This window comes from Chlorocebus sabaeus, chromosome 26 (assembly GCF_047675955.1).
Source record: "Chlorocebus sabaeus isolate Y175 chromosome 26, mChlSab1.0.hap1, whole genome shotgun sequence".
In the NCBI taxonomy this organism is placed as follows: Eukaryota; Metazoa; Chordata; class Mammalia; order Primates; family Cercopithecidae; genus Chlorocebus; species Chlorocebus sabaeus.
The window spans coordinates 6,819,605-6,944,027 of NC_132929.1; the positions used below are offsets into that span (position 1 = coordinate 6,819,605).

At 42.7% G+C, this 124,423-nt stretch overlaps 2 protein-coding genes, 1 non-coding gene and 1 pseudogene across 7 annotated transcripts; 1 reads left to right on the top strand and 3 right to left on the bottom strand.

Moving 5' to 3' along the window:
- Positions 1-3,656: 3,656 nt before the first annotated feature.
- Positions 3,657-4,824, bottom strand: LOC103246113 (uncharacterized; annotated as a pseudogene).
- Positions 4,825-21,246: 16,422 nt separating this feature from the next.
- Positions 21,247-67,296, top strand: FAN1 (FANCD2 and FANCI associated nuclease 1). Of its 4 annotated transcripts, none has more exons than XM_008017201.3 (15): positions 21,247-21,538; positions 22,147-23,532; positions 26,038-26,178; positions 28,543-28,744; positions 37,939-38,172; positions 42,220-42,351; positions 44,575-44,683; positions 46,286-46,405; positions 49,190-49,354; positions 49,844-49,994; positions 52,600-52,703; positions 53,241-53,435; positions 54,064-54,192; positions 61,372-61,546; positions 65,735-67,296. In XM_008017201.3, exons 2-14 carry the CDS (start codon positions 22,302-22,304, stop codon positions 61,507-61,509), a joined length of 3,051 nt encoding a protein of 1,016 aa, XP_008015392.3. In that variant the 5' UTR covers positions 21,247-21,538; positions 22,147-22,301; the 3' UTR covers positions 61,510-61,546; positions 65,735-67,296. The 4 variants fall into 4 exon arrangements, with proteins under 4 accessions (XP_008015392.3, XP_037865708.2, XP_008015390.3 ...); XM_038009780.2 differs by having other exon boundaries at positions 21,524-21,545; XM_008017199.3 differs by lacking the exon at positions 21,247-21,538 and adding an exon at positions 21,554-21,975.
- MTMR10 (myotubularin related protein 10) lies at positions 63,162-116,489 on the bottom strand. 2 transcript variants are annotated; one of them, XM_008017204.3, is made up of 16 exons: positions 116,224-116,489; positions 115,569-115,629; positions 101,591-101,727; positions 99,734-99,806; positions 99,106-99,248; positions 92,753-92,843; positions 85,720-85,906; positions 83,829-83,916; positions 83,658-83,746; positions 79,598-79,728; positions 78,400-78,469; positions 76,766-76,836; positions 73,099-73,268; positions 71,942-72,112; positions 67,059-67,241; positions 63,162-66,241 (listed from the first exon to the last, which is right to left on the bottom strand). In XM_008017204.3, the coding sequence occupies exons 1-16, from the start codon at positions 116,281-116,283 to the stop codon at positions 65,639-65,641; spliced, it is 2,328 nt and encodes a 775-aa protein (XP_008015395.1). In that variant the 5' UTR covers positions 116,284-116,489; the 3' UTR covers positions 63,162-65,638. The 2 variants fall into 2 exon arrangements, with proteins under 2 accessions (XP_008015395.1, XP_037865709.1); XM_038009781.2 differs by lacking the exon at positions 101,591-101,727 and having other exon boundaries at positions 116,224-116,475.
- LOC119628147 (U6 spliceosomal RNA) lies at positions 81,085-81,187 on the bottom strand. The gene has a single exon (XR_005244460.1). It is a non-coding gene; the product is annotated as a U6 spliceosomal RNA (small nuclear RNA).
- Positions 116,490-124,423: the final 7,934 nt, after the last annotated feature.

Below are 124,423 nucleotides of genomic sequence, written 5' to 3' on the forward strand. Positions count from 1 at the left end.
CCCAGCTATTTGGGAGGCTGAGGCAGGAGAATCGCTCGAACCTGGGAGGCAGAGGTTGCAGTGAGCTGAGATCGTGCCACTGCACTCAAGCCTGGGTGACAGAGCGAGACTCCTCCTCCAAAAAAAAAAAAGAAAAAAAAAATAACAAAAAAAAGTTTCTTCCTTATCTTCCTTACATGTATGTTTCTATTGGTTGTTTTCTTGTATGTTTCTATTGGTTTTTTTCTTGTATGTTTCTATTGTTTTTTTTTCTTGTTCTTTCTCATTTAGTCTTGTCTTTTCTTATGGCGTTCCTAGTAAACTTTTATCTGCCTCCAGAGAGTATTGACTTTGACTTTATGGCACACAATTGGAGTAAGGGCAGATCACCTTCATCTAGTTTGGGATTAAGCTGTTTCAAAGCAGGCTTTAGTTTTTGTGACGGCTGGTCTATTTTTTATTCATTTGGACTCCTAGGGGTGACCCTTCCAGGGTTCCCACCAAGGTCCCATCTCCTTACTGGGACCCAAATTCTCATTAGGTCATTTCAGCCCTGTGAATGCCAAACATTCAGCTAGGCTCTCCAGCCTCTTAACCACCACTTCAGACTCAGTTTCTTAACCTCTTAGGCCTCTACTGTTCACCAATCACCAAATGTGGGAAAAGCACTACAGACTGTCAGGGTCACCTCCTAGGCCTGGTCACTCAAGTCCTGACTGAGGTCTCCAATTACCTTCAAACAGTTGTTTTGGTGGTGGGGGCACATTTTTGTCCAGTTTCTCTAACTGCTTTTGTGGAGAGGCTAATCTATAACAAGCTACTCTGCCTTTAGTGAAAGTTGAAAACCTTCATCTGTCTTTTTTTTTGAGATGGAGTCTCGCTCTGTTTTCCAGGCTCCAGTACGCTGGTGTGATCTCTGCTCACTGTAACCTCCGCCTACTGTGTTCAAGCAATTCTCCTGCCTCAGTCTCCCGAGTAGCTGGGACTACAGGCCTGTGTCCCCATGCCTGGCTAATTTTTGTATTTTTAATAGAGACAGGATTGAACCATGTTTTCCAGGCTGGTCTCGAGCTCCTGACTCAGGTGATCTACCCGCCTTGGCCTCCCAAAGTGCTGGGATTACAGGCGTGAGCCACTGCGTCCGGCCCATCTCTCTTTTAAAAAATGTTTTTAATTTGAGGTTAATTTGTCTTCAGTGAAATGCACAGATCTGGTATATTTTGATGAATTTCAACAAATGCATTACCCATGTATCCCACCTCCTTTGAAGATATAGAATATTCCTATCATCCAGAAAGTTCTCCTGTGCTTTAACCCTGTCCGGCACTCCCCCAGCAGCTGATGAACCTGCTGACGACATTGGTGCAGGATTGTGGTCTCCCCAAAAGAGCTGCTTTGACAAGCCTGCTTGCCTTACCCAGCACTAAGTCCCTGTCTGCTCTCTCAAAATTTCCATCTTTAAACTGGTTGTACCTATAACCCTCCCTCGTCAAGTCAGTAGATAAACCCTGAAAATAAACACCCCTTTCTGGCGCAGCCCACAGCCTAATCTTTCCTGTATCCCCAAACTATCAGAAATGTCACTCGCCTGCTGGTTCACCCTCACTAGGGTGGCAGCTGCACAGGAGCAGCTGGGCTCACCCGTTAAGCAAGAGGCCAATAGCTGGAGAGTGACACTCAGACCCCAGCCTGGGAGAGCCTGGCTGAAAGTCCCCTTCTTTCAGGTCCAACTGTGGAGGGGTGGGGGGTGGAGCATACACAACTCTACTGCCCTCCGCATCCTTCAGCTGTGCTTCCTCCTAGGAGAGGGAGCTGTTCATTAATCTGGCCAAAGCCTTCTTGAGGGCTGTAGGTTTGACAGGCTGGGTGTGTGGGGGCCACCGTGCTAGAGAGAGAGGCTGCTGTGTCAGAAGGCAGCCACCTGGCCAGAGGAGGGTCAACCCCCTTGGTGACCTCCTTCCCCTGGCTGGACACAGCGCTCTGCACTCTCCACATGTGACTGCTCCCCTCAGAGCCGCTTCCAGGGGAGGGGTTCTAACCCTGTGGGTGGGGACATTGTGTTAGTTTACACAGAGGGGCCATGGCTCCCTCTGACATCTCCAACTCAGAGGCAGTGGAGAGAAGCTGAGAAATTCCCTGCACCTCCTCCCTCAGCACCCACCTCCGCACACATCCACATATGGAGACCCTGACGGTGGTCCCTGGGAGTGCCGCCACCTGCGCCTCCTTTCCATGCCTGCAGCAGCCATGCCCACTCTCCAGACCCTCACCCTCCTGGCTCAGTAGAGGCTGCACTGCCTGGGGTCCTGCCCCTACACCTGGGCCTCTGTACCCATCAGTTCCCCCAGTCTGGTTCTTATTTCCCCCAACAAGTAGGGAGCCTGTAAGGTCACCTGCTGAGCAAGCTGGGGGAGAGAGTAGGGCGGGGCTGGGAGGATGAGGAGGAGAAGCTTATGGTGGTGCTGGAGACTCAGCGGAGCAGAGTCTATGCAGGCCCATTGGCTGCCTGGCCAGTGGTGATCCCGCTCCCACCCTCGTTTCTTCTTTAACAAAACCATGACCGCATTAAATATTGGAAACCTATAAACCTCATGGACCCTCCTCCAGCTTCCCTGCGATGCATTGGTGAGTCTAAGTCAACTCTAGTCATTTCATTCCTCTGGACACTGATTGCCTGGGGCTTGGGCATGAGCTGCCTCTTCACCTGAACCTGAGCCACAGGTGTCCTCTGCACCTACCAACTGATGCACTGGGCCAGGGAGAGCTCCGTCTCGATGGAGATGAGCTGTGAGGAGCTGGTGGCTGGGCGGATCAGGTTGTTGTAACGGGTTTCATTCAGAGGGTCATCCATCAGCTTCTGTTCTGCATGGGCCATTCCGCAGTCCCCTGGCTAAACACACAGACATGCTGGACCCTTGAGCAGCTGTCCCCCACTGCAGCTGACAGCTACAAAGTGGGAACTGAGAGGGCCAGGGAGCACAGTCACCCCGAGGGCTGGCTGAAGCAGTGAAGGCGCTGGCGGGCCTGGCTCTCCCTGGGAACCTCCAATGACACTCATGACAGAGCTCAGTTACCTCCTCCCATGCCACACCTCTTCCTCCTCCTCCTCCCTCGATCAATGAACAGCATCCCATGCTCCACACATCTGATACAAAACTGGGTGTCTCTTCCAGACTCCTCCCTCGGTTCATTCAAGTGGCCACCAAGTCCTGTCTGTCCTCCCATCTCCACGGCTACAGCCATGTCCCTGCCTCCTCCGCCCTGTCCACCTCCTGGTCTCTCCACCCGCACTCTGCCCCCACCATCCATGTGCCATACAGTGGCAGACTGGTCTTTCTACAGCACACTGGACTAGGGCCCTTCCCTGCCCACAGCTCTCAGAGCTGGAAGTGGAGTTGAAACTCATGGTTTGACATTCAGAGCTCTTTCCCCCTCGGCACTGGCTTATCCAGAGCGCTCACAGTGTGGCGCAGGAGCCCCTGACTCAAGTGTGGGTTTGGTGCACAACTGGGTCATGGGCTTTCCCTAAGAAGAGACAGGACTGAGATGGGGGGATGTTCTGTTCAGAGTTACACCCACAGAGTGCAAGGTTTCTCGGAGACACCAAATGGAGGGTCCAGCTGGCAGGTGGCTCCTGGTCTGGAGCTTCAAGGAGAGGTCCCAGCTCTGAGCCACACTCAATAGCCAGCTGAAATGCAGCCTCCTGCAGGGAGCCCCTGGAGCTTCCACAGCCTCAGATCTGCCCCTCTGCATACCCCAGATCTCTTGCCAAGTGGCGTTTGGGACTTCGTGTCATCTCCCTCCCATGTCTGGGAGTAAAGGTGAGGTGCAGGGACTGGAGCTTGTATACTCTGGTGTCTTAAGGGAGAAAGTGTCAAGTGGAGTGGAAGCGGCTTGGAAAGACGGAGACTCAGAGGAGAGTGAAGGACACGTGACCAGGCGAGCCTGGGAGCAGGAAAAGAGATGAGCGTGAGCAGAGGAAACTGCTGGGGCAGGGGAGCGGATGGGAGGATCAGGGTATGAGGGGGCTGGAGAGGTGGGAGTGGGGATGCTGGCGAGGGGCTTCCTGGCTCGCCAGGCTCAGGAGTCGGTTACATCCTCCCTCAAGGGTCAGCTCACCTGGTCGCCCCAAAGGCCTCCCTCTTTGAGGTGAGACCAGAGGGCCCAGAGCACAGATGACCCAACTGAGCAGGACTGAGGTGGACTCAGGTGGGTGCTGGGCTGGACTCCTGGCCGTGGGGAGCAGCCGCCACCCTGCCTACTGCGTCCACTTTCCAACTTGCTGCCCATCTGAGGAGATGCAATATTGGGCACCTTGTGAAACATGCTCCTGGTGCACCTGCTGCCTGCTGCCCCTCCTGCAGAGTGCCCGGGCTCTCCAGAGGGGATTCCTGTGGAGGCTTGGCCTAGATTCTGAGTCCTGCCTCTCACACCCGGGGCTGCTACCCCAGAGGCCAGCTGCTTGAGTACCCTGGAAGCCTGTCTGTAGCCCAGGCTACAGCTGGGTCCATCCCACAGCCCTTCTTTAGTGCATCTATTTAGACTGACTGGTCATTTCATAGAGAGGGGTGTGTCTTGCCCCAGCCCATCTGGCATGTCTAAAGCAGCTGTGGAGTCAGAATCTGCAGCTCCCAGCCCCCAGCCCAGCAATAGTAGGAGAGGCTGGACCCCACATCTCTGAAGTCCCACCGGGCTGGTGCGAGCGGGCTGCTGAGTCCAGGGCTGCTCTGCAGGCTGTGGGGATCATGCGCCAGCTTTGAGCCCACCTGATGTGCTCAGGTTGCTCACCTTTGGGCCTGTCCTGCTTCTCAGGGATTCAGTTGACCCCGCGGGCCCCTCCCTCATCTTGACCACCAGCTATGGGCTCTGACTTAGAGGTTCGCAGAACCTTAGACCATTTGGCCCACCCCCTCCCCCATTTCTCAGCTGAGGAAACTGAGATCAAAGAGGGGAAGCAACTTTCTCCAGGACCCCCAGCAAGTAGAGGCAGAACCGGGTCTAGGAACCTCTTCTCGACAGAGGTTCTCCCTGTCCCCTGAGCCTTTTTTGGTGCCTCATTAACTTCCCTGTAAGGAGACTGCCCTGCCGAGGCTGGAAATGGTGTTGTCCAGGGCGGTGTGTGTCCGTGACTGTGCCTGTGTTTGTACTTGTGAGTGTGTATGGGGGTGGGGATGAGGGGTGGGAATAAACGGCAGGGATGCTGGGGCTGGAATGCACTCCGCCTCACCCCAAAAAGGGGCACAGAAGAGCCCAGCCAAACACAGCACATGCTTCCACTTTCCAATCTGCTGAATGACTCTGAGGCTGGATGGGCCCAGAAGACAAGGAACAGGCCTTTCCCCACAGATGACAGGGGGGCCCAGGATAAGCGGAAGCTTCTGCTGCAGCTTTGGGGGTCACATCCCAGCCTACGGGCTGACAGTTAAGCAGAGAATCCGCCTCTAGGGGTCAGTCATGATCTAGTGATTCTGATGAGGAGGGGGCCCCACCAGCCTCTGTCCAGGGTCTTGTCTGGGAAAAACTGCTCCCTGGCAGATACGGGCTAATATTTGAGAGGAAGCCGTAGCTGAAATTCTAAACTGTGTGTGTGTCCAGTTTGAAAAAGCATATCCAACTTAAACATTTATATTGAAAAAATGGAAAGCTATTTCCCTTGTTTTGGAATACAAACTACAGAAAGCAACAGTTTACAGAATCTTATTGGAAAGGTCACATTCTGCACCTGGAAAGGCACAGTGACTTTCACCTGGGGTGTATGTCCTTTACTGCAGAAGGAAAGATTAGTTTAGTGAAAGGCAGCTATGAATTCACCTTTTATAAAAAGCTTGCCATATACTACTAGTGCTTTTTCAATCATGTCAGAATCACCCGGATGCCTGGGTAAATGCAAATTCCCAGGCTTCATTCCCAGAGATTCTGGTCCTGTGAGCCTAGGGTGGGGCCCGGAAATCTCGATGGGGTGGTGCAGGCTGCCCCAGGACCACACCTAAGAAACACTGCAACTCCCCACACACTTCCAAGTCCCCAAATACGTAGGCAGGCATCTCATCTCCATAGAACAGGTAGGGAAATTGAGGTCCAGAGTGGGGAAAGAAACGGCACAGGGTCACCCAGCAAGTAGTAGCAGAGCCGCGACACACCCACTGCCTGCGGACACCATCTCTGATGACAGCTCCACCTCCCTACAGGAACCTTGCCTACCCCCACCCCTACCTCCTGCTGCCCCTATGGTGGGTCTCTGTCCAAGGAAGATGTAGCCCTGGTCCTCTAGGCTGACTGGGGCTCAGAGGAAAAGCTTGGCCCAGAGTGTAGGAGCTAGAAGGGTCCTTGGAATTCAGGTGGGGAAACTGAGGCCCAAAGAAGGCAGTCCTCAGATTTGAACTGTGTCTGGAGAAGGTCTGGGTCTCCTTCCTGAGCGGTAGGTTTGGCTTCCCCAGCCTGGCCCTCAGTTAAGCTGGCTGTCCAGGCCCGCCACACCTCGGGGTGGGTGACCAGAGGCGGCGGTGCCATAAAACACGTTTCCTGGGAGATCCACCCACAAACTCCAAAACATTCCAGGGCTGGTGATTTGGGCAAGCTCCCTTCCCTCTCAGCCTGGTTTCCCCATCTCTACAATAGCTGTGTTGGAGGAGACTTCTCTCTGAGACTGAGCTGCAGATGTTCTCCCGGGTGCCCACACCGCCCAGGTTGCCGGCTCCTCTGTGCCCACTCTTCAAGACAGTCACCTCTTAGGTGAGGAAGGTGCCTCAGCCCTATTAGGAACAGGAGCCAGTGCACCCCCAGCCTCCCAGACCACTAGGGATGACCTGGGCTGCCTGAAAAGCTGGTGCCATCCAGTGCCACTGCCCAGGACACAGACACCCACCAGGGACGGTGGCCCTGGCCATCTCAGTGGCTCTGAGAAGAGGCGGCCCTCACTTCAAACCTCGCAGAGCCACCCACACCTTCCCTCAGCCCAAAGAGGCTTTTAGGGAAATGAATCATCTCAAGTTCATACCCATGGGGTTGCTGAAACAAAAGACAGTGTGGGGTGAGCTGGCGCGAGGGAGGGCTGCTCGGTGCAGACTTTGCAGGGAGGGCACTTAGGAAAAGGGACTGCAATCTGAGAGGGTGAGTAGCTCAGGGTTAAGGAGAGGAGACAGAGCTGGAGTGATCTGGCCTCATCGTCCTCCTTGGGCCTCCCAGCCTGGGCTCAGATGATTGAAGGCAGCAAGCACCTCCTTTTCCTGACCAGGGAGTTCTCGCCACGTTTTGGAATCGGTACCATTCCCTTGGGGGCTGGGGGGCAGCCCCCACCTTCCGACCTGGCTAGAACTGCTGCCTCCATTCTGGATCCAAAAGAACCTCTAGTAGCTTCTCCATCTCCCTCTAAGGCCAGCCCCCCGCTGCCCCCGTGAGGGCCCCAATAGCAAATCTGACAACTGGAGGAACAAGGCAGGAAGGGCAGGGTCTGAGGGAGTGACCACCTTCAAAGGGTAGCTCGGCCACCTTCTCTCCAGGACTCTCAGGCTTGCTTTCATATCGCTCCCTCAACATCCTTTTGCTATAATCTGGCATGTAGACAGACAGATGGTCTTTAAAAGAAACAACGCTGTTGACACGGAGCAGACATCCCCTTTGGGATGGTTTGGAGAAGTTAGGGTTGAGGGCATCCTCTCCTCTGCAAACTGCAGCAGTAATAGATGAAATATATAAAGTAAATAAAGGCCATGTGCGGTGGCTCACGCCTGTAATCCCAATACTTTGGGAGGCCAAGGTAGGCGGATCACCTGAGGTCAGGAGTTGGAGACCAGCCTGGCCAACATAGTGAAACCCTATCTCAACTAAAAATATAAAAATTAGCCTGGCGTGGTGGTGCACACCTGTAGTCCCAGCTACTCAGGAGGCTGAGGCAGGAGAATCACTTGAACCCGGGAGGCAGAGCTGGCAGTGAACCGAGATCCTGCCACTGCATTCCAGCCTGGGCGACAGAGTGAGACTCTAGCTCAAAAAATTAAAATTAAAATTAAAAATTAAAAAGACATGCCCAGGCTGGAAAATAAGTTAATAATCTCCATGAACGAAAGGCAGAAAAGAAATGCAAAGTAGTTGGAGACTGAAGAGCCTGGACCCTGCTGGGCTTTGGAAACCAAAGACAATGCCAGGTCTTTTGGGATAAAGGGACCAAATGACTCCTAGCTGGAAGCTGGGAACTTGGGTGTACCCCAGTAACTGAAAGGATGTTGGCCAGGAGTGGTGGCTTATGCCTATAATCCCAGCACTTTGAGAGGCTGAGGTGGGTGGATCACCTGAACTCAGGAGTTGGAGACCAGCCTGGCCAACTCCTGGCCCACCCAACAGGGTGAAACCCCGTCTCTACTAAAAACACAAAAAAGTTAGCCAGGTGTGGTGGCGGGTGCCTGTAAACCCAGCTACTCGGGAGGCTGAGGCAGGAGAATCACTTGAACCCAGGAGGCGGAGGTTGCAGTGAGCTGAGATCATGCCACTGCACTCCAGCCTTGGCAACAAGAATGAGACTCCATCTCAAAAAAAAGAAAGGATGCTGGAGGGTGGGGGAGTCTGCTGCTGATCCGTGGTCTGTATCCCTGGCTTTATGGGATGTATACCTCCCCAATGTCCCCAGGACAGGAGCTTGCAAATGTTGTACATCCTGGAGGCCACTGCAAAACTGTTAAAGTCAGTCTAGCAAAGGTGATAGGATGAAATAGGTTTTTATAAAAATTTGACTTTTTTTTAAATAAAAGTAAAAGAAGAGCGATCTAATTATCTATCGAGAATAATATAATCTTGGTACGAAACCGGAACAAGGATGTACAAGAACAGTTCATGGTAGAACAGTCTGAATGACGAGTCTTTGTCACAGGGAGAGGGCACAGGGCAGTGCTTAGTGCTCGGCCTCTGGAGCCAGGCAATCCGGATTTGTACTCCTGCTGCCACTGCTTATCTTCCCTGTGACCTCAGGGAAAATGACTTGCCTTCACTGTGCCTTAACTTCCTCATAGATAAAGGGGGAAATAACCTTTACAATAAGCCTTCTAGGATGAAATGAAATAACTCAAGGAAACTAACTTAACAATACCCAGAACATAGAAAAAAGATGTTAGCTATTATTAACTTTTAAGAACATGAATTCCAAAATTTTAAATAAAATAATACCAAGTCAAATACAGCAATGTACACACACACACAAATAATGCATCATCGTGAATTAGGTTTTATTACAATAATGCAAGGGCACAGTCAACATCAGATAATGCACTATTAGCATGCTAGCATATATATATATATTTTTAGACAAGGTCTCACTGCCACCCAGGCTGGAGTGCAGTGTTAAGATCTTGGCTCACTGCAACCTCCACCTCCCTGGCTCAAGCAATCCTACCCCCAAGCCTTCCAAAGCGCTGGAATTGCAGGAGTGCATGACCACACTGGCCCTATCTCCCTTAGTGTATAGCAACTATCATATTTACTGGTAAATTTTTAGAAGCAATTTTCATCAAAGTTAGCATGTAGACAAGGGTACCTTCTATCACTGTCTTTATTGAACATGGCACTGGAGGTCCTAGGCAATGTGTTAGGCTAATACATATGAAATGGCCATTTTTTTAAGGTTAGGAGATGCCGGGCACTGTGGCTCACGCCTGTAATCCCAGCACTTTGGGAGGCCAAGGCAGGTGGATCACGTGAGGTTAGGAGTTTGAGACCAGTCTGGCCAACATGGCAAAACCCCGTCTCCACTAAAAATACAAAAATTAGCTGGGTGTGGTTGCACACACCTGTAATCCCAGCTACTTGGGAGGCTGAGGCAGGAGAATTGTTCAAGAACTGAGGCACCTTGAACCTGGGAGGTGGAGGTTGCAGTGAGCGGAGATTGTGCCACTGCACTCCAGCCTGGGAGACAGAGTGAGACTCCACCTCAAAAAAAAAAAAAAAAAAAAAAAAAAAAGGAAAAGAAATCAGCCAGGCTCCGTGGCTCACGCTTGTACTCCCAGCACTTTGGGAGGCTGAAGCAGGCAGATCATCTGAGGTTAGGAGTTAGAGACCAGCCTGGTCAAAATGGTGAAACCCCATCTCTACTAAAAACAAAATAAAACAAAGCAAAAAAAAGAACACACATGCACACACACACAGATTAGCTGGGTGTGGTGGGTTACTCAGGAGGCTGAGGCAGGAGAATCTCTTGAACCTGTGAGGTGGAGGCTGCAGTGAGCCGAGATGATGCCACTGCACTGCACTTCATTTCAACCCAGTGACAAAGCGAGACTGTCTCAAAAAAAAAAAAAAAAAAAAACAAGAAACGAAGGAAATAAAATTTTTTAATTGGAAAGAAAATAACTACCTGTATTTGCAGACCGTATGATTGTCTATACAGAAAATCCAGAAGAATATACAGGGATGCACTTGAGTCTGGGTGACAGAGCAAGACTCCATCTCAAAAAAAAAAAAAAGACAGTATTTTGAGAGTAGACTACTGCTTTTTATTTTCACTTAATGTTCACAAGCCTTAAGTGTAGGCTGCCCAGTCAACTTTTGTTGTGTGGGGTGCTGCTCTTCTCTAGTACCCAGGAAAGATGAGAACTGTGCCTCAAGGAGCCAGAAACCACGATCTTTTTTCATGAGTCTTGCTCACCTTTTGGGTGATATCCGATGAAGCTGGTGTCTGGCCTGTGGTGGTCACACCCAGGACCCTTGGCTTAGGCTCAGTATCTGGTGTGGCAAATCACTCAGTATATGTCTTAATCTTTTTTCTCTTGCTTATAACAGAAGATCTGAAACTGGGTAACTTATAAAGAAAAGGAATACAGTTATGGAGGCTGAGAAGTCCAGGGTCAAAGGGCCTTCTTTTTTTTTTTTTTTTTTTTTTGAGACGGAGTCTCGCTCTGTCGCCCAGGCTGGAGTGCAGTGGCGCAATCTCGGCTCACTGCAAGCTCCGCCTCCCGGGTTCACGCCATTCTCCTGCCTCAGCCCCCCGAGTAGCTGGGACTACAGGCGCCCGCCACCGCGCCCGGCTAGTTTTTTGTATTTTTTAGTAGAGACGGGGTTTCACCGGGTTAGCCAGGATGGTCTCGATCTCCTGACCTCGTGATCCGCCCGTCTCGGCCTCCCAAAGTGCTGGGATTACAGGCTTGAGCCACCGCGCCCGGCCAAGCAAAACCATTATTATTAAAGAAGTAGAAGTAGAGAACTAGGTTTTTTGTGACTGTTGAAATCATGAAACAGGAATCTTGAGTTCTTCAATTACCTCGTTTAAGTATAAAACCGAACATGCTAGGAATAGAAGGGTTATAATAGTCCCACTGAATGTGAGGGGTTGGGGGAGTTCACTTTGCAATTAGCCTGTGGTCATCTGACACTTTTACAATGAATTATTAACTTTATAGCAATTATTATGGTGGTGCTGCAAGTTTAAAGTTGTTTCTCATTGATATTTTGAAGTTACTGGTATGTTTTACATGATATGAATTCATTATCATTTTAGGTCTGTTTTTTCTTTCACTTAAAGAAATCTCTGGTTAAATAGCAGGGCAAGGTCATATTCCCAGGAATATTATATTCTGATATAATAATTGAATTATTCCTTCACATTTGATTTATTGGGAATGTGGTTAATATGTGCTTGGAGATCAGATGGCATTTTTATTCTGCAAAAACCATTTATGATTCCTACCAGATTTTGTTAATGAATGCCACTCAGGTAGCAACAGCAAATTGCCCTGATGCCACCGTGAAGCTGGAGAACTGAAAAGATTCGAATTTAAATTCTTCCTGGCTGCCTTGGCAATCCAAGGTGGTAGCCAAAGGAGAATGCATACAGTTTCATTTGAATCTTTGAGTAGATCCAGTAGATGCGGGAAGCATTTGGTGACCACGAGAGTTGAAAATTAAATATGTAGTGCAACAGCTTGTGCCTGCTCTAGACGTCAGTTTCATTTCTCTCGCAGAAGTCAATAGCCAGTTCGGAAGTTTTTGAGGATGGACTTGGAGTTCTAGTGTATTAATGAATTAGGCTAATTCTAGACGTGAAATGATGGTAAACAGTACATGTAGGAGCCTCTACTCACAGTTGTGTATGTAATGTGGTTCAGAAAAATGCTGTCAAGCAAATATTTGATTTTACAGATATTATTACCTAGAATGAGGTGAAAGGACAAGGATTTTTTTTTTAAGTGTGGCGTAAGTTAAAATAGTAAGAAGCAGTAGTAGCATAATTCCCGGCCATGCCTGGAAGGTGAGTGCTGACGATGGACGTTGGAACAGACCTGGATGCATCTCTGGCATCCGGGTCAGGAGGCAGCGAGCCTGTTGCTTCCTAGTTCTGGGGTTTTTTTGTGTGTTTTGTTTTTTTCCATGTCTTAATAAACAAACAAAAAGCCCTCTTAGCCATTTAGAATAAGCATTTGGGTCCTAGGGGAGCAGAGAGAGAAGTATGAAATGTACTTTTTCTCTTCAGTAGAGTTAAAATTGCTGTCAATTTTTTCAATATGATTTGTCAGAATAAACCTTTAACATATTATATGTAAATGAAAGAAAAAAAAGTCCCTACAATCCAAATGGATATTTGGATAATTTTATGAAGTCTATATTAACACTTTAGTTCTTTTTTATCAGCCCACAGTAAAGTCCCATATCCATGAAGCAGTTGCTGCCCTTTCCTCACTAGCCCCAGCCCCAGCAATCCCCAGTCTGCATCCTATCTTTGTGGATTTGCCTATTTTGGATATTTGATATAAATGGAGCCTTACAACATGCAGCCTTTCATTTCTGACTTCTTTCATTTAGCATCATGTTTTCAAGACTGGCATTTGTTAGTGCTTCGTTTCTTTCTTACGGTTGTATGGTTTTCCATTGTGTGTATGTACTCCAGTTTATCTGTTCATCCGTTGATGGGCGTTCAGGCTGTTTCCATCTTTTGACTGCTAATTGTGCTGTGCACATGTATCTGTTTGAGTACTTGATTTTAATTCTCTTGGTTTTACACCCAGGAGTGCTTGCTGGGTCAGATGGTAATTCTCTGTGTAGCTTTTTTTTTCTTTTTTTTTCTTTTTTTTTTTTTTGAGATGGAGTCTCGCTCGATCCCCCAGGCTGGAGTGCAGTGGTGCCATCTCAGCTCACTGCAAGCTCCTCCTCCCAGGTTTACGCCATTCTCCTGCCTCAGCCTCCCGAGTAGCTGGGACTACAGGCGCCCACCACCATGCCTGGCTAATTTTTTGTATTTTTAGTAGAGATGGGGTTTCACCATGTTAGCCAGGATGGTCTCGATCTCCTGACCTCATGATCCGCTTGCCTCGGCCTCCCAAAGTACTGGGATTACAGGCGTGAGCCACCACACCCAGCCTTCTCTGTTTAGCTTTTTGAGGAACTGCCTGCCAAGCTTGTTGCCATTGTGGCTACATCATTTTACAGCCCCATCAACAATGCACAGGTGTTCCAGTTTCTCCATCCTTGCCAGCACTTGTTATCACTTGCTGTTTTCTTTTAACAAAAATTGTAGCCATCCTAGGGGGGAATAGTTTAGTTCGCTACAGAAGTAAATACTAAGGGAATTAAATTTTAAATTTTGCATGTTATAGGTAATGGTTACTGTAGCTCCTAAAATGCACATCACATTCTTCCTTTGGTAGGCGCTGGAACCATCTGGTGCTGCTACTTTTAATTTTGCTTGTGGAATGTTTCTTTGTAGCTGAAGCTTTGGTGATGAGAAACTGGGAATACCTTCATTTGCCTTTAGTGTTTTGTCCTGTGCTATATATCAAGCTTCATAGTTTGATGTTGTTTAACTTATTTCCTAAGCAAAAAACAGCGGAAGAAGAAAATTCAGAATACACAGAAATTCAGATGATGGATTCCCTCTTTTTAAAATTGGATGCCCTCTCAAACTGCCACTTTATCCCTAAACCAGTATGTGTGTTAACAGTTCATTGTGTAGCTAGAGCAGGGTGACCTTAATAGCTTTGAGCCTTTCGGATAGCTCTTTACTTTGTTTCAGGATACAAACCTGCAGTAGTTCCCTATAAATTCCAAGGCAGGGTCTCCATAAGGAAAACTCACTTCTGGTCCCATGACAGTTCTGGCTCTACCCAGATCTTCAGTGGGCCCTGCCAGACCTCAGCCATAGCACAGGGGCCCCTTTCCCCCCTCACTCTCTCAGTGTTCTGTTGCATTTTTATTGTATAATGGGTTTGGAGACATATGGATATCTATAGCCAGCATTTATTGAGTATCTGCTATGTGTTATACGAGGCCCTTTACATACATTAACACTTAATGCACACAACACAGAGGCAGGTACTATATTTTCCATTTTGCAAGTGAGAAAATCAAAGTTTAGGGGGTGGGAGGGTGAGAACTAACTCTGAGTCCATGCTCTTTCCACTGCACGGTGTTCCCTCACCAGGCCCAACCCTCTCACATGCTCCTCCCCTGTCCGTTTGATTGTTACCCCGACTTGGCTCAATCCCTATCTACTCCTTGGAGCCTCATCTCCTACTCACCACCTTCTTTGAACCCATAAAACATGCTTGTACCATCCTTTGGTCCTTGCTCACCTGTTGCCCTTTGGTGCCTGTGTTGTTGTCTGAAATGTAATGTCATGGATTAAGAACTAGTCTAGAAGTCAGAAGCTGAGTTGAGTTCTGCTCCTAACTAGTTTTGTCATACAGACAATCGCTTCACATTCCATCTGTACAGAAGAGGTCATCTCCAAGCTCCTTTCTGATTAGTTGATGGGTAGGTGATTTTTTTCTGTGCAAATATTTTGTCTTCTCAGACAGTAAGCTTTTATTACTGTTTTATTGTTTATGTGTATGGATGTTTTTAATCCAGTTGTAATTCCATGCAAGTAAGTTCTTGATGGCAGGAGCCATCTTTAGATTCCCAAAGTGCTAAATGTAAAATAAACAGGTGAAGAGATGAGTAGAATTTCTCAGCTCTTCTTGTCCAGCAGGTCTTACTGATGTGAAGGACACGGGCCCTTTCTGGGCCTTACTTGTGTGATCGGGCTCTTCCAGCCCATTTGATCTCCCAGGCTTGCTACCCACAGCCCCACTGATCTTCCAATTCCTGAAGCAGGCCAAGTCCCTTGCTCCTTCTTGCTGTGCTCTTCCCCTGGCCCAGTAGGCTGCACTTCCTTTTTTGCATGGCTGGCTCCTTTGTTTGCCCAGGCTAGACGCCTTCCCCTCCTCACAGATGTTCCCTGGCTCCTTACCTAGGGTCGAACGCCCCTTCCCACCTCGATGTATGTGTCACCACCGGCTCGTTTTCCTCATAGGTGCATTGCTCATTTGCAGTCATTGGCTGGTTGTTCATTGCTCTCTACTTCAGGCAGCACAAAGTGCATCTACTGTTCCACTCTGTCCCTCACACTAGCCGGGATCTAATGCAGGGAAACCCTTAGACATTCGTTGGAGTATTGGAAAGTGAAGGAGAAGTAAATGTATTTGTGTCTATGTGCCCCAAATGAAAAGCCTTTCTTTTTTCCACCATAAGAAACGTGGAATTGCTAGTGTAGGTTCTCCTTGATACTACCTTTTTCATGTTCAGCTTGGTATTTTACACACCATCTCTGTAAACTCCATTTACCAATCACAGCCATCATTTTTTGTGGCTTTTTGGACTCTCATTTTCTTTCTTTCTTTCTTTTTTTTTTTTAATTTTTGAGACAGAGTCTCGCTCTGTCACCCAGGCTGGAGTGCAATGGCGCACTCTCGGCTCACTGCAATCTCTGCCTCCCGGGTTCAAGTGATTCTCCTGCCTCAGCCTCCCAAGTAGCTGGGGCTACAGGCACGCACCATCACGCCCAGCTAATTTTTGTACTTTTAGTTGAGACAGGGTTTCACCATGTTGGCCAGGATGGTCTCGATCTCTTGACCTCGTGATCCGCCCACCTCAGCCTCCCAAAGTGCTAGGATTTCAGGTGTGAACCACTGCACCCAGCCCATTTTCTCCATATTTCTCTTTAAATGCTAGAAGGGAACACAGTGTTCTTAATAACTGTTTCACTGGTGGTCCAGTGGAAGAAGTGATTTCTTTCACACACTCATTTTTCTCTCACTTGGAATCCAGGATCCTATTGTGTTTATGGCTTGTTTTCGTTCTTTGTGAAGTTTCCTTGAGCAAATAAGTCCATGGACAGGACGGCGATAAGGAAGAAAGAGCGCTACTGCAACTGTAATATATAGTCGCCGTTTTAATCCCAGGATCAGGATGAAACCTGTTTTAACGACTGAATTTCTCAGGCAGTTCTTTAAAAAAAAAGACAAAAAACTGAAGCAGATGGTCCTTCAATTAACATTGCATTCTTTCCCCCCTTTGTAATTGATAGCTTTGATTTATTTTGATACCGTTTTAGTTTTTCAAAATAGTTCAATATGATTTCATACTGATGTTTATAGAGATGTTCTCAGTAGCCGAAAGATGAGAAATTTATCAGGAGCCTCTATTTGACTCTTGTTCTCATAAACATCTTTCCTTGCATCTTTTTCCATATACTTCTTAGAGCTAGCTTTTTTCTGTGAGCAAAGTCAAGATAATAGTAACAGAAATCAATAAATCTTACCAAACAGTATTCGTGGTTGTTTGAGAATGTCCACATGCATGGCAGATAGGAATAGTTAAGGAAGAGATGGAAGAACTGGTGTTTGAAGATGGTGGAAATGTAACAGTGTAGAAATACATGCGAGTGGAATAGTTTTGAGACAGAAAACCCTATAATACCCAGGTCTTATGGGATCCTGAAGCTGCCTGTGCCGCCTCTCAGCACTGCCATCATGCCAGTCTGCTTAGGACTTTGGCTGTCACCATATCTAACATTTTAAATAATCTCCACTAGGTTTGCTGACTTGCAAGCAAGTGAAAAAAAGATAATCTTGGCCGGGCATGGTGGCTCAGGCCTGTAATCCCAGCACTTTGGGAGGCCGAGGCGGTGGATCACCAGGTCAAGAGTTCAAGACCAGCCTGGCCAAAATGGTGAACCCCGTCTCTACTAAAAATACAAAAAGTAGCTAGGTGTGGCGGCAGGCACTTGTAATCCCAGCTACTCAGGACGCTGAGGCAGGAGAATCACTTGAACCTGGGTGGCAGAGGTTGCAGTGAGCCGAGATCGTATCACTGCACTCCAGCCTGGGTGATAGAGTGAGACTCCATCTCAATAATAATAATAATAAAAGATAATCTCCATAAAGTATTTTATATATTATACTTTAAGTTACTAGGTTCACAATTCACACATTTTGTGTTAGAGCCCTTTCTGACTTCCCATTGACTGTATTATGTTTTTCTAGCCTATACCAGAAATTAAAGTTGTATCAAATCTGCCCTCCATGACCGTGGAGGAAGTGAGCGTTAGTGATGTAGTTCACCTGGCCCCAGAGGAGATCAAGGTAAGAAGTCAGTGTTAGGCTGCAATGAACCAAGATTGTGTCACTGCACTCCAGCCTGGCGACAGAGCAAGACTTTGTCTCAAAAAAAAAAAAGAAAAAAAAAAAAAAAAAAAAAAAAGCCAGTGTTGAAACCTTAGGTGTCTGTTACAAGTTAGTTGATTATAGCCAGAGTCCATGTATTTAATGTCATTTCCCTTGCATTTGTAGTTTTTCTTCCAATGTATCTCTGCAGTTTCTGAGTATAAACTAATAATGTTATAATATTCAAACACTGGTCTCCAGTATTCTGGTTTTATTATGAGGTACAGGTTTGAGAGTTACTATAAAAGCAGTTTTTAAATAGCTAGTATCGATATCTTGTTATAATCCAATCCGAATACTAGCAATGATATCAGGTTTAAAGCAAATTGCTTGCATTGCGTACATACTAGCAATACTTTAATATCAGCATTTCCCGCTTATTTTATCCATGTGATGGTGATTAGTAATGGAATCTGGGTCTAGAATCGAGCATTTGGTTATCTGAAGAGGTTGGATATATCAACTGCAGCAGTCCCTGCCATGAGAACATCAAAGGCCTTGCGTTACACATTAATAATGGTTTCTGCCAGGTGTTCACCCTCCTGGCTGGCTTAGCAGCCGGGCCTTCCTTTTTGCTCCTCATTGCCTTGCTATGCCTACACTCACCCCTTCTGTTGGAGCCTCTGCTGTCTCAGTGCAGGTGACAGCCCTGGCAGGATAGGCTGGTAGTTGACGAGAAAAGAGAGAACATTGATCCTCATTGGAGAGATGTTTCCCTTCCTTTCCACTGTTCGTCCGTCTCTGGGCCCTCTGTCCTCAGTCCAGTTGCTGTCATTAGCAGCTCAGAGCTGAGGCTGCCTCTGGCATGTCCCAGAAGCCTATTAAAATCTAAATGCTGTGGAGAGCTTGCTTCTCTTGAGCTGTTAGCTTGAGAACCCAGCTCTCCGTGCTACCTTTGCGAATTAGTTTGGGAACTAAACTGTCACTATAAGAGTCTGTGCTGTCAAAGATGCATTCCAGGTTGTGAAGTGCTGTGTTACCAAAGCTCACTGGAATGCAGGTGGGGTTTGCTCTGTGTCTTCATGCATTTGGCCATAGACATAGCAGCCCATTCACTAGCTACTGTGCAGTTTCTTCCACTCCAGTTTCGCGAAGTTGTTGAAAAAGTCGAATATCAGCCGGGTGCAGTGGCTCACACCTGTAATCCCAGCACTTTGAGAGGCCGAGGCGGGTGGATCATGAGTTCAGGAGATGGAGACCATCCTGGCTAACACGGCGAAACCCCGTCTCTACTAAAAATACAAAAAATTACCCCGGCATAGTGGCGGGCGCCTGTAGTCCCAGCTACTCGGGAGGCTGAGGCAGGAGAATGGCGTGAACCCGGGAGGCGGAGCTTGCAGTGAGCTGAGATCGCGCCACCGCACTCCAGCCTGGGCGACCAAGCGAGACTCTGTTTCAAAAAAAAAAGAAAAAAAAAAAGTCAAATATGTTGGTGGTTATTTTTTAATAGGAGAAAAATAAAGCTGGAAATATAAAAACAGCTCCTGAAAAAACAGCTACAGACAAAAAACGAGAGCGGAGGAAAAATAAATACTAAAAGCATATGAAAATAAACGAGAAGGAGAAGCGGAGAAAACTGCTTGAAAAGAGCAGTCCAGATCAAGCAGGGAAATACACAAAGCACTAGCTTTGGAAAAGTTAGACAGCTGACCAAAACTGGCAAAGCTTCCTTCAGAAAGGTGAGGACAAGGGAAAGAAAACTGCTCAAGGGGACCTTTGAGGGGACAGTATTGGGTGACTGGAATGTCTGAGCCAGACACCAGCCCACCTGCAGGATGGAGACGCATGCTACTGACTGGCGGGAACCACAGCCTTAAACGTTCTGGAGTTTTTCGGGTAGGGTCCTCCCAATCACCTGGGTCCTGGCAGCAGCTTTTCTTCCACTCCCTTTTCGCTTAAATTATAGAAACACTGTAGCAGTATAAAATGTATAGAATGCCTCTATGCTGACTGATTTAGTTTTCTGTAATTCTAGTCTTTTTTCATACTTATAGTTGTGTACATTGTTGTAATAATAATGACGTACTAATACATTTTTGGCTTTTTTTCACTTAATAGTACATTTTACAGCATAAGCGTGTATTATTTTTAATTGCAGGATGAAGGTACAGACAAGGCCTTAAAGTCCTCTCAAGCATTCTTTTCTAAATTACAAGATCAAGTAAAAACGCAAATCAGTGATGCAAAGAAAACAGAAAAAAAGAAGATAAAGACAGGATATTTCCGCTCATAAATTAAAGCTGTAATATATTTTGAACATAATGTCAATATTAATGTGTAAGCTCATATTTTATCATCGTTCTGTTTTATAATAAAATGATTGAGAACCGTTCTTTGCATCAGTGGCCGATATTTGAGAATTCCATGGTGTGAAAAGACAAACCCCAAACTATTTACAAAGCCCGGCTGGTTTTCACCGCGTGTGAAGCAGGACCTGGCTCCCCAGGCCCTTCCTGTTCAGGCGCTGCCCTGCTGCTCTGCTCTTGCCATGGCCCGGGCCTGTGTGAAAGCCAGGCCAGCTTGCCCATGTGGGATGGTGAGTAAGCACTGGCCTGCAGGCTGGGAAGAGGACAGAGCTAGCCAACCCCCTCACGACAGCAGAGGCCCCCACTCTCTGGGGTCTTGATTTCCTTCTCCCACTGCCCTACCATTTCACAAAACAATAGCATTTTTATGCCTGTGCCTTACTTCTTTCTCCTTTGGCAAATGATCTCACGTCACCTGAACAAAGGCTTAGTGTAGGCTATAAAGCACTATCCACAATCAGATGCAGAGGACAGCTATGATGAAGTGAATCTAGAAGCAGTAGAAGCTCAATACAGCCAGGGATGTAGACTGCAGTCTGTAGAATGTTCTGTGACCACCAAGTGCTCATTGTTTCAATCTAAAATGTTACCTGGAATGAGGTAGGCAATCAATACATTCTTGTTAATGAACTCCCTATTTATGTCTTTATTCTCTTCAGATTGCTCATTTATTTACCTACTCATTCAATGTATATTTAATTACACAAGCTAGCCACTGCTGCAGGCAGCGGCAATGTTATAGTAAAGGCAACAAACACAACCGGCTGATCTCAAGAAGCTTGCATTCTAGGTCATTCATGGTGGGCTGGAACACGCTGGTGTCAGTGCTTCAGGGCTGATTGTTAAATTTTCAGCTGTTAGGCCTGGCAGGGTGGCTCACGCCTATAATCCCAGCACTTTGGGAGGCTGAGGCGGGCGGATCACGAGGTCAGGAGATCGAGACCATCCTGGCTAACACAGCGAAACCCTGTCTCTACTAAAAATACAAAAAATTAGCCGGACGTGGTGGTAGGTGCCTGTGCTCCCAGCTACTCCGGAGGCTGAGGCAGGAAAATGACGTGAACCCGGGCGGTGGAGCTTGCAGTGAGCCGAGATCGCGCCACTGCACTCCAGCCTGGGCGACAGAGACAGAACGAGACTCCGTCTAAAAAATAGTAATAATAATTTCAGCTGTTAAACACAGCCATTATTAAAAGTTAAATAAATCATATAACTTTACAAATAAATTACATTAAAAACAGAAGTTATAAATACTCAAGACGCATCACTTCCTAATCGCTACCTTTTATTTCTTGGTTCTTGATTATTTCAAGGGTATCAGATAACCGGTGATTAGTACTATCTTTTGGAAAACCCAGCTCAGCGGTTTTCCAACTGAAACTCCCTCTCTCTGATTGGCAGGAGTCAGCCGAAGTAGAGTTCCACGTGTTGGTTGCAGAAGTCGCCCGCCTTCTCCCAGGGGGCTGTTTGCTCGCTTTGACACTGACTGCTCCCCCAACAAACAAGTTTAGCCTGCTCGCCCTTCCCACCGACTGGGGAGAGAAGTCTCAGAGTGCACCGCAGCACAGAAGGCGTGCGGGGACGCACAGGCGCCTGCCTCTGCCGGTGGGAAAGGAAGGAGGTGGCTGGGTTTCCGCTCCAAGGCTCAGCCCGCCTGGGCCACCTACCGTATGGGAGCCTTTAAACGTGGAAAGGAAAGGAGATCGATCACTCGAGCCTCCACTTGCCAAGCCTGTGGAAGCGAGACGCGGGGATCGGCTGGGAATGTCTGGAAGCGCCGGCGCGCGGAGCCAGGTGGGAGGTGCGCGGTGGCGGCGCGGGGATCTTGGGCGACAGGGCACCGAGGGAAGGAGGACGCGAGGGCAGCCGGGCTTGAGGGAGCAGGGAGGGTGGCTCGGGCTCAGTCGCGTGGCCCCAGGTGCGCGGCCTTGGCCCTGCAGCGCCCACCGTGCTGGCCGGGGCCTCGGCTCCGCAGCAGAGGCCGCGGTGGTGGCTGCCGGCGCGGGCGCAGCTGCCTGGGGCTGGGGCGTTTCATCTGCGCGGGCCTGTGGGGCGGGCATCACCCTGGGCCACGCGCTGATATTCTCCATCACACTCAGAAAAAGTTACTCATACGGTGGTCTTATAAAGGGTCTGAAGTGGCCAAATTGTCCCTTTTTAGAAACGGATAGTTTTAGGTCTTAAAGATGTCCTAGGAATTAGCCTTACAAGCCCGGCTATGTCATTTTATGGTAAGGGACACTAAGATCGCGTACAGAGCTTGTCGGAGGGGCTTGGGCTTCTGTCTCACGCTCAGGGTTGTCTCTTCATTCCAGGAGACCTTGCTCTTCCACGTTTCAGAGTTCATTTTTCCCCTTGTTGAATTCATAGAAGTGTTTTAATTCATATGTTTCTTCTTGTAGGAAGAAGAAATTGTCTAGACGAATAACATGAGGTCATATAGAATCCCACTTTTGGTGATTGCAAGTCAAGAAAGTAAAAGTAAACCATTGCTATCTTTCACCTTAAATATCCTGTGTTTTATTGCTCAGAATATCCAGTTTTTCTAATACTCGTGATGTCAGAAGGGAAACCTCCTGACAAAAAAAGGCCTCGTAGAAGCTTATCCATCAGCAAGAATAAGAAAAAAGCATCTAATTCTATTATTTCGTGTTTTAACAATGTACCACCTGCTAAACTTGCCTGCCCCGTTTGCAGTAAAATGGTGCCTAGATATGACTTAAACCGGCACCTTGATGAAATGTGTGCTAACAATGACTTCGTTCAAGTGGATCCAGGGCAGGTGGGCTTAATAAATTCAAATGTGTCTACAGTAGATTTAACCAGTGTTAACTTAGAAGATGTAACACCAAAGAAGTCACCACCACCAAAGACAAATTTAACCCCTGGCCAAAGCGATTCAGCAAAAATGGACGTAAAGCAGAAGACCAGTCCCTACTTTAAAAGTAAGGATGGTGTGGTGTGCAAAAATCAAGATAAGCTGAGAAATCGTAGTGTGAAAGTCATTTGTTTGGGAAGCCTAGCATCTAAATTGTCCAGAAAATATGTAAAGGCTAAAAAATCAATAGATAAGGATGAAGAATTTGCCGGTTCTAGTCCACAGAGTTCCAGATCCACAGTTGTTAAGAGCCTGGTTGATAACTCTTCAGAAATTGAGGACGAGGATCAAATGTTGGAGAACAGTTCTCAAAAAGAAAACGTGTTTGTATGTGATTCTCTGAAGGAAGAGCGTATTCCCGAACATATGATAAGGGGAAGTAAAATAATGGAAGCCGAAAACCAAAAGGCTACCCAGGAATGTGAGAAATCAGCCCTCAGCCCTGGCTTCTCAGATAATGCAATCATGTTATTTTCACCAGATTTCACTCTTGGGAATACATTAAAGTCTACTTCAGAAGACAGTCTTGTAAAGCAAGAGTGTATCAAAGGAGTGGTTGAAAAACGTGAGGCATGTCCTGAAGAAGTAAAAATGACTGTTGCTTCAGAAGCTAAAATGCAGCTGTCAGATTCAGAGGCAAAATCTCATAGTTCTGCAGATGATGCTTCTGCATGGAGTAACATCCAAGAACCTCCTTTGCAGGATAACAGTTGCTTAAACAATGATATCCCTTGCAGCATTCCTTTGGAGCAGGGGTCAAGCTGCAATGGTCCTGGTCAAACAACTGGTCATCCTTACTACCTTCGGAGTTTCCTTGTGGTGCTGAAAACCGTACTTGAGAATGAAGATGATATGATGCTCTTTGATGAACAGGAGAAGGGAATCGTAACTCAATTTTATCAGTTATCAGGTATCTTACGCACGTGTTTGTTTTCAAGTGTTCATTCCCCTTTTGCTGCTCTGATTGGGGCATGGTGTGATGGGCAGTAATCTAGTGATCGCAAGGAGTCACTGTGGTGGTGTGAGTACCCTGTGGGAGTGTTGATGGTAGTCGGAGCATACTCGAAGGTTTTATTGAGAGGGATGCATGGAAAAGAGACAAGATTTTGTCCCAGGTGATGTTTACTCCTGCTGAACTTTGGTTACATTGGAAGCAGCTGTTTTTCGTTTATAGGTACATTTGTTAGTTATAAAACCACCTTTTCCAGCTTAAAAAAACAATACAATGTGACTTAGAAAAGCATAGTTTGCATTTTGAGCATGTAATCAGGCTTCCCATTAGGTTGTTTAGTTGTTCCTCAAAGATGAAAGTAGAATAAAATACAATACAGGAAAAAAAAAACTAACCTCAGCATGTTTTCTTTCTCCTAACAACATTTTAGATTCCTGGACTGTGCCTTTTAAAGACAGGGTGTGGAGGAAATGGAAACTTTCAAGCTGAAATTGGTACATTACAAATATTAGTCTATGCCTCAAGTCCTTGGCAGCCAGGGGTGGCTCCAAGCCAGTAGTGCAGGTTTGTAGTAAAAGCCACCCTTGTGTCCTTACAGTGTTATTCAGAGGGCCATGATGGCTCTGTGGAACCATGTCCCTGAGGGCAGGAAAAAACTTACGTGGTGGTCTCACTGTCCTTTAGTAAAATGCAGCCATGTGTGACTCCTCAGTAGATTAAAAAAGAGAAAAATCCTAAACATTACTATTAATGTTTAAGAGAAGGATTTTCGTTTTAAATTCGCACAGTGGAATTATGGTATTCCTTGTGTTACTTTTTAACAATAATTCTTTGGGCACAGCTGTGTGTAGTATCCACTTGCATCTCTACTTCTGCTGTTCTCACCAGAAGATGGACATAATAGCACATCGGCTTTTCTATCCAAACTAGTCACAGATCTTTGGTTGGGTGCTGATTGCATTCCTGTGAGTATTTCAGTGATTGGTGGTTCTGTGCTTCCATGTAATTGAGAAATAGGAACAGTTTTCCTAGTGCAAGTCCTGCATATGCATGTGTCTTGCACTCAGTGGAGAATCATGTACAATCTGTTGGTGTGTAGAAATAATTACTGCTAATTGTTTTTGCCTTTTTATTTTTTTATTTTTAAGTTCTTTTAGAGACAGGGTTTCCGTCTGTCACCCAGGCTGGAGTGCAGTGGTGTAATCATAGCTCACTGTGACCTTGAACTCTTGGTCCCAAGCGATCCTCCTGCCTCAACCTTCCAAAGCACTGGGATTACAAGCATGAGCCATAGGCTGGGCGTGGTGGCTCACTCCTGTAATCCCAGCACTTTGGGAGGCCGAGGTGGGTAGATGGCCAGAGGTCAGGAGTTCGAGACTAGCCTGACCAACATGGTGAAACCCTGTCTCTACTAAACATACAAAAATTAGCCGGCGTGGTGGCGGGCACCTGTAATCCCAGCTATTTGGGAAGTTGATACAGGAGAATTGCTTGAACCCGGGAGGCAGAAGTTGCAGTGAACTGAGACTGCACCATTGCACTCCAGCCTGGGCAACAAGAGCAAAACTCCATCTCAAAAACAAAGAAAGAAACAAACAAACAAAAAAACCACCAGCATGAGCCATCATGACAGGTCAATTTTGCCTTTTTAAAGAAGAAAGGAAAATAAATGTTGGAAATTTTCAAAATACAATTAAACCATTTTAGAGTTGGCCGAAATTTAAAGATAATCTGGGTAATAGGGAGATTGAAACCAAACAGGTTAATTAGGAAGCTTGGTCAAGATTGCTGGGTTAGAGATGACTGCCCTACTGAAGCTAGACATTTTTTTTTTGGAAAATTATTTCAGATTATTTTCAATTAAATCAGAATAATGCATATTAAGCTAAGAGTGGAGAACAAAATAAGAATTCTGGTTAGGGCTTTTCTGAGGGAGTAGAAATGTTGATGGCTAGAAAAGGGGGAACTTGATTTTAGAAGTTTTAAAATGACCAATAATTGGTACCAAATTTTTAAATGTACTTTCAAAATGGTTTATACCATAAAATGATGGCCTTATACATGCGGTAAGCGTATGTGTATTTCTTTTTTTTTTTTTTTGAGACGGAGTCTCGCTCTGTCGCCCAGGCTGGAGTGCAGTGGCGCAATCTCGGCTCACTGCAAGCTCCGCCTCCCGGGTTCACGCCATTCTCCTGCCTCAGCCTCCCGAGTAGCTGGGACTACAGGCGCCCGCCACTGCGCCCGGTTAATTTTTTTCTATTTTTTAGTAGAGACGGGGTTTCACCATGGTCTCGATCTCCTGACCTTGTGATCCGCCCGCCTCGGCCTCCCAAAGTGCTGGGATTACAGGCGTGAGCCACCGCGCCCGGCCGCGTATGTGTATTTCTAAATAGTACATTTACTCACCTTAGGTTTGAAAGGTAAATGTAGTGATTTTCAACGTTTTTCTTAACTTTATTGCAGTTACTGGTCAGAAGTTATATGTAAGGCTCTTTCAACGTAAATTAAGCTGGATTAAGATGACTAAATTAGAATATGAAGAGATTGCCTCAGACTTAACACCTGTGATTGAAGAATTGAAGAATGCAGGCTTTCTACAGACAGGTATGACTAGTAGAAGGAAATGTGAAATGAAAATATGATCTGAAGAACTGAGCTTCTGCAGAATGGTGGCAATATTATTATGGTGCCCTCCCCTGGGTGGTGCCTGGTAACTTGCTATTTTTTAATTGAATTTTTAATCTTAGGATAACAAATTATTCATGTAATGCTAAAGCCTTTCTTAGCCTGAGTTAAGAATACTAGAATAATGGAAGGTGGTCTGCTGCTGTTTTCTTGACTGTGGCAGGTTTAGAATGAAAGTCACCTAGAGATAGACGTGGGTGTGTGCCACGGAAGAAGTACATCCTGGCCGGGCACAGTGGCTCATGCCTGTAATCCCAGCACTTTGGGAGGCCAAAGCAGGTGGATCACGTGAGGTTGGGAGTTCGAGACCAGCCTGACCAACATGGAGAAACTGTGTCTCTACTAAAAATACAAAATTAGCCAGGTGTGGTGGCGCATGCCTGTAATCCCAGCTGCTTGGGAGGCTGCGGCAGGAGAATCACTTGAACCCGGGAGGCGAGTTCAAGTTGTGGTGAGCCGAGATTGCACCGTTGCACTCCAGCCCGGGCAACCAGAGTGAAACTCCGTCTCAAAAAAAAAAAAAATACATCCCTTCTTGGCACTCTCCTTCCAGCAAGAACTTGACTCATCTTAGTCAGAGTCCTCATCTTTATGATAGAATAAAGCTGGTTGTTTGAAACCAGTATTGCCTCGGAGTACTTCATCTGCCCCCCACCCCGTTCACACACATACAGCTCTTCGATTATGCTGATTGCCTGAAGCATTGTCGAATTGCTTTAAGCCTATGTGAACACTAAGGAGAGTCTATCTTCTGCAGTGATACCCTTCGTTGTCTTGTCAGTAGCATTCATTAAGTACCTACCCATGTACTGGGTACAAAATTGTACCGTATTAGGAAAGGGAAATGTGAGCCTTCAGTTCAAGTTGCTGACATTTTAGACCAAAATAAGCAAATCAGCCAGATGGTTTCTTTGGGGCAGAGTTTGTTGTGGGGAGCAGTAAGTGGGATGAAGCGAAGTGAGCAGGAAGCGTGTTAGGGTGATTGTTAGGGTGGGGCCGGATGGGGTGGGATGGGGAAAGTTGCGGGAGAGGCATAAAAGCTCAGTGAAGGAGCTTGGATGTGAACGGTTAGTGGTGGGACACAGGACCCTCTGCAGAGCAGCGCTTCCCACACATCAGTGCCAGCAGGGTCACCGGGGGACTTGATACTCAGTCCCCACCCAACTTGGAAAATGTGCAGATTCCATAAATTAATATGTCTGACAGGCATGCCAAGTGACTGCTGTGGGTGAGCCTTGACTTACCTTCAAATGAGCAACAAAACCAGGATTCTGGTGGCTCACTGTGGCACTCAGTTAAGTGCAAGTCCCACCCATGCTCCAGCCCTGTGGGGCCTGGCTCTGGCTGTCCCTCTCGCTCTCTGCCACGGCCACCCAGCCCTCAGTGTTCTTCACCAGCATGAGCGCATCCCTGTGTCAGAGCCTTGCACTTTCCCCTCCACCCAGGTCAGTTTCTAACACGTGGCCACGTGGCAGAGTCCTCCTTTCCTTCACCTCTGCGTGGTGTCGCCTCGTCAGAGGTTTGCCTGACTGTACAATGTGAAATACGGCCAGCCTCCTGCCAGCTTCGGTTTGCCTCCCCAAGTTGTGTTTTTCTTTAGAGCGGTTATTACCACCTGATAAATATGCCTATTCATTTAATTATTATGCTGGGAGGCTAGCTCCTGTGGATGGGATTGCTTTCACTGTAGCACGCCCGGGACCTTAGAACATTACCAGGCAGACAGTGTACACCCAATAAATATTTGCTGAACGGGGGAAGAAGGCACTGCCCTAAACTGTGAAGCCTTGAAGGCAAAGACCAGTGAAGTCTGATGGAGCCGAATTCCTAGGCCAAGGTGGGTGTCGGGGCCCACAATAGTCAAACAGGCTCATGAATGCCAAGTGAGCAAGAGAGGCTCTTGTGGGAAGAAGAGGGCTGATGCTCAGTTTCTCTGACCTGGTTTGAGAGGTCCCGTTTTGTAGGGGTTTTGTGAAGAGAAAGGCAGGGAGTATATATTCCAAGCAAGTGTTGAGATGCCCAAACCATAATGGCTATCCATGTGTGCCTTTATTTTAGTCACATTTTCCTTTAGATTTTAGTGAGAAATTCTATTATTCAATAACCCTTTTAAAGAGATATGATAGCATTATTAATATGTTAATAATTCCACATTTAATGATTGGTTTGGCCAACTAATTAAAATTTTCCTAGTAGAATTTCATTTTATTTTCATCTAAGGGAAATTAAGCTAGAAAATAGTAAAATTTTAAAACACTTTTTTTTTTTTTTTAACCATTTCAGAATCTGAGTTGCAAGAACTCTCTGAAGTGCTTGAGCTCCTTTCTGCTCCTGAACTAAAATCCCTGGCCAAGACCTTCCATTTGGTGAATCCCAATGGACAGAAACAGCAGCTGGTGGACGCCTTTCTCAAATTGGCCAAACAGCGTTCAGTCTGCACTTGGGGCAAGAATAAGCCTGGAATTGGTGCAGTGATTTTAAAAAGGTTTTGTTGGCTATCATTACAGTAAAAACGTTTAAAATGTTGATAGCACATATTAACTTACAGTAGATTGTATACTTGATTTAACTGTAATTGTATATTTCAGTTGCAATTAGATTGAGAAGGCTGGAAAAGTCTTAATTGCAATAGCCTGGATTCTTTCTTGGGTTATTATTCAAAATTTTTGTCATAACACTGTGTTAATTTCCATGACCAAGAAAAATCGGAAGGCAATAGGGCCTTTGGTAAATTCTATTATTTTATTTTCAGAGAAAAATACAGTTTTAAGTGATTCTTACAGGATTTTAGGCTAAACTATTAAGTCAAATTTTTATGTTAGTAAAGTTTTTGTTTACTAAACAAAGTGTAATCAGGGAGTCTTAATGTGCAAGTTTTCATGAGTTTAAACATAACAGTTTACCAAACACTGTGAGTGGCTTCTTTTTTTTTTTTTTTTTGTATTTCTTTTTTTTTTTTATTTATTTTATTTTATTTTATTTTATTTTTAATTTATTTATTATTATTAAACTTCAAGTTGTAGGGTACATGTGCACAACGTGCAGGTTTGCTACATATGTATACTTGTGCCATGTTGGTGTGCTGCACCCATCAACTCGTCATTTACATCAGGTATAACTCCCAATGCAATCCCTCCCCCCTCCCCCCTCCCCATGATAGGCCCCGGTGTGTGATGTTCCCCTTCCAGAGTCCAAGTGATCTCATTGTTCAGTTCCCACCTACGAGTGAGAACATGCGGTGTTTGGTTTTCTGTTCTTGTGATAGTTTGCTAAGAATGATGGTTTCCAGCTGCATCCATGTCCCTACAAAGGACACAAACTCATCCTTTTTTATGGCTGCATAGTATTCCATGGTGTATATGTGCCACATTTTCTTAATCCAATCTGTCACTGATGGACATTTGGGTTGATTCCAAGTCTTTGCTATTGTGAATAGTGCTGCAATAAACATACGTGTGCATGTGTCCTTATAGCAGCATAATTTATAATCCTTTGGGTATATACCCAGTAATGGGATGGCTGGGTCATATGGTACATCTAGTTCTAGATCCTTGAGGAATCGCCATACTGTTTTCCATAATGGTTGAACTAGTTTACACTCCCACCAACAGTGTAAAAGTGTTCCTATTTCTCCACATCCTCTCCAGCACCTGTTGTTTCCTGACTTTTGAATGATCGCCATTCTAACTGGTGTGAGATGGTATCTCATTGTGGTTTTGATTTGCATTTCTCTGATGGCCAGTGATGATGAGCATTTTTTCATGTGTCTGTTGGCTGTATGAATGTCTTCTTTTGAGAAATGTCTGTTCATATCCTTTGCCCACTTTTGGATGGGGTTGTTTGTTTTTTTCTTGTAAATTTGTTTGAGTTCTTTGTAGGTTCTGGATATTAGCCCTTTGTCAGATGAGTAGATTGCAAAAATTTTCTCCCATTCTGTAGGTTGCCTGCTCACTCTGATGGTAGTTTCTTTTGCTGTGCAGAAGCTCTTTAGTTTGATGAGATCCCATTTGTCAATTTTGGCTTTTGCTGCCGTTGCTTTTGGTGTTTTAGACATGAAGTCTTTGCCCATGCCTATGTCCTGAATGGTACTACCTAGGTTTTCCTCTAGGATTTTTATGGTATTAGGTCTAACATTTAAGTCTCTAATCCATCTTGAATTAATTTTCGTATAAGGAGTAAGGAAAGGATCCAGTTTCAGCTTTCTACTTATGGCTAGCCAGTTTTCCCAGCACCATTTATTAAATAGGGAATCCTTTCCCCATTTCCTGTTTCTCTCAGGTTTGTCAAAGATCAGATGGCTGTAGATGTGTGGTATTATTTCTGAGGACTCTGTTCTGTTCCATTGGTCTATATCTCTGTTTTGGTACCAGTACCATGCTGTTTTGGTTACTGTAGCCTTGTAGTATAGTTTGAAGTCAGGTAGCGTGATGCCTCCAGCTTTGTTCTTTTGACTTAGGATTGTCTTGGAGATGCGGGCTCTTTTTTGGTTCCATATGAACTTTAAAGCAGTTTTTTCCAATTCTGTGAAGAAGCTCATTGGTAGCTTGATGGGGATGGCATTGAATCTATAAATTACCTTGGGCAGTATGGCCATTTTCACGATATTGATTCTTCCTATCCATGAGCATGGTATGTTCTTCCATTTGTTTGTGTCCTCTTTGATTTCACTGAGCAGTGGTTTGTAGTTCTCCTTGAAGAGGTCCTTTACATCCCTTGTAAGTTGGATTCCTAGGTATTTTATTCTCTTTGAAGCAATTGTGAATGGAAGTTCATTCCTGATTTGGCTCTCTGTTTGACTGTCACTGGTGTATAAGAATGCTTGTGATTTTTGCACATTAATTTTGTATCCTGAGACTTTGCTGAAGTTGCTGATCAGCTTAAGGAGATTTTGGGCTGAGACAATGGGGTTTTCTAAATATACAATCATGTCGTCTGCAAACAGGGACAATTTGACTTCTTCTTTTCCTAACTGAATCCCCTTGATTTCTTTCTCTTGCCTGATTGCCCTAGCCAGAACTTCCAACACTATGTTGAATAGGAGTGGTGAGAGAGGGCATCCCTGTCTTGTGCCAGTTTTCAAAGGGAATTTTTCCAGTTTTTGCCCATTCAGTATGATATTGGCTGTGGGTTTGTCATAAATAGCTCTTATTATTTTGAGGTACGTTCCATCAATACCGAATTTATTGAGCGTTTTTAGCATGAAGGGCTGTTGAATTTTGTCAAAAGCCTTTTCTGCATCTATTGAGATAATGATGTGGTTCTTGTCTTTGGTTCTGTTTATATGCTGGATTATGTTTATTGATTTGCGAATGTTGAACCAGCCTTGCATCCCAGGGATGAAGCCCACTTGATCATGGTGGATAAGCTTTTTGATGTGCTGCTGAATCCGGTTTGCCAGTATTTTATTGAGGATTTTTGCATCGATGTTCATCAGGGATATTGGTCTAAAATTCTCTTTTTTTGTTGTGTCTCTGCCAGGCTTTGGTATCAGGATGATGTTGGCCTCATAAAATGAGTTAGGGAGGATTCCCTCTTTTTCTATTGATTGGAATAGTTTCAGAAGGAATGGTACCAGCTCCTCCTTGTACCTCTGGTAGAATTCAGCTGTGAATCCATCTGGTCCTGGACTTTTTTTGGTTGGTAGGCTATTAATTATTGCCTCAATTTCAGAGCCTACTATTGGTCTATTCAGGGATTCAACTTCTTCCTGGTTTAGTCTTGGAAGAGTGTAAGTGTCCAGGAAATTATCCATTTCTTCTAGATTTTCCAGTTTATTTGCGTAGAGGTGTTTATAGTATTCTCTGATGGTAGTTTGTATTTCTGTGGGGTCGGTGGTGATATCCCCTTTATCATTTTTAATTGCGTCGATTTGATTCTTCTCTCTTTTCTTCTTTATTAGTCTTGCTAGTGGTCTGTCAATTTTGTTGATCTTTTCAAAAAACCAACTCCTGGATTCATTGATTTTTTGGAGGGTTTTTTGTGTCTCTATCTCCTTCAGTTCTGCTCTGATCTTAGTTATTTCTTGCCTTCTGCTAGCTTTCGAATGTGTTTGCTCTTGCTTCTCTAGTTCTTTTAATTGCGATGTTAGAGTGTCAATTTTAGATCTTTCCTGCTTTCTCTTGTGGGCATTTAGTGCTATAAATTTCCCTCTACACACTGCTTTAAATGTGTCCCAGAGATTCTGGTATGTTGTATCTTTGTTCTCATTGGTTTCAAAGAACATCTTTATTTCTGCCTTCATTTCGTTATGTACCCAGTAGTCATTCAGGAGCAGGTTGTTCAGTTTCCATGTAGTTGAGCGGTTTTGATTGAGTTTCTTAGTCCTGAGTTCTAATTTGATTGCACTGTGGTCTGAGAGACAGTTTGTTATAATTTCTGTTCTTGTACATTTGCTGAGGAGTGCTTTACTTCCGATTACGTGGTCAATTTTGGAGTAAGTACGATGTGGTGCTGAGAAGAATGTATATTCTGTTGATTTGGGGTGGAGAGTTCTATAGATGTCTATTAGGTCTGCTTGCTGCAGAGATGAGTTCAATTCCTGGATATCCTTGTTAACTTTCTGTCTCGTTGATCTGTCTAATGTTGACAGTGGAGTGTTGAAGTCTCCCATTATTATTGTATGGGAGTCTAAGTCTCTTTGTAAGTCTCTAAGGACTTGCTTTATGAATCTGGGTGCTCCTGTATTGGGTGCATATATATTTAGGATAGTTAGCTCTTCCTGTTGAATTGATCCCTTTACCATTATGTAATGGCCTTCTTTGTCTCTTTTGATCTTTGATGGTTTAAAGTCTGTTTTATCAGAGACTAGTATTGCAACCCCCGCTTTTTTGTGTTCTCCATTTGCTTGGTAAATCTTCCTCCATCCCTTTATTTTGAGCCTATGTATGTCTCTGCGTGTGAGATGGGTCTCCTGAATACAGCAGACTGATGGGTCTTGACTCTTTATCCAGTTTGCCAGTCTGTGTCTTTTAATTGGAGCATTTAGTCCATTTACATTTAAGGTTAAGATTGTTATGTGTGAACTTGATCCTGCCATTATGATATTAACTGGTTATTTTGCTCGTTAGTTGATGCAGTTTCTTCCTAGCCTTGATGGTCTTTACATTTTGGCATGTTTTTGCAATGGCTGGTACCGGTTGTTCCTTTCCATGTTTAGTGCTTCCTTCAGGGTCTCTTGTAAGGCAGGCCTAGTGGTGACAAAATCTCTAAGCATTTGCTTATCTGTAAAGGATTTTATTTCTCCTTCACTTATGAAACTTAGTTTGGCTGGATATAAAATTCTGGGTTTAAAATTCTTTTCTTTAAGAATGTTGAATATTGGCCCCCACTCTCTTCTGGCTTGAAGAGTTTCTGCCGAGAGATCTGCTGTTAGTCTGATGGGCTTCCCTTTGTGGGTAACCCGACCTTTCTCTCTGGCTGCCCTTAAGATTTTTTCCTTCATTTCAACTTTGGTGAATCTGGCAATTATGTGTCTTGGAGTTGCTCTTCTCGAGGAGTATCTTTGTGGCGTTCTCTGTATTTCCTGGATTTGAATGTTGGCCTGCCCTACTAGGTTGGGGAAGTTCTCCTGGATGATATCCTGAAGAGTGTTTTCCAACTTGGTTCCATTTTCCCCGTCACTTTCAGGCACCCCAATCAGACGTAGATTTGGTCTTTTTACATAATCCCATACTTCTTGCAGGCTTTGTTCATTTCTTTTTCTTCTTTTTTCTTTTGGTTTCTCTTCTCGCTTCATTTCATTCATTTGATCCTCCATCGCTGACATTCTTTCTTCCAGTTGATCGAGACGGTTACTGAAGCTTGTGCATTTGTCACGTATTTCTCGTGCCATGGTTTTCGTCTCTTTCATTTCGTTTGTGAGCTTCTCTGCATTAATTACTCTAGCCATCAATTCTTCCACTTTTTTTTCAAGATTTTTAGTTTCTTTGCGCTGGGTACGTAATTCCTCCTTTAGCTCTGAGAAATTTGATGGACTGAAGCCTTCTTCTCTCATCTCGTCGAAGTCATTCTCCGTCCAGCTTTGATCCGTTGCTGGCGATGAGCTGCGCTCCTTTGCCGGGGGAGATGCGCTCTTATTTTTTGAATTTCCAGCTTTTCTGCCCTGCTTTTTCCCCATCTTTGTGGTTTTATCTGCCTCTGGTCTTTGATGATGGTGATGTACTGATGGGGTTTTGGTGTAGGTGTCCTTCCTGTTTGATAGCTTTCCTTCTAACAGTCAGGATCCTCAGCTGTAGGTTATAGCTGTAGGAGATTGCTTGAGGTCCACTCCAGACCCTGTTTGCCTGGGTATCAGCAGCAGAGGCTGCAGAAGATAGAATATTTCTGAACAGCGAGTGTACCTGTCTGATTCTTGCTTTGGAATCTTCCTCTCAGGGGTGTACTCCACCCTGTGAGGTGTGGTGTGTCAGACTTCCCCTAGTGGGGGATGTCTCCCAGTTAGGCTACTCAGGGGTCAGGGACCCACTTGAGCAGGGAGTCTGTCCCTTCTCAGATCTCAACCTCCATGTTGGGAGATCCACTGCTCTCTTCAAAGCTGTCAGACAGAGTCGTTTGCGTCTGCAGAGCTGCTGCGTTTGTTATTATTTACTGTGCCCTGTCCCCAGAGGTGGAGTCTACAGAGACAGGCAGGTTTCCTTGAGCTGCTGTGAGCTCCACCCAGTTCGAGCTTCCCAGCAGCTTTGTTTACCTACTTAAGCCTCAGCAATGGCGGGCGCCCCTCCCCCAGCCTCGCTGCTGCCTTGCCGGTAGATCACAGACTGCTGTGCTAGCAATGAGGGAGGCTCCGTGGGTGTGGGACACTCCCGGCCAGGTGTGGGATATGATCTCCTGGTGTGCCTGTCTGCTTAAAGCGCAGTATTGGGGTGGGAGTTACCCGATTTTCCAGGTGTTGTGTGTCTCAGTTCCCCTGGCTAGGAAAAGGGATTCCCTTCCCCCTTGCGCTTTCCAGGTGAGGCAATGCCTCGCCCTGCTTCAGCTCTCGCTGGTCGGGCTGCAGCAGCTGACCAGCACCGATCGTCTGGCACTCCCCAGTGAGATGAACCCAGTACCTCAGTTGAAAATGCAGAAATCGCCAGTCTTCTGTGTCGCTGGCGCTGGGAGTTGGAGACTGGAGCTGTTCCTATGAGTGGCTTCTTTTGTCCTTGAGAAGCCCTTGACCTATTTCAGTTGAAAATTACAAAAACTTTTAGAATTGATTTCTTTTGCCCATGTTATTTATATAATCAAACTATATCAACTTTAGTCTGGGAATTCACTACTCTGGAGTCACTGAGGATGAAATGAGAGGATGCTTTTAAAAAACACTTCAAAATTATGTTGTTATTTATTTTCTATGTTTATTTTGTATATTTCAGTTGTTATGAGCCCATCCTTGTTGGAGAGGTGCTATAAATACTAATCTTTAATGAAACATAGGTATAATAAGGCAGACGTTATTAAGAAAAACGTCAATACAACACTTCAAAAAGCCTTGTATTACAGATTTTTAAAAAGTACTTTAATAAATCACATATTTGTAATTAATTGACTTGAGAAGTATAGAATCCTCATCTGTGTGGTATGTTAAATGTCTTCTAAGTCCTTTCTTTATCTAATTGTATTTCTTAAGTATTTGATGTTAACCTTATATGTAACATTTTATAGGCAAGTAAACATTAAAGTTAGCAGCTCTCTGGCTGGGCACAGTGGCTCATACCTGTAATTCTAGCACTTTGGGAGGCCGAGGCAGGTGAATCACAAGATCAGGAGTTCAAGACCAGCCTGGCCAATATGGTGAAACCCTGTCTCTATTAAAAATACAAAAATTAGCCTGGCGTGGTGGCACGTGGCTGTAATCCCAGCTCCCTGGGGGGCTGAGGCAGGAGACTTGCCTGACCTGCGAGGTAGAGGTTGCAGTGAGCTGAGATCGCGCCACTGCACTCCAGCCTGGGTGACAAGAGCGAGACTCCATCTTAAAAAAAAAAAAAAAAAAATTAGCAACCGTTTCTTGGTATATACACTTAGCATAGAACAGCTAAAATAAATAAGATGAACGTATTTTATCACTGACTTTGGACTTGTAGGAAAATAGAATCCTCAAGGCTGTTTTAGTTCTAGTAAAAACTACTGTCCTTTAAGGTTGTCCTTTATTTTTTCATTCTGATGTAAAGCCCAGCAGTGGAATTTCAGGGCAGTTGCCTGGTGCTCTTACTCTGCTGTTATAATGAAGACAGGAAAAGCACATTATTTATGCTTTTTTAATCCTTGCAGGAGTCACTGCTTAGTTTTCTGCGTTTAATGCTTCCTTTTCCAGGCTGGAGGCTGTGTCCACTGGGGGCGTCCCTGGGACTCTGCATGGAGGTGGATGAAATGGGTACTTTGGGGCAGTGTGTAGATGAGTGGCTCTCAATTCAGTGGTGGTGTAATAGGAATCCCACCTCTTCCCCTTCAACTCCGTGATGGTGGCACTCATCTCTCCCACACCCTCAGGGATGCAGTGCTGCTTTTGATTTAGTAGCTTCTGCACCAGGAGGGTGTGACATCTTTCATTAGGCCAGTGGTTCTCAACTGGGGGCATCTGGCATCATCTGGAGACATTTTTGGTTGTTGGTACTGGAGGTGATGAAGCTAATGGCATCTAGTGAATAGAGGCCAGGGACAGGACACTGCAGAGCATCCTATAATTTATAGGACAGCCCCTGACAACAAAGAATTATCTAGCCTAAATGTCAATAGTGCTGACGCTGAAAAACCCTGCTATTGATGGTGTCTAAGCTGCTAGAGTCAGAGGGCCCACATGGTCCTGGGTTTAATTTAGACCTCCAAGCCCACCTTGCAGACATCCAGAATGGAACTGAATTCACTCCAGTGTTATCCTAGAATAGAGATGCTGCTGGACCATTCTGTACACTAGAGCAGGGGTCTGCAACCCCAGGCCAGGGACAGATAATTGTCCATTGCCTGTTAGGAACTGGGCCACACAGCAGAAGGTGAGCAGTGTGCCAGACAGCATGACCTCCTGAGCTTTACCTCCTGTCAGGAATGCGAACCCGATTGTGAACTGTGCATGTGAGGGATCTAGGCTGCATTCCTTATGAGAATCTATTGCTTGATGATCTGAAGTGTAACAGTTTCATCCCGAAATACCTCCCCCAACCCCAGTCCATGGAAAAATTCTCTTCCATGAAACCACTCCTTGGTGCCAAAAGCGTTGCTGACTGCTGCATTAGAGAACAGCACCAAACTGCAGTGTATACATTTGCACCACATCTTGGTACACAAAATCCGATGTTTTACCCAGAGCCTTTGATAATGACATTTTAAAGAAATACCATTATTTAATCTAAATCATCACTTGAGTAAAAAATTGAGAATTGCTTCATGTTGACTAGGTAATACTTTTCTGAAAGATTTCCTGGTATGTGAAGCACTCATGACCAGGGTAAACCCCATCCTACTGTGTGGCCGAGGAAGGAAGCACTTGTATGGAGCCAAACCATGAGTGGAACCATTTGGAGATGTACATTCATTTACTCCTGTGTATCCCTGGGTGAGCTCTCAGTCCCAGAGCAGTTAAGTAATGCTCCAGTGTTTAAAATAGTGAATGTCATTTCTCTTTATTTTAGATGAAAATAATTTGTAAAATCTGACATCCAAATGCTTAAAAAGCTAAAAGTTGTTTCTACATTGTACATTTTTCAGAGCCAAAGCCTTGGCTGGACAGTCAATACGAATCTGTAAAGGCCCCAGGGCTGTGTTTTCCCGGATCTTGCTGTTGTTTTCGTTGACCGACTCCATGGAAGATGAAGACGCCGCTTGTGGAGGTCAGGGACAGCTTTCAACGGTCCTGTTGGTCAACCTTGGCCGAATGGAGTTTCCTACTTACACCATCAATCGGAAAACCCAAATCTTCCAAGACAGAGATGATCTTATCAGGTAAGATGATGTTAGCTCATTATTATATCTATATGTGTATTTCACAATGTAGTAAAAGGTTTATTATTTTTTTTCCAGCCAAAATAGAAACATTAAGTCCACAGCCAAAACAGTTTTTAATCATTTTTTGCCCCACTTATATACATTTCTATGACTGTAGGGAAAACATAGAAGTGTGCTGAGATTATGGTTGCCAAAACCCAAGGAATTTTGAATTAGAACTACAAAAACTTTCTCTGGTTTATGTTTCCAAGTACCTTTGGAAGGGAGTATTTTTTGTTTGTTTGTTTGTTTTAATTTAAGACAGGATTTCGCCCAGGCTGGAGTGCGGTGGCATGATCATGGCTCACTGTAGCCTCGACCTCCTGGGCCCAAGTGATCCTCCTACCTCAGCCTCCCAAGTAGCTGGGACCACGGGCACATGCCAGCACACTCAGCTAGTTTTTGTATTTTTTTGGTAAAGATGGGGTTTCACCATGTTGCCCAGGCTGGTCTCAAATTCCTGGACTCAAGCAGTCCGCCCACCTTGGCCTCCCAAAGTGCTGGGATTATAGACATGAGCCACCGCCCTCGGCCTGTATTTTTTGACACAGACATTTTAACAGACTTGGCTTATGAATATGTTGTTGGTATGAACAAGACTGAAGATGAATGTTTTCTTATTAATAACACTTTAGGTAAAGCTATTAATGACTTGTATACTGTATATCATACATATGATAATTAGATATACAGATGATAAATTAGAAATTGTCACTAATGTATATTGGCACATGGATTTAGTGAAAATTTGGTTTGTCCAATAAAAGTAGTTTCTGAACTAAAAGAACTACCATGTGATCCACCAATCCCACTACTGGGTATATACCCAAAGGAAAAGAAATTGGTATATTGAAGAAATATCTGTACTCCTATGTTTATTGCAGTCTATTCACAATAGCCAAGATGTGGAATCAACCTAAGTGTCCATCAGTGGATGAATGGATTAAAACAATGTGGTACATATACACAATGGAGTACTATTGAGCCATAAAAAAGAATGAAATTCTCTCATGGTGGCAACATGGATGAGCTCAGAGGACAGTATGTTATGTGAAATAAGCCAGGCACAGAAAGACAAATACTGCATGTTCCCACTCATATGTGGGAGGTAAAAAAGTGGATCTCACAGAAGTAGAGAGTAGAATAGTGGTTACCAGAGGCTGGGAAAGATAGAGGGGAGGGGGACACGGAAAGGTTGGTTAACAGACACAAAAGTGCAGCTAGATAGAAGGAATAAGTTCTGTTGTTCCATAGCAGTGTAGGATGACTATAACAACAGTTTATTATATATTTTTAAATAGAAGAATGGATTTAGAATATTCCCAACACAAAGAAATGATAAATATTTGAGGCAATGCCTGGTATGGCAACACATGCCTATATTTCTAACCACTCGGGAGGCTGGGGCAGGAGGGTCACTTGAGTCCAGAAATTCAGGACTAGCCCAGGCAACATAATGAGACCCCATCTCTAAAACATTTTTAGAAAAGTTTGAGGTGCTGGATATGCTAATTACCCTAGTTTGATCATTATACATTGCATATATGCATTGAAGTATCGTACTGTGCCACATAAATATGTGCAATTTTATGTTAATTAAGAATAATAATAGATGCCAAACAAAATAATGGGATTACAGTATTAAAAAGCAGGTTTTGAAAAGAAAGAATAGTGTAGGTCTTACAGAAAAAAAATTTGGATTTCCTTAAAAAAAAACCTTTGATAAAAACAATTAATTTGGATTTCCTAAAATGTCACTTGATTCTTGATTTGGATTTCTGACTCAAATTTAACCAAATTTGATTCTGATATTTGCTTTTAGGAAAGTCCTTGAAGTGTTTCTAGGAAAGCCATGTGCTTTAAGAAGTAAGTTACTGAAATTTTTGGATCACAGCAGCGTCAGTATAATCTGATTTTGCCCATTTTACCTTAGCTGTCAGGAAGCTCAGTATCTTATTTGTGTTCAATTGGAATAACTTTTTTAGTTAAAACCTCTAATAAGATATTTCTTCTTACCCTGTTTTCAGTTGTCTCATATCTTCTTTACCTTTTTTGTTTTTATTGGCTTTATGTTTTTCTGGCTTTTGAGAGTGTATACTCTGAAGCCAAGTTCCAGTTTCTATACCAATGAACTGTGAACTCACCCTGTGCCTCAGTTTCCTCATCTGTCAAATGGGGAGAATAATAGTATATTTTTATAGACATGAGTGGGGTGAATGGGAAGTGCTTAGAGCCTGGCCTATGAGGAATGGCTACTACATGTTTGTTATTATTTTAATTGTCATTATTAATGTTATACCCAAGTTCTATGACAAAACCACGGTTGACAAGTTCAAAAGGCGTCTCATATTCTTTCTAGAAAGTAAGTGTGCTGTAGATAATAAAAATAATGAAAACTCCCTTGGTTAAGCAGAGGGCTTTAACATATAAATGAAAATGGATTTAATTGACTTCTGGAAAAGGTAATAGTATACAATATCTGGTAATGTGATACCTGGCCAGGAAACTCTTGTTGTCTACCTCTGTACTTGAGATAATTTATCCTTTTAAAATTTTTCTCATTCATTCAGTACAAATGAGTGTTGAGTACCTATTATGTGACTTGGTTAGGGGTTGTAGCAGTGCACAAGAGAGGGCCTCGGCCGTCATGGGGCTATGTTTCCCTGAGGAGATAGAAAATAAACAATATTTCAAGTGTGTGAGAAGTGCTGTGATAATTGAGAGGCAGGCTGGAGAAGTTCTTTATCGACAGAGTGGCCCTGGAGAGGTGACATTTGAAGTGAGACTTGAGGATGAGAATGAGGTAGCCGTGTCAGGGTCTGGGTGCCTGCATGCACGGCACAGGGTCATGTGCACAGGCCCTGAGGCAGGAAAGAGCTTGCTGAGTTGGAGGAACTCAGGAGACCCCTGGCTAAGATTGGGGGGGTGGCCAGGACTGGGTTGGTGGCAGCGGCAGTGGAGAGAAGTGAATGTGTGTGAGGCAGTTGGGAAGCAGAAAAGACAAGACTTGATTCTGATGTGGGCGAGGAGAGGAGTGGATCAAGGATGGCTCTGGTGTTTTGCCTTGGGTGGCGCGCCATCCACTGAGGGGGATTGGTGCTGGAGGCGTCAGTGTGTGGGGTGCTCTTCAGCCGTTTGGTTGAAGCTGTCGTGTGTGGCACTGGACTTGCCCTCAGGAGCTCAGGGAATGGGTCTGGCCTGGAAAAAGTCAACATTTTGAGAGTCACTGGAATATGGACAGTGTTTGAAGCCATGGAACTGAATGAACAGCATATTATAAAAGAATTAGATCTAAGAATTTGTGAGCAAAATTTGACATTTGGAGGCAGTTTCTTTACTCACTTTACAGTGTTTGTATATACTGGTATTTTGTGCTTTAGGCTTTTCTTTTAGATATGAGACCAAAATACAATGAACATGTACTCAAAGTGTTAACAGAATTTGCTGGTCAAATGTCTTTGTGTTTTGGTAGCTAAAGGAGCGATGAAAAATTGTCTTTCTTAAGCTAAGTTGTGTTGTGACGTTTCAGCATTGCCATCTCCCAAAGAGCATCCCTTAGTTATTTTGAAATATTCCAGGTAATTCTTTTAGCTTGGGCAGCATCCCTCTGGCTGGCTCTGATTGTAAATGATTAAATCATCAGATCTACCTCTGACTGTAATTCTGACGTCACTTACATGTTTGCTGTCACATTGTTGAATGAGTGAATGGATGAGTGCCAGAATCAGGAAGGATGAGCTGATCCGTATCACATTGATAGAATGGAACATGTTATGTAATGATACAGCATAAATGTTTTTATCTTTCCACTTGGGCTTTCTGTATCAGTTCTGGGCCACTCCAGTGATGTAGTTAAGAGAAATGATTACTAGAATAAAATGTAAGTGGCCCTCATATTTTAAAAAACACACTTCTGCCTTTCAGAGTGAGATCTAGTGGCTAGGATGTGGTCATTCTATGGGAATGCTTATTCTTATTTGGAAGTTGGATGGCATTTTCCTCCAGATATGCAGCAGCCACGCACATGCTGAGTGACATTTCTTCTGCAATGGCCAACGGGAACTGGGAAGAAGCTAAGGAGCTCGCTCAGTGTGCAAAAAGGGATTGGAACAGACTGAAAAACCACCCTTCTCTGAGGTGAGAGTTTTTCTAGGTACCTGCCAAAATTTATACATTGACCAGGTTGTTCCAAACACTTACAGTAGCTTTCTTCATGAAGAATATACTCCTTTTGCTCTGTGGTTAAACCAGCTGTGGAATTGAATTTTGTACCCGCTTTGTCTAGAGTGAAAGTGCTGTGTGCCATAGAAGGATATGTCTGAAGGTTTAAAGTGAATTTGCTATAACTCAGATCCCTGGGCAACACACATGCCAACCCCATACTTGGCTGGTCACATGCCATCTGTAGGGGTGTTGGCCTCCCTGAGTACTGGTGAGCTGAACTGAAACGTGAGGGAAGCCAGCAGCAGGACGAATGTGGGAAGCATGGTAGGTGTGTTCTTCTGAAGGACATTCAAGTAGGTGTTACAAACTCTGCAAAAGACAGCTCAAGCGAACTTCAGAGTTTCAGATACACAGCACATGATCTTTTATTTTGTTTGAAAATGGTAAACATCTTCAATATTTGTTAAGACATTTTTTCCTTTGTTGTTACATAGTGATGAGAAAAATTAGTATTTTCAGATGCCACTTTCAAAAAATCATTTAGGATATACAGTTGACCCTTGAATAATGCAGGGGTTGGGGTACCGACCCCTCAGACAGTCAAGAATCTGTATGTAACATTTGACTTCCGCACTACTTAATAGCTTACTGTTGACTGGAAGCCCTACCGATTACATAGTCAGTTAACACACATTGGATATGTTACATGTATTATATGCTATATTCTTATAATGAAGTAAGCTAGGGAAAAGAATGTGTTATTAAAAAAATCATAAGGGGGCCGGCACGGTGGCTCACACCTATAATCCCAGCACTCTGGGAGACAGAGGCGGGTGGATCACCTGAGGTCAGGAGTTCAAGACCAGCCTGACCAACATAGAGAAACCTCGTCTCTACTAAACATACAAAATTAGCCGGGCCTGGTGGCACCTGCCTGTAATCCCAGCTACTCAGGAGTCTGAGGCAGGAGAATCGCTTGAAGCCAGGAGGCAGAGGTTGTGGTGAGATCACGCCCTTGCACTCCAGTCTGGGCAACGAGCAAAACTCTGTCTCAAAAAAATAAATAAATAAATAAAATAAAAAGGGGCTGGGCGTGGTGGCTCATGCCTGTAATCCCAGCACTTTGGGAGGCCGAGGTGGGTCAGGAGTTCGAGACTAGCCTGGCCAACATGGTGAAACCTCGTCTCTACTAAAAATACAAAAATTAGCTGGGTGTTGTGGCAGGTGCCTGTAATCCCAGCTACTCAGAAGGCTGAGGCAGGAGAATCACATGAACTTGGGAGACAGAGGTTGCAGTGAGCCGAGATTGCGCCACCGCACTTCAGCCTGGGTGACAGAGTGAGACTCCATCTCAAAAAAAAAAAAAAAAAATCATAAGGAAGAGAAAACATATTCACTGTTCATTAGGTGGAAGTGGATCATCATGAAGGCCTTCATCCTTGTTGTCTTCACATTGAGTAGGCTGCAGAGGAGGAGGAAGAGGAGGGGTTGGTCTTGCTGCCTCAGGGGTGGCAGGGGCAGAAGAAAATCCACATGTAAGTGGAGCCATGCAGTTTAAACCCATGTTGTCCAGGGGTCAACTGTATATTTATAAAGAAATAATACTGACTTAAAAATCACAGGAAGTTAGATTACTATAAACAGAGGTTGGTAAACTTCTGTAAAAGGTCACATAGTGAATATTTTAGGCTTTGTAGGCCGTGTGGTCTCTGTGGCACCAAATTTACTCTGCTGTTGTAGCGCAAAAGCAGCCACAAGAAGTATGTATGCAAATGAATGAGCCTGGCTGTGTTCCAGTTAACTTCATTTGTGAACGTCGGATTTGGGTTTCCATATAATTTTCGTCTACCAAAGTGTATTATTCTCTTGGATTTATTTTAACAATTTAAAAACGTAAAAATCATTCTTAGTTTGCAGGACGTAGAAAATCAGGTGGCAGGCCCTAGGTTTGGCTGTGGGCCGGAGTTCGCTGACCTTGGTTTAGAATGACCAGTTCTCATCTTACTCCACTGTCTGAGTGACCTAGGACGTGGCAGCTGGCTGTGAGAATGTAGGTTTGTGGTGTAGAAAATTGTACACAACTGAAACTTATTTAGAATGTATGTTTTTAAAAGATAGGAATTCAGTCTTTGTCACTTCTTGTCTTATAACAAATTAACCAAATTATTAAACTACTGGTATATGTCTTCATTTTAGATGCCACGAAGATTTGCCACTCTTTCTGCGGTGTTTTACTGTTGGGTGGATTTATACAAGGATTTTGTCTCTGTTTGTGGAAATACTGCAGAGACTTCACATGTATGAGGTTAGAGCACAGGTCCCTGTCCCCCTCCCCTCCCCCGTGCCCCATTGCTGATTTGACGGTGTTAAGCATGTAAGGGACAGCTGTCGGGATCAGCATTTTCTACTTATTTGGTTAGCACACGGTAATATAAGGGAGGCATATTTGTTTTGCTTTGTCTTTTTGAGACAGGGTCTCACTCTTCACTTAGGCTGGGGTGCAATGGCATGGTTCAGCTTACTGCAGCCTCTACCTCCCGGGCTCAAGTCATCCTCCTGCCTCAGCCTCCTGAGCAGCTGGGACTACAGGAGTGCACTACCATGCCTACCTTATTTTTGTATTTTTAGTAGAGGTGAGGTTTCACCATGTTGCTCAGGCTGATCTTGAACTCCTGGTCTCAAGTGATTTGCCCACCTTGACCTCTGATGCTTTGAAGTGGGGGGCCTGAAGTGTTGGGATTACAGGTGTGAGCCACTGTGCCTGGCCAACGAGGGCATATTTAATGTAGGCAGCCCGCTGTCTCTTGGATTAGTATAGAGAAGAAGGTGAAGACGGACAGCTATTCTGTTTGCCTGTGTGTTGATGAATCTGTGTCCCAGGACAGCCTAGGGGTGGCGGCCAGCATCCTGGAGGGTGCCCCACAGGTCTGCAGCCTGAGCCTGAGTCTCTTTCAGAACTCCGTGTGAGACTTGGGAGGTCCCCAGAAATCTCTGAGGGAGAAATCTCCCGTTTCCTTACTCTTCCCTGTCAGCTCTCATGGATTGTCTGGAGATAATTTATAATCACAAATCAGAAATCTGTCATATCCTTATACTAAACTTTGTGAAATTGCTAGATTTCACTTATGTTGTGTTTGATATTTCTATATTGAAAATACTATCTCCAGACCAGGCATAGTCAAAAATATATGTATCAAAAACAAGAAGAAAACAAAATGGGATCTTACAAAGAGGATGTGCGAAGCTGGGTTCTTGGCGTGTGGTCTGTGCATCCCGGGGGATCGATGGGTGGGCTTTGGGGAAATCTGTGAATCTCAAACTTGCATGTGTATGGGGGTTTACACATTTTTTGGGGGTAAATCATTCCATATTGCAAAGACGTCCATAAGCCACAGAAGATGAACAAACAGAATGACCGAACAGTCTGTACATAATCTAAGACTAGAGAGTGTCCCTGTTGAGTTGAAGTGTTTGTATGAGGACACCCCTAATTCCTTTCCTGCCCACCCCAAATCCCTCTTGCAGTTGGTCCTGTGACCTGCTGTGTTCCCAGAAGTATGTGGGTTTGCCAACTGTGACCAGTGCTCAGCTGCCTGGAGCTTGACTCTGTGTGACTCTGCACTAGTTGACTGGTTTGCAGAGAACATTCTGCAGCACTCACAGATGCCTGTACCCCAGTGCCAGCCGGCAGGGACCCGGTGAAAAGTAAGGATGCCTCAGGGAACTCACACCCGCTCCAGAAGGCACCTCAAAGTCCCTGTCCTGTCAGTTCCGGGTCCTTGGCCTCATTGTAGAATGGAAAGATACGCATTATAAATAGACTTTACCAATCCTATGGGCTTGTAAATGTCATTACAGCTGGATTTTCTGTGACTCTAAGGAGCTTTCTTTGTTATTGTTGCCATAGGAAGCCGTCAGAGAACTTGAAAGCCTTTTGTCTCAGAGAATTTACTGTCCTGACAACAGAGGCCGATGGTGGGATCGACTGGCCCTGAACTTACACCAGCACTTGAAGCGCCTGGAACCGGTACTCAGTAATGAAACACACCTGAAACGCCTTTTCATTTTGGAATCAGCTTTTAAAATATGGCAAACTTAAATGCCTTAAAATCTTACAACATGTATTTCGTTTGTTAACATTCTTCTTTTGTCTGTGTTCTTCCAACCCCAAAATACCAGGGATGCCAGCACAGCCTGAGCACAGAGACTTCAGCCTGGGCGACAGAAGCTTTTGTCTTCTCTTCGCTGATTGGCGAGATGGGCTGGCTGTGGACTCTGTGCTGGGATTTAGGAATCAGGATCTAGGAATTAAGGGAGACGGAGAGTCAGACGACTCAGCCGTCAGCAAGTGCCTTCAAGGAAGGCGTTTGTTTTGGAAATAGTGACTTTGTTCATTTGTGGCACAGGGTCTGCAGGTAGAAAGATTGGCGAGAAATCGTTCCTTTCCTTGTCTTACTGCAGGTCCTTTATTCGTGACTCTGTGCTTCTGTGAGGTGTTTGGCTCTGCCATTGGGAAGCGCTGTTTGACCTTGAGCAGGCACCAGTGCTCCCTGTGGTGGCGACCTTGGGGGCACTTGGAAGCTCAGGGATACTGTGGCCACTGCAGGCAGGCAGGGTGAGGCCGCAGAACCTGTGCCCCTGGGCTAGGCAGCAACAGTGGTTCTTTGTGTGGCCGCCAGTAGGCCCCACCCTGTCTCTCTTCCAGCCTTGCATTTGAGTTGAATGGAGGGGACTGTGCCTCTGGGAGCTTTTGATTTTTTCAGTGGCCCATTAAGTGAATCGGGGTGATGTAGGGGTGGAAAAAAATGACCATGGGATAGGAAATATGACATCTTGTTTTTATTGCCGTAAACTGAAAAAGTGCCTTGTTACCTAAAGTATCAGGGAAAGAGCCAGTAAAGCTATTTCCTCCCATGGAGGAGGGCGTGGGGCTTCCTTACCACTCAGTGTTTACTGAGGCTGAAATAGCAAGAGAAAGCATCTGGTAGCCCAGAACCAAATACAGAAGGAGAAAGCTTGTGTTTGTCACCTTTCTTTCAATGAAATAAAAGTTCAAGAGAGTACAGATTTCCCCTCTGTTCACAGTTCTGCTAGGGGGTAGACAAGCCACTGAGCTTATTTTTGAGATTTGAGCTAAGCCTGGTTCCTCCTAACCTGTTCCCAGAGGTCTTACTGGTCACACTCACAGCTCTTGTTATTTCATTAGTGTTCTTTCATCTTTACCTCAGTCTCCAAGGAAGGGATCTCCTCGCTGAGTACTTGTTCCTGCAAAGTGCCCTGCAGCCAGCCCAGGCCTGGCCAGGGCAGAGGTGGAGCCAGCTGGGCCCTCCCTCTCCGAGGCCAGGCTGCCGCTGCCCGGCACCGTCTTCTGCCAGCGAACAGGGTGCCCTTCAGAGTCTCATTCTCCCATTTTCATTCCTTTCAGCTACTCAACTCCGGATGGCCTGAGCCTTCACTGATTTTCAATGTCTTGGTTTTTATTTTTTCTTTCACTTTTTATGTTTCTATCGTGGTAAAATAAATTTAACATCCCTAAAATTTGGCATTTTAGCCATTTTTAGGTGTACAGTTCAGTGGCATTCATGGCACTCAAAACGTGTGACCACTGCCTCTCCACTGATCACTCCAAACAGATACACTGCAGCCATTAGGCAACTACGCCCCGCTTTCCCTTCCCCCAGCCCTGGTGACCTCTCATCTACTTTTTGTGTCTGTGACTGTGCCGTTCATTTCATTCATTTCATTGAAGTGGAATCCTACGATATTTGTGGTTTTGCGTCTGGTGTATTTTGCTCAGCACCATGTTTCTGAGCTTCACCCACATTGTGGCATGTGTCAGGCCTCCGTTCCTTTTCCAGGCTGAACACACTTCCACTGTAGCATCTGATACCACATTTTCCTAGCCACTCATTGCTCGATGGACGCTGGGTTCCTTCCACCTTTTCAGCCATTTTTAAGAGTGCTGTATGAACCTCTTTCAGACCCTGCTTTCAGTTCCTTTCGGAATACCTGTGCGTGGAATTGCTGGGTCCTGTGGTGATTCTGTGTTGAGCTTTTTGAGGAGTGGCAGAACTGTTTTTCACAGTGTTTACACCAGTTTCACATTCCCACCAGCAATGTGTGAGGGTTCCGGTTTCTCTACCTCTTTGCCAGCACTTACCTTCCATGTTTCTGATTATAGCCATCCTAGTAAGTGTGAAGTGGTGTCTCCTTGTGGCTTTCTGTATTTGTTTGTTGATTTGTCCAACTCTGAATCGCCTTGGGAAGTACTTGTAACTCCTCCAAACCTTTGGCTCCTGTCCCTGTAAATAAGGAATCTGAAGCAGCTCCATGGTGCCTGACTGCATATGAGATTCACCTGGAGCTTTGAGGTGCCCCCCTCCCCCACCCCCCCACGGCTGGGCTCCTGCTCTGGAGGGTCTCATTGTGTGGATCCGGGGCGGGACGCATGCTTTCCTGCAAAGCTGCCTAGGTGATGTCCTGAGAACCACTGAGCCGAGTTTTCCTGTAAAGTCAGGCATCCCTGAAGTTCACACCCTCTGTGAGGGGCGGCTGCTGGCATCTGCAGTCCACCTGGATTACAGCCCAGTCATGCTCCAGCACGTTGACTGTGAAGGCTCTGGTTGCCGGATGCATTGAAAGCATCAAAATAAGATCTAAGGAAACAGCCTAAATCTCTAGAGGTGCTGTTTGCTTATCTGCTAATCAGCAAAATTCAATAATAAACAGTGGGCTTTTCTGTCAAACTAAATGCGTGGAAGCTGCTGTGGGGTTTTCTAGGAGCCTGATGTGTGGCCATGCTCTCTGCCAGACTATCAAGTGCATCACAGAGGGGCTGGCGGATCCGGAAGTCAGAACGGGACACCGCCTTTCACTCTATCAGCGAGCCGTGCGCCTGCGGGAGTCTCCGAGCTGTAAAAAGTTCAGGCGCCTCTTCCAGCAGCTCCCAGAAATGGCTGTGCAAGATGTGAAACACGTGAGGAAAGAGCCTTTGGGTGCTTTGGACTTAGGCGTGTCTGCCTGGTTTTTCTGGAGCAGAAGCAACCTAAGAGCTGTTTTGAGTGTGTGTTTTCTGTGAGACTCGGAATCATCTAAAACTCGTTCTGGACGGCTGTGTGGCCATTGCTCCCAGTCTCCCCGTCGCCCTCCTCCCTGAGGAGACTTGGCTGCTTGGTGTCACACCCTGGGTTGAGTGACAGATCTCCTGAATGGGGCCTCTCAGCATCTGCCAGTTTCATTTACTCGTTGGGGGCCTGTAGAGCAGTTCTGGTGGTTGAGGCTCTCCCAGGGCCGGCCAGCGAGCTGTCGCATCCCCGCAGGTGTGCGTGTGTGAGCCCCACGCTGTGTGCTCTGCTAAGTGACTGGCTTTGTGGTTAGGGAGGTCAGTCCTTGGGATGCTAGAAGCAGGTTTTCAGGGACTTTTGCTGACCTGAGGCTGACAGATGTTCTTCTGCTGCTATTTCAGGTGACCATCATGGGCAGGCTGTGCCCGCAGCGTGGAATGGGCAAGTCTGTGTTTGTGATGGAGGCCGGGGAGGCCGCTGACCCCACCACGGTCCTGTGCTCCGTGGAGGAGCTGGCACTGGCTCATTACAGACGCAGCGGCTTTGACCAGGGTAACTGAGCAGGCTTCCTCTCGTGGCATCCGGCCCTGGGTGGATGAGCAGCAGCACTGGATGGGCTGTCAGCGGTGGGCTGCTGTCCTCTCTCTGTCCTGTTCACAGTGGAGGATGCTGTGGGCTGGGGGATGTCTTCTTCCCATTCTTCCCCTTATCAATGATGATGAGTAGGTCAGGGGTAGTTGTCCCACAGTGCCTGGCTCTGATCTTTTTTTCTTTTATAAAAACTTGTTATGGAAGATACTGCACAAGCTTTTGTACAGAAGTCAGGGGGGCGAGGGGGCAGTGTGCTCAGCCCCATGGCCCACCCAGTTCCATTGTCTTCCTTCTGTTGTCTCCTGCCCCTTCCCCTGGGATTTTAGAAGCTGGCCCCAGATACCCTCTCAGGGGCCCTGTGGCCCATGCTAGTAGCTTTTGGGAACAGCCACTGAGCCTTCCGCCCTTTGCGTCTGGCAGGACTCTCCCTGTGCCCGGGCTGTAGGGTTACCAGTGTTAAAAACACTGATATTTTCAAATGTGTGAAAATCAGGACATGATTTCAGTATTCTCTGAGTGTTCAGAAGATTAACAAGTACTATAGAAAGACAACTACAAGATAGGAGTTTACAAAGCCCAGGTTCTTTCTGATGAGTGTTGAGATTCATCTACATAATATCTTTATTACTTACAGGGAAGGGTGATGCTATTGGGGAAGACTTGCAAATGCCAGTGAAGAGAGAGAGATACAGTAGGCCCGAAACGATTAGAAATAGAAGAATAGAATGCCCGTTCAAGGCCCCAAGAGACGTGGAAACTGGACACTTGCTGGAGGAGGAAGCAGGCTGGGACGTGGGAGCGCTAAAATGCTTGCAGTTGAGCCATGAGCCTGAAAAACACACGATTCCTTTCCCAGAGTAGAAACTATTTTTCCCTGATTAAAATCAATGCAGTGAAACTGAGCTGAACTCTGGCTGCCAGGCTTTATGCCACAGGGAATTTTGTGTCAGAGCGATCTCAACCTCTTCCGGGAGGTGATTTCTGAATTACTCAGAAGGACTGCATCAAAAATGATTTCACTTATAACACAAACGCACAGCAAGGACCACTTAGGAGTTAAGAAACGAACCAGGCACGGTAGCTTACACTTGTAATCCCAGCACTTTGAGAGGCTGAGGCAGGAGGATCACTTGAACTCTGAAGATGGAGGTGGGAGGGTCTCTTGACCTCTGGAGGTCAAGGCTGCGGTGAGCCAAGACTGCCACCCCACTCCAGCCTGGGTGACAGAGTGAGACCCTGTCTCAAAACAAAACAAAACAAAACAAAACGGAGTTCAGAAATGATCTGGCCTCTCTATTCCTGCCTGATCATCAGTGTATTCAGCAGGACGGAAGGCTGACTGGAATTCAGGTCCCAGCTCCACTCCTGGCTGGGAAAGAGCATGAAGTGTTCTAGGAAGAAAAGTCCTCCTGGGAGACTTGGCAACAGCCAGGAGCCCTGAGTGAACCGCTGTCCTTTTGAACCCCTGAGACGGGCTGCAGGGATGAGGAGCTAGAACTGAGGAAGACAGGACAGAGCAGCACAGCCTGAGAAGTGCAGGACAGAGGTGACCCCGGCAGGCATGACAGGCTGTGGCTGCCTGCTCTCTGCTCTCACAGCGCCCCGACCCCGCTCACTGTGGTCTGGTGCAGATGGGCTGGGGCCTGTACATGTCAAGGTGGGACCAGCCAGAGGAGCTTTGCTGCCAGTACTGGCATGTCAGGATGGGGCTCTGGTGGTCAGCACCTCCTCTGGCCAGTGGTCCTGTGGGGAGAGGCATCCGTGCGGCCTCCTCCCTTGTCGGGTGTGCTGATGTGCAGAGAAGCATGGGCTTGGAGGGCAGGGGGATGAGCTGGGGCTTGCTCAGGGACACGGGTCTATGTGCTGTGCCAAGGCTGAGCCCTTCATCCCACACCAGATCTTGTCTCTGACTCCGTGCCCTCAGCACCTGACTTCTGTCTTTCAGGTCATCTCCCAGTCAGTAAAACATTTGTGTGACATGATGAGGGGGACTGAAGTGGGTAGTCTTTAAGGCCAGAGGTCTCTATAAAAGCCTTGACTATTGGAAGCACTGGGCTAGGGCAGTGTAGTGCCTGGGGGACGAGGTGCATCAGAGCAGCACCTGCTGAGGCCAAGAGTGGAGGTGGCTGCTGCCGGCCTCCTGGGAAGTCCCCTCAGGGAAGCATTTCTTCGGGGTGGCCAGGGACCTCCTGCGCCAGGGCCTGCATGGGGATTCAGTGCCAGCCCAGCCCTGCTAAGTCCCCGCCTTCGGAGCCTGAGGAGGGTATCTGCTTATTTTTCTTTTTAACATGTTTCTTAGATTATTCACTAAAGTTTGAGAACCACTGCTTTGTGACTTTGAAATGTTCATTTGAATTTTTCTATGATTATTAAGATTTTTGCCTTTAAGGCTCTGTATATAAACAATATACTGTATAAAATGAGCTGGGAATGGCATGAAAACAGGATTTGCTTCTGAATCTAAAATATTTCTATTATTTTCTTGAAATTGAGTGTGCAGTAGGTTATGATGGTGTTTTGGAAGAGACAGATAAAACATTTTTTTTTTCCGTGTGTGTGACCTTAGGGATTCATGGCGAAGGGTCCACCTTCAGCACCCTGTGTGGCCTCCTCCTGTGGGACATCATCTTCATGGATGGGATTCCAGATGTCTTCAGAAACGCCTGTCAGGTACTCAGTGCCCCTGCCCCACGAGGAGGTCCTTCTGCACACATCCGTGGCTCACGCCCCTGGGCACCGTGTGTCCACAGCCAGCAGAAACCATCTCTGTTATGGTCCTTTGGGCCATCCACAGGTCAAGGTGATAGCTTATTTTTAAAATCTGATTAATAGAATTTAAGATGTACATATATGAAGTTTTAAACTTTAGCATCCACCTTACATTTAGACCTTTGGTATAAAGTAGCGTCAGCGTCAGCCCTCCCAAGCACCTGCCGTGTCGCAGGCACTATTGCAAGGATCTCACAGACATGGGCACATCTGTCTGCTCAGAGGTCCACCCAGCTCAGCGAAAAGCTGTTTTTGCAAATTATTACTCTAAAAAACAAGTTTAATAAATTATTTTATATCAATTAACTTTGACTTGTCTTTTGAGAGAGAGAATGTATCGGTTGGCCGGTTTCCAAGTTTTGTAGGCACTGACTAGTCCTCTGGTGAACGCAGCTCTCTGCAGGCACAGTATGACAGCTTGCTTTCCCTGTGACACAGGCGTTCCCCCTGGACTTGTGCACAGACAGCTTCTTCGCAAGCAGACGCCCGGCCCTCGAGGCCAGGCTGCAGCTGATTCATGACGCCCCCGCGGAGAGCCTGCGGGCCTGGGTGGCAGCCACGTGGCAGGAGCAGGAAGGCAGAGTGGCTTCCCTTGTCAGCTGGGATCGTTTCACGTCTCTTCAGCAAGCTCAGGTAATGGTTCACCTGCATGGCAGGATTTGCTCAGAAAGTAACGCCGCCCCAGTGCTGTCTTTTCAGCAACTTTATCAAAACACACACACGTGTGTATATGTAAATATGTGCGTGTGTGTGCATATATACATACATATATATATATGAGAATACCCTATGCCCCCGGCCCCGATGCCACTGTTAGTGATGGAAACATACTAGGGTGTTAGAAAAGCCCCAGCTATGCCTTTGCCACCCCTGAGTTGACAGCTTTCTTTGGCCTGCCCTGTGGCTGAGGCAGGGAGGCTACCTCCTGTGTTCCTTCAGCTGCTGCGCTCTGTGAGGCCGTGCTGTCATGTTCCTGAGTGCATCCTCCACATCCCTTTTCCTCAGCGCTCCCCAGCATGGCCACACTGGCAGAAGCCTGGAAACTGACCACAGGAGGACCAGTCTCCCACCACTTGCCAGTGGGATTCCAGCCGTGGCTCTGCGGCTCCAGTACCAGCAGCAGAACAGTGCTCGGTGGGCCTGGGGTCCATGTGCACTGAATTACATACACACTGAGCTTTTCTCCATCTCATGATCCCTGTAGCCTATTTCCATTCTCCGTCACAAGGGAAGTGGCTAACTGTCCCTGTTTTGTGTTCAGGATCTGGTCTCCTGCCTGGGGGGCCCTGTGCTCAGTGGTGTGTGCAGGCGCCTGGCTGCTGACTTTCGGCACTGCCGAGGGGGCCTCCCCGACCTGGTGGTGTGGAACTCCCAGAGCCATCGCTTTAAGGTCAGTGGAGCCAGAATGGAAAGTCCTGTTGGTAACGTTATTCGCAAATGAATCAGAGGCCACAAAGAGGCATTTCTGGAGTGGCTGTTGGCAAGACTGAATTCCTTGAGAACTTTTGGGCCGAGGGCCTGGGTTCCTGTGGGCCTCTCCCCTGCGACTGCCTTCATCAGAGCAGGCGGGTGAGAGGAGCCCCAGGGTGTGAGCAAGATAGAGCTCTATCTCTTATGACTTGATGTGGAAGTGATGTTCCCTCACTCCTGCTGTATTCTGTGGTTAGGAACGAGTCTCTAGTCCAGCTGACACTCAGAGGGAGGGGGTCACACAGGGTGTGGACACCAGGAGCTATTTGAGAAGCTTACCAATAATTGTGCATTTTAAAATAACTTAAAGAATATAATGGATTGTTTGTAACTCAAAGGATAAATGCTTGAGGGGATGGATACCCTATTCCCCTTGATGTGCTTAGTTCACATTGCATGCCGGTATCAAAACATCTCATGTACCCCATAAATATGTACCCACAAACATTTTTTTAAAAAGCTCAGAATGAACACTTCCTTGAATGCTGTCCACTAGCCCAGCCCTGCTGCCCATCGCTGGTGATTTCTCATTATTGAGTTATGAGATGAAAAAATTACATATTCTGGATACAAGTCCTTGTATCAGTTATATTTCATCCCAGTCTATGGCTTATCTTTTCATTTTCTTAATAGTGTCTTTTGAAGAGCAGAGATTTTAAAGTTTGACAAAATCCAACTTATTTGTTCTCTAGTGGATCATGCTTTTGGTGTCAGATGTCAGAAATACTTGCCTAATCCAAGGTCACAAAGAGTTTATCCTTTGTTTTCTTCTAGAAGTGTTATAGTTTTAGGTTTCACATTTAGTTTTATGATCATTTGAGGCACCGTTTGTATACAGTGTGGGGCATGGACTGGACTTCATTTGTGGCGTGGGATATCCACTTGTTCCAGCTCCATGTGTCGAGAAGACCATGCTTCTTCCACTGAATTGCCTCTATATCGTCGTCAAAACTCGAATCCATATATATGTGCGTCTGTGTCTGGACACTCTTCAGTTCCACTGATCTGTTTGTCTGCATTTCTTGATTATTGTAGCTTTAGATAAATCTCGGAGTCAGGTAGTTTAAGTCCTCTAATGACTTGTTTTTCAGAGTTGTTCTGGCTCTCTTGCATTTTTATTTGAATTATAAAATCAAATTTTAAATTTCCAAGGAAAAAAAAAAAAGCCAGCTGAGGCTGGGCGCGGTGACTCACGCCTGTCATCCCAGCACTTTGGGAGGCCGAGGCGGGCAGATCACGAAGTCAGGAGATGGAGACCATCCTGGCTAACCTGATGAAACCCCGTCTCTACTAAAAATACAAAAAATGAGCCAGGCGTGGTGGAGTCCCAGCTACTCGGGAGGCCGAGGAAGGAGAATTGCTTGAACCCAGGAGGCGGAGGTTGCAGTGAGCCGAGATTGTACCACTGCACTCCAGCCTGGGTGACAGAGCGAGGCTCCATCTCAAAAAAAAAAAAAGCCAGCTGAGATTTTAATTGGAATTCCTTTGAATCCGTAGACCATCTGAGAAGAATTGGTATCTTAACAGTACTATTTTGATCAGTGAACATGGTATATATTGCCATTTACTTAGATTTTCCTTATTATTTTTGCAGTGTTTTTAGTTTTCAATGTAGAGGTCTTGCATATCTCTTGTCAGATTGTTCCCTAAGTATTTCATATTTTTTATGCTATTTAAACAGTATCGTTTTTAAAAGTTTCAATTTCCAGTTGTTTGCTGCTGTGTGTAGAAATACAGTTGATTCTGTATATTGATCTTATATTCTGCAAACTTGGTACGCATACTTAGTAGTTCTTGGAGCTTTTTTTGGTATATTTCCTTGGATTTTCTACATTGACAATCAGATTGTCTGCTAATAAAGATACTTTTACTTTTTCCTTTCCAGTCTTAGTTCCTTTCTTTTCTTTTTCTGGCCTGATTGCACTGGCTAGAACCTCCAGGAAAGCATAGGCTGTAAATGGTGAGACTGGACGTCTGTGCCTTGTTCCCAATCTTGGGGGAAGGTACTTAGTCTTCCATTATTGAGTATCATGTTAGATGCAGATGTTTCGCAGATATCTTTTATTATATTAAGGAACTTCCCTTTACATCCAAGTTTTCTGAGAGTTTTTATCAGGCATTGATGTGGGATTCTGTCAAACACTTCTTAAAAAAATCTATTGACATTATTATCTCATATTTATCTTTTGAGTACACTTATTAATCATGTGATTTACATTGGTTTTTGAATCTTAAACCTACCCTGCATTTCTCCAGTACACCCCACTTGGTCATGATGTATTATCCCTTTTATATAATGTTGGGAGTTGATACTGATTTTGCAAAATAGTAAGAATTTTTGCATATATGTTCATGAAGGATATTGAGCTGTAATTTTCTTTTCTTATAATCTCTCTGTTGGGTTTTGGTTTCAGAGTCATACCGGCATCAGAATGGGATGGAATAGTTGGTGTAGAATTAGTATAATTCCCTGAACATTTGATAGAACTCCCCAGTGAAGCAGTATGGGTCTGGAGATTTTGGGGGGAGGAAAATTTGAAACTGTAAATTAAATTTCTTTTTAAACAACATAAGGCTGTTCATATTATCTGTTTCTTCTTGATTGCACTTTGATAGTTTGTGGCTTTCAAGGAATTTGTCCATTTCATTTAAGTACTGTCTTAAAGTTGTTTACATTTGTTTCTTTTCTTTTTTTTTTTTTTGAGACAGAGTCTCGCTCTGTCGCCCAGGCTGGAATGCAATAGCGCGAGTTAGCTCACTGCAACTTCCACCTCCTGGGTTCAAGTGATTCTCGTGCCTCAGCCTCCCTAGTAGCTGGGATTACAGCTGTGCACCACCATGCCTGGATAATTGTTTTAATTTTTATTTTTGGATTTTTAGTAGAGATGAGGTTTTGCCATGTTGGCCAGGCTGGTCTTGAACTCCTGGCTTCAGGTGATCTGCCCGCCTTGGCCTTCCAAAGTGCTGGGATTACAGGTGTGAGCCACCGCACCTAGCCGTGTATTGCATTTTAATATCTGTAGAATCTTTCTCTCTGTCATGCTCTTATTCCTGATATTGGTAATTTCTGTCGTTTCTCCCAGATGAGTCTGGCAGGAGGTTTATCAATTTTACTGATTTTCTCAAAGAATCAGCTTTTGATTTCCTGTTTTTTTTTATTTCCTAGTTTCTTAAAGTGGAAGCTATGGTGATTACTTTGAGACCTTCTTTTCTAATAGAGTTAGCTAGTGCTCCCAATTTCCTTCTCAGTGCTGTTTTATCTGAACCTCACAAATTTAGTAGTTGTTTTCATTTTCATTCAGTTCACAATACTTTCTGATTTCCCTTTTGACTCTTTTTTGATCCTCGGCTTATTTAGAAGTGAGTCATTTACATTTCCAAACACCCGAGAGATTTTCAGGTATCTTTCTGCTATTGATTTGTAATTTAACTCCATTGTAGTCAGAGGACATATTTTGTATGATTTGAATCCCATTAAATTTGTTGAGACTTGTTTTATGGTCCGGAATATGGTTTTCCCTGGTGAATATTCTGTTTGTATTTGAAAAAAATGTGTGTTCAGCATTTGTTGTGGGCAGTATTTTTAAATGTCAGTTAGGTCAAGTTGGTTGGTATTGTTGTTTAAGCTGTCTGTGTCCTGACTGATTTCTTATTTACTTGTTCCATAAATTATTGAGAGAAGAATATTGACATCTCTGATTATAATTGTGGGTTTGTGTATTTCTTTTGAGACAGAGTCTCACTGTCACCTAGACGGGAGTGTAGTAGCAGTGCAATCCTGGATCGCTACAGCCTTGATCTCCCAGGCTCAAGCAGTTCTTCTGCCTCAGCCTCTTGAGTAGCCGGAACTATAGGAATCCACCATCATGCCCAGCTATTTTTTTTTTTTTTTGTAGAGATGAGGTGCCATCATGTTGCCCAGGCTAGTCTCAGAACTCCTGGGCTCCACGTTGGCCTCCCAGAATGCTGAGAGTATACCAGTATACCGTGCCCGATTTGTGTATTTCTTCTTGCGTTTCTATCAATATTTGCTTCATGTATTTTGAAGGTCTATTATAAGATGCGTAAACTTTTAGGAGGGTCATGTCCTCTTCATGAGTCTACCCTCATCATTATGCGGTGACCCCCCCTTTACTCCTGGTAATCTTTGCTCTGAAATCAACTTTGTCTGATATTGTTAACATGTAGCCACTTCAGTCTTCTTTTGTTTAATGTTAACATGATACATTTTTCCATTCTTTTACTTTTGACCTATTTTATCTTAGTTTTAATGTGGATTTCTTGTAGGCATCATATAGTTGGGTCTTACTTTTGAATCCAGTTTAACCTCTGTCTTTTAATGGGTTGTTTGGAACATTTACATTTGATTATTGATATCCTTAGCTTTAAATCCTGATACTTAAATTTTCTCTTTGTCTCCGAACTCTTTTGTTCCTTGTCTTTTTCCTGAGTAGCTGGGATCACAGGCGTACGCCACCGTGCCTGGCTAATTTTTGTAGTTTTTGTATTTTTTAGAGTTGGGGTTCCACCACGTTGCCCAGGCTGATCTTAAACCCCTGGGCTCAAGCAGTTCACCTGCCGTGGTCTCTTAAGTGTTGGGATTGCAGGCATGAGCCACAGCACCTGGCGCTGCCTTATTTTTAAAGATTGCATTTTATAGCTTTGTTGGCTTGTTAGCTGTAACGGTTCATTGTGTTTAAGTGGTTGCATTAGTATGTATATTATATATCTTAAACTTATCCACCTTCAAGTGATACACACTTTAATGTAGAGTAAAAAGAACCTTTCAATCATATTTATATCTTCCCTCTCAGCCTTTGTGGTGTTTTCATGTATTTTACTTCTACGTGTTATATGTTCTATAACATATTATTTTTGCTTTCTACAGTTGATTAATAAGAGTCTGTATTTACTCATGTAGATAGCATTTCCAGTGCTTGTTATTCTTTTGTATAGATCCAGATTTCTGTGTGGTCTCATTCTCCTGCTTGAAGAATTTCCTTTCATGCCCGTAATCCCAGCACTTTGGGAGGCTGAGGTGGGCGGATTGCTTGGGCTCAGGAGTTGGAGACCAGCTTGGGCAACAGTGAGACCTCATCTCTGCAAAATGATGAACAAATTAGCTGGGTGTGGTGGTATGCAATTGTAGTCCCAGCTACTTGGGAGGCTGAGGTGAGAGAACTGCTTGAGCCTGGGAGGTCAAGGCTGCAGTGAGCTGAGATCATACCACTGTACACCAGCCTGGGCAACAGAGTGAGACCTTGTTTCAAAAAAAAAAAAAAAAAAAAAAAATTTCCATGTCTGGAAGTTCTGCGAGTAATGAATTAACAGTAGTTAGCCCTCTGTATCCATGGTTTCTGCTTCTGTAGATGCAACAAACCATGGACTGAAAATATTTGGAAAAAAGAAAAAACAATAAAAAGTAACTACAATAAACAAAAATAGAGCATAACAACTATTTTCATAGCATTTACATTGTATTAGGTATAAGTAGAGATTATTTAAAGTATATGAGAAGATGTGCATAGAATATGCAAAGGCTATACCATATTGTATCAGGGACTGGAGCATCCATGGATTTTGGTAACAGATGGGGTCCTTGAACCAGCCCCCCGTGGATACTGAGGGATGACTGTATTTAGGTTTTGTATGTCTTAGCCTTTATTTCACCTTTGTTTTTGAAAGATATTTTCTTTGGGCAACGAATTCTGTGTTGAGCATTATTTTTCAATACTTTAAAAATATTAGTCTACTGTCTTCTAACTAGCATGGTTTCCAATCGAAGAATCTTTTTTTTTCCCCTCTGGCTTTAAAAATTCTGGATGCTTTGACTATATCCCCTGATTATACAGTCATGGTATTTCCTAGGGAACTGTTATATTTGTGTGCCTGGGATTCACTGATTTTCTTCAATCTTTGGGTTTATAGTTTTCATCAAATTTGGACAATTTTTGGCCATTTTTTCTTTAAGTATTTTTTTTTTTCTCATTCCTTTGAGGACTCTAATTAAACGTCTGTCAGGCTGCTGAATGCTATATTTAAACAATTTTTTTCTATACTTTACCTAGGATAGTTTTTATTGCTGTGTCTTCAAGTCTAGTGATGTGTAGTGAACAAAACACACAATTCCTGCCTTCATGAAGATGACATGTAGTACACATTTTTATCTTATGAATGCCATGAAAGAAGTGCTAGGGAGGATATACTCAGAGCTGTGACCTGTCCAGATGAGTTTAAGCTGAGCATTGAAAGATAAGAAGTCAGGCATGTCAAGAACAGGGAGAAATGTCCCAGGCAACGGGAAGAGCAAGTAGCAAGTGGAAATGACGGCCTTGGGGTAGAGAAGAGACTGGTCATGGCAAGAAGGTTAGATTTAATTGAAAATATAACAGTAATTGGAGGGTTTTAAGCAGGGAAGTAAAATCCAGTGCATGCTTTAAAACAATTTTTCATTTGCTATACTAAGAATCGGTTTACTCATCCTCTGTGAAGAACTGTCTAGTTTCTACAGAACAGGAAAATTTCTGAATAAATTTCTTAGCTACAGACGCTCCTCAACTTATGATGGAGTTATGCCCTGATAAATCCTACACATCAACTGAAAATAACGTAAGTTGAAAATGCATTTAACATGTTTGTCCCACCAAACCTCATAGCTTAGCTTAGCCTACCTTGAATGTGCTCAGAATGCGTGCATCAGCCTACAGTCCGGCAGAATCATCTAGCTCACCGCACGCCGTAGAGTACTGGTTACCCTCATGATCATGGCCGTAGAGTACTGGTTACCCTCATGATCACGTGGCTGACCGGGAGCTGTGGCTCACTGCTGCTGCCCGGCATGGAGTATCATACTGGGAAAAGACCAACACTCAGAGTATGGTTTCTATTGAATGTGTATCACTTTTGCACCATTTTAAAGTCAAAAAATCCTAAGGTGAACCATTTTAAGTGAAGGACCATCCGTATATTTGTGTTATACTTACAAATACAGTGGGAGAGCAGAAGAGCCATTTAAGTAGTTGTCACTGACAACTACAACTTAGTTGGATGGCTTTTCATTCAGTAAGACACTAATAACTTTTAAAAATTTCCCTTCCAGCTGGTGGAAGTTAAAGGCCCCAATGACCGTCTTTCACATAAGCAGATGATCTGGCTGGCGGAACTGCAGAAGCTGGGGGCTGAAGTAGAAGTCTGCCACGTGGTTGCAGTTGGAGCTAAGAGCCAAAGCCTTAGCTAAAAGCTATGGAATTGGGGATATTTGGTCATACATTAATGTAAGATTTTCAAGAGTATAAAGCATCATGTTTTAATTTTATTGTCCATTATAAACCTGACAGTTTGACTTGTCATTGTACAGTGTCTGTATTCACAAAACAGTGTTTGCTTGAATACACTCATTGATTCCACACAGTGGGTAATAGACTTTTTTTTTTTCGAGACGGAGTCTCGCTGTCACCCAGGCTGGAGTGCAGTGGTGTGATCTTGGCTCACTGCAACTTCCACCTGCTAGGTTCAAGCGATTCTCCTGCCTCAGGCTTCCCAGTAGCTGGGACTGCAGGTGTGCGCCACCACACCTGGCTAATTTTTGTATTTTTAGTAGAGATGGGGTTTCACCATGTTGTCCAGGTTAGTCTGGAACTTCTGACCTCAACTGATCCACCCGCCTTGGCCTACCAAAGTTCTGGGATTACAGGCATGAGCCACTGTACCCAGCCGGTAATGAACTTTTTTAAGAGAAAAACCTCGTTGACCCTTTTTGGAGCTGGATGCATCTGTATGATTAGACATGCAAAAAGCTGGAAAACCCAAAAACAAGTGATGATTCACCTTTTTAAATAAAAAAGTTAGCGGCCGGGCGCGGTGGCTCATGCCTGTAATCCCAGCACTTTGGGAGGCTGAGTAAAGCAGGCGCATCATGAGGTCAAGAGATTGAGACCATCCTGGTCAACATGGTGAAACCCATCTCTACTAAAAATACAAAAAATTAGCTGGGCATGGTGGCAGGTGCCTGTAGTCCCAGCTACTCCGGAAGCTGAGGCAGGAGAATCTCTTGAACTCGGGAGGCGGAGGTTGCAGTGAGCCAAGGTCACGCCACTGCACTCCAGCCTGGTGACAGAGTGAGACTCCGTCTCAAAAAAAAAAAAAAAATTTAAAAAGTAGCATAACCAATGTTTCCTTCAAGTAATTAATTATATGGGAAGCCGAGATTCTCAAATATTATCTGAGTTTTTCTTTACTGCCCTATTCACATTTAGCTGTTAAACTTTGTTTTATGATTATCTAAGGGCAGAAAAGTTAAATTCCAATTTCTTTAGGAATTAAAAAATTCTCATGAAGTTGTATTAATTTATAACATGTAAATGCTTGTTCTGCTGATTGGGCCCAGATCATGAAAGGAATGAAGTCTTTATCGAGGCGTGTCCTTCACTGTCCTTCTCCCTGGGACCATCCCTAATAACTAGATCAGGGGTATTTTCTCTGTTGACAGTAAAGGCAAATCAGGGCTGCTCATCACCATGTGGGAGGGTCTCAGGCTGGCCAAGGGGATGTGGTAGAAAGGTGATTTATCCATGTGCCAGGCCCAGGAGTCAGGAAATGGGATCCCAGTCTCTCGACTTGTTCTAAGGTCTTCTTGGGGGAATATTACTCCCCAGTTTTTATAGTTATTGAATGGAAGGACCATTTAGGGCATGATCCATCAATATCCACATGCCCTTAACTTTAGCCACTTCCGAACTGCTGTTAAAAAAGTTACTGATCACTACCTGGCTTTAGAGGGCAAGCAGAAACGTCCCATGGATGACACAGAGGTATGGATGGGAGAAGATGCCTTCACCTCTTCCGTCACTGTGTTCCTGTAGATGATTTCATATTGATAACAACAAACAGTTGCTGTGGAAATTTTATTAAGCCATCAAAATTTCCTTCACATTCATTACTGTTGAACAACAAGATAACACATCTTCTTGCTCATCCCACTTGAACTCAAGTCATCAGTTTTAGGCACAAAGGTTTTAGTTTTCTCAGGAAATCAAGTTTGAACCACTTGAGTTACTATTGCAGCAAGCAGATTTTGTTGACAGATGTGAATAGCTTTCACCCTGTTAGTACAAATTAGTATCCTTTCCTTAAATAAAGTTAGATATTTTTGGTTTCAAAATCGGGTTTCCATCATAAAATAACAGCAAGATACTGTACACCTTTATGTCCAATACTAGAAATTTCACCCAGCACATCCGCATCTGCACGGCCTTCCCTCAGCAGGGGCTCTGCTGGTGGGCAGCAGGGGTGCTGAGCTCTCTCTAGTGCGTTGTGTGCGGCCACACCACTGCTGTCACCATGAGTCCCTCTGACGGCAGAGGTGGTAAGCAGCTTTACCCTGGCCCGACTGAAGGCTGTCATAGTTGTTCTTCATATTATGCACAATAAAATGTGGCACAATAATCATGATATAACAACTGTCCAGCAAAAATAAAACTATTTTACTACATTTGATTATACAAAAATACACATTTTTCTATTTTTAACCATTATTAATAGTACCTAAAATTTTTAAACTTGTAAATTAACAACAATAAAATACTACAGGAGTTAAAATAAATGTGAGGGAAGAAAATTACAGAGGGAAAAATGCTCAGTCCAACATTTAGTAATAATAAAAAAGCAGCTAAATGAAAAAGGGAGAATTGTGATTACACTGTCAATGGCAGGGTACGCTGTGGTGTTAGAGATTGGGTCTGGTTTCCGATCAAGGACTGTAAAATGTTTAATAATTCTATCTGTATAAACTGAAACTAGCCCTTATTTTCTAGGCAGCAAGTTGGCAAAAACCTTGGGTTTACCCATAAAGTGAATTTCTTAAGATATTTTATAAGAACTTCTGTTATATCCAGAGACATTATCAATTTTTAAAAGGCAAATAATTCAGATAGAAACAGCTATTCAGTACATAGGTAAAATAGAGTTATCTTGAAAACACTTGTTTTAGAAAAGGAAATAAGCTAACTAGACACTTAACTATAAAAATTTTCCATATCTTAGGATGGCAGTTCAAGAAACAGTCAAATTTGAAAGCATCCATGTTTTAAGCAGGGAATGAGGAGTGTGGGGAGGTGGTGCCTCATTTCACTGCTGGAAGAAGCTTCAGCTTTGACCTCTACAGTGGTGGGTAGGCTCTTGTCACACAGTTTGGAAGTAAGTGTTTCAGATCAAGCAAACAACTGTGTCTCCTCATTCTCCTCAACTTTGCTGTCAAAAGTTGGGGTTTGGGAGAGCACTTCTCTCGCTACTCAAATGGCAGTGTTTTCAGAGAATCCACTTTTTTATTTCTCCTTTATTCCTAAGCATTAGGAACTGTGAGAGAAGGACATCTGTACAGGTGCCCAACTTGTGACCTCATTAGTTATTTCCAAGGGGAAGTGCCAGCAATAGTTTACCACACTGCAAATACTGACGGCCAAGCCCAGCACGCCTCCCAGCAAGCCTTGTTTGTGAGGGTGGGTTTTGGCATAGATGGCACTCTCCTGTCTCCAGCACGCACCTCTCAGGAATCAGCACCCCACAGGCCACTCCCCAGTGGCTTTCAGAGGAACAAGACTTTGGGGACGCCTGGCTATGAAGCTTAGTATGAAAAGCCTATTTCCAATATGCAATGGGATTTTCACACCCCAATTTTAAAAAGTGAAATTGTATTTTCTTCTGTAGTATTTGTATCTTAATGTCAAAGGCACTTCTAAGTTTAATTATCTGCAGCAAATGCTTTAAAATTAACAGTGCATATCATTTTAAAGTTAGCCCTATAAAGTTTAAAAAGCAAACTCATGATTTTAAAACACAGTGATTGAAGGTCCCGAAGAAGGTGATCTAAAATAATAAATTCTGTCCACAGAGCACTGAACCTTCATCAGGTGAGTTCAATTAGAGATGACAAAGTAACCAGAAATATACATGAATACTTCCTAAAACCTGCGGAGGTTTTATCAGATGTTCCTAAAAATGATACGAAACGCAAATTTCTTAACTTTCCTGTTGCCTGCTGCTTGGGGTTGCTAACGTGACTATCAGATAGCCTTCAGGAGGCAGCAGGAAAAATGGAGAAAAAATGTAGCAGACAGAACATGAACAGTTTGATCACAGTTACAAGAGCCAGACCTGTAATGACAGAAAGAGGACAGGAACAAAATTTACATCTCTCTTAAAATAAGTGTGAAAGAAGCATGATTCAACATGTTTTTAAATATTAGTGCAAATTCCAACTATCATTCTTACATATAAAGTTATTAGAGCTTCAAACGCCTAGGTTAGCAATTTTAATTCAGAGGAAAAAGTTGACAGCTTCCCTCAAAATGTTCAGAAAACACCCTATTTTAGTCTTCATTTGCTAATGTCTCAGTAGACAACCATATTTTGGCCCCACTTAAAAATTTGCTTAATGGTGTTCCTAAAATGCTTCGTCTGCATAGATTCCCTACAGGAGAAAATGGAAATGAGGAGGAGAGAAACTCTGGCGTCCCCGAGGTGTCGGTGTCGTGCGGGCCGCTGGCTCTGAAGTACATCCTGCTCTGGCTCAGCTCCCCGTAGCAGGCCTCCAGCGGGCCACTGCGCTGCTGCCGCAGCATCCTGCTCAGCACATCCACTTCATCAGCCAGGAGGGAGAGCTTGTGAAAGGCCGTGATGGAGCCGCCCAGGCTGATCTGGGCCTCAGGAACCCAGCGGAAGTAGCAGAGTTTCCATAGTTTTATGTGTGTTCCAGAGACACGTGGCAGAATAACAGCGTGCAGATTGACGGGTTTGGAAAACCATTCTCTAAAATATTGCTCCATATCACTGTTCTGGCTGTTGGTTTGCTGAGGTGGATCTGGCTTTGGTTTTAATATCAATGAATTTCTCCTTGGAAGTAATTCTTGGTCACTGATGATTCCATTCTTTAAGGCAGACGGCATTCCTCTTAGTGTGGAGCTGTAGTTTTTCTATACAGAAGAGATTTTATTATGTTCCGGCATTTCCCTTTTTAGAAAGATTGTAAGGATGCAATGGCAAATGTAAACTCAATACTATGAAAAATTAATGGAATTTCAGCCTCAAGGAGCATTTTCCTCCCTTCCTCTGTAGTCCTTATTCTACTCCTCCTCCCCTGGAGTTAACCTTTATGTGTTGGCTCTACCTAGGCTATTGCCATCAGCCTGAATGGGGGTAGGGATGAGAGTGCCTCCTATCCACTAATTTGCTTAAGGATAAGTTCTAAGACTAGGGCTAGGAAAAAACCCTAGACCTGGCCGATTGTATCAAGAACAATGGCAAACTGAATGGAGGCAGTCAGGAGGCCAAACGTCTGATTCTTTGTTCTGTACCTTTCAGTACTCTCCAAATTTTCTACCAAAAAAAACCCCAAGAATTTATTTGGAAATTATTAAAAAGACAAACAACGAATGTTATTAGGACAGGAATATAGCAGTCAGGAGGCCATGACTACATCACAGCCAGGTGGCATTCCCGGCCACAGTGGCGGCTTGAATCATCAAGAAATGGTAAGTGGGACTTCAGTAAATGGGGCTTGCAGGCTCAGAGCCGCAATCTGCCCACTCTCAGGTACTGAGACTGTGGGCCTCAGACACCAAGAAGAAAGTTGGGATACGGTCACTTGAGTTAAACAGGGAATGACCCCTCAGAAACCTGCATTAGCAGTGTTACTCTTGGAAGTGCCTTTATTTTTAATGCTCTGTGTTCTGAAAAAGATGTGTTTGGCTACGTGTGAGCCAACATCAGGTTCTGTTAGCTGTGATTTACCTTTGTCCGTATAAAAGACTTCACGGAGCCATTGTGTACACAAGGCGTGCTCTTTCCAATGTAGAAGGGGTTATGGAAAAGGGTGCGGTCCTTGGCTGTAAACTGGAGAGACCAGTCCCAAACAGAGGGGAACTGTAAGCCCTTCTCGTCACCCAATTGGATATTTTTGCTTATAGCAAATTCCTGCAAAATAAATAAATAAAATATTTGAACATTTGTGAAAATATGCAAAACTAAAGATTTTCTCATGAATGCCTTTTTACGGATGAGCCATTCATACAGGTTAAATGTTCTGTACTGCAGCCCTCAAAACCCACCAGAACGGCACTTTCACTTCAAGAAAGGCTCCTGGCTTTTGAGCTCCGAGAAGCCCCCCAGTCCCCCTGGACAAGGAGTGTGCTATTCAAGTGCCCTCTGCCTTAGGACCCCAAGGAAGCCGCCCTTTGAGCAATAAGAATGTTAAGAGAAGTTTCACTAACGTGATACTGGAAAGTCTTAAACATGTTGAATTTATTTCTGTGATTACAGTATTTTACTTTTATGAGCACACCATCAGTACATTTTAGTAGTTACCTGTTGGTAAGTGGATTAACAAAACTTTTGGATGGAAATCTCTGCCACCAGTTTTATAACTTACTTTCTAAGTGGGGAGTGACACTTCATTGAGCCAGTGATCTCAAATCACAAACCACAGACTCGGAGTAGGAAGGAAGCGATCAACTCCCCTGTGGTCCTAGCATGTGGCTAAAACGATGGAGACCATGTACACAGGAGACCCCTCTTCACAGGAGCCCACCTCTAGCCTGGACTCTGGGCTGGTGCAGCCTGGTTATCTGGCTTCCCACCACAGTAAACTGAGGTAACACAAAGCTACAGGGAGACAGCCAACCACCTCACTGTGAGGAAGCCAAGGAGCTCCTCTGGAAGGCAGTCCAGACCACTTCTATGAATCAGAGTCACATTTAGCAACGAGGAGAAAGGAATCTCATCTCAGCTGATTGACGGCAGCAGGCCACTACAGCAGCATATACACAACAGTTCCCTGGAGAAAATAACCCCAGACACAGAGTCGCTGGATGATGGGAGATGTCTGATTCTTTGTTCTTACCTTTCAGTACTCCCCAAATTTTCTACCAAAAAAAACCCCCAAGAATTTACTTGGAAATTATTATTATTATTATTATTTTTTGAGACGGAGTCTCGCTCTGTCGCCCAGGCTAGAGTGCAGTGGCCGGATCTCAGCCCACTGCAAGCTCTGCCTCCTGGGTTTACGCCATTCTCCTGCCTCAGCCTCCCGAGTAGCTGGGACTACAGGCGCCCACCACCTCGCCCAGCTAGTTTTTTGTGTTTTTTTTAGTAGAGATGGGGTTTCACCGTGTCAGCCAGGATGGTCTCGATCTCCTGACTTCGTGATCCGCCCGTCTCGGCCTCCCAAAGTGCTGGGATTACAGGCTTGAGCCACCGCGCCCGGCCTTGGAAATTTTATTAAAAAGGCAAACAATGAATGTTATTAGGACAAGAATACAGCAGTCAGGAGGCCATGACTACATCACAGCCAGGTGGCATTCCCTGCTACAGTGGCGGCTTGAATCACCAAGAAATGGGTAAGCTATGTAACAGCACAGGGCATTTTGTAAAGTTTTACAAAATTTTCTACTTCAAGTAAAAATTCATTAAGCACTAAATACACACACTTAAAATTTGTGGCCAAGCACAATGGCGCATGCCTGTAATCCCAGCACCTTGGGAGGCTGAGGCGGGCAGATCACAAGGTCAGGAGTTCAAGACCAGCCTGGCCAATATGGTGAAACCCCATCTCTACTAAAAATACAAAAATTGGCCAGGCACGGTGGCTCACACCTGTAATCCCAGCACTTTGGGAGGTCGAGGCGGGCGGATCACGAGGTCAGGAGATTGAGACCATCCTGGCGAACATGGTGAAACCCCGTCTCTACTAAAAATACAAAAAAACTAGCTGGGTGTGGCGGCACACGCCTGTAGTCCCAGCTTCTTGGGAGGGTGAGGCAGGACAACGGCATGGACCCGGGAGGCGATGGAGCTTGCAGTGACCAGAGATTGCACCACTGCACTCCAGCCTGGGCGACAGAGTGAGACTCTGTCTCAAAAACAACAACAACAACAACAAAAAACAAAAATTAGCCGGGTGTGGTGGCACACGCCTGTAGTCCCAGCTACTCGGGAGGCTGAGGCAGGAGAATCGCTTGAACCTGGAAGGCGGAGGTTGCAGTGAGCTGAGATCGCACCACTGTGCTCCAGCCTGGGCAATGGAGCAAGACTCCGTCTCAAAAAAAAAAAAAAAAGAAAAAAAACATTTAGTTACTTGAAATTTCATCACGTACATAGATTAAAAACCACCCATTTGCTTTAAACACTGTTAAAAGCTGAAATCTAGTAAAACATGAACCCGAACATGTTTTAATGGCCCTTCAATAAGTATATAGAAAATGTCCTCTTTGCCAAGTGCGGTGGCTCACGCCTGTGATCCCAGTACTTTGGGAGGCTGAGGTGGGCGGATTGCTTGAGTCTAGGAGTTCAAGACCAGACTGGGCAACATGGTGAAACCCTGACTCTACAATACAAAACTCAGTTAGGCGTGGTGGCATGCACCTGTAGTCCTAGCTACTCAGGTGGCTGAGGTGAGAGGAGTGCTTGGACCCAGGAGGGAGAGGCTGCAGTGAGCTGAGATGGCACCCACTGCACTCCAGCCTGGGTGACAGAGCCAGACTGTCTTAAAAAAAAAAAAAAAAAGATGTTCTCTTTTTTAAAAGGTGAAAACTAAAAATATTTATCTCCAAGAGAAATCATATTTTCTACAAACAGTACCTGGCCACTAGCACCTAAGGTGGCCTCAGAATGGAAAAAAAAAAAAAGAAATGCTTTGGGCTTCTGCCTGTGTGGAAGGGGCTGCGAATGCTTAAGAATCATGACCCTTAGACAACGACCAGTTCCTGCTAGGGAGGAAGGGAGAGGGGATTCATGTTAGTATTTGTCATAAAAAGCTTTTGAAAAAGCCAAATTAAAAAAATAGAGCACTAGAACATGAACAGGGAAAGCAGACGAAATACCTGTAGAAAGTATTTTTTACAGCTCCCTCAATACAATTCAGCCATGTTCACTTCTGGTGAGAAGTCTGTCGGCACACGCAGCAGCCAAGCCGCAGAGGCAGTGGTGTCTGGGGCCGGGGTCCTCCACGCAAACACCCGCCCATGCGCTGCCCAGTCCCCAGACCCCAAAGTCTTGGTCCTCGCCTCACGCACCTTTTGCAGGCTCACATGGGGCAGTGAAGGGAGAGAATGGGGAAGAGCTGAAGGAGGCAAACAAGGCCGAGGGAAAGCCTAGCTGGAGGCAGAGAGGGGGCCCAAGAATGATTACGGTGACAACAAATGAAAACGAGCAACTGGGAGAGCATGTATTTTAGAACAAATGAGCGTTCCATGCCTCAGGAGCCTCTGAGCCTGTATCACTGGTCCTCAGCACAGTATCTGGAAAGGTCAAACTTTCCTGGTGGGGTGGGCAGGGGACAGATTCTGGCTCTGTCACCCAGGCTGGAGTGTAGTGGCACAGTCTCAGCTCACTGCAATCTCTGCCTCCTGGGCTTAAGTCATCCTCCCACCTCAGCCTCTCCAGCAGCTGGGACCACAGGTGCACACCACCACGTCCGGCTAATTTTTGTATTTTTTGTAGAGATGGGCTGACAGTGTTGAGTTTCTTTGAACCCTGGGTCCCCAAAAGTGGCAATGTTGGACAATCTCTCCTGCCTTTCGTGTCCCGAGAACTGGCTCCTGTGGACTGAGAATGCCCTTCCTCCTGATTCCCCTGTTTTCTGACTCTATAAAATCCCAGATCTTGTCCTTTTCTTTGGGATGCCCATTAATTAAGTTCTCCCTCCTGCAATAGCCTAAATAAAATCAGCTCCTTAACTGACCAGTGTGTGTTGTCTTTTACACCAACAAATCCAGAATTCGTATGTCTTTAGGAAAATTTGCATAATGCTTCACAGTTTACAAAATGTTTTCACCTCATACGAGACTAAAGGTGTGTTAGTTTGACAGATCCATTTTACAGGTTAGGAACCTCGACTCTCAGGCTGAAGCCTGAGTGGAACATGGGCCTAGCACTTTTCCCAGACCAGGGCCAGAACTCAGGTTTCCCGCTCCCCAGGCCACAAGGCCTAGCCCAGGGCCTTACGGCTGAGGCTGAGGCTGAAGACCCCGGAGCTCATTGTGAGGGGAATCCTCTTCCTAGAAAGGCTTCCTGAAGGCCCACAAGAGCTGCCCTTTCTGTTTCTCTCAACGGTCTCCACAGCATTTGTCAGCTTCCGCTGCTGGTTCAAGGTGGGGGAAACAGCACTCTGGTTCAGAATGGTTTCCACCAGTGGCAAGCAGTAGCTAGTTTCAAGTTTGGCTTGAGACCTGCTTAGTCATAAATGACTCTTCCTCTACATCAGTGAATTGTGATCGGAAACTTAAAACTCTTGAAGGAAAATAATCTTGTTTTGTACAAATTTTTATCTTCCTGACCTAGGAAATAAATATCCTATAACAGAGCTTTTGTTTTTTACTACCCAATAGCCCAAATGTGAAATATAAATACAAAAGCATGACATTTAAGGTAGTTAAATTAATTTACATCTTTAAAGGGGTTTACTACAAAAAATTTACATCAAACAAAAAATGTTCATTCATAAAAATAATTTCCTAGATTTTTGTGTCTTCAAAATAATTCATTCAGAAATTTCAGATGAAAATAGTAGTGAGTTTTAAATCATAGACTTTAAATAGGCGGTGAATTATACTTCAATTATGCCTCGATAAAGTTGTAAAAACAAGGAAAAACGTAGCGACAGCCACAGAGTTGCTTACCGTGCTTTGCTTCACTCGCTGGTGAGGGGAGTTGAACAGGAAGGTGCCAAACAGTGAGATCCGGGTGCTGTCGTACAACACGGCCAGGTAGGTTTCGGAGAACTCGAAAGCCGCAGGATATTGTTCTAACAGCTGCCAGGTGGCGTCCAAGAATAGCAAAAATAAAGGAGACTGGCAAATACAAAGAGACAATGGGATCATTTAATGTTAGTTATCCTTTCAGCCATTCATGTTTACTTCAAAATGTACTGCTGATGTTAAAGAAGAGAGGAATAAGAAAACATCTAAGCCTGAAACACTTGGCTCCTAAGCTGAGCTATACACATCTATCAAACCAAGAAGTAACGTTCAACCATGGTAAACATCACAACCCTTATTGCCCAGTAAGTGTAACAAGTTGAAATGGCAAAGCACACAGTTGAGCGGGTTGCCCACTATATGAAGACGGAAGAGCAAAGTATGTGTTTAAGCATGTCCTAGAAACAATTCTTTAGATTATATAACAAAACAAAACCATCAACCAGCTTCTCTAATGTTTGGCTGATCCTGTAGGCTCAGCATCCAGAAAACGTCCCCACATTTCAGAAAACACTTTGGGATCAGCCTAGGTCACGTGGTGTCTCCCCAAGTGCAGTAGCAGGTGCCCACTATTTTTTATGAGACACCACAAGTCAAATATGCTCTCTGAAACAACCTTCTAAAAACTGATCTGACCTGCCTGGCGGGTAAGATATTTGTAAGGCCTTCCGCAGCCTAACTACAGATCCAAGGCAGCCACTAACTCCACAGCTATTACAAAGGTGGTCCTCTCAAACTTTCCATCTTAACCTATGTATCCCATTTTAAGAAAATGATATTCCAAAAGTGATTTTTCAAAATAGTTAATATCTGTTTTTCAGTATTTTATTCAGAATTTTTTCAGTAGTTTTCCACTTAGACAAATTCAATAGACAACTTTTAAAAATTTCACCTTCATAGTTACGATAATCTTTATAATAAGTACATCAATTTGAACTCTAACCCATTAATTAGCTTTGGACTAAGGAAGCTAAGTTGTACTAAATACAATATTTTTTAAAAGCCCCTTCATCTTTTAATGACACATTTTATTTTGTGTATCCTTGAAAACTGATAAAAAGCTATCAAGATTTTGTTACCTCTTTCTCTGATCTCTTTAGATGGTTGCATCTGTCTAGAAATTGATATCCTGCCATGACCCACTCCTTCTGTATCAGACTCTGAAATCCAATAATTGTCCTAAAATAGGGATCCAACATCACTTGAACAAGAGAAGCTACACAACAGCTCAAGTCTCTTCCTTCCTCCTCTGTCAATAAAATGGAAAGAAAATGATTACAACATAGAAAAATGATGAGAGAGAAAGGGAAGGAAAGGTAAACTAGATAATTTAGTATTCTGCACACCTAGGCTGCCTTCCAAATCTGTATAAGGAAATTTTACTGGATTCCAGCAACTCTAAAATATTACAAACTTATAGATAAACTAAATTAGCATTTACAGGAGATGGTCTTTTATACATGGATATTTGCCAGATAATAGAAGCTCAACACTCATACTTTTTACATTTGAATGGTTTGTGGTAGAAAATCCATCTGGACTCCATTCTATTGCTCTTTTGTCAAGGTATTAAGTATAAGGTAATCTTTCTACTGACACTCCACATGGCAATACTGAGAAGTCAATGAGGAGAGTGGCACTGTTCACTACCACCTGAAGCTGTGGCAAACAATTCCCTCCTGTCTTTTACAGCTGTTGTCCTTTCCAATGAGGCCAGAATTACCAGGCTATCAAAGCCAGCCAGGGAAATCAGAAGAAAACTATTGACCAATATCCCTTATGATTATAGATGTAAAAATCAATAAAAATATGAGTAAACCAAATTATTCAGGAATGCAAAGTTGTTTTAACATCTGTCAATCATAGTAACATACCACAGTAATAAAAAACCAACACGATCATCTCATTAGATGCAGAAAAAGCATCAGATACAATTCTACATTCATTCCTGATTAGGAATAAAAGGGAACTGATTTAAACTGATCAGAGACATCAACAAAAACCTACAATTAATGTTATTCTCATTGGTGAAAGACTGGATACTTTCTCCCTAAGATCAGGAAGATGATAAGGATGTCTGTTCTCTACACTTCTCCATCTCATTGTACTGAAGAATCTAGCCAGAGCAATTAGGCAAGAAAAAGAAAAGGCATTCAGATCAGAAAGCAAAAGGTAAAAACTGTCTTTGAAGACAACATGATCCTGTATGTAAAAATACAGGATCTCTTATGGAATCCACAAAATAACTACTAGAACTAATCAATGAGGTCAGTAAGGTCACAGGAATTCTGTACACAACAATCTGAGTCCACAGTAAACCTGAAAATGAAATTAGCAATTATATTCACAGTGACATAAAAATAAAATACTTGAGATTTAACAAAATAAATAAAAGACCTGCACAATAAAACACTGCTGATAAAACGAAAGATCTAAATAAATGAAGCAGCATAATTCATAACAGCCACAAAGTGGAAACAACCCAAATGTCCATCAACAGGTAAATGGGTAAACAAAATGCATCTACAAACAGTGGAATAGAATTCAGAAATAAAAAGGAACAGATTGCTGATACACACTGCATGAATGAACCTCAAAAACATGTATGTTGAATGAAAGAAGCCAGAGGCAAAAGGCCACATATTGTATGATTCCACTCACATGAAATGCCCAGAAAAGGAAAATCCAGAGACAGAAAGATTAGTGGCTGCCTGGAGCTGGGACTTTTGGGGTGATGAAAAATTTCCAAAACTGGACTCTGTATATTTACTAAAAATTATTGAATTACAAATTCAAAATGGGTGAATTCTATAGTATATAAATTTTTAACTAAACTGTTTAAAAATAAACCTATATAAAAATGCTAGTAAAACAAAGGTTCAGTGCTACTTCTGAGGCCTTTTCTATTACAAATGCATGGAGAAATGGAGGATGAGTAGGATTCTCCGATATGATGAGAATACCCACTGGATGAGAGAAATTGTGATTACTAGGCTCTGCATGCATTTGTGAGTTAAACACACTCTGACTGCATCAGTTCAGGATTACTTTATATGACACATTACTATTTTATTTTTTTCTAAGAGTCTTAGAGATTGTTGCCTTGTTAAAGTCAATTAGTTTGACAGTTGTTAAAAGTACTTCTGCAAGCTTGGCTGGGCACGGTGGCTCACACCTATAATCCCAGCATTTTGGGAGGCTGAGGTGGGCGGACCATCTGAGGTCAGGAGTTCGAGACCAGCCTGGTCAACAATGTGAAACCCCATCTCTACTAAAAATACAAAAATTAGCCGGGCGTGGTGGTGCATGCTTGTAATCCCAGCTACTCGGGAGGCTAAAGCAGGAGACTCGCTTGAACCCAGGAGGTGGAGGTTGCCGTGAGTTGAGATCATGCCATCGCACTCCAGCTTAGGCAGCAGGAGCGAAACTCTGTCTCAAAAAAAAAAAAAAAAAAAAGCGCTTCTGCAAGCTTAGGCAACATTTTGTACTCATATACTATGCAACATGAATATAGAGTCTTCCCTCAATATCCATGAGGAACTCATTCCAGGATGTCCCTTGGATACCAAGATCCACAAATGCTTAAGTCCTGGATAGAAAATGACGTAAAATTTGCATATAACCTATGCACATCCTCCGGTACGCTTTAAATCACCTCTAGATTACTTATAACACCTAATACAATGTAAATGCTATGTCAACAGTTGTTCAATACCATACTGTTTAGATAATAATGACAAGGAAAAAAAGTCTGTTCATGTTCATTATGACCAAAATTTTCCCCCCCAATATTTTCAATTCTGGCTTGGTTGACCAGATGGGGAACCCATGGGTACAAAGGGCCTACTGTATTATAAGAAGGTAGTTTTTAGTCTATTAAACTTTATCTGCAAACTTAGACATTCTGTTAGCTGTAAAGTTATTTAATATGTACTTATCCTTTGCTTAACTGATTTTTACATCATCGTTTATTCCTACCAAATACTACATTACTAGCTATTCAGCAGTTCAGTCTATTTCTTCATCTCAAACTGTTTCCTTAGAGTCACACTCTAGCATGAGCCAGAAGGTATTTAAACTAAAACAAATTTGTATGAATTAGACAGCAAAATCACAGGAGAATGCCCTGTCAAAATTAACACTAAGTATTAATCCATTAGGGGATTGGACCCACCCTTCCCATAAAATAGGAAGGATAATTTAATGGATAATTTAATCAAGGGTAAAAACTGGACTCCTTTTTATTCTTCTATTTGCAGTCCTTGTGCCACTGTTTTTGTTTTTTTTTGAGATAGAGTCTTGCTGTATTGCCCAGGCTGGAGTGCAGTGGTGTGATCTTTGCTCACTGCAACCTCCACCTCCTAGGTTCAAGTGATACTCCTGCCTCAGCCTCCCGAATAGCTTAGACTACAGGCATGCACCACCACCACATTAGCCTGGCTAATTTTTGTATTTTTAGTAGAGACAAGGTTTCACCATGGTGGCCAGGCTGATCTCGAACTTCTGACCTCAAGTGATCTACCCGCCTCGACCTCCCAAAGTGCTGGGATTACAGGCTTCAGCCACTGCGCCCAGCCCGTGCCACTGTTTTACTCAAATGATGTGCAAACTCTGTAATGTCTTTGATGGTACTGTAGTAAATAGGAAATAGCTAAAACTCATGTGATTTACTTGAACGGGGATAAGCAGTAAACCAAGGTTGGCTGGCATGGTGGTCATGGTGCTTTCAGGAGTTACTTTAGTTACCTTGTAGGACTACAGAGAGATGTTTGCTTTCTAGCATGTATACAAGTTCTGCTGAATGCTTAAGGAATGCCCTGGAGAGAAAAGGAAAAATAGTGTTAAAAATCAAATTTCCACTACAAATATATAAAGCACTTGAAATCAAGCAAATCTAGTTTCTCACTTTACAGATGCTCTTTGATTCATGATGTCCCCATGACTCATGACCCAGAATAACTCAATGGGTTTATCGTGACTTATGCCCCGATAAACCCACTGTAAGCTGAAAACACCCTAAAGTGAGAACGCGTGGCTGACTGGCAGCTGTGGCTCCCTGCTGCTGCTCAGCATCACAAGAGAGGACTGACTGCTTTCTACTGAATGCACATAGTTTCCACATTACTGAAAAGTTTCTTTAGTACTTATACGATTCCTCAAATGAGGATATTTTGTAGTTTTTTTTTTCTTTCTAAGAGACAGGGTCTCATTTTGTCTCCCATACTAGAGTGCAGTGGCATATCATAGCTCATTGTAACCCTGAACTCCTGGCCTCAAGTGATCCTTCTGCCTCCACCTCCTGAGCAGCTAGGACCACAGGTATGAGCCACCATGCCTGCCTAATTTTAACATTTTTTTGTGAAGATGGGCATCTCACTATGTTCCTCAGGCTGGTTGTGAACTCCTGGCCTCAAATGATCCTCCTGCCTCAGACTCCCTAGGACAACAGGCACATGCCACCATGCCTGGCTAGTTTTCAATTTTTTGTGTGTGGAGATGGGGTCTCACTATGTTGCTCAGGCTGGCTGTGAACTACTGGCCTCAAGTGATCCTCCTCCCCCAAAGCTTTGGAATTACTGGCATGAGCTACTACAACCGGCCCCACTTTGTAACTTTTGTTTTTTTTTTGAGATGGAGTCTTGCTCTATCGCCCAGGCTGGAGTACAGTGGCGTGATCTCAGCTCACTGCAACCTCTGCCTCCCAGGTTCAAGTGATTCTCCTGCCTCAGCCTCCTGAGCTGGGACTACAGGTGTGCACCACCAATGCCTGGCTAATTTTTGTATTTTTAGTACAGACAGGGTTTCACCATGTTGGCCAAGCTGATCTCGAACTCCTGACCTCAGGTGATCCACCCGCCTCGGCCTCCCAAAGTGCTGGGATTACAGGCATAAGCCACCAGATAAAAAGTCTCACTTTGTACTTTTTATACCAGGGAAATTCATAAACCCTTTATAAAAAGGAAGGGGTTGACTTATGACAAAACTATAGAGATTGACAAGAGATTAGTGGTACCTAACAGACACAGATTGGGGTGCACCTATAAGAGGGCTAGCACGGGGAAGCCTTGTCATGGAACAGCTCTGTACCTTCCTGTGGTGGTAGTGGTGAAGTGAACGTACACATGTGATAAAATCGCAGAGCTGTGTTAAGTGCACGCACACACACAAAAGAGCGTGTATGAACTGGTGAGTAAGATCTATTCAGCGTCCCAATGTCAGCTTCCTGGTTTGGATGCTGTACTCTCGTTACGAGATGTTACCACTGGGTGAAGTTGGATGAAGAGTAAGTACATGGCTCTCTGTGCTATTTTTGTACCTCCAGTGAGTCTGTAATTATCTCAAAAAGTTAAAGGAAAAGAAAGTAAAGAAGTGGTACAAACCTTACATATTCTAACCATCGAGTATTTTCCAGTGAAGATAACCATTTCTCTTCAGTTTCTTCAAAAGGCTCTGTAATAAATTATATACATATACATTTTTACTTTTTTAAAGTTTATTGTATATGATCCCTATCAGAGTTAAGAGATACATCAGTTTCTAATATTTAAAACTTGGCTTTAAGTAAATATCATGCATTTTCACTTTAATAACATGGAATAAGCATTTAAGAAGACATTACAATTCTGTAACAAAGCAAAACAAAGCATTCCCCTGGGGCTCCATCATCATCTCTCTCGCTCTTTCAGGGAAATCTTGGAGTCCAACCAACTCTGACTCCCAACAGCTAAGAATTCCAGCCTTCCCTGCTCAGCCTATGCCTTGATCCTGGCCCTCCTGACCTGTGACGTCAGCTGCCCAGGCCCTAGCCCTTGGCTTTCTTACTGCAAGCCTTGCCCGCCTGCTTCCCTGCCCCTCCCCTGCTGTCAGTGGTGCCTCTGTGCACCGCTCATGTGGCCTGAGGGCTAGCCAGTGCATGACGACAGGCATCCTCACTGCCCCGCCCAGAGTGCACATAATCATTCAGGACACTAGTTTTTTCAACAACTTGCCCTTGCCCCGCCCCTGCAAGGCCCTCCCCCAGGGAAGTGCTCACTCATTGCTCAAGATCTGCTGCAAGGTTGCCTTTGCTGACTCCCTGGTGATTAGAGGCTCTCTCGAGGAGGACCCACATTACACACCAAAGATGCTTTCACATGACTCATCCCCCAGGACACATCGAAGCCACCTGATACATTCGCTCCAACAGATATATCAGAATTCCAAGGCTACAGATACAACACAGCTGTTGTCGAGTCACCTATCTCAAAGTATAATTGCATGTATTAAAATCTTAATAAGTTTTTCTGTAAGGTAATACAGTGTTCTACTCAGCAAATGCTTTTATAAAAGTATTCTACTATACCTTTCATGATTTGAAGGAAATTTAATATACTCATTTTCCCCCCTCTAAAAGAAAAAGTAGTTTAAACTTAATTCCTTAGGAGGTTCTGAAGTTCTCATACAATATATAATTTGTACAAATAATTCCATAGACTCCTTAAATATATGTTTCTATATTTTTAAGGAACATTTTTCCTGACATCTCATACAACTCTGTATCCTGTGTTCATTATATATATGAAATAAGAATGAAATTACCATTAACACATAGCTGCTTCAGTTTTACAAACGCTGCCTGTACTTCTTGAATATTAGGCAAGGTCTTATCCAAATCTGATTTGTAAACATCACTTCTCTGTGGGTGACTTTTAGTTATTGCATTACAAATCCTAATAAAGACAAAAATCCTTTAGTCATTACTCATTCACTTCAGCATATATTTATTTAACACCTACTACAGACCAGGAGATAGAGAGAGGAATGAGACAGCTAAGGTCTCTGTCTTCATGGAGTTTACTTCTTTTTTTTTTTTTTTTAAGACAGAACCATTACTTATTTTTTAGTTTTAGAGACTATTCCATCAGGTTTCTCTGCATGATTTTTCTGTATTCTCATAAAACAGAGCAAAATTAAGAAGACAAGTAAACTTTGTTTCCCTCTTACCATCCAACTTCTCACACCCATCTGGTTTTGACTACTGCAGAATGCTGCCATTCACCTCACCGCCACCCCCACGTGCAGTGCTAATTAGATCATTAGAACTAATTAGATCATTTCCTCCTTTTTTTTTTTTTTTGAGACCGAGTCTCGCACTGTCGCCCGGGCTGGAGTGCAGTGGCGCAATCTCGGCTCACTGCAACCTCCCCCTCCTGGGTTCAAGTGATTCTCCTGCCTCACCCTCCCGAGTAGCTGGGATTACAGGTGCCCACCACCACACCTGGCTAATTTTTGTATTTTTAGTGGAGACGGGGTTTTACCATGTTGGCCAGGCTGGTCTTGAACTCCTAACCTTGTGATTCACTCTCCCTCGGCCTCCCAAAGTGCTGGGATTACAGGCACGAGCCACCGCGCCCGGGCTCATTCCCTTATTTCTGATGGGAGAAAATAAAGCACATTCACTGGAAAACTTGCCCAGAAAACAGAAGCACTGCCAAGGAGGGCAGCATGGCATTTAGATTAAGGAGACCCTACTCTCCCACATCTTTCCACATGATGTAAATAGAAGGATGGCAAACCAGACTCACATTCTCCAGCTATAGAGAATGCAAAGCACCTATTCCCACAGTCTTAACGATTTGCTGCAGGATGAACTGCAAGTAGAGACATTCACCAAAATTCCTCCCACCTTTCCTCTATTCTTAGGAGAGAACGGGCTGCTATAAATATGTGCCATGGAGTCTCTAGATGTTTTCAAAGGAAATAGCCAGGACTGGGATTCCCATCTATGTTCAAAGGGTAACTTCCACACCACTTAAAATAAATAAATAAATAAATAAATAAACCTATTTTTTTTTCCTGAATAGAAAAAGTAATATAAATTAGTGTGAAATGTTTAAAAACACCTAGAAAAGATAAGAAAAACAAAATCACTCAGAATTCTAACATTTTGGCGTAATCTTTCTAGGTTTCCTCTATGCACCTTTATGTATATGGAATTTAATGTATGCATGAAAAATAAAATGGCACTGTACATTTGCTTAACTGATTTTTAAAAATTAAATAACATGAATATGCTCCCATTTCATTAAAATATGGAATGTTTCATGAATCTGCATGTCATCGTTGTGCAAGGGCTACGCTAATCTTCCCTGTATCATTCCAATTTTACTACTTGTGTTGCCAAAGCAAGTGTGGAGTTGACATTCTTGGTGGGGTGGGGTGGATGATAAGATGAAATAAATGGGCTGTGGGAATGCCATGGATGATGTAATCATGGGATTACAGGCTATTTTAGGTCACATGGTCAAAAACAGCTGCTCTGTGAAGATGGTACTGAAGCTGAAACCTAAACGAATAGAGAAGCAATGCAAAGACCTGGGGTGAAAATGTTCTAGGCAGAGGGCAGCTAGTACAAGGGCCCTGTGGCAGGTAAAAAGCATGACTGCTGAGAAACATCAAGAAGGCCAGTGGGGCTAGATGACACATCTGAGGGAAAAAGAGTAGGAGACAAGGTTGGACAACAAAGAGGATCTGTTCTACTGATGAAGAATGGGATAGCTAAAAACACAAAAGGCATTAAAGTAATTCTCAGCTTAATACATCACTGAAACTGCCACTGGTTCTAAGGTTTTACAACTAACTCTCACCCAACAATGCTACGATTGTCCCTTGAACAGCAAAAGTCCTAACAGTGCGCTTCATCAGCATGCATGTTAACAAACACAAGGTTGGAGTACGACACAGCAGACAGCTAATTCCAAACAGAGTTCAGGTAAATCAAAACCCACAGAGAATACGGACTTGTGTGACATAGTCACCTTCCTTCCCAGAAAACTGAAGGGTCATTTGAGGGTCACTTGACAGTTATTTGCTCTGTCAGTCACAGTACAGTGGAAAAACCCTAATAATGGACTGTGATACACAATTTCTGAGGCTCTATCAGCCTGTTTTATAAGATCTGTTCATCTGCTCCTCATTTACTCCACAAATACTGAATAAATATCATATGTGCTTCCTGGGTGCTAAATAGAGAACGGTGTGCAAAGCAGACACAGTCTCACATCTCATGGAGTAAAAATGACAGGCAGTGATCAAACTGTGACACACACATATATTATTAAAAACTGAAACACATGTTAACAACTCAGGAGCTCCAGGAACATAGACTTTTGAGGTCTGATCAAACTTCAGAGGTGAGAGAAGGCTTATCTTGAGGAAATTACGTTTGAACTGAGATATAAAGAATGAGTGAACCGGGTGTGGAGGCTCACGCCTGCAATCCCAGCACTTCGGGAGGCCGAGGCGGGTGGATCACCTGAGGTCAGGAGTCGAGACCAGCCTGGCCGACATGGTAAAACCCTTTCTCTAAAAATCAGATGGATGCGGTGATGGTGCCTGTAATCCCAGCTACTCAGGAGGCTGAGGCATCATAAGCACTTGAACCTGGGAGCTGAGATCACACCACTGCACTCCAGCGTGGGTGACAGAGTGAGACTCTGTCTCATAAAAAAAAAGAAACAAGGAGTGAGTGCCAAGTGGGTAAGCATGGAGGGTGTTCCCAGACGAGTGCAAAGAAGGCAGTCCAGAAGGGAAGAGTACTGGACTATGTAAGGAGGTTGAAAACACCAGGCAAAGTCCAGGGGGCTGGAGCCCAGGGGAGAGGAGACTGGATGGAGGAAATGATGGCACTTATAACACACAGGCAGAGGTAGCGCTGGGGTGGAAGCACACGGATTTGTAAGGTGTCTGAAAAGTGAAGTGAGAAAATCTCAGGAGAGACTGGGGATGGGGATGGGGAAGGGAAAGAAAGAGGAAGGAATCCAGGATGACCCCCTGGTTTCTGAGAGCAGGCTGGGGGATGGCATGGAAGCCATATCCTTAAGTTTGGTTTTGGACACAATGAGTTTAAGGGACCTCTGAGACCTACACGTAGAAGTCAAGGTAGACTGAAGATATAAATGTGTTGGCCACTAAAGCCACATTCTTGGGGGAACTTCTTTAGGAAAATACGAACATGAGGAAGAGGCCTTAGAATCTGTGTAATGTATGGAGAGGAGAGGATGGGTCTGCAGAAGGCACGGAGTACCAGTGAGGCAGAGGAGCTTTGGGAGAGTGGAAAGGAGCAGAGGCCGAGGGCCCAGGCGGCTTTAAGGAGAGAGTGACCAATAGTATTGCTCGCTGCTATGAGCACAACTGAGAAAGGCCTCCTACTTTAATAACACGGAGGTTATTGATGACCACAGCAGATAATGCCAGACTCGTCTGTGGTGGCTAATTAAAACCACTGTTCTAGCTATTGCAAATGTGTAGATCTAAATGAGACACATCAAACTACAAGAAAAGTTTGATTTATCCTGAAGTGTCTCAACTGGATATCACTGCACTTTGAAAGTATGTTATAGAAAACGTTATAGCAAGATGTCAGCAATGTAAGATCCACAAGTGTCTTACAAACCAAATAATTAAATTATATTTAGTGTAACCCCAATGTCAGTTAATATTATCACATTATTTTCAAAATGGCAATTCTTACATAAAACATGGTGCTAACTAATTAGTAAGACTATGCATTTTGCTATTTTCAATTAGTAGGGAACTCACTGTAGTTATACACGACAAGTAAAACTGTCTAAAGTGACAACGACCATTTCTCAATTACCTCTGGTCAATCTTCCTCTGCTGCAGCACGTCTTTAATGAGGGCCATTCGCACAAGAGCACTGCCATTAGAGTGGCTCCAGCACCAGAGCTAGGGGAGAGGCAGAATCCTTACTTCACTGTGTAGAAACAATGGACGTCAGCATTCATAAAATCCAACAGAAATCACTTACTGGCATCCTTCTCCCAACAAAAGAATGGGAAAAGATCTTTAGATCTTGGTCTGCTAAAGAACTTGGCACTACAAAGTATTCTGGAAGGCTGGAGGGGAAAAAAAAAATTGTATGTAAGAGTCCTGTGCTAAAAGCAGGAATAGTGTGCTCCTGCAGACCCCATAAACAATTAAGCACAGTTGTCCACATTTAATGTTCACCCCACTTAGTAGCCACATGGGGGGCAGCGATGATCCTAGATATCTTAGTCTAAAACATGTGCGCTATGACCAATTCTTAAAAATCTAAATTTACAGCATGAGAAAATTCCAAAGAAGGTATTAGAAATATTTTCCAGAATAACTATTAAACATGTACGTGCTCACTGAAAAATATATCCAAACCTCTGTTCTCTTGACAGGAGAACAAAGGCCTTTCACAACTGAGAAAGGCCTCCTACTTTAACGACACGGAGGTTACTGATGAGGTTAAGGACGCCAGACAAAAGAAAACTCCACAAATCTACCAGAAGCTTTAGCTCTCTTCTTAAGTCCCTCTTCTACCTTTCCCCATGCCTAAAAGGCATAGTCAGACTTTAGGACACTGATGAGACAATAATTACTGGTGAGCAAGCTCACTGCACCTCAAGACATCTTCCTTCTTTCCCTGACGTGGCTGGGCAGCCCATCACGTTTCTCAGCACATATACCACAGTGTGCTGGCCATGAAGCTTAAATTCCAGGGGACGCAGAAGACACAAGCTACATGCTGCAAACCACCTTCCTAGAACTGTACTAGAAGTTCCTGGTACTGGATTAACCAGTAATAACACAGTAGTGCTTTTCTTCTTTTTTCTAAAAAGCTGCTTATGTGCGTGAACTAATGAAGACTTCAACGACCTTTTAAAATAAGGTATTCCAAAAAATTCATATAACTAAACAACATTAAACAAATTTAAAAAACAAATTCCTAGTCACTTTTGGGAGATCCCCTAGGGAACCAGCTATTTGGAAAAATGTTAAGTAAAGGAGAAAATGTAGATATTTATATTGCTTTTCTTGTACCAACTGTGTTACGGGGCACTAAAGAGCTGGTGAGAGAAAAGTTCGATAAAAGCAGAAAGATGATAGAATTAGAAGGTGAACAATCGCAATCCTTAGTGAAATAATGATCTGGGCAATGATTCTCTCTGCCAATGCAAAACTATTTTTGGGAGCTAAAACCATGATATAAAAGGGGAACTTTTACTGGATCAGGTTGACACCCTCTAAGCCCACTGGTCAGTCAAGATTACAATGAGAGAGACACAGCCAGCCAGCCTGAGACAGGGTGTGACCCCACAGGAGAATGCAGCACCACCTAATGAAACATTCTTGCCAAAAGTACTGAACCTGAAACCAATTAAGCCTCTGTTGCTAACATTTTAAAGGAAATCTAGAGACAGAGGAACACATTACAGGACACCATAGGGATAAAACCAGCAATATCTACAATGTGGAAAATTCTAGGGAACAAATGACCTGGTTTGTCAATGAATAGTAGGTAAAAAAGAGGTGGGAGGAGACTGTTGTAGATTAAAAGGCCTAAGAGACCTATTAGGCAAATTCAATGTGAAGACTTTAGATATCGATGTGAACAAACCAACTGTAAAACATCAGTTACAAGATATAATGCAAGAAACACTGACTAGATTACTGATGACAGTAAGGAATAACTATTAACTTCTTTTAAGGGATACTATAATTTATATTAAGAAACCCTGATCTTTAAAATAAAATATTCATTAAAACATTACTAAAAACAAATATTCCACTAACCACAACTAGAAAGTCATCAATGACAACAGAGTTTGATTATTCTTCATAGGGAAGTGACTTCCAGCCATATATAACATTGCTAAAATTGTACTTACCAAGTGGATATCATGTAACCCTCGTTAATAGAACAAACTCTCCACCCGGAAGCACCTGTCCTCTTGATTTCTCTGTCCCAATCCGAGTAAGTTTCAAAGAGCGGAGTTTTCTGGCTGCGGCCACCACCAGCTCCATTACCTCCTCCTCCTCCTCCATCTCCTGAGGGAATTCCATTAATTTTGTTGGCTGTAGGAAAAAGCAACATTATGAGTTTTAACAGTCACATTTTCCCCAGCATTCCCTCTCCTCTGAGCCTCCTGTCACATGCATACTCTGATGTGCTGTCTCTAACCTGCTTCACCTTCCAAGTCTCTCCAAGAACCGTCATGCCCTTTCCACTTAAAAATAACTCTCTTTTTTCTGAGACGGAGTCTTGTTCTGTCGCCCAGGCTGGAGTGCACCGGCATGATCTCGGCTGACTACAACCTCCGCCTCCAGGGTTCAAGCTATTCTCCTGCCTCAGCCTCTTGAGTAGCTGGGATTACAGGCGCCTGCCACCATGCCCAGCTAATTCTTGTATTTTTAATAGAGACAGGGTTTCAGCATGTTGGCCAGGCCAGTCTTGAACTCCTGACCTCAGGTGGCCCACGTGCCTTGGCCTCCCAAAGTGCTGGGATTACAGGTATGAGCCACCATGTTGGCCTAAAAATTACTCATTTAGTCTTGTCCTTATCCAGCTCTTTCCTAACTCCTTAAAACAGCTTTGATTTTTCTCTCCTACTGGTTCTATCTTCTCTGCCTTCAGTCCCACGATATTGAAAAGACTTTGATCATGCTGGACCATTCTAGCTACTATACTATATTTTTCTTCTTTCCTTTTCCTGACCACCTTCCCCAAGAATGAAGAATGACTATTGCCTAGATTTCCTCTCCATTTATTTTCTCTTTAATTTTCAATTGTCTTCCATCCCTACCATTCTAACAGAAACTATTCCTAACCCTTCCTCATCTCCCTGCCCCTAATTGTGGGGTAAGTCCATGTCATTTGATTATTTGCTCCACATATTTTGCCTGGAAAAATGAAACATCCAACAATCATCTCTGTTCTCAAGCCCTTCAAATCTTTAATTTTTCTAATACCAACTTCTCACCTACCTGCTCTATCTGCTCATTAGAAAATTCTTGTTTTCCTGTATCTACTCAATTTTCCTTTGAAAAGCTCATAAGGTTCCTTGTGCTTTGCTAGAGTGTTGTTCCCACATGAAGATTACAGCAGGATAGGCCTAGACTTGCATTTCCTTAGTAAGGAGCCTGCTCTGAGAGAGAAGTAATGCTATCTTCTGGGAGCATGCCCACAGCCTCAAGACTGCCTGCAAAGTGATTACTGAAAAACAAGCTGTCCCACCAGTCAGCCAGATCTACCTTGGCAATATCTGGTGACAGATGGCACAGCCCATTCTGGCCCAGGGTCTTTCTGCTGCAGGCTGCAATTGTAGCAAGTCTCCCAGCTGGCATCCCCAATGGGATATTCTGCTGCATTTAAACCAGCCAGCAGCTTACCACAAGACACACTTCCCTAAAAAGATGTGTTCATGATGCTAGTCCCTTGCCTTAAAAACTTTCAATAAGCTCATTTTCCAAACAAATCAAGCAAACCTAAATGGCTTCTCCTGGCCTTAGAGATCCCTCACAGAACTCATCTGACCTTCATTCCCATTCTCCTCTGCAGCCATGCAACACCCTCCAATGCCCGATGAGCATGTCATGCCCATTTCTATTGATTATCCATTAACTCCTGGTACGAGACAGGTATTTTCTGAGACCTCCCCATGTGCTAATGCCTGAGAGCAAAAAGATGAGTAAGATTTTACCTCTGTCTTCAAGTATTAAGCAGTGTGATAATCACAGAGTACCAGATGTCTGAGTGCAATGAGGATGCAGAAGAGAAGGCCCCCAGCTCTCACTGGAGAGAGAGGCTGGGGCAGGAAAAGTTTCATGACTTGACCACATCTAAAGAGAGTTCTAAGGAGTAAGTCAAAAGTTGCCTGGTAGCTGGTGAGAAGGAGGGAGGCATGCTAGACAGAGAACCTAAAAAAGATGGTGTAACTGTATAGCATCAAGTAACTAAACACAGCTAGAGCATAGGGATTCAAGAGGTGGTGGAAGAGAGGTGGGAAATTAAATAGGGCCTAGACTCTAGATCTGTGTTTCCCAAAAAAGTAACTTCTAGCCACACACATCCATTTAAATTTAAACTGAAATGAAAATTAAATAAAATAAAAAATTCAGTCCATCAATTGCACTAGCCACATTGCAAGTACTTAACAGCCACACGTGGCTAGTGGCTGCCCTACGTCCATCACTGGATGGTGCTGTTCTAGATGACAGAGGGGCCTATGTACCATGTTAGGAATTGGGACTCCTCTAAGTGGTATCAGAATTATCCAGTGATTCTGATTTTAACAAAGCTTGTTAAAAAGTAGAATGCTGCCGGGTGTGTTGGCTCACGCCTGTAATCCCAGCACTTTGGAAGGCCAAGGGAGGCGGATCACGAGGTCAGGAAATCGAGACCCTCCTGGCTAACAAGGTGAAACCCTGTCTCTATTAAAAATACTAAAAAAAAATAAGGCGGGTGTGGCGGCACGGACCTATAGTCCTAGCTACTCGGGAGGCTGAGGCGGGAGAATGGCGTGAACCCGGGAGGCGGAGCTTGCAGTGAGCCGAGATCGCACCACTGCACTCCAGCCCAGGTGACAGAGCGAGACTGTCTCAAAAATAAATAAATAAATAGATAGATAGACAGAGAGACAGTAAAATGCTAATTCTAAGCCCATATCCTAGAGTCCCACTCCATCTCAGGGCCTTCTCTGGAGCAACGCAACAACTGAAAAGTGTGCCTGTGAGAAGGAAGACTTAGGAGTTGTGGTCTCTCCAGAACACAAAACCTGCATATGGCGTTTGTGGCCAAAGCCCAAGCTATGCGATGTTCCAGTGCACCAAAACAAAGACAGCTATTCAACATCAGAAAATCTACGTAACTCATCATATGACTACATGAAAGATGAAAAAGGCTATATTAATGACCAGCTTAGTAAGTGCAGAAAAACCTATGATAGATACCTGTTTATGACTAAAAAAAAAACCAACGACATTAGCAAATTTGGAATAAAAGGGAATTTCCTTAACTGGATAGAGGGTGTTTATCAAAAATACATAGCTAACAGCATCTTCATTAAAAGCGAGAACTGAAATGATGCCTGCTAATACTACTGCTATTCAACACTGAACCAGCGGTCCTAGCCACACAATAAAACCACCGCCACCAAAAAAGAATTATAAAAAACACACTCAAAATTTTAAGAGTTATGTAAAACAGTTTGGTGATTGAGTCTAGCAGCACTGAATACTTTTTAGTGTTTTGGGCTGTAGACTTTAATAAGCTAGGCTAAGAATGTGCTATTGTTTATGAGATTGTTTCTCTGGCCAAATTTTGTTTCAAGATCTAACTTACACAAATTTTTCTAAACATAAAGTGAGAACATCTATTTATGTTTTCGAAGCATAAAGTGAGGTCCTCTATCGTTTGTTATTTTATCCATTTCTCTTGTTCAAATCCTGTACTTTTCTAAACAACTGGGACTAGGGCTTTTTATATGTTCTATATCATCTTCAGTTAGAGCTCATTACAGAATGTGTAGTGTACACTCAATCTGGTTTTATAGTCCCAGAAACCTGAATGCTTTCCAAAGTTCAAAAGACCGGATACCAGTGGCCTGCTCTGAGTGGATCACTGTGAGGAGTTGGACCAACACAGTGAAAGGTGGGTCATCTCAGGGAGACCTGGCTCCGTTGACAGCCACCTGACCGAGGTTTTACGACATGCTTCCACAGCAGACTAAGAGTGAAATAGATATTACATGCTCCTGACTTTGGCTATCTTCTGTGACAGCATAAAAGTCTAATCCTATACTGTTGGGGTTATTTTAGAGAATTTCCACTGAATTGGCCAATTGATATTTAGAATGGCTTCAAGCAACAGAAAACACAAGTCATCAATATATGAAAAGAAAGCTTATCACTTTGATGATACTGCAGAAATTAGAAGTCACAAGGGAATAAGGTAAAAAAAGGATTGTGAGTATTAATAAGTTCAAAAGCATGAGTCAACAAAGTGGTTCTTAACTGGGAGATTCTGACCTGCGCTGGAGCCGACATGGCTGTATTTCTAAAGGTTCCTCCAGCAATCCTGATGTATACAGCTGGCTGGAACCACCAATATTCAACAATCATTTATACCTATTCTGAGAATCTTATAAGAACTGACAAGCAAAAAACTTTAAAAATTCCTATACTGTTTCAAACGGATTGTATACCTTCTGTTTTTCAAATAAGCATTTTAAGGAAAACCTAATACCAAGGTCTATGTTAATAAAAAGGATAAAGTTCACTGAAAATGTACAATTTCTGATGTGAAATTTCATTACAACTTCAGATTACGTCACAGCATCTGTAAGCAAGATGGCTGTCATGAAGCAGAGCTGCTGACACTAGGCTGCAGATAACTTCATGAAACTTTCAACATTTTTGGTCCAGAAGCATAATCTGACATCTTATCAATTCTATAATATGAAAGATGAATCTGTACTTTTTTGACATTATTTGTCCAATAATCATCTGACTGATGAAAACAGAGTCTTAACGGTTTCTTTAAAGTTAAAAGAGAAAAAAACAGAATCATTGTTCTTGTTTGTGCTAGTAGTGTCTCCTGGGGTGTTTGTGCATAGTGATGTTCCAAAGCCTGGATGCTACACATCTTACTTTACTCCAGGATATTCACAGAAGTGGTGGGATGACTGCAGGACCTTTCGGAGATGACTTTTACTCATGTGATGCTGAATATGAATGAAAACCTGAGTGACTAAGGCCAGCTAAAATATCATTTTCTTAGATAATTGCAGGGGAGCTCCTCCAACTTTGGATCTTATTTGTGGAAACAGCTTTGTCACCTACCTGCCTGCAAAAAGGACTTCTTTAATCCAGCCAATGAATCAAGGTGTCATCCAGAAGTTCAAGAGTGGATGAGTGGGCATCTTTCACTCACAAATTAATGAATTCTGACTGCAGTGTGTGGAAATTTCAGGCTCCTTTTGATCTTAAAGATGCAGTATTTATGCTTCTGTAACAGCATGGAAGGATATTAAAGGATGTTACCCTATGAGGAATCTTAACAAAACTAAGGCCAGTGTTATGTTTATGAAGTACTTGTCAAAGGAGGAGTCTGAAAGATGTAATATAAAAAAAGCATCCCTGAATATTTTAAGTATTAATCATCATATTTTATCAATAAGCTATGTAAGAAGAAATAGAGGAACTGAATGATGTAAATTTTAAAATTCCAGTAGTAGAAGACCTATGGGTGGATAAACTAAAGTACTGTAAACCAGAGATGCCCACAAGGTATGAATGAAGAAAAATGTGGAAAGTAACTGAAGCAGGCATCAGGTTACCAACTGTAAAACGAAGTTTACTGTCTTTGCTGAGCCTAAGTCGCTACATTACTGTAGAAGTTATGGATCTGTAAACTGGAATGAATCATTTCTATTGGAAAAATAGCAGCATAAAGAACTGGTCTGTATCATAAATAGTTAAGCAGGAATCAAAGACTCACTTCTACAACTCTTGCAACTCTGGGTGAGGATCTTATTGAAGATAACCTTGATCACTGTTCTGTAGCTTGATGGTGATCCCAAGAAGTGTTTACCTGACTAATAGTGCAGGATCTGGAATACTTTATTTTTAGACAGTAAGTGAAATTACTTAATCTTAATAAACTTCAAAAAATAACTGTATTGCTTAAGCCTAAGTTACAATTATGTACATCTTGATAAGAAAAATTAAGTTACAAATACTTCTGCTATATAATTTCTATAAATATAATACTTCTGCTATATAATTTCTATTATATATGATAAAAGCTGTTCTGCAAAGCATTATTTTCATATATTATCTCTATAGTATTAAGGGTTTTTTCTTTTTTTTTTGGTCCTCTCAGTGCTTAACAGAAAGGTAGGTATCTTTTAAACTAAGGAAAATTTACTTATACACATGTATCTTCAGACACCATACACTGATACATTTTAATGTATTTACAATATAGTGTTGCTGGAATATACTTTTATTATACCCTTTATTTAAATTACTACCATACGATTTATGGTAACAAAATATAAAATTTCAGTACAATTAATAATTTGTATGGCCCAGACCATGCTGGGTAAATGGACTTTTCATTATAAATACACAGCTGACTTATTTTTCTTGCTTAAATAAAAGAACACAGGCTTCGCTCAGTTAACTGATGTGCAGTCACTAACTGACAAGGGGGCTAACAGGAGACATGGTTCTTTGTTTTTCTCTATCCTTTTAAGAGATTTTTAAAAGCCATTTATTAAAATTACATTTGTATAGAAATAGAACGTACGGAATTGCATGATCATCTGGAATCTTCCTTGGTCATGTCACGACTGTCAGATATACAGACAAAACTATTTACTTTCACAAAAGCTGTCCAGAATATACCTGTCCTTGGAAAAATGCTCATCTTCCTTTCATCAGTATTATTCAGAAATAGAAACTCAGTATTTTGAGAATCTTAATGAAGTCCACAAAGTTTTTAATCACTTCAGCTTTTGTATGAAATCACACCTTGCCAGAAAAGATTATGCTTTTAATATATCTTTTAGTTTTCTGCCAGTTTTCTTAAAAGATAAGATTACTTTAACTCAAGCTATCAATTAAAAAGGGTAGGTTATATAGTCTTCATTCTAAAATACAAGCCAATGACTGGAGGTTAAATATATGACATAACTTATAAGCCCATATTCATAGCATTATAGGTTCTTCCTGGTAACTTGTCAAGAAATAATCTGACAAACTATTGGCTCTTTTAGCATGTAGTGCTTACTTCTCTAAGGTATGAAGCTAGTAATTCTACAATTATTAAAGCTCATGTACTTGGAGGCTTCCGGTAAACATAAGAGTAAAATTTACACATGTAAAATTAGTTACAATATTTAATATTTTCATATTTACCTGAATTGTGGTATTTTTTCCCAACATATTCAAATGCAAAGAGTAGCTGGAGGTCTGTTGGCTGGGAATAATGAGCTATTGCAAGGCATACCTAGGAAAAATTCTACATTTAGAATTTGATTTTAACACACTTAGTTAAATGAAATGTACAATAAGGCCTTGGACACTGGGAGCATCATTGTGGGGCAGTGATTATAGACACTATTTACATGTTTTTCTGTTGACCTAGAATATAAAAGAGCTCCTTAAGGCCAGGTATCTCATTCACTGTCATGCCCTCAAGACACTGTTTATCTTTAGTTAGCACATGGCAAGTATTCAGTAAGTATCTGCTGAGTTAAATTTTAATTGGAAAGTAATTTTAGTCCAATAAAGAAAACTTGAAACTAAAGAAGCATTCTCCAAAAAGTCAGTGACTACATGTCCACTCCAACAAAGGAAGAAAAAAGTTTCATTTTTGGTGGACTATAAAGAATTAATATAAGGCATGAAACTTTAAAGTTTACACCTCATGGATTTAAAAATCTAAATAGAGAAGCATAATTACAAAAAATTAAAATTAGCAAGAAATTCCAAAAACCCATGGGTGGCTCAAAGAGGTACATCAAAAAAACCACACACACACACACACACACACACACACACACACACACAAATTGTGTTTGAGTAAAATGGTTTGGGACTGTGTGCCCTGTGGTGGAAAACGTGCGGGCTTTAGAATCAAACAGATCGGGGGGCTTGAATCCTAGCTCTATCAAGTACTTGCTACATAACATGTGTGAAGTCAATTCCTCTCATCTAGCCTCAGTTTGCTCACTTGTAAAACGAAAGTAATACCTAGGCTGTGGTAGGAATTAACAAGCATAATGCAGGCTAGGCCTTCGGAGGATCTCCATATATGGAAATATGGCTGTTATTATTCTCAACTGCTGCTAGATAGAATGAAGGATGGTGCTCTAGGCTTACAAACCCTGGTAGTCACCAGAACATGGGAAAAAATGCTCTTCAGTGAGCAAAGATGAAAGAAGAAATTTAAGACATACGCAAGCAGAACAAAGCAGAAAAACTTACTTTAAAAGATTAAATATTATTTAGAAGATAAAGTGTTAAGCCAGAATGATATACTTTTGACAGTCAGCAAGTAAGAAAAGTTAATTGTTAGTTCATATCAAATTAGCGGCGTTTGAAGTGGGCTGATGCACATTTCATTCACCAGTAAGCATGTGTCAGCTTGTTCAAACTACATTTTAAAAATTTCTAGAGAATAAATGTTCCCTGTCTAACCAAGCTAAAACATACAAGGGGACAGAATTTGTCATTAGTTTTAGTCAAGAAGGAAAAAAAACCCTGCTTATTAAAACTTACGTGGTATCTTGATTCCTCAATACCTATAGAAGAGCTTTCTATGATGGTCCTACTTGTACAATTTAGGAGTTGGTTATCTATATTTCCATTCCTAATCTTTTCAACAGTTTTCCTTAAAGCATTTCTAGCAGCAAAACTACTGAAATCTGTACCTTGAAAAAGTTCTCATCCTTCCTACTCGTTTGGGCACCACTGATAAGCTTTGTTGCACTTTTCTCTAGACATTTTTCATAGTTGTCCATTTTGCTACACTGCCATAGCCACATCCTTAGGCCATACTCACCTCATGGCACCTCCGAGAGCTTCCTTACATTCCAGAAATCTACAAAACTTAAGAATTACCTTCTAATGATGTAATTTTGACTAACAATTGTGCTCTCTTGATAATCTGCTGTGGTTCCAAGACATCTGCATAACAAATTAAACCTCCTCATTCTCGATTCTTCACAAAACTGTTCTCCTCACCAGATCACTGTACCTTCCCGATATTCCCTCAGTAATCTCAGGTCAGAGAAAAACAGGTTTGAACACATTCTGTCTGACTTAGCCCCAGCCATCTCCTCTGTCACACTCTTTGCTTGGAAAATCCTACTCCTCTTAGCCAACTATGCTTTCTTGGAAACTATCGTGTCTGTTCAACACTACTCTCTTCACAAGCCTTCCTAGAGGGAGCCAATTTCAGAATATTAATCCCAGAAACCCATAACAACAGTTTCAATATAAAATGTCTCTTTAGTTAATTGTGCTTATGTTGCTTTATTTCCAAGGTATTCACATAACAGTTATGTGGATGAGAAGTAGGATATAGGTGGTTCTGTTATACTTCTACCATTAAGGTCAATTCCTTAGATAAATGCCACAGTTCACATTCATTTAACAAATATTTACTGAGCACCTACAATGTTGTAAGCCCTGGAGATGCAGTGAACGAAACAGACACTAATCCCTGTCCTCATGAAGCTTACATTCTAGTGGGAAGACAGACACTAAACAAGATAAAGGAGAAAAAATACAGAAAGATAACTATGAATGCTAAAAGAGAAAAATAATAGGGCAGGGAAGGTGAATATGAAGTGTTACAGTGAGAAGAGGGACGCAGGTTAAAAAGTAGAGGAGGAGACCAAGAAAGACCTCCCTGTGCAGACTTGAGTAAAGATCTGAAGATGTTTGCATTTTGTAGCATAACTTCAGTAGCTTTCTGAAGGTGCTCTGGGTCCAACAGCGGCTACACTAATACTCGCTGACAAAAGTAGTTACCAATGTATTAAGGAAAATGCTCCAAGCCAGTCATCACAATGTCTATCACATTCCCCAAACAATTAGAAAGTAGTCACATGCACTGTTTACAGAAAAGAAACTCACATATCATTGATCATGGACATGTTTTTTTGTGGCCATGAGGCAAAAAAGAAACTAAGCCTATTTTCAAGGCAAAACTCAACACAGTGTATTTTTTTAAAGCCCCTTAAAAATAGCACAGTATCAAATTAGGTTAGGAAACCAGTGAGTATATCCAAAAGCATCTACATTGAAAGAAGTCTATAAAAAACATTGTAAAACTGAAAGTCAGTTGAATTACTGGTTTTTTTTGGGGGGTAGCAGAACTCGAACTAAATATACTGTTTTTCAGTAGTTAATTTCAATGTATAACTTATGTTCATACGACCTAAGGGGTCTCTTTGGGCACACAGACTAAGGCACATACAAACTTGTGTACCTGGATTGTCTTCATGTTGTTACTGTGGAACATTCTAAGACGAGAAAGCAGGCCAGGGCCCCATCCTTTGCACTTTTACATACATGCTATTTTAAAAACCTAAGTCCAAATTCCTATCTTCCATCCTAAGAGTTTTTGAAAGATCTGAAATAGTTCATTTGTCCTGGCTACCATAGGAAATGAAGAAAATGCTGGTATTAAAGACATTAAATTATGGCAAATATTTTACTGGAGAAAAAGAAGTAAATTACTTTTAAATCAATTTTTGGACCAAAGCTGATAATCTTCTCTGGACAGAAGCTAGAAGTACCCACAGTGGATGGTTTCTTTTCTAAGATTACCTGTGGTACAGTGCTGAAGAAGCTCAAATCCAGGAAACACTCAAACCTCATTAAGTTCTATCTTATTTGCAAACACAAGTGGTTTCCTTTATTTCTGCGGCCTGAAAGCCACCAAAAAACAGTACCAGATTCAAGTCAAAAATGACAGTTCATAAAAAGGCCAACTTGTTCTTTAATCAGATGAATGGAATTCACCTCTATAAAGTATTCCTGAAGCAGTGGTTCACAACCAGCTAATCAGAGAATAAAGTGGAAACAAAAGGCATATATTTCACTTGTCATGCATATGTATCTATATATTTATCTTTACACAGATAGATACATACATAAATCATTAAAAACAATCTTTATTATTTTGCCCTTCAGTTTTGAGCAATGGTTCTGCAAAACAAAATGGTGGCTCTAAGTTGCTGTGAGGTTAGATGTCCAATTCTGCATCATCAAATCCCTTCTTTCTTTATGCAGACCTTTCCTAAATATCACTATTTTCCTGTGACAGCTAGAGGATAATGAGGATGAATATTAATTATTACAAGTGCCCAAAAGCTAACTAATTTTGTCATAATACAATTGAAACACCACCACCAAGACAACCAGAAGGGTTTAGAACATGTAACAAAATGTGAACCAATTTAGTATTTTCGAATTTCATTTTTCAAAACAAAAACATAAATGTCTTAGGTATTTCAAAATGAATCAATGGTTTACCCACCAGAGAACTCCAAACATGCATTTGGTCATTTTAAAGCAACTGATAAAACAGCAAAACATTTTCCAAAGAAAACAGTATTCAAAGCTTCCACGAGGTAAAAATGAGCCATAATTTCCTAACCACTACCGAATTTTAGATGAGAACTTTTCACTTGAAATAAAAGAATATGCCATAATTTTTGTTTTTAACTCGCAAAGCCATCAAGCTTTGGTAGCCATGTACAACTTAACCCTGTGTTTGAAACGTGTAAATCAGAAAAAAACTCTACATTCTCATTGCATCTGTTTTCTTTTTTCCTACACCCTCCCCTGACCTGCAACCACCGTGGCTATACAAAAGACAAAGACTCACATGCTTTTTATATTTTAGGATACTGGGGAAAAGATTTTTGTCTGAAACTTGGTCTTAAGAGAGGGCATATGAGGGACTGGCTTGTTTTGTGCAGATGGTTTAGTACGGCCCTCGTCATGAACCAGCAGCATGACACATAGGGGGTATTCTGAATTTCCACATCACTTACTATGCTCTGTTCATCTGGAAATCAACTATTTGTGTAGATACATCTTTTATGCTGCCACTTTGTACCATTACTTTTCATTTGTTCATGCTTTATCTTTTTCACTAGATTTAAGTTCTCTAGGGCAAAAAACTGCATCTTCTTCTTCTTTCTACTTGCAAAATTTAGCACGCTGCCTCAACATCAAAAATGACCAACAAGTACTACAGATGGTTCAAGAACTAGGCCAAAAATTATTATTTTAACTCATTAAAATAGTGTCAACTGAAAAATACAGTAAAAGAGGGAGAATTTAACTTTCCAAAAGAGATCGGGTCAATTGCATCAATTTCTTCCTTAGGAATATGCTGTCCTAACTCAATCTATCAAGTTCTATGATGTCCCTAATCTTGAGATGCTACATATCTTCAGGTTTTCATAAGCAGGTCTTTGATGCTTTGATCAATTAAATTACAAATATAAATAAGCTTGAGGAAGTAACCTGTCTGAAATATTTTATGTACATCATGAATTCTAAAGTCCTTCTATATAAGCACAGGCACTTTAAATTAGTAAAATGCCAAAACCACAAACAGCACAATCGAACAGGTCAAAGAGGCTTTAAGAGTCATCTAGCTGAATTTTCAGAAACGCAGCATGCTGAGACATGGTTATACAGACTATTTGAAAACTTTTACCCATAGAGGAGCCTACAACCACTCTACTCAGCTAGACAGTCACATATTTTCAGATGTATTTTCATATATTCATCTCCTGCTTGCCTTCCTGTGAAGAAACTGTTGGTTCTCAATCTAAAAACAAATCTACCACCTCTTCACCAAAGTATATGAAGACAGCTGCCTTACAGTATTTTTGCCAGCCTCATTTTGGTATCAATAGAAAATTTACTGCAGTCAGTTGACTGACCATGGAAAACAAAGGCACTCACTGCTTGGTGGTGCAAAGGCTGCCTCCATTCTGAGAGAAAGCTACTGCCTGTTCTACTAAGACACTGTTGCTCTACTTCCATACACGCGCGCAGGCTTCCTACTAGAAAGTCTGTGACTACACGGGGGGCATATTAGGTCTACCAACATCACTCCTCTGGCAAAGCAAAGCATGGAAAACATGCCTTTGACTCTTACTTTACAAGTAGGGTAATAAGACATTATCTGGAAGGCTGGGGAAAAATAAGGAAGTTAAAAAGTTACTCGCTTTGAGTTGCCCCTGTTGAGTGTCACTCAATTCATAATATTTCTTTAAACCACTAATAATTACTAGGCCTTTCCCGTAACTACATATTTATCTAAATCTTATGTAACATAAGTCTAGCTTACAGTTTGTTGGTAAAGTTCTGCAGTACTGAATTAAAAGCCTAACCAAACCTTAATCACAGTATATTGCCAACTTTTCAACCTTTTTAACCAAGAAAGAAACTGACAAGGATCTTTATGTAAAAAAAAAAATGCTAATTTCCACGTAAGAGTCTTTAACATTTTAGAAGCTGATAAAAAATTATATAGAACACTTTAAAACAGCCATAAACCAATCCAGGAAAATAGTTCTATTAATATGAACTTGGCTTTGACTTTACTTAAGAAAATGTCTGATAACTTCCCCTAAAAGACATCTGAGCAATTGAGAAATGAAAACTGCCATACAGAATTGAAATCAGTAAATACAGTATAGAACCCAGAACTTTATAAAACTTAACAGTATTACCTTTTTAGCACTTTCGGGACCTGATTCATCAAAGCGAAATCTGACAATTCTGAAATCTTTACAATAAATAATTAACTCTGTTGGATTAAATTTCAGTTTCTGGTTGGGGCCTAGGACTTTCTGCTTCCTCTTGTGGTCATTTACTAAAAAAGAAAAAAAAAATAGAGAAAATAAAATGCATAACAATTATTTCTTGTTACTAACCCTTTCGCACAAATTCTTAGTGAAAATAATTGGAGGGTCACCCACCACTCGAGCTCTGCTTGTCTAGAAGAATGTTTCATACTTGTCTATAATTCCTAGAACTTGGAGGTTGGTTTTAACTTTGCTTTGGAAGATATTTTAAATGATTATTTGCATAAAACCACCATTGAGATACATTTAATGATTAATTTTAATTAAAAAGAGGACAAAAAACTTAGAAACTATGAAAAGTTATATATTTCTTATCTTCCTTTTAAAATAATTTATTGACATCTCCCTCTTTATGTTCCTGGGACTCAAAAACATGGCAAAAGTAAACTTACAGAAATAAAATGCCAATCCAAGTATTTTGAGAGGTGTAACTTTTCAAATAATACTTCCAGAGTGGAATTGACTTTTAGAGTATGTACGGAATACTACGTACCTGTGACAATTTGCTCAATACATGTTAAAGGGACATCGTGTTCACCAAGAAGAAGGTTTCTGTAATGGAATTTCTGAAATAAAAAATTATGTTCATATTAACTCTTTTCCCAATAATCTCACAATGGTAGTATAGGCCTTATATTGTGACGATAAACTGTGACAATTATCTCTGAAAAGCACAAAAAGCTTTTGTCTAGGTAGCTAGGGCCATTCCAATGTTGACAGACAGAAATGAGGCTAAAATGTACACACAATCTTATTATAATATCTAAGATATGGAATATCATCAATCACTTTACCGGCAAGCATTTGCATGTCTAGATCTGGATAAGCTGGCCACAACATATTAAAGAAAAAAGGGCTCTCAGGTCATCAAATTTTAAATGGGTAAAATCATGTTTGATTTTTACAATGGAGATTTTAAAGTGGAAAACAACTATCTTTTTAAAGCACAAAGTCTACTAGAAATAAAAATCTTTAGAAAAAGGTTTTGCATGTTCAAACTAAGGACACAGTTAACACTATTAATCTGTTGTCAGTAGGGCATTGGTTTACTTTTTCCTAATAGTGGTACTGGATTTAAGCTGTTCCAGGTATCTGCTTCTCATTGACAGTGAAGTCTGGGGCCAACGAATGAAGCTAAAAACAAAGAGAAACACCCAAGCCTACATCCAAACAAGCTACTGTCTCTACACAGTGGGTATCTTTAAGTGCCTTAAATTTAGTCTAAATATACCTAAGACTGTAATGAACACACAAATATACAGTACAATAAATATTTGTACAGTATAATAAATTATGGTAAATTAGTGAATGACTACATGAAATATACGTACACTAAATTATTAGATCCTTAAATTTAAAAGTTCACAGTTCATATGCCAATATTTCATTAGAGAACAATTACTATAAAGAAAGATCTAGGGGTAAATGTGTGTAATACTTTATAAAACAAAATAGAAAATGGCTGACAGAAAAGTCCAGGGTTTTTAAGTTAAGCAAATGAATGCTTGAACTTCTAAAAACCAAAATTATATGGACTATTACTTCCTAGTAAGAACATAAAACAGCAAGAGGGCTATTAAAAATTTTTAAATTATAAATATTCTTCACTCTTCCTAGAAACTAGAATTTAACTTTTTAGGAAAAGAACTCTAATTAATTTTAAGAAAAAATGGTAGGCTGGGTGCAGTGGCCTGTACTCCAGCACTTTGGGAGGGAAAGGCAGGCAGATTGCTTAGGCTCAGGAGTTCGAGACCACTCTGGGCAACATAACAAAACCCCATCTCTACAAAAAATACAAGTTAGTCGGCAGTGGTGGCAGGCACCTGTAGTCCCAGCTACTCAGGAGGCTGAGGTGGCAGGATAGCTTGAGCCCAGGAAGCAGACAAAGGTTGCAGTGATCCAAGATTGTGCCACTGCACTACAGACTGAGAGACAAAGTGAGATCCAGGCTCAAAACAAACATATCAAAAACCCAACAACAAAAAAACCTATGAAATCAGTAAAATGTGTGGCATTTGTAAGATCACTTAGCAAATAACTTTTTCTTTATGTCATTTTTATAAGCAGGTTAAAAGATCTGCAAGAGAGGGAATAACTTCCTTAATGAAAAGGACATATAATGAACACAGAGGATAAAGCAACGTGACTTACAATCCTCCAACTAATGACACTCCTCAAGCAAGTTCCAACATTCTTCTTAAACTATATTTTAAATCTTAATATAATTTATCCCAAACATTGTATTACCTAATACTTTTACTATAATTTTTCCATACCTATGTTTTATATAATATATACCACTAAGAGTTGAAAGCCTGATACAATGAAACAGTGTACAAATAAAACACACCTGTAATGGCATTGGGTCATCTGTAATAAAGGAAATTTTGAAGTTACTGCATATCAGCTTTCCCCACAAATCGTACTGGCTTGTGTCTGTTGCAATGCATTTTCTCACAAAATTGACTTCATTTACGACAATTTCTCCTTTAAAAAAAGAAAAATATTTGTAAGCTACTTCGTCATAAAATACCAGTGGTCTTTGTGGGACCTAGAAGGAGTGTTTCATGAGGACAGCGATGAAGACAGTAAAAACACTCACTGATTGCCCATCAGGTGCCAGGCACTGTATGCACTTTACGTCCCCATAAAGCGAACAGTAATGACAAGGCACTGTTCTCCAAGGTGTAGAAACTGAGGCAAAAATAGCCCAGGGGTCTTAGCTGGTTAATCTAGAAAGGCTGACCTAACTGTATTTTTTTCTATGCCATACTACCTCTCATTATTTATCTGCTGGAAGACTTTCTGGAGAAGAAATAAACTACACCAGCTCCTTCAGAGTATTACTTGATGGAATATTTGTGTTTTATTAACACACGACCTGATCTCTCAAACCAACGTCTCTGATCCCTTTTGTACGGAATGAGAAACAGAGCTCAGTTTCATTGAATGTAAAATGTATTCCATAAAGCCAAATCAAGTTTCCTTCTGCACTGATTATTACTTAGTAGGCAACAAAACCTTATAGTTCTGAGTTAAAAGATTAAAAGAAATAAATATAAGAAACCAATATAAAAGTTATAATGTGCTTTTGAAAGAATACTTTTCTACAATTTATTTAAAGCTTGGTCATCATTAAACTTTAATTTCAAGATCTAAAAGTCAACTAGACCCAGAACATTTTAAGCCATCTGTCTCCTGGGTCAATGGTAGAAAAGTGAGTGTACTGATCTACTTTGCCTATTTCTTTCATTATAAAAACTTTTAGCACTGATAGAATGTTTGCTGACAAACTCCAAACTCCTACCGGTTCATGAAGAATGAAACTACAGTCTCATGACAATCCTCTCTTTAACAAATAGGTTATAACAAATTTGAGTTGCAATAATAACCTTTATTCGAAGTTCTTAAAAATGTACAAGGCTAGTTTTAGAAACTGCTCCTTAACATTTACTTAAAATCTGCTCATGTCAAATTCACAGTGCAAACAGCTTGAGTTAACTTCCATTGTGAAGACAAGCCTCCCTCACATGGCTGGGAGCCCTGTATACCCAGCCAGCTACCAGTCTTCCTCGCCCTCACTGCTCTGCCCACAGTGGCGGCCTATTAATCCCTTATGGGACCATGCTACTTCCCATTTCATGGAATATTCTTTTCTTCTACCTTAGTCCAACCATGGGGGAATGGCTTTAAAAAAAAAACCAAAATCTTCCTATCTAGATTAAATTCACATATCATTGTATTTCTAGCACTCATCATAGCTACAATTATATTTATTTATTTTTTAATTAATGCCTACATTACCCTCAGGATTATATGCTCCATGAGGGTAGAAGATGGACTAATTTTATTCACTGCTGAAATGTTAGTGCCTAGAACAGCGTCTGGCACAGGGTAGGTGCCGGTTAAGAGTGCTGGATGCAAGGACGAATGAAATCACTTCCTGACACATGGTTCCGTCCACCATGAGTTGGGCAGAAGCTGTTCTGGATAAGAAGAAACTAGCAGTAACTCAATATGGCTAAGCAGCCAAGCTGGCTGGAAGGTGAGGGCTGTCTGGGTAACTGATATGAAAGTTAGAGAAAAGCCACAGAACTGCCACTGCTTGCCTAAATATGCATTAAAGAGCTATAAATAGGACATCTGTCCTGTCTGATTCTTTCAACAACCTGTAAAGGAAGGAAGGCAGATGGTTTCCTTAATTCACAGATAAAGGATTTGGACCCAAAGAGGTTAAATCACTTTCCTAAGATCTTAAAAATAAGTAGCAAACTTGGCACTTATAACCAAGTGTTCTGACTTCAAATCCAATAGTCTTTCCCTATAATTACATACAATTAAATGTACTGTAGTGAGATATAGCAAGTACCAAAACTGTATTAAAGTTCAAATACTGGCCTTAACTGAATTCTAATGAGAAAAAAATTTAAGATGACCAAATATATTTATATTTATATATTTATATTTATAAATATAATATACATATATACGCACATTGAGTAATTCAAATACATAAAATTTAAATCTTCTCTAGCTCCTTGAACATAAACCTTACCCAATCCCGTATCAGATTCTGGGCCACTGAATACTCAACCCTCTCTCCTCTCCAGTAAATCTTAAATACTAATTATAAGCAGGCCCTCAATTTAAACAACTAAACTAACCATGCCAGTTCAGACTGAGGACACAGTCCTGTAACACTGACTTCTTTACACAAAATCATCACATACTGTGCCACCTTAGCAAACTCATCTAAAAACAGACTCTTCAAACATTGCTACAAAAATTCATCCAGTTCTAAGACTTATGATCCATACAAACTTGTTATGCATGTTATACTCAAATAAAAATTCACTTAAAGGCTGGGCATGGTGGCTCACATCTGTAATCCCAGCACTTTGGCTGAGGTGGGTGGATCACCTGAAGTCAGGAGTTTGAGACCAGCCAAGCCAACATGGTGATACCCATCTCTATTAAAAATACAAAAAAAATGTAGCCAGGCGTGGTGGTGCGTGCCTGTAGTCCCAGCTACTTGGGAGGCTGAGGCAGGAGAACTGCTTGAATCCAGGAGGTGGAGGTTGCAGTGAGCTGAGATGCTGCCACTGCACTCCAGACTGGGTAACAGAGCAAGATTCCATCTCAAAAAAAAAAAAAAAAAAATTCACTTAAACAAACTACCATATGATTTCAGGTTCCTGAGAAGGGAAGCAGAAGTAATAACCGGAAGGAAGACACAGAGCTTGTGTGGTAGGGCCTTGTGGCCACACTAGTACCATAAACAAACTATATTTAGGAGTATAATGCCCTTGGAAAGCCCTTCTTCTCTAGAAGTCAGATTCTTCTACTGATGCACAAATGTTAACGTATCAAAGCCCACAAATGCAGTGAGAATGAGACAAAGAAAAGGAGGAGAATATACTTAATGGGTCCAAGGGATGGTAAACCATGGCCCACAGGTCAAATACAAAACCTTGTTTTTGTAAATAAAATTTTAGTAAGACATAGCCATTATCATTCGTTCATGTGCCATCTATAGCTGCTTTCACAGGACAAAGACTTGAATACTTGAAACAAATACGTTATGGTCCGCAGAGCCTAGACCATTTACTGCACTTCAAAGAAAAGGTTTGCTGATCCCTGTGTTAGAGATGGTTACTAAAGTGACAACTCTTAAGATTATCTGAAACAAGGCTTAGAAGATACAACTGGGCATGTCTCATCTGAAAGGTGAGAAGTGAAGCACCTGAAAAGCAGATGTTTTTGATGTGCAATGTTGTAGCCATTTCAAAGAGCTCTGGAGGACCACTCACAGGAGGGATGAGGACAGACAACCTTCCTGCTACAATGTGTCCATGCGAGTCAAGTCAAAAGATCCCGTTCTCACCAATGAGCCACAGCACTCAGCAGAAAGTAAACACGGAAGCCAGGTTCAACTGTTGTGCTGCCCACACTCCATCAACAAAAAGCAAAAGCAAGAATCTGGAAATGAACTCTGAGGGGCTAGAGTCTGAGACAGCAGAGTGAACTCAGGCTTGCCTTAATAAATATACAAATAGAGATGCAGTAACAGACGTGTGTACACCTGGGTCGGTACATGTGTGTATGTTTTCTAGCGCTGCCCTCTGGAAGTGCTACAAGCAGTGACACTCCAGCAACAACATGCACACTCAGTACCCAGATCTTGCTTTTAAAATACTATTTTCCAATAAAAAGAACTAGGACTCTTTAGGGAAATGGCTGATTCCAAGGCTGGGGTAGGGGAAACAGAAGATGAGTCTGTAGACTCCAGTAATGCCAGGATACCAGAAAATAAGGAAGTGGGGCTGAAAAAAAAGAATGGGGATAGCATTTCCAAAGGATACAAGAGCCAACATGAAAGAACTTCCAATGGCCAAAGCTGGAACAATCTGAGCAACAAAAATTAGCAAACTATCACAAGAACAGAAAACCAAACACCGCATGTTCTCACTCGTAGGTGGGAACTGAACAATGAGATCACTTGGACTCGGGAAGGGGAACATCACACACCGGGGCCTATCATGGGGAGGGGGGAGGGGGAGGGATTGCATTGGGAGTTATACCTGATGTAAATGACGAGTTGATGGGTGCTGACAAGTTGATGGGTGCAGCACACCAACATGGCACAAGTATACATATGTAACAAACCTGCACGCTATGCACATGTACCCTACAACTTAAAGTATAATAATAATAATAAATAGATAAATAAAAAAGAAGTAACACAAATGCCAGATTAGAAAGTAAATTAAAAAGTATCTGTGAATCCACACTGTTGTAAACAGATGACTGAATAATAAATAAATACATGGGGGAGAAGAGACAAAACTTCCATACAGAAGAATTCCAATTACTAAATGCAGGAGGAGTAAGGGAAACAAAATCATGATTAGAACATTAAAGATCAAGAAACTATCATGGATTGACTCAATGATTGCTGTGTGCAATATGCACTGATGAATGCTAAATTCAGAGAGCCAAACTTTAAGGAGAAACAGGTTATTTGTATAAGCACAAGGCTATCTTCCCAAAAGTATTTACTAATTACTGTGGTAGTTTTAAGGTATGCCCACAAATTCGTGATTCTCCTCCCTCCAGGAAGTGGAGCTTAATTCCCAATCCCCTGAACGTGGGCTGGACTTAGTGATTTGCTTCTAACAAACATTATGGAAAAGGAAAAAGTCACTTTCTAGAGGAGAAACCTGACAGATACCACTTTAAACTGAAGTGATCAAGGTTAACATCACCAATAACCAATCATGTTGATGTCTTGTGCCTGCTCACATGACACAAGGGCAAAGGATACCACCTCTGCGGGTCTTTCCCGAAATCCATAACCTCTGCTTAATCAAAAGAAAACATCAGACAAATCCAAACCAGGAGGCGTACTATAAGACACTACCTGAACAATAAAAGTGTCAAGGTTTTGTTGGGGAATCTGAGGAAAGGGTATCCACAGATTCTTCTGTTGTTTGCAACTTTTCTCTAAGTCTGAAATTACGTCTACATTTTTAAAAGTCAATTTGATGACGTTTCTAGGGGGTGACTTGTTAGAACAGAAATCTAGTCATTATAAAATTATTCCTTTTGTATTAGTATATTTCTATGTTTAAAGAGCTTTAATATGTATTATTTGAGGCAAAATAAAAATCTCATTCACGCCTGTAATCCTAGCACTTTGGGAGGCTGAGGCAGGCAGATCACTTGATGTCAGGAGTTCGAAACCACCCTGGCCAACATGGTGAAAGCCCGTCTCTACTAAAAATACAAAAAATTAGCTGGGCCTGTTGGTGTGCACCTGTAATCCCAGCTACTCAAGAGGCTGAGGCAGGAGAACTGCTCCAACTCAGGAACTGGAGTTGCACTGAGGGGAGATCACGCCACTGCACTCCAGCCTGGGTGACAGAGTGAGACTCCATCTAAAAAAAAGAAAGACTAATTCAATAGAAGAAAACACATCAAGGTCTTGAAAGACGAGATGAAAAAGCTGTCACAGACTGAGACACTGAGAATAAGGAGACACGACAACTAAATGCTATGTAGTATCCTGGATGTGAACCTGAAATAGGTAAAGAATATTTGTGGAAAAACTAGTGAAATGTGAATAAAACTAGGCAAATGTGACTAAAACCTGCAGTTTAGCTAATAGCATCATTAGCTTCTTAGTTGAGCTAAATTGACCAAAGTTACATAAGCTATTAACATTAGCGGAAGCTAGCTGAAGAGTTCACATTAACTCTATGCTCTTTTGTACAACTCTTACAAATTCAAATTCATTCCAAAATAAAACTACTAAAGAAAAATATAAACAAGGGACACAACATTAACAACAGCCAAAAAAAAAAAGTGAAAGGACTCTCTGGGCCAGGGTCTTTGGGTCTTTCAAGCGTCACACAGCCTTTTCTTACAGAATGGAATGGAAATGAGTCCTTGGGAAGGAGCAAAGAACAGAAGTACAGAGGGATACAGGGGAAGAAGAAAGAAAAGAAGGGCACTTCTGAGGATATGCTACAATTGGGTCTTCCTATTACAGTAAGTGTCAAGTTAGTGACGTGAGTTTTATTTGATAATGCTAAATTTTGTTCACGCAGAACCAGTCTTTAAAATATTTGGGTCATGTAGCACCAGCTGTCTGCTCACATGTTATTTGCTCATAATTAAAAAAAAAAAAAAAAAAAGGAATGCTGAAGAGGAGCTGTCACAAGCTCCTGCCACGCACTGAAACACTGTGGACCGGAAAACTAGCTTATAACTAGCTTATACCCAGGGAAGAAAAAGAAGACACAAAGTGGCCTCTTCCCAGACAGGATACATAAAAAGAAGGTGCTGAGACTGCTCTTGTTCACATGTTAAATTAGTGACCTTGAAGAGAAAACTCTTAATAAAAGCCTCAAAGTTCTAGAGGACCTGAAGTTTTCAGGGAGACTATATGCCTGTGCTTTTTATGCAGTAAAACGGTGCTGTGCCAGAGACGGCTGGCTGGCCTGATTGTGAGAACCCACCAGACTCATCTCTCCCAGCTCTGTGCTATGCCATCAGCCACGGTGGGACCATTTACACCGCCAAGCACTTCCCAGGATGCCACAAGGAAGCCTCAAGAAGATAGAAAAAGCAGGAAATTAGCTTCAGTGTGCGGTAAGCAAAAACTTCTAAATTAGAAGATGATGAGCCAAGGGTTTCTACCACCACCTGGGAAGAAATCAAGAAATCCAAGTTTATCTTCTCAAGACCCCTTCATCTGTAAATATAAATGAGAAGGCAAATGTAATTACAGTTAATAAACCTCCAAATGATATGGCTAGGAAAGTTTTTAACTCCCTGAGGACCTCAAAACCATGTTGTATTATCTTTCCTAACATCTTATATATTTAGAAATTCAGCACATGTTTGATGAACAGAAATAATGTTTCCCATACATTTTAGCTTGGAACACAGTTTAAGGCAAAGTCTCACAGCACACGTGGCTAATTAACCAGTGGGATGTGCAGAGGCCAAAAGCATAACTTAACTTGGGCTTTTCACAGTAGGGTGACTGCCCCAGTTTGCCTGGGACAGAGTGGTTTCCCTGTGATGTGGTACTTTTAGCACTAAAACCAGGGCAGTCTCAAGCAAACTGGGACAAGCTGGTCACCCTAGCTTTAGGTAAATTCAGGAATTAAAGTGGCTCAAAAGTTATTACAAGAAATTGAAATTGTGGAAGATAAACACAAAATCTTTAATGCTGGTACTAACACACAATATAAAAAAGCAAGTACCATATCCAGTGAGTAGCACTCAGGATGGGGCAGGAGGAAGGGTATACTGCAGATCTCAGGAAAAATTGTAGAATGAAATCTTGAAGGAAGAAGAGCATTGAGATAGCAGAAAATGTGTGATAATAATAGTAACAAGGTCCTAAATAAGGAATAAGGCATCTGGAAGAGACCAGGGAACCAGCCTGATTGAAGTTGAGAAATGAAGTCAGTGAGGTACAGTGTTAACAAATTACAAGGTTAAAGAATTTGGATTTTATCCTGCTTAAGTAGGATTTTATTTATGGAGGTTCATGAATGGTACTGATAATGATAGTGAGGAGTTTGGGGGGGTAACAAAATGCTGGCCTAAGGTACTGCAGCAGAAGCCTAAGGAATGGACAGCTCCAAACATCCCTAAGGCTCTATGGGTAAGGTATAAAGCTAATGCTAAGATAGTACAGTTACACTGTTCACTGTTCTGAGCGTGTGTAACAAGTCCTTTGGTCTTTCAAAAACAATGTATTCATAAATTAAAATACTACAAAAACCAGTCTACAATCATCTATGAAGCCTACCTACAAAAAGGAATTACATAGAACACCTAAAAGATAAAAGTCTTTGCCTTTAACAAATTCACAATCCAACTGAGGATATAAGACGTATGGTGACGCAGAAAACAAGAACAGTACGGGCCAGCGAGCATGTAAAAAATAAACAAGACATCTATACAACAATGGCTGTTTTCACTTCCCAGATGGCCCATGGTTGTATGCTTTTCTGATCTGATTACAAAAGACTCTGACAATCAGTGCATTCACTATCTAATAATCTCAAGAAAGAAAGTGCTGTGAGCACCGTAGATGGGAACAGGGAAAGAACTGAGCCGACGCACAGCCTCAGCGCTCAGCTCAGCTTGACTTCTCAACGGGCACTCAAGATTCAGAGCACAAGCATTTGTTTCCGGAGATCTTTGTGACACCCCTGCCCTACCCCAAATCTGGCTTAGGTGACTTTCCTCTGAGCTTTCACTACCTTTTCTCTCCTCTACTGAAGCATCTCCCCAGTGAACTGAAACTGTCTAAGAACAGGATCCCATCTCTTCCGCATTTCACCCTTCTGCCAAACTGCATCAAGCACACACTCAATACCTGCAGAACAAATTCACTGTTGTTAGTCTTGGCATTTCAACTCTTCTCCTTTAAAAAAAAGCATGCCCTGGGATGAGAAGACAGCAAAGGCCATCAAGTCCCACTCACTGCAAATCTTAAGTCCTCAATACAAAGCTGCTGGCATTTCACCAGCCTCTGCTTCGGCACAGCCAGCAACAGGAAGTCCACTGCCTCCCCAAGACATTCCATTTTCTGGCAGCTGAAATTATCTGAAAGTTCTTCCTCACGTTGGGTCAAAATCTGTCACCGTTGTGAAAAGGGCAAAGACAAGGACAGGGCTCTTTTCACCTCACTAGAGAACTCCCTCTAGGCTGACATCCAATCTACTCCCCAACAGTTCCAAAGTACAAATCCGTACCCCAGTGCCACCAGTGCAGCCGGGCAGGCTGTGCTGCTGAGCAGTTAGTGTCACGGCCTGGGACCCAGACACAGAACTCTGGCTCTGCCTTGCTAGCTGTGTGACACTGGGCAAGTTACTTCACCTCTGCAAACTATAGTTTTCACATCTGTCAAATGGAGATAAACTGGTATCCTAGCTTACAAGGCTGTTATGAGGATTAACCTGTAAGCTATATTAGTTAACGATCTTAGTTCAAAGTATGTTCAGAAACATGCCTGGTAACAGCTTAGCAAAAAGAAGAATACAAGGCTTTTGTGTCAGCTGGACTGCAAGACAATGAAACCCAGGGACTTCAACACATGAGTACACTCCCTTGGAGTTCTTCACTCTTCAACAGATTCTTCTGGAACTGCGGCCACTTGCAGCAATACCAAAGAGCGCCTCTTCCCTTAGTACCAACCTGACTATCCAGAGGCAGACCTCTGTTCATGCTTGCAGTCCAGGGTGGGTTATTATCCTTGCTGGCCACACTGGAACCCAAGGTTGGGTGGAGTTAGTTAGGGCAGGATAATTTGTCAAAAGGAGGAGGATGCATTTTTCAGAGGATGGTGGAAGGCGGCTGGGTGTGGTGGCTCACGGCTGTAATCCCAACACTTTGGGAGGCCGAGGTGAGCCAACTGCTTGAGCCCAGGAGTTCGAGACCAGCCTCGGCAATACAGTTGGACCCCATCTCCACAAAAAATACGAAAATTAGCCAGGTGCGGTGGCGCACGTCTGTAGTCCTAGCTACCTGGGAGGCTGAGATGTGAGGATCAATTGAGCCCAGGAGGTTGAAGCTGCAGTAAGCCGTGATCACACCACTACAGTCCAAATTGGGTGACAGAGCGAAACTCCGTTTCAAAACACACACACAAAAATGGCGGAAGTACTCCCAGGCAGACAAAATAATTAATGTTCTCTGTGTGAGTGCTCACAAAACTGTATCTATAGTATTATAATAATCTCATCTTGTAGGTTCTAGTTTAGATTCCAAAAATCAGGTATAGTGGAAAACTAATTTAAAGGACCAATATAGAGTTTTTAACCTTTTAATTTTGTTAACTTAAAAACTTTTTTAAAGCTACAGCTATTATCACCAACATTTAACAAAAAAATATCTATTCCAAGTAGGTTAGAACATAATCTCAGAATAAAAGACAATCTTTAAATCAAATAAATTTAGCTTTATTAAAGAAAGCTGCACTTTTCTTAATTTTCTCATTTTGACCAAAGGCTGGTAAAAACTTCATCCAAATCTGATACCAGGCCCTGGCTGGAATCTGGGAACCAGTGATCCAGGTCACAGTCTTCTACCTTGTCAACAGACAGCTTAGAACTCATCCCAGGCCTTTCTGCGATACAGGCACACGACACCTCCAGCACTCTCCCTATCCAGGACAGATCTGGCACCCAGGAGATACTCACATCCTCACCAAACCGACCCACCAGTCCAGCAGCTAAACAGGGCACAGTCTGGCATTACATGCTCTTAGCAAATACATGCTGGAACACAAACATATATACACACACACACTTTAAAAGTCAAACTCAATTTTTAAGTATTGGAGTGATTTTACACACATACAATATAATCACTGAAAGAATGAAATTCACATAATGAAAGGAAGATAAAGAGAAAGCCTACACAAAAGCTTACTACTTCGACAGAATACTCTATTTCAATTCCAGGTTCAGACATAAATCTCTTGAAACGTCTGGCATAAAATAACACAGTCTTCCCTTTACTCTTAAATCTGAAAGTCAGTCTGTGTGTGTGCATGGCTAAGGTAACAGTTTAAGCCAGGTGGTCTGAGGGGTCCTTTCGTTCAGTCACTCAGTAAACATCTCAGTGTTTACCACATTTCTGCACTTTGTGAGGCATCAGGACCACAAAGTTGAAGTAGGCACAATATCTATCTCAAAGAGTTTCATGAATCAGGAAAGCTGAAAATAAGCCACAATCTAAATTAAATTACTAGTCATTTTCTTCTGTTTTCTTTACTTAATAAAAGATGAGGATCATTTTGAATTTAGCCTTAAGTTCCAACAGTGCACATGGTGACCGCACGCAAATAAACAACTGATTTTGTGTTCTAATTTTCATCTGCTTATTGAATTAAAAGTTCAAACTTCTGGCAACTGAAGTAGGATACCCTTGGACCCAAGGCATTATGCCAAAGCAAAGCATGCAATACCATCTCTCTACACAATTACTTCTTTTTCTAATTTAAAAAAATTTTTTTTTAGTTCTGGGATACATGTTCAGAAAGTGCAGGTTTGTCACATATGTATACACATGCCATGCTGGTTTGCTGCACCTATCAGTCTGGTCATCTAGGTTTTAAGCCGTGCATGCATTAGGTATTTGTCCTAATGCTTTCCCTCCCCTCACCTCCCACCCCCCACTCCCCACCACCCGACAGGCCCCAGTGTGTGATGTTCCCCTCCCTGTGTCCATGTTGAACAATAACTTCTGTGTCCCTGTATATAGCCAAAGGTGATGTGGCCAGGTTTTCTACTGATTTCTGATAGTAACAAAGGCAAGAACTGTATTATTCACTCCCTCTTAGTAAAAGCCCTAGCCTAGTCTAGGTCTTCAGATCACCAATACTTCAGTTACTTTCCACTTGCCTTCCAGATTTCATGGGTAGAGCAGTAGGCTGCAGGCCAACAAAGAGCAAATGGTGGCAGTGAGAGATGTCACAGGCAAGGTGAAGCAGGAAACAGAGACCACAACATGGTGGCCAGACAGAACACAGCCAGGATGGGTGCAAGAAGGCCAGAATGAGAGGATAAGAACAGAAGGGGAGAAGAAGGAGGCAAAAGACATCCTAATTCAGGACTGGCTAAATGTTGGGTAAGAATAAATCAGGTACAAACAGAATGCTGGGTGATAGAGCCATCATGTATGCTTGTACAGATTTCAGCTATGATTTGGCTGCCAATGCAATAAAAATTAACACAAGTCAGAGAATTTCTTAATGGGCAACTAAAAAGTTCAGACTTAGTGTTACACCTCTTTTAGAATTTTTCTAAAAACAATTCGGATTTAGCTGCCATTTCTGGGACAAGAAAAGCATAGTCAGAAACTGGGTTTACAATTTCCCCAGAAAACTCTGAATTTTAGTAATTTTATAAAATTGATAAGCTTCAGTGAGAAAGTTCTTCAAGTTTATGCATACTTAGTAACACCTTTTATTAGCATATATCTTAAATTTAAAAACTAATTTTTAAAAACTGGCCAGGCGCAGTGGCTCACGCCTGTAATCCCAGCACTCTGGGAGGCCAAGGCAGGTGGATCACCTGAGCGCGGGAGTTCAAGACCAGCCTGGCCAACATGGAGAAACCCCAACTCCACTAAAAATACAAAAAATTAGCCAGGTGTGGTGGTGGGTTCCTGTAATCCCAGCTACTTGGGAGGCAGAGGCAGGAGAATCGCTTGAACCTGGGAGGCAGAGATTGCAGTGAGCCGAGATCTTGCCACTGCACTCCAGCCCGGGTAAGAGTGAGACTCAGTCTTCAAAAAAAAAAAAAAAATTAAAAAATTTTTAAAAAAGTAAAAAACAAGCATTGGCATTTACAGTTAAGACCATGTTGTTTCTGAGTGTGAAATCATAGTATGCAGAATGGAGGAATCAAAGCCTAAGAATCAGGTCTGTTGAGAGTAAAGGAAGTCAAAGTTCAATAGCTCACAGGCACTCATTCAAAATGAGTAGTGTTTTTCATCCCTGCATTTTAAACGCTAGCTCAGAGTCACTAAGACTAAAACCGAGCACACACGGAGCAAGGGTTACTTAGTGATTCTACTGTTCGCTCTGAGGAAGAGTACAAATAATTAATTAGTACACACTGTTGAGTGAAAAGCACTAACAAAATCAAGGGAAAAGATTTATGACTCCCACAGTAAAGTTTAAGAAACACTTTTTAACAGTTAGTATCTATCATATGGAACCAAAGTTTGGTGTTTTTAATATTTTGTCCCTATACAATATTTAAAATTTTAAAGTTTCCACATTTGTTCGATTTTTACCTACAAAATTCTAATTATTTTACAAGATTTGGCTTTAAGTAATGAGTCAGATTTTACAATGTTCATAGTAGCCACACAAACTAGTATTTGATTTCAGGTTTAAAACAGGCTTTCCTAAGTATGTGGCTACTTCCCCCTAATAATCGCATTAAACAACCGACTTTTCCTAATTATTATACAACTGTTAAACAATTCCAAATGCCATACCAATATTTTCTATGCTCTAAAACAGACTCCTTTCTGCCACCAATCCCTACTTCTCTCTCTAAGGTCACCCATAGTAAATTTTGTTCCACAGCAGTGATTCTCTATTGTGAGATTTCTGTCCCCCAGAGGCCGGGGACAAAAAAAAAAAAATTGGCAATGACTGGAGGCATTCTGGTGTGGTAACTAGGTCGCAACTAGGTGGTGGGGAATAGGGGTACTACTACTGGCATCTAGTGGGTGGAGACCATCTTTGCTGCTATACACAGGGCAGCCTGCCCCTCCAACTATGAATTACCTGGCCCCAAATGTCAATTAAGTGTCTCTGCTGGGAAAAGCCTACTTCTAAACTGAAACAAGCAAATTTGCAAATACAGCTGACAACTTTAAAAAACAATTGCCAAGCAAATAATTCAAAGTTCACCAAGCTCTGTTATTTGTAGAGAGACAGAGACATAATAAAGGCCTCTTTTTATACTATCAAAATGCATTAAAATGATTTGACTATTAACCATTAATGCCATAAGTGGCAGACAAACACGTAAGCAAAGAGTACTTTTACTACCCAAGCAATTAAACATATACGTATTTTCAAAAAGAAATTCAGGAGACAAAAAAGGAAATGAGGTAATGACATTCTTGACAGTTCCATTTTCTCCTCTCAGTCACTAGATTTTTAACTGGAGAAAGTTTAATGAGAGAAGGGAAGTTAACCACATGATACTACTCGGCAGAACAATCTTAGACCAAAATACATTGCTAAAGTATCTGCTAAAATTCTAACTAACGTTTACCTGGCAAAAGGACTGGCTCCAGTTTTTTAATCTTCGGTTCCGAACTGATCTTATCGTCAGTCTGAAATACATGAGCGAAATAAATCAAAATCTCAATCCCCCCACCCTCCGTAAAATGCTACAGCAAACGTTGTTTTTTCTAAGTGATGACACAGGCGAAAGACACATAGCCCCCATTTAAATTCTTTCACATATTAACTGAGCTCTTTTAAAGATCTGCTCATTATCGACTTGGAAGCCTGATAATAAAAATTACTTAAACTGCCAGTGTCGCTTCCAGGTGTTCATATTTATGACAGACGGGTAACCACCTCGACCAGTGACCCCAAGCGCTGCAATCATGCTGGCGGTCATAGGAGGGACGGTCGACGGGTTGGAAACTAAAGAAAACCCCAGCTCCCAAGGCTCCCCTGGGTCTCAGCACTCGGTAAAACTACGGAGGACGGACTTCGGGCAGAGAATGGCTGCAGAAGAGTTTTACAAGTTTTCGCCGAGCCAGTGGGGGCTCCCGAGAAGGCGCATTTCGCGGCCAGCCGCGCGGCTCAGGGCAGGGAGACGCGCGCAGCCTCCCGGGGTCCTCCAGTTCCCGGGGGTCGGCCTGGAGACTCCACGGCAGCGCCAAGGAGAGAGGTGCTCGCGGGCAGGGGTTGTTTACCTGGGGCGGCGGCAGGAGGTAGGACCTGAAGGTGGGTCTGGGCGGCTTGAGGGAGAACATGGTGCCGCCGCCTTTTCGCCCTGTTCCCGTCGCGGGTCAGCTGCAGCGCCGACGCTTCCAGCCGTAAAGCTCTCGGTGCGGCCGCCCAGGCCCCTTCTGCGGCCAGCCGAGCCGGGCGGACTGACGGGCGGGGACACGGCGCAGCGCCCGCCCGAGCGGGGAGGGGCCGGGCACAGCCAGACCGACGCGGGCGCCGGGGCTCATCCCCGGAAGGGGCCCGGTGCCCCGCCCCGAGAGACGGCGCGCGCAGGGCCGCGGCCCGCCGCTCCCGGGCCGTAGCCCGTGCTACTGCTGGAACGCAGGGGTGGCGCCGGGTGCCCGCTGGTGGGCCCTCAGCCCGGGCGCCGCGGGGAACGGAGCCCGGCAGCCATCTCGAGAGCACGGCCTCCGGAGGGTGCTCCTACGGCAGCCCGCAGGGGTCAGGCGGCCCGTGGGGGCCTACGGCGGCCTGCGGGGGCCACGGCGGCAGCGGTAGGCGGCCTGGGACGGCGGCGCGGGGCATCTTCTGGCCGGACTGCAGTACTGGGACAGTTCCCATGGCTTACACATGGGCCGACTTCGCCCTCCGGCCCGGGCGAGCTCAGGGAGGAGCCCAGGGCAGGGGAAGGGGACTTGGGTCCAGGGGTCAGGCGGTCACCCCGTCTGCGCCCAGTATGCGAGGAACCGGCACTGGGAAAGTGGGCCGGTGCCGCCAAGCACAGGTCACTTCTGAGCTCTTACCGTAATTCAGACTGGAGCGGACTTTGGTGGGAGGGGGCTAGTGGTGTTACATTTTGGTGATTCTATTACTTGAGACTAGGTCCTTCTTATACCTTGAAGAATCAAACCCCAATCCAGCACTTTATGATTAGTGTCACAGGGAAGCTCCCATGTAGCCATATCAGTCACAGTCATACTGATGAGTATTACTCACAGGAACATTCAACAATTTAAATAAAGATTCAGAAAGTTATTCTTTTTCTGAAAATGATTTATCCTGGATTTAGAACCCTACTGATCTTTCAGGTTAACATGTTTGAATTCCACTCTGCCCAGGAACCATAACCATAATTGTATTTTTTAAAGAGTCAGGGTCTCACACCATCGCCTGGGCTGAAGTGCACTGGCATGATCAGGGCTCACTGCTGCCTCGACCTCCTGGGCTCAAGTGATCCTCCTGCCTCAGCCTCTCAAGTAGCTAGGACTATGGGCATGAGGCACCGTGCCTAGCCATAATTGTATTTTAAAATGTTAGTTCCATTAGATTAGAAGTGTTAAAATCACTGTCGTGCACACTTAAAAAAAAAAAAATTTTTATGGATATGCTGTTATTCCTCTATATTCAATGGATATTTTCTACAAATACTCTTCAAGCAATAATTGGCTTTTTGTTTACACTTAAATGACTCTCTGATTTGGGTTTTTCTGTACAGGTTTTCTTAGGATCTGCAACTCTAATATGCGACCATACAACTGAAAAGTGGAAAAAGTCTATTTCCAGATTTATTATTGTCTTAACATTTCCCAGATATCTGGTTGTATTAGTCTGCTCAGGCTGCCATAACAAAATACCACAGGTTGATGGCTTAAAGAGCAGACATGAATTTCTCGCAATTCTGGAGTATGGAAGTCCAAGATCAAGGTGTTGGCAGGGTAGGGATCTGCCTGACTTGTGGCAGGCAGACAGGCGAGGGCTCTCTGTCAGATTTGCAGATAGCTGCCATCTCACCGTGTGCTCACACTGTGCGGGGAGGGTATGTAACAAGCTCTCTGGGATCTCTTGGTGTCTCTTCTCGTAAGGACGCTAATCCTATCAGATTAGAGCACCACTCTTATTACCTTATTTAGCCTTAATTACCTACTAAAATCTCCAAATATAGCCATACTAGGGGTTAGGGTTTCAACGTTAGCATTTTGGAAGAACATAATTCAGTCCATAGAAGTAGTTTTATAACCTCTTCTCAGACCCTGATGCCCTTGACTACGCTGTACGTTTGGTGTTATTGCCTACCCCCTGCTTTTGGCTCTAATGTCACTATTTTGTCCTGCTTCACCCATTTTTCTGTTTTTGTTTGTTTGTTGTTTTTTTGTTTTGTTTTGTTACAGATGGAGTCTCGCTCTGTCACCCAAACTGGAATGCAGTGGCGCAATCACGGCTCACTGCAATCTCCGCCTCCCGGGTTCAAGCAAGTCTCTTGCCTCAGCCTCCCAAGTAGCTGGGATTACCGGTGTCCACCACCACGCCTGGCTAAATTTTGCATTTTTTTAGTAGAGATGGGGTTTCACCATGTTGGCCAGGCTGGTCTCAAACTCCTGACCTCAGGTGAACTGCTGGACTCGGCCTCCCATCACCCATTTTTCTGACTACACCTTTGTTTCCATTATTGGATCTTCTATTATTGGGAATGGCAGCATTCTCTAAGGATCACTTCCTTTTCCCTATCAAGAGAAAATAAAGCTAACATTTCTTGAATACCGATCAGGTGCTAGGAACTTTATATATTCATTCAGCACTCATTCAGTGAACTAGTGAATTTGTATTGAGTACTAACATTGTGTCAAGCATTATTCCGGACACTAAGACAAAGTTTCTACTTTCATGGCATTTTCATTCTTGGTAGAAAGTTAAAAAAGTAATATATAGCATGTCAGGCGGTAATGAGTGCTGTGAAGAAAAATAAAACATAGGGAGAGAAAGGTGGTTCCATTTTTCAATGGGGAGTTGGATATGGTCAGGGAAGGACTTTCTGATTATAGGACATTTGAGCAGAGACAAAAGGAGTGAGGGAACAATCCAAGTAGACATGAGGAGGATGAGCATTTTGGACAGAGAAGATTAGCCGTGCAAATGCCTTGAGGTGAGCGCCTTCGAGGGGTGTTTGAGGCCAGTGTGGCTAAAGAGCCTAATGTAGTCAGGGAGGAGGGCAGAGAGAAACACAGGCCAGATCACAGAGGTCCCAAAAGTTGAGAATATTTTACAAGGTTTTGAGGTAAGAGTGATATAATCTGACTTGTGTTTTAAAATAATCATTTTGACTGCTGTAGTGTGCAGCACGGTGGCCTTTGGAAGACCAGTTGGGGCCTGTTACAACAGTCCAGATAAGAGAAGGTGATGGTGGTAGCAGTGGAAGTGGTTAGAAGTGGTTATACATAATGTCTGCAAAATGAGGCCATTGCTTGAGTATATGGTCTTTTAAGATGACTGCTAAGTAATTTAAGAGATCTGTTTCTCTTAAGGGAGAATTGTGGAAAGATGACAGCAGCAGCATACTTTTTGAATCTCTGCATAAAAGCAGACAAAGCAACTATCTGGCAAAACCAAAACCCAAGGACAACATCTTTAACAAATCCAAGTGAAATGGTATCCCCTTGATCTCAAAAATATAAACGCATGGGAACAAACCAATAGCAGTAATATTGCAATAATAAGTAATAAGACCCGTTTGGTATCAACATAGAGAATCAACGAAGCATCTGGAGAACCCCAAAATAGCTGAAAGGTGTTCCCTGGAAGGTCCAGCCAGTCAAGTTGAAAACAGCAGCAGAAACAGAAAAGGGTATTTGCCTTCTCTAAAAACATGAGAATGCAGGAGGCTCCTGGTAAAGTGTGGAGGGGCTGGAGAAACTAATCTACTAGGCTTCCTTCCAGGATGGAGACCTACAGTGACAGCAAACTGTTGGGCATGGAAACAATTGAGCAAAATAGAGACAATAGAGAGAAAGGAAAAAGAAGTTCTAGATAAAAATGGAAGACCAGGAAATCTCCAAAAGTAAGCCAAGTTTTAAAATTAAAAAACAAAAAACAAAAAAACCCACAACACTATGCAGTAAAAACAGAAGTTCTCTATGAAGTTAGAAAAACTGGACCAGGCACGGTGGCTTATGCCTGTAATCCCAGCACTTTGGGAGGCCGAAGCGGGTGAATCACGAGGTCAGGAGATTGAGACCATCCTGGCTATCACGGTAAAACCCTGTCTCTACTAAAAATAGAAAAAATTAGCCAGGCATGGTGGCGGGCGCCTGTAGTCCCAGCTACTCGGGAGGCTGAGGCAGGAGAATGGTGTGAACCCAGGAGGCGGAGCTCACAGTGAGCCGAGATCCTACCACTGCACTCCAGCCTGGGTGACAGAGCAAGACTCCTCCCCCCCAAAAAAAAGAAAAAAGAAGAACTATCCTTAAAACTGCCTCCTTCAAAAAGATCAAGAAAACCAATTTCACATAAAAATAATCACATGAAAGTCTGGAAGTCAAATCACATAGAAAATTATTGTAATGAAAGAGAATAAGAACAGAATAGCACTCATACCCACAATAAAAGCACACCAGAAAGGATGCCCACAAAGCAGATAAAAACTAACATCCACTATTTCAAAATGAGCCAAAAGATACTAAGAAAATGATATGAAATATGAAAAGAACGATATAAACCAGAACTAGAAACATTCAAAATGAAATGAGTAAATTCAAAATAGAAATCAGAATCTGAAATTAAGAATAAACTAAAAGAAACCCAAGGATGAATAAACACAATTGATTATTCTTTAAGAGAATAGAAGATGAAAAGGAGAAAAATTCTAAAAAATCAAAAATCAATGAAGGAAGTTAAACGGATTAGAAAGAAAGTCCAGATATTGAAAATAGGCAAAGGATAACTAACAAATAGAAAATAGGAGTTCCTGGGGGAAATAAAAAGAGGGAGGAGATAAGGAAACAGAACAAATACTACAAACTGTAGTTTAAGAAAACTTACTTGAAATTAAAAGAAAATATTTGAAACTACATATTGAAAGAACACATTGCACCTGAGAACACTGATCTGGGCTTACCAGCACTAAGACACATTCTTCTAAACCTACTGGGCCTTCAAGAAACAACAATGAAAATTTCTTTGGATATCTAGACAAAAAAAGCAAATGACTTATAGATGAAAGAAAATTAGATATTACCAGATGTTTTGGCAGCAATGCTTTATGCCAGAAGAAAATGGAGTAACGTATTTAAGGTACTCATGGAAGGAAAATGTGAGAGAATAATAATTATGGCTGGGCACCGTGGCTCAAGCCTGTAATCCCAGCACTTTGAGAGGCTGAGGTGGGTGAATCATCTGAGGTCAGGAGTTTAGACCAGCCTGGCCAACATGGAGAAACCCTGTCTCTACTAAAAATACAAAAAATTATCCAGGCACTGGTGGCACATGCCTGTAATCCCAGCTACTTGGGAGGCTAAGACAGGAGAATCACTTGAATCTGGGAGGCAGCGGTTGGAGTGAGCTGAGAGCGTGCCATTGCACTCCAGCCTGGGCAACAGAGTGAGACTCTGGCTCAAAAAACAACAACAACAAAAAACTCCAAAACCAAAAAATTAGAATGGATTAAAATACATCACATATGTTTAAATCCATGAGGTCATAATGGTGTTTAAATAAACTAAACTATCAGTCACCTGGAAAAACTCTGATTTCCAGATTTGTTATTGACTGAAATGTCATGACATTTTCCAGATGTCTAGTTGTATTAGTGTCCTCAGGCTGCTATAACAAAGTATACAGACTGGTGGCTTAAAGAACAGAAATTTCTTTCTCACAGTTCCAGAGGCTGGGAAGTGTAAGACCAAGATACCAGCAAGGTAAGGGTTCTGGTGAGGGCTCTCTGCCTGGCGTGCAGACCACCTTCATCCTTTGGAGGATGGTAGAGAAGCAATTCATTATTTTTAAAACTGGCAAATAAATGGGAAAAATCAATCGGTCATTATTTCTGCTGTGTAGTATGAACTATGCCACTGTGTAATCAAGTAGTAGATTAAAAGAATAATCTCTTCATAAATAATAGAATTTGAGTATTACAATTTTCAACACTCTATAAATTAAGGGATCTAGGCATTGAGTATCAACAGCTGCTGACATCACAAAAAGAGAGACAAGTAGGCACATGTGCCTCCTAGTGAAAGAAGCAACACCATCTAAGGAGCCTTGCCAGTGGGATCAGACCTAAGCCTGAATAAGCCTCTGTCTCCCCCTGCCAACCTGCAGAAACAGCAGAATATGTGAAACTGCCTATGAATATTCAATAAGTAAAGTTTAGACTGTGGGAAACTTTGCAAGACAAGTAGCCCATGTTCTTCAACAAAGAAATTGTTAAGGAAGAGAGAGAGAAAGGTAATACCAGATTAAAAGAGATTTAAGATACCTTCAAATGAAAAAGAAAAGAGTAAGGCTAAACTATAGTGCTAAGGAACATTCAAGCAATACAACTATAATGAAATACAAGTATAATGATTTTAAAACATATCTGCAATTTTTTTAAACACTCCCCTCTATATGATCCCTACCCTTGAATCTCAGCTGGCCTTAGGAACTCTGCAAGACTTCTGAGGATAGGCCATAAAAAGCAATATTTACTCCTAGCTCAATGAGACACTCACTTTTGGAGCCCTGAACCATCATGTGGGAAATACAATTTCTGTGAGACTGCCATGCTGTGAGGAAGCCCAGGCTGCTTGGAGAGGCCATGCGTATGTGCTGTATACTGAGACTGAGATCCCAGTTGAGAGCCATTATCCATTTTCAGACATGTGAATAAAGACGTGTCTAGATAATCCCAGCCTCCAGGTACCTCTTGAGTTACCTCTAGACAGTAAGTCTTCCCAGCTGAGGCCCCAAATATCTTGGAGTAGACAGTAGTGTGCTATAGCCAGCCTGAACTGGCTTGCAAGAACCAGTTGTTAGTATGTCTTCCATATTCAGTGATGCTATAGCTTGAAGTTAGCTGTGGTAGGAGTACTTACATGGAACTCGGCAAATACTTCAAATCAGGGGCATTCCTGCTGTCCCTGTCTGAATTCCTGACCCACAGAATCCCTGAGCATAATCAAATAGGTATTCTAAGCCACCCAGTTTTGGAGTCACTTGTATTAATAATACAGCGATAGTAACTGGAACAGCAAGGAAAGGATTACTATAAAAATATAGTTACTTTTCAGGGAACAGAGGTGGTTGAGATAGGGACTTCTGAGACTTTTGGGGCAGCTGGCAAATTCTATTAATCTGAGTAGTGGACACAAGGGTATTCAGCTTACAATAATTAAGTCAGTTATTTATTTTGTGTGATTTTCTGCATTTTTATCTTAAGATAAAACCTCCCTTGAAAGTATTTTTTTGTGCGTAGGAGGTAGTAAGATGATTTCATTTCACTTTATTTCTAATATATATTTAGCAAAAATGCATTTTTGGCATAGAATAACTGTATGACAACATTAACCGTTTGATTTTTAGATTTTAAAACCTAAACTATGGAAGACTTTAGGAACCTCATGATGATGCAGCATATATATGTATTCAGAATGTAAGCAATCATACAGCCTTAAAGGAGAGAGCCACATATCATGAGGTCCTTTGATAGTTCAAGTCTTAATTGCTATGGATCAAAGTCCAAAACAAGCTTAATTTATACCAAATACTATATTATAACTCATTTGTGAGTGTGCCAGAGTTTTGGGGATAAAATAATAAAAGCCTTCTTATGTTACTATGTTTTACATAGCACAGAAATATAATTCTTATTCATTTACTAAGATAGTTCTATATTAAATGATTTGAACATATGAAGTATTCTTATTTTAATGTATTAGATACTGCTAGATTTGATTAGCTTGGATATTAGTTCCCAATATTTGGTTGTCCATATTTAGACAAAATTGTAATGAAATTGGGAATAATAATTAATCATTAATGATGTAATACCAAGTGGTCTGGCGCAGTGCCCTACATAGAAGACTGTCAATATTGGACTTGTGCTGGGTTGGTAAAGTACTAATCAACTATATGGTATGATTTAAGGTGTACAAGAAAAGTCTCAAGAATAGTTGGCCCAGTCACAGGTTCTGAAATCACACCGTTAGAATCGATCCATAAGACAAACATCCTTAGAAAATCCTACATCAGCTGACACCTTGGCATAAGACAGGAGTCACAGACCTTAGTGAGACTTAAGGAAATGGGACTTGAGTCCCACACCTGAGGCACGGTGGGACAGTTCTTTGTAAAGGGAGACTGTGTAATGAACAGATATGGGGAGAATTCCAAAGATAGGCTTTATCTTCTGTAGACCAGCTCTGCTGAGGTGTTATAGATTCCCCAGCTTATTCTGAGAAATCTCCTTTCTAG

Bases quoted from the DNA above. Each gene is read 5' to 3' on its own strand.
- FAN1 (XM_008017201.3), top strand. From the start codon at position 22,302: ATGTCAGAAGGGAAACCTCCTGACAAAAAAAGGCCTCGTAGAAGCTTA. The intron at 46,406-49,189 runs GTACTCAGTAAT...GCTCTCTGCCAG, and splicing joins ACTTGAAGCGCCTGGAACCG to ACTATCAAGTGCATCACAGA. The intron at 52,704-53,240 runs GTACTCAGTGCC...CCTGTGACACAG, and splicing joins TCTTCAGAAACGCCTGTCAG to GCGTTCCCCCTGGACTTGTG.
- MTMR10 (XM_008017204.3), bottom strand. From the start codon at position 116,283: ATGTTCTCCCTCAAGCCGCCCAGACCCACCTTCAGGTCCTACCTCCTG. The intron at 83,917-85,719 runs GTAAGTACAATT...TTTCCCCTCCAG, and splicing joins GGTTACATGATATCCACTTG to CCTTCCAGAATACTTTGTAG. The intron at 76,837-78,399 runs GTTTGTACCACT...TTTTCTCTCCAG, and splicing joins CGATGGTTAGAATATGTAAG to GGCATTCCTTAAGCATTCAG.